This window comes from Muntiacus reevesi, chromosome 4 (assembly GCF_963930625.1).
Source record: "Muntiacus reevesi chromosome 4, mMunRee1.1, whole genome shotgun sequence".
In the NCBI taxonomy this organism is placed as follows: domain Eukaryota; kingdom Metazoa; phylum Chordata; class Mammalia; order Artiodactyla; family Cervidae; genus Muntiacus; species Muntiacus reevesi.
In genome coordinates this window covers 117,826,049-117,952,159 of record NC_089252.1, presented here as the reverse complement: position 1 = coordinate 117,952,159, position 126,111 = coordinate 117,826,049, and the positions used below count along the sequence as shown (strand labels likewise).

Genomic DNA, 126,111 nt, shown 5'->3' with positions numbered 1-126,111 from the left:
GCCCCACCTGGTGAGGAAGGGGCAGAATGAGGGGCTGGGGGATAGCGCCCCTGTCCAGCGAGCCCGGCCGAGGCACAGAGGTGCTGGGGGGGCCGCCAGCTGCAGGAAGGAACCCGGGGTCCGGAGGAGGAGGCTGCTGAGCAGGGCGGGCAGCAGAGCGGCTTCTGGAGTCTCTGCAGACGGGCTGCAGGTGCCCCCAAGCCGGGACATTCAGTGAGGACCGAGGCCGAGGACCAGAGGTGAGCAGGATGGGGCTGCTGCGCACACCACTTCGGGAAGATCTGTGTCCACTGTAGCCTAAATCGATGGTACCTCTGTGGAGTTGTGCAGTGCACAACCTATCCAGATGTGCGGGACGTCCCTGAGTGGGTGAGGTACTTCCAGTGGAGGCCGGGGGAGGAGCAGACCTGCCTCCCTAGTGTCAGGAAGCCTTGTCAGCTTTACCTCAGGCCCCACCACCATCGTGGGAAGAAGATAAAGGGAGGAAGGGCCTTGTTAGGGAGCTGAACTATGACCTGGGACTTAACATTTGCCCAAAGGAAACTGTTTATTTTATTTTTAATATGTATTTATTTGGCTGCCTCTGGTCTTAGTTGAGTCACGTGGCCCACGGGCTCCAGCAGTTGCCAGGCAGCGGCTTAGTTGCTCCCCAACATGCAGTATCTTAATTCCCCCCTCCCCCAGGCGTCAAACTTGTGTCCGCTGCATTGCAGGGTGCAATCGTAACCAATGGACCACCACGAAAGTCCCCAAAGGAGGCCACTTAAACACCACTGGATTAAGATATTTGAAAGTTTAACGTTTGTTCCTGCTTCTCAGTAGGGCAGAAGCTTGGAAGCAAGATTAAATAAGCTGCAGATAATTAAGAAGTTACATTAACAAGACACCAGCAGTGCTGTGTGCATCTCCAACCTCAGAGGCCGTGCTGGGCTAGGGTGTAGGTGCTGGGCTCTGTGGCCTGAGTCCCTGGTCTCGGGAGCTGCTCCCCCTCCGCACCCAGGGGAGTGCTTCAGCGAGGCTGTGACCCCAGCTGACCAGTCAGAGCATCCGTGCCAATCAGGCTCAGCATGCCACGTCATCAGGAACAACTGTTTTCCCTGAAACTGCTGAAAAGAGTGAATACTCCTTAATGTGGGGTGCCTTGGGGGCAGGGGTCACACCAGCTCCAAAGTGTGGAGCTAAGAGATGAGGGGAAGAGAGAGAGAGACGAAAGTCCTGGACCCAGCCCTGCCAGTAGACAAGATCTCTTGTGGCCTTCAGTTAATTGGCCAACAGATTCCTTTTTCTAGCTTTGCTCAAATTGATCTGTTGTGGGGATGTAGAGTGAATCTCTCACTGCTGGAGGCTCTGCTACTGGGAGAGTTAGATGGGCCACCTGAGCTGAGAAGACTGCTGGTGTAAAACACACAGGATGTAAAATAGCTCATTAAAATTGTTTATGTTGACATGTTTGAAGTGATAATAATGGGATGGACAGGCTTACCTAAGATGGTGTTAAATTTTACATGTTTCTTTTAACTTTTTAAGTGTGGCCACTAGAAAATTTAAAACTATGTTTCTAGTTCATTTTCTGTTTCCACTGGACAGAGTGGGACTAGGCCAATTTTCTAGAGATGAAGAGCATGGGATGCGTGTGCGTGCTGATATCTGTCTTAACTGTTGCTCCTTTGGAGAGAGGGTTCTGCTAACAGAGGGTTTCTTGGGTTCCTAGTCAGAGCTGTGCGACCACCACTGCGGTCCGTTTTAGGACCCAGTCATCACCCCAGAAAAGCCCCCACACCTGGTAGCTGCCACCCGCGCCCCTTCTCCCCAGCTCCTGCCCTGTTCATCTGCTGTCTCCGTAGACCTGCCTGTTCTGGACGCTTGGTGCAAACGCAGGCACATGATACGTGGCCTTTGTGTTTGGTTTCTTTCCCTTAGTATCATGTTCTCAAGGTTCATATCTGTGGTAGCCTGTGTCATGCTTCACTCCTTTGATGTCTGAATGATCCTCCACTGCATGGATGTATCCATCCATCCATCAGCTGAAGGGCATTTGAGTTGTTTCCAGTTCTTGACTTAAGAACAATACTGCTGTGCACATTTGTGTACAGGTTTTCATGTGGACATACGCTCACTCTCGTAGGCACGTAACCAGAATTGCTGGATCGTATGGTAACTCTATGCTTAGTAATTTAAGGAACTGCCTGAGTGGTTTCCAGTGTCTGCACCATTTTACCTTCCCACTGTTAGTGCACCTGGGGCTTCCCTGGAGGCTAAGACAGTAAAGAAGCTGCCTTCAGTGCAGGAGACCTAGGTTCGATCCTTGGTTTGGGAACATTCCCTGGAGAAGGGAATGGCAACCCACTCCAGTATTCTTGCCTGGAAAATCCATGGGCAGAAAAGCTTGACAGGCTACAGTCCTTGGGGTTGCAAAGAGCAGAATGTGGCTGGGCGACTGACACACGCATTACCTGATGAGGGCCCCAGTGCCTCTGAATTCTCACCAACACTAGTCATCACCTGCCTTTATGACCACTGCCATCCTCGGGGGTGTGACGTCATGTACTGTGGCTTTGATTTGCATTTCCGTGGTGGCCCGTGACACTGAGCATCTGTTAATGTGCTTACTGGCCACTTACTGGCTATATGTTTTCTTTGGAGAAAGATCTACTCAGATCCTTTGCCCATTTGTCTTTTCATTATTTAATTGTAAGAGCTCTGTCTACATTACAGGTGCACGATTATCAGATACATGATTTGCAGTCATTTTTCTTCCATTCTGAGTTTTCTTTTCACTTTATTTGTTTGTTTTTGGCCAGGCCATGCGGCTTGTTTGAGGGATCACAGTTCCCCAAACAGGGTTTGAACCCAGGCCACGACAGTGAAAGTGCCGAAATGTCAGGGAATTCCCTCTGTTTACTTTTAATATTTTAAAAAAGTTATTTTCACTTTCTTGATGTTGTGTTTTAAATGCTTAGTTTTTAATGAAAGAATGAGAAATCTGATATTGGGTTCAGGGTTAAAGGCTGGAACCCTGGAAACAGATTAGAGCAAGTAGGCAGGGTGCGGCCTGGGAAAGACGGAGGAGAAGGAACTCTGAGAAACAGAATACTGAATCCTTCAAAGACTTCCACTTTGTGATAAACTCTGTTTCTTTTAATTTTTTCAAAATTGTGGTAAAATACACATAACAAAACTTACTGCCATTTTTAAGTGTCAGGTTCGGTGGCATTAAGTACATTCATATTGTTGTGCAGCAATCACCGCTACCATCGCCAGAACTTCCTCATCTTCTGAAGCTGAAGCTCTGTCCCCATTAAACACTGCCCTTCCCTCAGCCTCTGGCACTCCCCATCCTACTTTCTGTCTCTGTGGATTTGACTCCTTTAGGGACCTCATCTAAGTGGATCATACAGTATTTCTACTTTTGTGGCCAGCTTTTATCACTGATCGTAATGTCCTTAAGGTTCATCCATGTTGTCACATGCACCAGAATTTCTTTCCTTTTCAAGTCTCACTAGTTTTTCATTGTGTAGATGGACCACATTTGTTTCTCCATTCATCTGTGGATGGATAACTTGGAGTACTTCCACCTTCAGCTGTTGTGGAAACATCATGAACATGAGAGTGCAGTGCCTCTTTGAGACCCAGCTTTCGGTTCTTCTGGGCACACGCCCAGGAGTGGAATTGCTGGCTCATATGGTTATTCTGTAAATGTTTTAATTTTCTGAGGAACTGATACACTGGTTTCCACAGTGGCTGGACCACTTTATATTCCCACTAGGAAAGTGTTAAGGTTCTAATTCCTCCACATCCCTGTCAGCACTTGTTATTTTCTGTGTTTTTTTTCTTCTTTTGATAGTAGTCATTGTAACAAGATGGTATATCATTATGGTTTTATCATTTGCATTTCCTAATGATTAGTGATGTTGAGCATCTTTTTCATTTGCTTATTAACCATCTGCGTATTTTTTTGGAGAAACCTCTATTCAAATCCTTTTCTCCTTTTTAAAATTGGATGTTTGTTGTTGAGTTTCAGAGGTTCTCTGTATGTTCTAGATGTTCATCTGTTATCATTATGTGATTTGTAAATATTTTTTCCCATTCTATGAGTTGCCTGTTACTCTGTTTATACTGTTTTTTAATGCATAAACATTTTCAATTTTCATGAGATCTATTTTTTGTTTTGTTGCCAGTGCAAAGAAAAAATTATTTTTTTCCCTGTAATTTGTTTCATTTCATCCTATTCTTTGAAAGATAGTTTTTCCAGATATTCAATTATGTTGACTTATTTTCTCCCATTGTTATGGCCTCCATCATTCTTCTGAAGAAGTTGGCAGTCTTTCCTCAAATGCTCTTCACTGAATATTTTAGGATCCGCTTTCCATCTTTGGTGTTCTGCATTTCCCATCCAGCGTCTCGCTGATCTTCACATCACAGATACAGCAGAATGTTTTGGGTGTTAACATTTCCAATGGGGACCATCCAGAGGCCATTTCTTGGCCTCTCCAGTCATGGTGCTGGGACTTCGTTCCCCTCATTCAGCACCTTCTCATGAAATCATTGGTGTTTGGTTTGTGCAGCAAGCCCTTGTGGCCGCAGGCCTCATCTCTGACCACACCGCCCTGACTGACTTTTGCCTCCTGTTAGAGTACCCTGGCTCTGACCCAGCACCTCTAGTGAAGCTCATGGGAGGTGGGGCTCAGGCCTCCCAGGTGGTGGGTGGGGGAGCCTGCACCTCACCCATGTGTTTCCAGTTCTTTCCTTCCCTTGTTTCTCTAACCCCTCTACTCATGGGGCTTTGTGGGGGAGGCAAGGGGGCTCCATGGTGCTCCCCCGCCACGCACCACAGTTATTTCTGTAGGTGAGCTGAACCAGGCCATAGAATATTGTCCAGGAGTGTCACTGCCCCAGTTCCAGCCTCTGACAGTTCCTCACAAACCACCAGGGCTCCTTGCTGGCCCTTGTAGAAATCTGAGCATCTTTTCCAGCAGTCCCTTTCCCTGCCCCTGGCCTCTGGTATCAGGCGCATCTGCCCAGAGCTGCTGTGGCCACGAGAAGCTGAGAGGATGGAGTGTTTCTCAGCTTAACTCCCCCCGGTTGAGAGGACTGCCTGTGCCTCCATCCACGGAGGTCAGCGGACAGCTGGGAGTCCTGCTCAGATGTCAGCAAGAAATGTGTGAAGCCCCGGCACTGCCTCGTGGCAGGCAGCCCTGGGTCGGAGCAGCCGCGCAGCCGCAGAGCCGCCACTGCTGGGGTGAGTGCCCAGCGCGCCTATAAAGCCCATTAAATCTCGGGTGGGGGCCCTTGAAGGCCGACAGGCAGCTGCTCTTGACTCTTGGATTCCTGCCAGCTGAAATACTTGCCATGGTAATTGACTCTCAGAACCCCTTCTGCCAGGAGGCTGGTTTGAAGTCATAAAAGGGATGCCCCAGCTCTGCACAGGGGTTCGCAGACCTGCTGGGCTGGCCGGTGTGAGGAGCAAATGGCCTGCTGCACTGGCATGGCCTCCTGGTTGTGACCACTGGATTCTAGAAGCTGAACAAGAATTGAGTCTAGTCAGGTGATGGTTAGCGTTTTTTAGCAAGAAAGTATTTTTTAATTAAGACAAGTACATTTTTAGACATAATGCTGTTGTACCCTTAGGGGACTGTAGTATAGCGTAAACATAACTTGTCACATGCACTGGGAAACCAAAGACTTTATGTGACTTGACTTGCTGAGATATTTGCTGTATTGAAGTGGTCTGAAACTAAACTTGCAGTAGCGCCATGGTATGTATGCCTGTGACTAGTTGTGATTGATAACCGCCCATCTCAGAGCAGAATCTGCAGAGCAGGCTTTGTAGAAGTCATGCGCTCCTCTACACTGAGGACCATTCCCACCACCCCCATGACTATGGCTCCCACTTTGCTCTGTGTCCAGACTCCACCATCCTGTGTGGAAGTCACAGTGGACTCAGGTCAGGTGGCTCCAAGGCTGCCAGAGTAGATTGACTGCAAGAGTGTCCCTGTTCCACTCCCAAAGACATTCTATGAAGCCACCACCACCCTGATACCAAAACCAAAGATACTACCAAAAAACAAAATTACCAGTATCGTTGATGAGTATAGGTTTACGAATTCTCAACAAAGTATTGGCAAACCGAATCCAGCAACGCATAAAAAAGATCATATGCCAGAACCAATTTGGATTCATCTCAGGGTCAAAAGGACGGTTCAGCATACACAAATCAATGTAATATACCACATCATTAAAAAGGAAAGATTACAGCCACTGATCATCTCAGAATAGATGAGAAAAAGCATTTGATAAAATTAAGCATCCATTCATGATAAAAATCCTTATGAAAGTGGGTCTCAAGGAAACATATCACAACATAGTGACAGCTATTTATGACAAACCCACAGCCAATATAATACTCAGTGTTAAAAACCTTCCCACCAAAATCTGGAACAAGACAAGGATGTCCACTCTGACTACTTCTATTCAGCATATTACTAGATGTCCTAGACACACTAGTCAGACAAGAAAAAGAAAAGGTATTCAGAGTGGTAGGGAAGAGGTAAAATTGTCGTCATAGGCAGATGACATAGAAAACCCTAAAGACTCCACACAAAAATTACTAGAACTGATAAGTGAATTCAGCTAGGTAGCAGGATACAAGTTAACACACAGAAATTAGTTGTGTTTCTTTACATTAACAATGAAATATCATAAAGGGAATGTAAAGAAAAAATTCCTTTTAAAACTACATCAGAAAAGTACTTAGGAATAAAGGAGGTGAAAGACATATGCAGAGTACTATAAAACATGAACAAAGAAAACTAAAGATGATTCAAAGAAATGAAAAGCCACCCCATGCTCTTGAGTTGGGAGAATTAATATCATTAAAATGGCCATGCTACCCAAAGCAATCTACAGATTTAATGAGTTCACTGTTAAATTGATATTTTTCAAAGAACTAGTCAAATAATCCTAAAACTTACATGGAACCAGAGAAGACCCAGAATTGCCAAGACAGTCCTGAGGGAAGAGAACAAAGCAGGAGGCACAGCCCTCCCAGACTTCAGACTGTACTGCAGAGCTATAGTCATCAGATGGCGTGGTACTGGCACAAAAAGAGTCATAGGAATTACTGAAACAGAAGAGAGAACCCAGAAATAAACCCATACGCCTATGGTCAGTTAATCTTCAACAAAGGAGGTAAAAATATGCAGTGGGGAAAAGACAAGCTCTTCAGCAAGTGGGAAAATTGGACAACTGTGTGCAAATTAATGAAGTTAGAATATTGCCACACCACACACAAAAATATACTCAAGATGACTTAAAGACTTTAAATATAAGACAAGACACCATAAACCCCCCAGAAGAGATTGTGGCAAAACATTTGTTGACATAAATTGTATCACTGTATTCTCAGGTTCCTCTTCTAAGGCACTAGAAATACAAACAAAAATCAACAGATTGGACCTAACCAAACTTAGAAGCTTTTGCACAGCAAAGGAAATAAAAACAAAAAGACAGCCTATGGGCTGGGAGAAAATACTTGCAAATGATGCAACTCACAAGGGCTCAGTTGCCAAGATGAATAGCTCTCACAACTCAGTAACAGCAAAACCAACAAAAGATGGGTGCAAGACCTAAATAAGACATTTCCCCAAAGAGGACGCATATACGGCCAATAGGCACGGGAAAAGATGCTCAGCATCACTAACTGTTAGAGAGATGCAAATCACAGCTTAAATGAGGTATCACCTCACACTACTAGGAATGATCATTAAAAGTCTATAACAAATGCTGGAGAAGGGGAACTCTCCTACACTGTTGGTGGAAACGTAAATTGTGCAGCCACTGTGGAGAACAGTATGGAGGTTCCTTAAAGAACTAAAAATAGAGTTGCCATATGATCCAGCAATTCAAGTCTTGGGCGTACATCTGGGGAAACTAATTCAGAAAGATACAGGCACCCCTGTGCTCATAGCAGCACTGTTTACAGAAGTCAGGACACAGCAGAAACCTGAAAGTCCATCCGTGAATGAGTGGGTAAAGAAGAGGTGGTACATATACACAATGGACTATCACGCAGCCGTAAAATAATGAAATAATGCCATTTGCAGCAACATGAATGCAACTAGAGATTATTACACTAAGTGAAGTCTGAAAGAAAAACAAATAGGAGATCACTACTATGTTGAATCTGAAATAACACAAATGAACATATCTAGGAAACAAGCAAATTCAGGCATAGAGAACAGACTTGGTGGGGGGAGGTTAGGTGGCGAGGGAAGGGCTGGGAGGTTGGGGTCAGCAAATAGAGCCATGATGCAGTAAGGTCCTGCTGTATAGCACAGGGAACTATACTCAATACCCTATGATAAATCATAATGGAAAAGATACGTTGGAGTATATATATATATATATATATATATATATATATATATATATATATGTATGTATAACTCAATCACTGTTGTACAGCAGAAATTAGCATTCTAAATCAACTATATTTAAACAAAATGAGAAAAAAAAAGTGTCCCTGATCGTTACTCCTTCATGTTACACAAGAGACAGCCCCTCCCAATAGGATGAAGGGTCCATCTCCCCACCCCTGGAGTATGGGCTGACCCTGTGACTTGATCTGACCCACATCATGTGGCTGAGGTGTTGGTGTTCCAGCTCTGAGGCAAGGCCTCAAGGGCCTTGCAGGGGTCACTCCTCCTGCCTCGTAGGAGCAAACCTGGGCCAGCCTGTTGGTGGTGACAGCCCCAGTGGAGGAGAGGCCAGCTGCACAGGGAAAGGCCAGCCAAGACCAGCCTACAGCCAGCTGACCCTAAACAGTTGGCCTGCGGGCCTGTGAGCAGTAACCAGTGCTTGTGATTTTAAGCCACAGAATCTGGAGTGGTTTGTTAAGCATAAGGCTGCCAGAGAAAACACGGAGCACTTAGACTTGAATCCCAGATAAACTGCAGAAACGCGTTGCCTCTCTGAAACTCAAGTTTAACTTGGTGTCCTGTGTTTTTATTTGCTCAATCTGGCAACCCTATTAAACAGCAGTGTTATGGACTGAATTATGTTTCTCTTCAAATTCATATGTGAAAGTCCTAACCCCTTGTATTAGAATGAGGCTCTGATTTGGAGACCGGGCTTTAAAGAGGTGACCGACTGAAAATCAGTGTGGACCGTAATCCAATCTGGCGTCCTTGCAAGGACCAGGAAGGAGACACGCACAGTGGGTCGTCCATGTGCGCACACGGAGACAAGGCCATGCACTGGCCTCGGCGAGAGACCTCGGGAGGAACCTCCTGCGGACACCCCCGTCAGGGGGCAGAGGAGCACGTTCTCCAGGACCACCTGGAGGGGGGACCCCGTCAGGGGGCAGAGGAGCACGTTCTCCAGGACCACCTGGAGGGGGGACCCCGTCAGGGGGCAGAGGAGCACGTTCTCCAGGACCACCTGGTCCCCTGGCCCCCGCCTTCCCAGCTGGGTCGCAGGCGCCGTGCGGACGGCTGGACCCTGAAAGCCCCTGGGGCGGTTCAAGTCCGGGCACCTGGGTGCGGCCTCGTCCGGCCCGCCCACCGACGCGCGGCGCACGCGAGGCCCCGCCCGCGCTCCCGCCACACTCCTGCGCGGAGCAAGGGCCAGGCTCTGGTGTGGAGCGGCTCCTCGCCCCCCGCGCACGCCTCGGCTTTCCGTCCTGAACTTGGGGTGGGTTCCCCCAGAACCTCCCGGAGGCCGTGGAGCCGCGTCTGAAGAAAACGGAAGGAGCACTCACAGAAACTTCCGGAGGCCAGGGAGGAGAGTCTGAGGAGAACGGACCCAGAATTCACAGAACCTCGCAGGGTCCATGGAGGAGAGTGAAGAGAAAGAACCCAGAACTCACCCGCAGGCCCCAGGCTCACAGAGGCTTCTGGAAGCCTCCCCACGGGCCAGGTGCCCGCGTTGGGTTCCGGCTGTGCCGCCACTCGCCGGTTCTCCCCGTGGCGGCTCCGAGCTCCGGGGCCGCGCTGCAGCGGAGCGTGTGGCCGCCTCCCCGCGAGGAGTGCCGCGTGGCCAGTTGGCAGCGCCCAGGCCGTCGTGGGCAGCATGTTGGCGGGTCGTCTGTTGCGGCACGACCGGCCACTCCAAGTCAGAGATGCCGACGGGGAGGCGGTTATGACGCGTCGTTTCCGCGGGCCGTGGTCCTCCTTAGGCGGCAGGGACGTTTGGCCGAGGCCGTGCCTGGCCACGCGTGCCTGGCCACCCCCGCCGGGGGGCCGGAGGGGACAGCTCCTCCAGGCCGTGCCTGTCCGCCCGGCCCTTCAGGCCAGACAGGACCCCGCCGGACCGCACCCGCTCCCCATGCTCGGCCAGAAGGCGGGGCTGGAAGGTAAGACGTCCTGCGCCAGAGAGCCGCTGCGGTCGTGCTGTCTGTCTAGCCCCCTGAGTGGGATCGCCGTGTCTCCTGTGTCCCCAGGCCTGGCTTGGAGCGACTGAAACCTGGGTATTTCCACGGCGACTAGAGGGATGGCGGCGCCTCGCAGGAGTTTGTTAGTTAAGTCGCTCAGTCGTGTCCCACTCTTGGCGACCCTGTGGGCCGTAGCCCGCCAGGCTCCGCCGTCCATGGGATTTCCCAGGCAAGAACACTGGAGTGGGTTGCCATTTCCTTCTCCAGGGGATCTTCCCAACCCAGGGATCGAACCCAGGTCTCCCGCATTGCGGGCAGACGCTTTAACCTCTGAGCCACCAGGGAAGCAGGGGTTTAGAGGGCTGGAATTACTCGATTGCACTGCCGCCCACCCTCCCACCCGAAGGAGGTGGCGCAGAGGGCCCGGAGGTTGACTTCAGCCCCCCATGGGCTGTCACTCACTCAACGGGGCCCCCAAGACAGCCACGAGGAGGGGGTGCGGAGAGCTTCCTGGTGGGTGAGCACGTGGCCATCCGTGGAGAGGGGGGGTGCACTTGGGGAAGGTAGCCTGTGTCCCTTTCCTGTCAGAAAAGGGAATTCAGCTGAGCCGGTTTGAAAGTTCTGATGGGCCTCATTTCCCGTTAGCAGCTGGAGAGGCCCCGGAGGGGCTGTGCGGGCCGAAAGGCTTCTTTGGGCAGCAGGGTGACTCAGGCGGAGAAGAGGGTTGCTAACTGTAAGGCCGTGGTCCTGCAGGGGGGACAGGAGCTTTGCTGGCAGGTGCGGGCGGTCTGGTTTGAGACCCTGTTTCTGGGCAAGCCGAGACGAGTCACGTCTCAGTTTGCTGACCTGGGGCTGGTCATTTGTCATCTTGTCTGTAACAAGCCAGGCCTCGCCTTGTGCCTCTCTTCCCTTCGGCTGTTCCTGAGTCATCTCCTGCAATAAATCCGTTATCTCGTAGGTGACATGTCTCTCTGAGTTCTTTGAGCCTCCCTGGCAAATTAACCGAACCCGAGGAGGGGGTCGTAGGAACAGCAAATCTACAGAGGGCAGGAGGGGAGCCCAGGGACAATCCCTGGACGTGTGACTAGGGGGCAGGGGCACAGGGGTGGGACATCTCGTGAGACCGAGCCCTTGACCTGATAGTCCTTCCAGGCAGTTTCAACCAGGTTGGATTGCAGGACCCCCCAGCTGGTGTTGGAGAATTGTTTGGTGGTGTTATAAAAACACATACATTGGAATTGGTATCAGAATTGTAGGAATATTTAATTCAATTATTTTCATTGCTTCTTGTTTATTAACATGAATATTTAAGGCTATGAATTTTTCTCTGAGGAGCATTAACTCAGCTGTACTGTTTTTAGTATATCTGGATATTCCAAATGTGGATTTTGATTTCTTTTTTAATCTGAATGTTGCTTAAGAGAGAGGTTTAAAATTTCCAGGCCAAGGGCCTTTATATTGATTCTACCTCATTTTATTGAATTGTGAAGAGACTTTTTCTGTACTTGTTTTTTTAACATAATAAAATGTGTATAGTTTAAAAATTCAGATTATAGCACATCAAACTTAAAACAAAAATCCTGTGCTCTGTTCATAGTATCTCTGATCACATTGTTTCCTTATGCATTCCCCCCCCCCATGGAATAGCCATATATTTGTTATTGTTATTATTCAAACACATTAGGTAATCTACCAACTTAAATTGGGGCCCAGGGTGCTAACCTGGCCAGTACTGTGGTTTCCTTTGTCCTGAATGCACCCCACATCTGGGGTCCCCATGCCCCTCTCCTCGATTTGTGCCCTCGTGTAATCGAGTGCATCCCTCCAGGGGTGCCTTCCTAAGTGTGTATGAGGAGGCAGAACTTTTGAGGTTGTGGTGCTCATAAATGCTGTGTTTTATGTTACCCTTTAAAATGCATGTTTTGCACTTATCCTTGGTAATGACATGGCTGGGTGTTGAATTCTAGGTAGGAGTATGTTTTTCCTCAGTATATGGGGCTCCCCCAGCTTCCGTGTTGCTCTGAGAAAGTGGACGCCACTGGTCTCCCTACCTCATGTGCCCTGTGTTGGCCCCACGCAAGCCTTTGTGGTGTGGATGTGTCTTAATTTGGGTCTTTTTTCATTCTTTGGGCCCTTCACAAGGCCTCTCAGTGTGGTAACTAAGGTTATTTGGTTCTGGAATGTTCTCTTTTATTGTTATCTGTGCTGAGTTTTCTCTAGTCTCCCTGATTCCTGTTTTTCAGACATTGGACATCTTGGATCCACAGCCTGGTTTTCTTTTCTTCCCTTTATCCATTTATCTTACTCTCTGGAAAATTTCCTCAAATTTGTTTTCCAATCATCCTAATTGTAAAATTTGTGCTCCCACAGATTTACTTTCTGAGCACTCCTTAGAAATTGTTCCCTGAATTTCCTTTGTTGTTTCCTTTATGGATCTTTCTGTATTGCTCAGAAGATACTAATTTTAGTTTCACTTTCAAGTTTTACTCTGCTGCCTGTATTGGAAGACCCTCTGTCTTCCATGTTTGGTGATCCTTACCTGTCTATTCATATTTAAATGGGAGGCACTAAAAGCTGATTAAATACATGAGTATCTAAGAGCTGAACCTGGAAGTCACCCCAGTGCCCATGGACGGTAGGATGGATGAAGCAGTGTATCCCACAGTGGATATTGTGTTGCAGTGACAGTGATCTGTACACATGTTCCTACAGGCAGTTCTCACAGATGTGATGTTCAGCAGAAGCAGTGCACACGCATGGTTCCACTTACAGAACCCTGAAAACAGCAAAAGGAGTCTGTGTCACCAGATGTCAGCACCTGGTGTGGCCAGCCGGGGATGAGGGGCTGCCGGGACATGGGGACAGGTGTGCTGAGTTAGTGAAGGTCCATCCAGCCGGACACGGGTGATGTGGGCGCGTCACTGTGCATGGATTGTACTTCACATAGTTAAAAACACCTGCATGAGACCGTGTTTGGGGTGGGTCTTGTGAATGGGTGTTCCTCCTGGTGGTGACCCCACACGCTCCCCCTGGTGAGTGTACTGTGAGTGCATGGCGTGTGGGGTTTGGAATCTCGTGACCCCATGTGTAGACTTTCTGCTGCTCCCCACTTCCTCAGTTAGGAGCCTCATGGCTGCCCCTGGAAGCCTCTGCCTCATCTCCACGAGAATACATCTGTCATCTTCTAGGGGTGGGCAAGGGGGTGCCCTGGCTGCGAAGATGGGTGGGGAGCACACGCAGCAGCCAGCCCCTGCCTCAGGGAACCCGGAGTCTCTGATTTCCAGCCTTTCTGGGACTCAGCACGAGCTGGCTCGGTTCTACATGGCTTCCCCAATCCTGGCATCCAAACAATTTTTATCTCCTTGTTTCTTCTCTGTTGCCTTTCTGGGCCTCTAGTTAAGAAATGAGGGGCCATCTGGACTAATTATTTGAGACTTTTTTTTTCTCTCCTATTTTCCATCTCCTTTTCCTTTTGTTCCTACTTCCTACTAGGTTTCTTCAACTTTATCTTCCAGTCCTCACATAGATGTTTTTTAAAAACAGCATTGTCATAGTTTTATATTTTTAATTAAACTGTTTATCTTGAGATCAGTTCAGTTCAGTCACTCAGTCCTGTCCGACTCTTTGCGACCCCATGGACTGCAGCACACCAGGCTTCCCTGTCTATCAAAAACTCCCAGAGCTTGCTCAAACTCGTGTTCATCGAGTTGGTGATGCCATCCAACCATCTCATCCCCTTGTCAGCCCCTTCTCCTGCCTTCAGTCTTTCCCAGCATCAGGGTCTTTTCCAGTGAGTCAATGAGACTTTTCCAATGAGACTATCTGGAGATAGCCACATGCAATTATAAGCAATAATGCAGAGAGACCTGTGTTTTTTACCCAGTTTCCCACTGGTGACGTAGGAAAGTGTCCCAACCAGGATGCTGACATTAATGCAGTCAGAACAGAGAATGTTCACCACTGGGATCCCTGCACCACCCTTTACAGCCTCCTCTCCCCCGATCCCTGGTCCTAGGCAGTCACTCATCTCTTCTCCAGTTTTGTAATTTTGTCATTTCAAGAGTTTATGTGAATGGAATCATGCAGTGTGAAGGCTTTTGTGATTGGCTTTCTTCCACTCAGTGTAATCCACTGGAGAGTCATGCTGGTTGTCCCTGTGTCAGTAGTCTGCTCCTTTATTGCTGAGCAGAATTCCATGGTACAGAGGGACCACAGTCTGTTTAACCATTTACCTGTTGAGGGACATCTGAGATATTTCAGTTTGGGGCTTATAAATAAAGCTGCTCTGAATATTCATATTCAGATTGTTGCAGAAACATAAGTTTTCATTTCTCTGTGACAAATGCATGATGCAGTTGATGATATTTACATGTTTAGTTTTATGAGAAACAGCCACTGTTTTCCTGAAAGACCACACCATTTCATAGCAGGGTAAAAGTAATAAAATTTCACTGTATTGTCACCCGCATTTGGTTTTATCATTATTTAAAATGTTAGCTATTGTGATAGGTTTATCTCATTGCAGTTTTAACTTGCATTTTTCTAATGGTAATGATATTGAACATCTTTTTGTGTTCTTACTTGCCATCTGTATGTCTTCCTCAGTGAACTATCTGTTTATGTGTTTTGCCCATTTTCTAATTGGGTTGTTTGGGTTTTTACTTGGAGAGTTCTTTATATATTCTAGATAACTGGTTTTTTGTTGGACTTGTGATTTGCGGCTATTTCTCCCAGCCTGTAGCCTTTCTTTTCATTCTGTTAATGTGGTCCTTTGTAAGCAAAAATGTTTGATTTTAATGAATTCCAATTTATCAATTTTTCCTTTTATGGATCATGCTTTTGGTGACAAGTCTTAAGCACTAGCTCTCGATACTGAAGATTTTCTTCTGTTTTTTTTTTCCCCCTGAAGTTTTATAGTTTTGCATTTATATTAAATTCCATGATCCATTTTGAGTTAATTTTTATATAACAGGTGAGGTTGAAGTTCAATTTTTTCCAGCTGTCATCTGAAAAAATTAATAATTAAATTTATGTTTTTAGAAGTTTTAGATTTATAGAAAAATTGAGTGAATTGTGTGGAGAGTTCCCATATAATCTGCCTTTCTCATACCTTCCATGTGTGCCCAGTGATGTCTAACTCTTTGTGATCCTATGGACTGTAGCCCACCAGGCTCCTCTGTCCATGGGATTTTCCAGGCGGGAATACTGGAGTGGGTTGCCATTTCCTCCTTCACAGGATCTTCCCGACCCAGAAACTGAACCCACGCCTGCTGCATCTCCTGCATTGGCAGGCGATTCGTTACTACTGAGCCGCCTGGGAAGCCCCTCTCACACTTCGTTTCTCTTGTTATTAGCATCTTGCATTAGTGTGGTGTATGTGTTCCACTTAATGAACCAATGCTAGTGCATTATTGTTAACCAAATTCCCGAGTTTACACATAGTGTTGTACATCCTGTGGGTTTTGACAGTGCGTGTAGTCTTGTATCCACCATCACAGTCTCGTGCAGAATAATTTCACCTAAAAATGTCAGCACTTAGTAATCACTGACCTTTGCACTGTCTCTGTAGTTCTGTCTTTTCCAGAATGTCATAAATTTGAGATCATATGGTGTGTAATCTTTTCATACTGGCATCTTTCAGTTAGCAGTAGGCTTTTAAGGTTTCTCCATATACGTACGTATTTGTGTTTGTAGGTCGATAGCTCATTTCTTTTTTTATCACTGAATATTCTGTTGTATGCATGTACCACATTTGTTTATCCATGCACTATTAACAAATATTTTGAATGCTTCCAGTTTTTAACAATTCTAAATATCTCAATAGTTTTTGTCTGGACATTTGTTTTCAACTCAGTTGGATAAATACCTAGAAGCATGATTGCTGGATTATATGGGAAGATTATGTTGAGCTTTGTAAGAAATCTCTAGCATTCCAAAAAAGCTTTGCATCCCACCACCAACAGGTGAGAGTTCCTGTTGCTCCACATCATTACCAGCATCCGGTACTGTTGTTTTTTAAAAGGAGCATAGTGTTATTCTTTGGACTGCATGTAGCATTTCTTGTGTCTCCATAAGGAAACTAATTAGCATTTTTTGGAAGGTCTCTGTCTGTTTCCTGTCTTGCTTTGGTTGCTTCTGTTTCCTCTTCTGTGGTCATCATGTTCTCTGTCCTTCATGTTGGGCTTTCTGCATGTGTCTGGTCATCCTTGACGTTCCATTCACAGTCGAGCCAACTGGACGCTCTGTGCTTCAGGCTGGGGTTTTAATTGGTGACCGGTAGGGGCAGTGTTTTATTGGGGGAACGCCGGAAGTCTGATCTTCCACTGGGTGGAGGAGGTGGACAGCCTGCTTCCTGCTGCTCGCATGTGGGGAGGGGAGCCTGGGGGTGGCCACTCTGCGTCAGCCTGGCCTCGCCCGTGTGCCCTGGGCACTCACCTACCCACTCCGCACCCCACAGAGCAAGTCTGCAGCCCTGTCGTGAGGGTGGCGTCCGCCAGCAGTCAGGCACAGGCCGCATGGGGACTGGCTGGGGTGCGTGGAGGCTGTCCAGCCCCCTTTCTTCCTGGCGCCTTGTCCTTTCCTGCTGGGGCTCGGTGGCTCTCCTCACCAGCCCCTGGGGTCAAGACTTTCCTGGCCTGTGAGTCAGGTGAGAAAACCTCTAGCCACCACATTGCCTCTGATGCTTTCTGTGTGGGCTCAGATGTTTAAACATCTTAAATTCTGTTAGTATGGTCTTGGGTGAAAGCAGAAAGAAACCCATATGGTCAGTCTATCACCTTTATCCCAAATCCCTCAATTATTTTATAAATACAAAACTAGTAGATAGAAAAAATCCTTTAAACATTCCAGGAACATGTCAAGTAAAAGGGAAAAGGTGACACTTTCTCACCACCTGCTACCACTGTCACTTCCCAGATGTCACTCTGTTAACTGGCAGGAGTGTGCGTGTCTGGTGTTTGTGGGTGCGTGTGGGTCATCACAGACCCAAAGCACACACGCGTGTGGGCACACTCCCCACCCAGACTGTGACGGCACCACATGGATCCCTTTCTAGATCCCTGCCCGCAAGGAGAGTAAGCAGGTGGCATCAGGTTCTGAGGCACAGTCGTGTCTCTTGGGGAGCCGGTCCGGGAGCACAGGCTTGCCCGTCCCAGCTGCAGAGCTCCCGCTGGGTGGCCGGGCTGTGGGGTCTGCCCGGAGACGGGGGCCACCTCGTCCTGCCTTCCCTGGTGGTCGCCCTCACAGGTCTGTAGCACCGCCCTGATGGGACTGCAGCGGCTGCAGGGTGCAGCAGACCCGCTCTCTCCCCGACCCTGATATCCTCCCATGTCAGTCCTCGAAGGCCTGCCCCTTCCTTTCTGTTGTTTTTTGAATCTTTGGCTACACCACGAGGCATGCAGGATCTTAGTTCCCTGACCTGGGAGCACACCAGTGCCCCCTGCAGTGGAAGCTCGCAGTCTTGACCACTCGACCACCAGGGAAGTCCCATTGCCCCTTCTTTTATTTTAAAAAAAATTATTTTAATTGGAGACTAATTACTTTACAATACTGTGGTGCTTTTTGCCACACATCGACACGCATCAGCCACGGGTGTCCACATGTCCCCCATCCTTAACCCCCTCCCACCTCCCTCCCCATCCCATCCCTCAGGGTCGTCCCAGTGCACCGTCCCTGAGCGCCCTGTCTCATGCATAGAACCTGGATGGCGATCTGTCTCACATATGGTGATATACATGTTTCAGCGCCCTCTCTCAAACCATCCCACCCTCGCCTTCTCCCACAGAGTCCATGCTTCTCCTTTTTAGTAGCTGTATAGTACTCTATAACCTGGAAGTAGTGTAATTACTTCACTGTTCTATTTTTGGTGAGACTTTAGAGCCTCTCCTTTTACTAAAAGCTGTGACATTTTTAGGTCTAGATGCCAGCACTGCCGCCTGGGGCCCAAGCAGCGTGTGCCTCTGCTGGTCTTCTCTCACCTTGCCTCACTCAGGACACATGCAAGCAGACCCAGACGCCTGTCCCGTCGGGCAGCCCTGGGCGCAGAGCGAGAGGCGGAGAGCTCTGAGGGCTGTTTACACGCAGACCAACCACGAGATAATTGCATGTCCCTCCTGCCTGCTCATTAAACTCGCCCGAGAGACCCCTACTAGACTCTGCTGTCTTGGCTCTGTTTGAATTTCTACACAAATCAGAGACTTTTAAAAACACAAATTTTATCCTCCTTGAATGTCACAGTGGGATTTTGATGGGAATTTCTTACATTTTGATTCCTAAAGTTATTTTCCTGTCTCCACAGTGGTCCTCACGTTTCCATCGGTCATCAGGTCTCCCCCGTGACTCGGAGCTTCCCCCATACCCCTGACTCCCCTTAGAGTCCCGGCTGGGGGCTCCCCTTCCGGCAGGCGTTTGTCCCTGCAGATCAGTTCACTGGACTCTCCCCTTCCTCCCAAGCATACCCAGGAGTGGACACTGGACAGGGTTTTCTTAACAGTCCAGCACCACCACCCCTTTTAGTTTAATGAGTGTCGTGTGGCAAGTTACCTGATGACAGTGGGACCACCATGTCTGTAGGACAGGCATGCGTCCCCGAGGTTGCCAGCCGAGGCTCGTGGCCCACAGCAGGCGCTGCCAGTGCATGGCCTGTGAGACAGAACTTACACCGCAAGCATCAAGGGGGGTAGGGGGGACGCCCGCTCCCCTGTCTCCTGCTCTGCGACACCCCGACTCGAGGCTCCCTGCCCACTGGTGGTGCTGGCGGTGCCATAGGAGCACACACGCGGGCCCTCCTGCCGAGGTGGGAGCAAGGGTACCCGCAGGTGGGTCCTAGGCCACCCCCCTCGGTGGCCAGTGGCAGCTGCGGGCCTCATCTGGAGGAGGACCAGGGGGCTGGGGGATGTCACCAGTGAGTGACCAACATGAAGAAGCCTCACGGCATTCTTCTCCTGTGTGTCCTCAACCTGTATGATAGCAAATGCATGCTGCAGTTTTCTTTGCTTTCTGTTATGAAATTACGTGATACGACATCAACATGTGTGTACAACGCATCTACACTTAAAACAAATGCCGTCCTGTCCTGCTGACCTGCAGCATCGCCTGGTTACGAACGGAGTTGCTGCGGACGTGTGGGCTGTTTCTGGGTGCTCTTCTGTTCTCAGGGAACAGCGTTCCTTCCCGGCCTGCCGTCCTGTGGCAGAATCCTCCTGGGGTTGTCGTGGTGGGCGGGGAGGCGCACCTGCCCCTCCTCACTCCTGCGGGGTTCGCCGGGACTGCTCCTTCAGATGGGCCTGCCTCCCGCCTTGCCACCGGCCCGTCCAGCAGGACCCCCGTGCCTCAGGGCCTTTGTGCCTGCTGGCGCCCCCGCCTGGACGCTGGCCCCGGGTGCTTGCACTGCCTGTCTTGCCAGCTTCCTCTTCCAGCGAGACCTTCCCTTAGCACAGCCCTGCGTCCCCCTGATCACGCCCTCTGCCCACTTCCAGCTTTAATTACCTTCACTGAACCTTCACCAGCTGACATGCTCTACAGTCACTCGTTTATTTTGTTCATTCTTTCCCCTCTCCTGAACGCGACTGTCCCAGTGCTGGACGCACGACAGGCACTTAGTTGTGAATCACTGAAGGAGAGAGTGATGATGAGGGGCCCCTGGGCCCTGCACAAAGCGGGTGCTGAGTGAGTGTGGAAGGAAGCACATGTCTGCTGGGATCAGTCATTCTCCTGATGCACTTGGGGACCCCTCCCACCTGTAGCCCTGGACCTGCTCATCTTTCAAGTCAGAGAGTTCAGATGTAATCCCAGTTTGACAGGTGAGAACCTGACATCCAGAGGGGGTAATGGGACTTTCTCAAGCTCGCCCAGCCTGGCCAGAGGGCTGCCCACATGCTGGCCAGCCCAGCACCCGCTGACACTCACTTCCTCATCTCCACCGCGCAGCAACCAACAAATTCTTTGAACATTTCTTTCTGAAGAGTTGTTGCTTGGCAATGGTTGCTAAGCAAAATTCATAATTAATGAAGAGTTCAGGGCTGTTGATCAGAAGCCCTCAGGAATGCCGAGACACCTGCAGGCTACAGCGGGCAGAATTCTGAGACGGCTCGAGATGGCTGTCTCCAGGGGCACACAGCCCGGGTGATCTCCTTCCCTTGAAAATGGGCAGAGCCTGTGGTTCAACAGGGTAGCTGCCCCCTTGATTGGGCTACATTACATGGCAGAGGGGTGGTGGGGCACTCACTCCTCTGATCAGGCTTGGTCACAGCAGCAGGAGGGCGTGTTCCTGGGCTGTGCGAAAGTGGGGCCACGCTGCGGGAGCCCCACGGACAGCCAGAAAGGAGCCAGGGCCTCCACCCCACACCAGCCAGCAGTCTCAGTGAGCCCCAGCCTGGCCGGCACCTTGACCCGTCTGGGAAGCCCTCTGGCAGAGGACAAGCCGAGCCAGGCCAGCACCTGACCGGAGGAAGCTGAGAGATCGAGATGGCTGTTGGCCTGAAGTCATTACATCTGTGGTGACTGTGCGCATAGAAAACTAACGCACGGGGCCTGGAGCACGGGGTGGGCTTAGCTTTTAGGAACAGCCTTGGTGCTGATGCTTCCTAAGGCCCACCTGCTGACTTTGGACTCCAGGATGTCTGACTCTCGGTGAGTGATCACACCATCATGGTTATCTGGGTCATGAAGATCTTCTTTGTATAGTTCTTCTGTGTATTGTTGCTGCCTCTTAATATCTTCTCCCTCTGTTAGGTTCATACCATTTCTGTCCTTCATTGTGCCCATCTTTGCTTGAAATGTTTCCTTGGTATCTCTAATTTTCTTGAAGGTCTTAGGAAGCATCACGCGAACAAAGCTAGTGGAAGTGATGGAATTCCTGCTGAGCTATTTCAAGTCCTAAAAGATGATGCTGTGAAAGTGCTGCACTCAATACACCAGCAAATTTGGAAAACTCGGTGTGGCCACAGGACTGGAAAAGGTCAGTTTTCATTCCAATCCCAAGAAAAGGCAATGCCAAAGAATGTTCAAACTACCACACAATTGTACTCATCTCACACTCCAGCAAAGTAATGGTCAAAATTCTCCAAGTGAGGCTTCAACAATATGAGAACCGAAAACTTCCAGAGGAACCAGAGATCGAATTGCCAACATCCAACATTCGTTGGATCATCGAAAAAGCGAGAGAGTTCCAGAAAAACATCTATTTCTGCTTTATTGACTACACCAAAGCTTTTGACAATGTGGATCACAACAAACTGTGGAAAATTCTTAAAGAGATGGGAATACCAGACCACCTCCTCAGATTTCCTGAGAAATCTGTATGCAGGTCAAGAAGCAACAGTTAGAACTGGACATGGAACAACAGACTGGTTCCAAATAGGGAAAGAAATATGTCAAGGCTGTATATTGTCACCCTGCTTATTTAACTTATATGCAGAGTACATCATGAGAAATGTCAGGCTGGATGAAGCACAAGCTGGAATCAAGATTGCTGGGAGAAATGTCAATAACCTCAGATATGCTGATGACACCACCCTTATGTCAGAAAGCAAAGAGGAACTAAAGAGCCTTGTGATGAAAGTGAAAGAGCAGAGTAAAAAAGCTGGCTTAAAACTCAACATTCAAAAAACTAAGATCATGGCATCTGGTCCCACCACTTCATGGCAAGTAGATGGGGAAGCAATGGAAACAGCGACAGACTTTATTTTGGGGGGCTCCAAAATGACTGCCGATAGTGACTAAAGCCATGAAATTAAAAGATGGTTGCTCCTTGGAAGAAAAGCTATGGCCAACCTAGACAGCATATTAAAAAGCAGAGACATGATGTTGCTGATAAAGGTCCATCTAGTCAAAAGCTGTGGTTTTTCCAATAGTCATGTATGGATGTGAGAATTGGGCTATAAAGAAAGTTGACCGCTGAAGAATTGATGCTTTTGAACTGTGGTGTTGGAGAAGACTCTTGAGAGTCCCTTGGTCAGCAAGGAGATCCAACCAGTCCATCCTAAAGGAAGTCAATCCTGAATATTCATTGGAAGGACTGATGCTGAAGTTGAAACTCTAATGCTTTGGCCACCTGATGCGAAGAACAAACTCACTGGCAAAGACCCTGATGCTGGGAGGGATTAGGGGCAGGAGGAGAAGGGGACGACAGAGGACGAGATGGTTGGATGGCATCACTGACTCAGTGGACAGGAGTTTGGGTAAACTCCAGGAGTTGGTGATGGACAGGGAGGCCTGGTGTGCTGCAGTCCATGGGGTCGCAAAGTCGGACACTGCTGAGCGACTGAACTGTATTGAGCTTGGTGCTGTAATTGGCCGCCAGGACCATGAGGATAGGAAGGATGGATCCAGGACAACTGTACATAGTCACATGGAGTTTTCCCCCGTTAGCCTGGCGTGGGGGGGGGGGGGGATGTTCTGCAAAGCTGCATCGTCCTCTTCTGATGAGTTTGTCTACTGTTGGACTATAGTGGTCCCCTTTTTCTGTCTTATTGTTCCAGTACATTAAAAATGAAGCCTGGGGATGTTTCATTTTGATAAAATCTTGCCCTGAACCTTTAAAGAAAGATCAGAGGTCAGGGCGTGGGCAAGCTGTGCTAGGACCCCGGTGGACTCAAGCCCCTTTCCGCTGGGGGTGGAGAACTTGGTACGCCCACCTCCCCACCCCACAGGCGTATCTGAATGATGGGTGGCGAGCCGGGGCTTGAGGACACGCTCCCCTGTGTGCCCCCTGGCGGGGTGGTAGAGGCCCCTCGGATCTGGAAAACCACCTCCCAGAAAGACGGGTTTGGCTCAGGAGCAAGTCCAGGAGCCACAAAGAAGATCCGGCTGGTGGTTGAGGGTGGTGGAGGGAAAAGGGCTCCGCCCACCGTCCCGCCCCACCCATTCCGGCTGTGCGGGCTCCGCCCACATGGCCTCTACGGGCTCCACGCGTGCTCCCCCAAGTGCCCCTCTCCCCGTGCTAGCCCCGCCCACGCCCCGCCCACCTCACCCCACCGTGGTGGCTCCGCCCATGGCCCTGCCCCATCCCCTTCTGTGCTGGCTCCGCTCATAGCTCCTCTCCATCCCTCGGCTGGCTCCGCCCACAGCGCCTGTACTAGCTCCACCCATGCCTAATCCCAGTGTAGCCCCGCCCACCTCACAGCCCCTCCCCACCCATCCCTACATAACCGTGCTAGCCCCGCCCCCGTCCCGCAGCTCCGCACCAAGCTTACTGGCTCTGCTCACGGCCCCACCCCACCTATTCCCACAGTGCTGGCTCTGCCCACTGAGCCTCTACTGGCTCCACCCATGCCTCCCAACAGTGGCCTCTCCCCGTGCTAGCCCCGCCCACCTTATCGCTACCGTGCTGGCTCCTCCCACAGCCCCGCCCCACCTGCCCTGGCTCCGCCCATAGCCTCACCCCCCCACCACCACATATTGGCCCCGCCCGCCACGTCCCAGTATGCTGGCTCAGCCCACAGCCCCTCTACCCCTCCTAGGTGGCCCCACCCACACCCTCCCCGCCCCGTCTAGCCCCGCCCACCCCATCCCTACTCGCCCTGCTAACCCCTCTCACGCCCCGCCCGCCCACCCCACCGTGCTGTCTCCACCCACAGCCCCACCCTTACCCCCTCTGAGTTACCTTTGCCCACATCCCTTTTCCGCGCACCCCATCCCAGGCGGAGCTGAGGTCAAAAGGATACCGCCGAGGCAAAGGGGTGGGTGAGAAGAGGGACTGCAGACTCGGTGACTCAGGGAGGCCGCTGAGGGTGAAATACAGAATTAAGCGTGACAGTGAAAGAATGGATGTTATCAGAACGCCTGACATAAGATTTTGAAACAAGGGACTTAAACCTAACAAAGATGAGGTCTTTAGAATGTAAAAGAATCATAAAAGATATGAAAATGAGATTAAGGGTGAAGAGATAAAGGCAAGCAACCCACGAGGTGCTGGAGCAGAGATGAGTGAGGACGGAGTTAACACCCACGACACGGTGTTTTAAGTATATGAAACTGCAGACTGAACATGAGAATTAAGAGCTGAGTTGTTATGAGTGAAAGTGAACATAAAAGTAAAACAAAAGGACAGCACTTTATGTGACGCCTACACACCCCCCCATCATAGCACAAAAGAGACCCACCCATTCTCAATGTAAGTAAAACCAGGAAAGAAGGTGGAAAAGAGCAGGTGAAGTAAGATCTGGCGAAAGATCATTTCAAACCACAGACATCAGGAAAGTGACACGCAGATAAACTTAAAAGTTGTGAGTAAAATCCCAGTTTCTTCCTCCAAAAGCCCAGACCTCCAAATGGAGGGATTTCCAGAAACAAAGCCTCCTCTTGGGCCCAGCACTGGGCCTGCCCTTCCCCGGGCCTGGCCATGTCGTCATCCCTGCAGCCCCGCGCCTTCCTCTCTGTGGAGCTCCCCCAACCACAGCCACTGGGCTGTCTGGTGACCTCACACGTGGACAGACAGACAGGGTGAGGAGGGCTCCCAGCCAGTAGCCTGTGGCAGAATCGCCTGCTGGCCTGTGGAGCCTGGGGCCTGGGAGGGGAAGGGTCAGCAGTAAGGCCTGCAGGTGAGGGCACGCTGCCGCTAGGCTCGCGTGTGAGAGGGCTGGGGCCGGCCTCAGCCTCCCAGGACACAGGCACCGGGAGCTTGCCCTCTGCCCGCGTTAATGGGCCAGGGCCGGGCAGTGGGGAGCAGCCTCGCCCTAGACCACCGCAGGAGGGAGGTGGATGGCTGGTCTGCCTTGGCTGGTGCGCCTCTCTTACCTGGGGCCCCAGCTCCCGCCCAGGCCCAGCCCTTCCAAGGAGCATCCGGGGAGCGTCCGGGGAGCTTCCCACTCCACACTCGACTCCCCCCGTCCTGTCCTCCTGAAAGATGCATGGAGCTTGAAAATTTCATCAAAGCCTCCTGCTTCCTGGGCAGGAGGGAGGAGCTGGGAGCCCTGGGGGCCCGGGCTGTGGTGCCGCTTGGCCAACCCCAGACACTGCTCTGGGTTTTCGCAGGGCTCAGTGCGAGGAGCAGCTGGGGGCGGGGAGACCCGGGTGAGCGTGTGCGCTTGTGGCAGGTGCAGCATGGGGCAGGCAGGAACAGGGCTCCCCTGTCAGCGGACAGCAGGCATCCACTCTCCTCTGCAGCTGTTCTTGGTGTTATTTAAATACAGATCTTGCATCTACGCGTGGGTGTGAAAACAAGAGTGGACACGCGGGGCAGTTCCTGTCCTGTGGCTGCCATTAGCTTGGCAGGGACTGCCTCGCCCTGACACCATCGCAGGTGGGCAGGTGCATCCGCGGGCATACCTGGAGGTGGGCTTGCAGGGTCTGCCCGGTGGGACCTCCGACTTCCCTGCACAGCTGCCCCACGAGGCAGCCCCGAGCCGTGTAGGCGGTGTGTTTCCTGTGTTCTCACCAGCAGAGTGCTGTGCAAACACCTGGAAACTGGGAGATTTCCCCAGCTCGATGTAGAACCATTTGGGAAAGTATAAAGAAGCTGGTTTGCCACGTGCTCTTCAAGCTGCTTTCTTAGCACACAGCAGAGGACGAGCTGTCCGGAGACCAGAGGAGGGTTAGCTTGGTGACCCGTGTCGGTGACCCGTGTTGGTGTGTGTGCTTGCACACGGGCACGGGCGTGCATGTCTTACTCAGAGCATTCCCACCTCTGGATCCGGTCACAGAGCCCGTTGCCTTCTGTGGGGAGGGGATGAGAGCTCCCCGCCCTGCTCCCCAAGAGAAGTGCGGGGCCCTGGCTGGTGGGTCTGTGTGACGGACTGGGCGGGGAGGCGGGTGCTCACTCTGGGCTGTGGGGTTGCCCTGGCCCAGGCCGGGGGCATGCTGAGCCTGGAGCCCGAGGCAGCCCTGCCTGCTACGAAGGGGGCTCTCTGCACATGGCGGTGGGCCGGCGTGGACTGGTGTGGGCTGGCTGGGCTCGCTCCAGCCAGTGGTCAGCTGTGGGTCTACTGGGCGGCTGCTCTAGGGTAGCTCTGCAGGACAACCGACTCTCTCGTACGGGGTCTCCTGTTTGCCAGTGCGCTGGCTGAGCTCGTCCTCTGGGAGAGACAGAGGCTCAGCACTGGCAAGGTCACCCCCCACCCCAGGGCGTGCCCACAGGGAGGGGAGCCCCGCGGCCAGCATGGGGACCCCTCTCCCGCAGCGGGACAGGCGTGCGCGGGCCCTCTGTGCAAAGCTGACCACCAGCATTCAGCACGCAGCACACAGCAGGGGTCTGGGACCTGGTGACAGGCAGGACGAGGCCACTGCTCCTGGGAGGGGACAGGCACGCGTGCAGACCCAGCGGCAGGGGCGCGTGAATCCGCTGGGGGCCGGGGGAGGATCCCCGGGGAGAGGTTTGGGCTGGGGTTTGATGGGTACCTAGGCGTTCACCTATGGCCCTAGGGGCGGGGCCCGCCTCCTGGCTCCTGGGACCCCTGCTGACACCGGAGTCAGAAGGCAGAAGAACTTCACCCCAGAGCTGAGGACTGGGGGGCCCTGCGCACGCGGCGGGCACTCTGGGGCCCCCAGTCCTGCACGGGCTGCCCCTGCCCAGGCAGCCCAAGGATTAAACAGACTTTGTTGGGATTACTGCTGCCAATCAAGTTCAAGTGCATTTTTAAGAGCTTAATTTGCGGCCCTGGGTTTCAAATAAAATCATCAAGTCCAGTCGATTAAACTCATTAAGGCAGCCGGACTGGCTGGCGTTCGCACCACCGTCAGATTCGGAGAATTAATTAGGGGCCTGTTATCCTTTGTCGGGATTAGCGGGGCCAGCCCAGAGGCTCGGGGTTTCACTAAAAGACGGCCCGTAATCTCTTTAGTGGGGCCCCAGGAGACAGCTCTGGGAGGCTCCTGTGAAGCAGGAAGTGCCGTGCTGAGCGTCTCTGATCCTCTCCCGCAGGCCCAGGAGCCGGTGGGAGGCTCCAGGGAGCCCGTCCTGGGTGGCACTTCAGGTCACGTGCGGCACACCGTCCTGACCTCAGACCTGGGAGGAGGGAGGCCTGTGTGGGGCACGTCTCTGGGCTCCTTTGCTTTTCAAAAGTGCCCCACACCCCAACGGGTGGGATTTCAGGCTTCCATCTTGTTAACGCGGCCGTGTGACCAAACTCGGCGCCAAGAGCATCCTGATCCCTTGGGGGGCTGGTTTCTGTGAAGAGCCGGTCAGAGCACTCCCGGGGCCTGGTGTAGTTGTTGTGTAGTCACTGCCTTGTGGCTGACTCTTTGCAGCTCTATGAACTGCAGCACACCAGGCTCTTCAGTCTTCCACTGTCTGACAGAGTTTACTCTGACTCATGTCCGTCGAGTTGGTGATGCCATCCAACCATCTCATCCTCTGTCATCCCCTTCTCTTCCTGCCCTCAATCTTTCCCAGCATCAGGGTCTTCTCTGATGAGTCTGCTCTTCACATCAGGTGGCCAGATTATTTGAGTTTAAACTTCAGCATCACTCCTTCCAATGAATATTCAGGACTGATCTCCTTTAGGATGGACTGGCTGGATCTCCTTGCAGTCCAAGGAACTCTCAAGAGTCTTCTCCAACACCACAGTTCAAAGGGGCATCAATTCTTTGGCGCTCAGCTTTCTTTATAGCCTGGGGTTAAACCGTAGACTAGAAGTACTGGGCCAGGCAGGGAAACATAAGCCAGCCTGGAGGAGGCTGGCGACAGAGATGATACTGGGTGAGCACCTGGATCAAGCCAGACCTGAAACTGCTCCTTGGACTTTTTGGTCACATGAACCAGTCTGTTCCTCCTTTCCTGCTTATGCCAGTTGAAACCAAATCAGCCAAGATCTCAGGTGTCCGGCCTTCCATGCGTTGGAGCTGGGCAGGACTAGAGAGGAGCTTCAAAGTACTCCCATTTGGTTTGTGGGGAAACTGAGGGCAGAGAGCCAGACGTGACGGTGAGTGGGTGGAACTCAGTTGCAGAGGCAGTAGGGCCAGTAAACCAACTCAAAGTTGCCCAAGAAAAGGGGGCATTTACAGGGTCCCAGGGCAGAAAGGGAGAGGCCTTCGGGGAGTCCAGAGCAGCTGCTTCTGTTGGGCCCCCAGGCCTCTCTGCATCCCTTGGCTCTGCTCTGGGGGGTGCCCCCTCCCTGCCCCCCACCCCCAGCCAAGCCAGAGCCTAGCTGTGGTTTCTTGAGTCACTCCAGCAAATGAAGAAAGTGGGAAACTTCCTCTTTCCGACAGCTGCCACCAGTGCCCCAGGATCATGCCTTTTGGCTCTGACAAGACCATGTCCCTGTGGTCAGATGCCAGCTCTACTCAAGAAAACACAGTCCCTGACCAGCCAGGCTCGATCACACCCGGGAACTGGGGGTGAAGGCCCGAGGCTTGGGGGACCCCATGAATGCCTGGGGCAGCTGCTATGCGTGCCGGGCAGGCAGAGACCAGGGAAACTCTGAGAACCACGGGGGGATACCTGACGCTCGGAGGGAGGGAGGGGTCTTCTCAGCAAAGCGGGATCGGGGCGGGGGTGTCCCCGGGGCAGGGAGCAGTTACAGAGGCTGAGGCATCGAGGGTCTTGGGCTGGAAAGCAGGCTGCCAACTGTGAGGTCCTCCTTCAGTCAGGCCACCTTTGGGGCAGGTGGGCACCCTGGGGCCCTCTCTGCCAGGCACCCAGGCAGGACAGGGGCGCCCGCTGCAGTGGGAGAGGTGGGCCGACAGGTGTGCAAAAGACTTTCTACGCGTCACAAGTGCTGGGGTCTGGGGCAGGTGAGGGGCTGGCAGGAAGGACGGGCTGGCCTGAGAGTGGGCAGGTGGAGGTTGGCAGAGGGCCTGGGGACCCAGGATGCTGCTGAGCTGAGGGGGAACACTCCCATCCCTGGGGCCCCCAGACCTGGGGTGCAGACTGCAGAGGAGCCCAGCTGTGATCCGCCTGCGCCCTGGCTCCCTGGGCCCCGAGAGCCCCAAGCACGATCCGAGAGCTCAGCTCAGCTGGGTGAGGCCCTTGCCTGATGCCCACGTTCGGATCCAGCTCTCAAACGTGTTCCCTCTGCTGCCTGGCCCATCCTTGCTGCAGTGGGGCGTGGGGCTGGAGCGTGGGCAAGGACAGTGTCCCACAAGAGCGGGCCCCCACCCAGAGGCTCCCCTCGCGCCCCTCCCCCGTTCTCCCCCAGGCCCTTTCCTCTCCGCTGATCAATAGGCCTGGACTGATGGTTTCCTTAGCAACCTTCCCACAGGCAGCTGCCCTGGGTCAGCCTGCTTTCCCCTCCGAAAGCCGGCTCCTCGAAGGCCCTGCAGGCACCTCCTGCGCCGGGCTGAGGGCTGGGGGTCCAGGCCACCCTCGGCCACGTGGGTGATGCTGCCGGGCTGCCTGGGAGCCCAGCACTGTGGGCGGCCTGCGGGCAGAGTCCGGGCTCACAGGCTGCTGAGGTGTGGGGGACGGCGGCCCGAGTGGGTGTCCGCGCTGGGCCAGAGCAGGGGGGCGCCCCAGTGCCTGGGCGCCGGCCAGCCCGCACAGGCAGTGGCGAAGCCCGTGAAGCGGGCCGGACTGCGCTCTGCCCACAGACACCCATCCAGGCACCACGCTCTGTCCACAGGCGTCCATCCAGGCGCAGGGCCCGGAGCCTGGCGAGCCCCACCTGCGGCTCTGACGGCCCCCTCCCCCGGGGGAGGTCACCATCCCTGGTCTCCCTTTGGGGCCTCCCCCCCTCTAGGGTTACCTTTGCAGCCCAAGCCGGACGCTGTGTCCTGTATCCTCTGATTTCTCTGTCTCGGTTTGGGGCTCACAGTTGGACTTCTGTGTGAAACTGAAAGTCACTCGGTCGTGTCTGACTCTTTGCGATCCCACGGACTATGCAGTCCATGGAATTCTGTAGGCCAGAATACTGGAGTGGGTAGCCTATCTTTTCTCCAGCGGATCTTCCCGACCCAGGAATCGAACTGGGGTCTCCTGCCTTGCAGGCGGATTCTTTACCAGCTCAGCTACCAGGGACTTCTGTGTAGTAATTTCTGGCCTCCCTTGGACCATGGGAAGCGCTCGTTTAGCTTGGCACTTGGGGCACCAGGCAGGGTTGAGGGGTTGGCCCTGCAGTGCTTCGCCCTGACTGCATGGAGGCCTCTTGGCCCTTTGTGGGCTGGAGGAGGCCCAGGGCCCTGGAGGGGAGTCCTGGGAGGGGAATCCCAGTGGGGGAGGCCCAGGAGGGGAGTCCTGGGGGAAGGCCCAGGGGAGGAGGCCCAGTGGGGGAGGCCCAGGACCCAGGAGGGGAGTTCTGGGAGGGGAATCCCAGTGGGGGAGGCCCAGGAGGGGAGTCCCGGGGGGGTGGCCAGCACCTTGAGTGGCAGATGCTTCTCCTGACCCCCAGTCCCTGGGGAAGCCTCCTGCCCCACACTGAGCACCCAGCAAGGGGGGGCTCAGGAAACTTCCAGCTCCTTTCCCTCCACCTGCCCCAGGGGAGTGAGGTGCTGGGGGAGGTCCACCTCTAAACTCACTGGGCCTCTGAGTCCAGGAGTCTGACCTGCCCTGCAGCGACCACTGCCATGAATGCCCTAGGCCGAGGCCCGGGGGGTGTGTCCCCCCCAGCCCTCCCTCTGGGAAGTCGCTGGCCAGGTCAGGCAGGCAGTGGGAAGACCCCCTCGCGTCTGAAGGCTGAGGTTGCCCTTGTAGCTGAACCAAACCTACTGACCCTGCGCTGCAGTGAGGGAGAGGACCCCATTTTTCGCGAGGTCACGCAAGATCGGGCAGCTCACCTCTCAGGACGCTGTCTCCCTGGTGCTTCTCGGGAGAGTTTTTACAGGCGGGTGGGGGCGGGGGACTGCAGGGGGTGTGAGCAGCTCGTGCCAGTCCCCCGGGCTGGCTGGCATCAGGGTGACACCTGTGCACCCCCAGCCTCCTGGTGTCTGCCAGTCTGGGGTCTCTGTGCTTGCTGTCAGCACCTTTCTTCTGGAGGGGGTCTCCTTCCTGTGAAGACCGTTTAGGAACGTGTGTCAGGACTTTATCTGTGCCTTTCAGGGAAACAGGAGTTTGGGGGGTGGGCCCCCACAGCTCAGCCCTGCTGTGGGTGTGTGGGGGTGGGTGCCCCTCACTGCCCCCTCAGTGGAATAAATATTGAATTATTTCATTTGATAATTCCTCACTGGAAGGCAGGCCACCCCCCCAGGGTGCTTGGCGGGTCTTTCCTTGTCAGGAGCTTCCTGAGATGGCAGCAGAGAGGTTTAATTACAACCTACCCGCAGCCCCCGGGGCACTGGCCCAGCCTGGCCACACCCCAGGCTTGGCAGGCTTTAACTGGGAACAAAGAAGCGCTCCTGGAGCCCCGCTCAGCCGTCCGCCTCCCACTGGCGGGCGGAGCTGGCTGGCACGGCCTCCGCCGGGTGGTCAGCTGGCTGTCCAGGGGCGGCAGGGGGCCTGTGCCTTCGCGCTGATGGACAGAGGGTAGCAGCCAGCCCGTGGGGCTGGTTTGAGCCAAGCTGTTGTGCGGTTCTTTTCTTTTTTAATAAGATAATTTTATGTACTTTTTTGTTCATTTTTGGCTGTCCTAACACTATATTAGATCCAAACACGTATGCCCAAATGTTACGTTTGGTCTTGGTGGCCACACAGGGTTTTCTCTGGTCGTGGTGAGCAGGGTGTCCTCTCTGGCTGCAGTGTGCGGGCTTCTCACGGCAGTGGCCTCTTGATGGGAGCCGGGGCTGTCGGGTGCTGGGGGTTCAGTTAGCTGTGATGCGCAGGCGTGGTTGCCCCGTGGCCCGTGGGGTCTTCCCAGGTCCGGGACCGAACCCTGCGTCTCCTGCACTGGCAGCTGGAGTCTTTGCGACTGAGCCCCCAGGAGGCCCGATGGCTGTTTTCTGTTCTGTCGACCGCACTCAGGGCGAACGTGAGCCTCGGAGGTGCCCGCTCCTGAGAACCCGCCTCCTTTCGCGTCGCCCAGCTCCGTTTCATCCTTGGCACCCGCTCCTGCCAGGGCTAGCTCTGGGGGTATCCATGGTGGTCCTGAACGCCGGAGCCTTACCCGCTGGGCGGCTCAGAGTGGGGGTTGAGCCCGTGAGCTCGTGACTGTGCCTGTGGGCAGGTCAGCAGGACAACCCGGGGGTGTGCTCACCCCACCCCTGCAGCCCCGGGGTGGGCTGCGTGCAGAACGCCTGCCCCCTGCCTGAGACCCTCTCCTGTGTCACCTGGAAGAACGGGAGCTGGAAGCTGAGCACACAGCTTCCTTGCCCTGCAGCTCACTGTGGACAGTACTTTTTCTTCTCTTCATTAAAGAATAATCTTCTGCCCCCTGCCGCCCCACAGCACGTGGGATCTAGTTCCCCGACCAGGGACCGAGCCCAGGCCCCTGCGTCGGCAGTGCGGGGTCTGACCCCTGGGCTACCTGGGACGTCCTGGCCGTTGTTTTCTTAAATTTGCTTATATTACCTTTTTTTCTTTTTGGTATGATTCTTATTACCCCTTTTAGTTCTTAGATTTATTTCACTAAGGATATACTGTGTAATTATTGTTTCTTTAAAAAAAAGTTTAATTGTGGCTAAATTCACGTAATGTAAAACTTACCGACCTTGCTGATTTTAAGTGTACAGCTCCCTAGTGTTAAGTGCATTCATATTATGATGTGGCCAATGTCTAGGACTCTTCATCTTGGGAAACTGAAACTCTGGCCCTGTTAAACACTAACTCCCCGCCCCTCCGCCAGCCCCGGCCCCATCTGCACGCCCTGTCTCTATGGATTTGACTCATCTAGGGGCTGCCTGTAAGCGGAATCAGACAGTGTTTGTCCTTTTGTGACAGGCTCACCTCATGTTGTCCCATGTGTCAGAATGTCCTTTCTTCTTAAAGGCTGAAGAGTATTTTGTTGCTTGAGTGGTCACCCTTTGCTGATCCATTTATTCCTCCGTGGACACTTGGCTTTTGTGAATAATGTTGCTATATCAACATGGGTGTCTAAATATCTGAATCCCAGTGTTCAGTTCTTCTGGGTATGTACTCAGAAGCTCTGGATCGTATGGCAATGCCATGTTTAGTTTTTGCGGACCCTTCATACGATTTTCCACAGCGGCTGCACCCTTGCACGTTCCATCAGCAGTGCCCGGAGGTTCCAGTTTCTCCACGTCCTCCCCAGCACTTACTTCCTCCTCCTCCCTCCCTCTCCTCCTTCCCTCCGGTCTGTTGATAGTGCTCGTCTCAACGGTTGTGAGTTGACATCTCTTTATGGTTTTAATTTTCATTTCTCTAATAACTAGCACCTCTTCATGGGTTACAGCCTCGTCATGGCAGAGGGACTTGCAAAACTCAATGAAGCTATGAGCCACCCACGATAGGTCATAGTGGAGACTTCTGATAAAACGGGGTCCACTGGAGGAGGAGATGGGAAACCACTCCATTAGTCTTGCCTCGAGAACCCCGTGGACAGTGTGAAAAGGCAGAAAGATGTAACACCAGAAGATGAGCCTCCCAGGTCAGAAAGTGTCCATAATGCTACTAGGGAAGGACGGAAGGCAATTACTAATAGTTCCAGAAAGAATGGAGTGGCTGGATAAAAGTGGAAGTGATGCCCAGTTTTGGACGTGTCTAGTGGTGAAAGTAAAGTTTGTTGCTGTAAAGAACGATATTTCATAGGAACCTGCAATGTTAGGTCTATGAGTCTGGTAAATTGGACATGGCCAAGCAGGAGATGGCAAGACCGAACATCAGCCTCTTAAGAATCAGAGAACTAAAATGACAGAAACGTGTGAATTTAACTCAGATGGCCGTTAGATCTGCTACTGTGGGCAGGAATCCCTTAGAAGAAATGCAGCAGCCATCGTAGTCAACAAGAGTCTGAAATGCAGTGCTTGATGCAATCTCAAAAACGACAGAACGATCTCTGTTCGTTTCCAAGGCGAACCCTTCAGTATCACAGTAATCCAAGTCTGTGCCCTGACCAGTAATGCTGAAGAAGCAGAAGTTGAACAGTTCTATGAAGACCTACAAGCCCTTCTAGCACTAACATCCAAAAAAGATGTCCTTTTCATTATAGGGGACTGGAATGCAAAAGTAGAAGTCAAGAAACACCTGGAGTAACAGGCAAATTTGGCCTTGGAGTACAGAATGAAGCAGGGCAAAGGCTAATAGAGTTCTGCCAAGAGAACGCACTGGTCATAGCAAACACCCTCTTCCAACAACACAAGAGAAGACTCTACACATGGACATCACTAGACGGTCAATACCGAAATCAGACTGATTATATTCTTTGCAGCCAAAGATGGAGAAGCTCTATACAGTCAGCAAAAACAAGATCGGGAGCTGACTGTGGCTCAGATCATGAACTCCTTATTGCCAAATTCAGACTTAAATTGAAGAAAGTAGAGAAAACCACTAGACCATCAAGGTATGACCTAAATCAAATCACTTATGACTATACAGTAGAAGTGAGAAATAGATTTAAGGGACTAGATCTGATACACAGAGTGCCTGATGAACTATGGATGGAGGTCCGTGACTTTGTACAGTAGAGAGGGAGCAAGACCATTCCCAAGAAAAAGAAATGCAAAAAAGCAAGATGGCTGTCTGAGGAAGCCTTACAAATAGCTGTGAAAAGAAGAGTAGAAAAAAGCAAAAGAGAAAAGGAAAGACATACCCATTTGAATGCAGAGTTCCAAAGAATAGCAAGGAGAGATAAGAAAGCCTTCCTCAGCAATCAATGCAAAGAAATAGAGGAAAACAATAGAATGGGAAAGACCAGAGATCTCTTCAAGAAAATTAGAGATACCAAGGGAACATTTCATGCAAAGATGGGCACAATAAAGGACAGAAATGGTATGGACCTAACAGAAGCAGAAGATATTAAGAAGAGGTGGCAAGAATACACAGAAGACCTGTACAGAAAAGAGCTTCATGACCCAGATATCACGATGGTGTGATCACTCACCTAGAGCCAGACATCCTGGAATGTGAAGTCAAGTGGGCCTTAGGAAGCATCACTATGAACAAAGCTAGTGGAGGTGATGGAATTTCAATTGAGCTATTTCAAATCCTAAAAGGTGATGCTGTGAAAGTGCTGCACTCAATATGCCAGCAAATTTGGAAAACTCAACAGTGGCCACAGGACTGGAAAAGGTCAGTTTTCATTCCAATCCCAAAGAAGGGCAATGCCAAAGAATGCTCAAATTACCCCACAATTGCACTTATCTCACTTGCTAATAAAGTAATGCTCAAAATTCTCCAAGCCAGGCTTCAACAATATGTGAACCGTGAAGTTCTAAATGTTCAAGCTGGTTTTAGAAAAGGTATAGGAATCAGAGATAAAATTGCCAACATCCACTGGATCATCAGAAAAGCAAGAGAATTCCAGAGAAACAGCTATTTCTGCTTTATTGACTATGCCAAAGCCTTTGACTCTGTGGATCACAATAAACTGTGGAAAATTCTGAAAGAGATGGGATTACCAGACCACCTGACCTGCCTCTTGAGAAATCTGTATGCAGGTTAGGAAGTAACAGTTAGAACTGGACATGGAACAACAGACTGGTTCCATATAGGAAAAGGAGTACGTCAGGGCTGTATATTGTCACCCTGCTTATTTAACTTCTGTGCAGAGTACATCATGAGAAATGCAGTGCTGATTGAAGCACAGCTGGAGTCAAGATTTCTGGGAGAAATACCAATAACCTCAGATATGCAGATGACATGACCCTTATTGCAGAAAGTGAAGAAGAACTAAAGGGCCCCTTGATGAAAGTGAAAAAGAGAAAAAGTTAGCTTATAGCTCAACATTCAGAAAACTAAGATCATGGCATCCAGCCCCATTGCTTCATGGCAAATAGATGGGGAAACAGTGGAAACAGTGGCAGACTTTATTTTTGGGGGCTCCAAAATCACTGCAGATAGTGACTGCAGCCATGATATTAAAAGATGCTTACTCCTTGGTAGGAAAATTATGACCAACGTAGACAGCATATTAAAAAACAGAGACACCGCTTTGCCAACAAAGGTCTGTCTAGTCAAGGCCATGGTTTTGGCAGTAGTTATGGATGTGAGAGTTGGACTATTAAGAAAGCTGAGCACCAAGGAATTGATGCTTTTGAACTGTGGTGTTGGAGAAGACTCTTGAGAGTCCCTTGAACTGCAAGGAAATCCAACCAGTCCATCCTAAAGGAAATCAGTCCTGAATATTCATTGGAGAGACTGATGTTGAAGCTGAAACTCCAATACTTTGGCCACCTGATGCAAGGAACTGACGCCTTGGAAAAATCCTGATGCTGGGAAAGATTGAAGGCAGGAGGAGAAGGGGACAATAGAGGATGAGATCGTTCGATGGCATCACCGACTCAATGGACATGAGTTTGGGTAAATTCCGGGACTTGGTGATGAACAGGGAGGCCTGCCTGCAGTCCATGGGATCACAAAGAGTCAGACACGACTGAACAACTGAACTGAACTGAACTGAGGATCTATGGATGAAGGTTTGTAACACTGTACAGGAGGCAGTGACCAAAACCATCCCCAAGAAAAAGAAATGCAAGAAGGCGAAATGGTTGTCTGAGATGGCTTTATAAATAGCTGAGGAAAGAAGAGAAGTGAAAGGCAAGGGAGAAAGGGAAAGATACACCCAACTGAAGGCAGAGTTCCAGAGAAGAGCACGAAGAGAAACTTAAATGACACTGCAAAGAAGTAGAGGAAAACAGCATAGAGTGAAGAGGAACTAAAGATCCTCTTGATGAAGGTGAAAGAGGAGAGTGAAAAAGCTGGCTTAATCCTCAACATTCAAAACAGTAAGATCATGGCATCCAATTCCATCGCTTCCTGGCAAATAGATGGGGAAACAGTGGAAACGGTGACAGACCTTATTTTCTTGGGCTCCAAAATCACTGCAGATGCTGACTGCAGCCATGAAATTAAAAGACTCTTGCTCCTTGGAAGAAAAGTTTTGACCAACCTAGACAGCATATTAAAAAGCAGAGACATTACTTTGCCAACAAAGGTCTGTCTAGTCAAAGCTATGGTTTTTCCCAGTAGTCATGTATGGATGTGGGAGTTGGACCATAAAGAAAGTTGAGCATAGAAGAATTGATGCTTTTGAACTGTGGTGTTGGAAAACTCTTGAGAGGCCCTTGTCTACAAGGAGATCAAACCTGTCAATCCTAAAAAAAATCAGTCCTGAATATTCATTGGAAGGACTGATGCTGAAGTTGAAGCTCTAAAGCTGTGGCCACCTGATGTGAAGAGCCAACTCGTTGGCAAAGACCCTGATGCGGGAAAGATTGAAGGCAGGAGGAGAAGGGGACGACAGAGGATGAGATGGTTGGAAGGCATCACCGACTCGATGGACATGAGTTTGAGCAAGCTCCAAGAGTTGATGATGGACAGGGAAGCCTGGTGTGCTGCAGTCCATTGGGTCACAAGGAGTCAGACACGACTGAGCAACTGAACTGAACTGAACAGAATGGGAAAGACTAGAGATCTATTCAAGAAAATTGAAGATATCAAGGGAACATTTCATGCAAGGATGTGCATGATAAAGGACAGAAGTAGAAATAGTAAGGACCTAACAGAAGCAGATGAGGTTAAGAAAAGGTGGCAGAAATACACAGAAGAATTATACATAAAGGTCTTAATGACTCAGATAACCACGATGGTGTGGCCAGTTACCTGAGCCATATATTCCAGAGTGTGAAGTCAAGTGGAGGTGATGGAATTCTAGCTGAGCTATTTCAAATCCTAAAAGATGATGCTGTTAAAATGCTGAACTCAACATGTCAGCAAATTTGGAAAATTCAGCAGTGACCACAGGACTGGAAAAGGTCAGTTTTCATTCCAATCCCTAAGAAAGGCATTGGCAAAGGATGTTCAAACAACTGAATTTCTGCTCATTTTACATGCTAGCAGGGTAATGCTCAAAATCCTTCAAGCTAGACTTCAGCAGTATGTGAGCCAAGAACTCCCAGATGTGCAATCTGGGTTTAGAAAAGACAGAGGAACCAGAGATCAAATTGCCAACATTTGTTGGATCATAGATAAAGCATAGGAAATTCCAGGGAAACATCTAATTCTTCTTCATTGACTATGATAAAGCCTTTGACTGTGTGGATCACAATAAATTGTAGAAAATTCTCAAAGAGATGGAAGTACCAAACCACCTTACCTGTCTCCAGAGAAATCTTAATGCAGGTCAAGAAGCAGCAGTTAGCACCTTACATGGGATAACTGACTGGTTCCAAATTGGGAAAGGAGTATGACAAGGCTGTATAATGTCACCCTGCTTATGTAACTTATATGCAGAGTGCATCATGTGAAATGTGGGCTGGATGAATCACAAGCTGGAATTAAGATTGCCAGGAGAAATATCAACAACCTCAGATACGCAGATGATACCACTCTAACAGCAGAAGTGAAAGGAATTTAAGAGCCTCTTGATGAGAGTGAAAAAGGAGAGTAAAAAAGCTGGTTTGAAACTCAACATTAAAAAAACTAAAATCATGGCATCCAATCCCATCACTTCATGGCAAACAAAAAGGGGGAAAAGTGGAAGCAGTGACAGATTTTCTTTTCTTGGGCTCCAGAATCACTGTGCATGGTGACTGCAGCCACAAAATTAAAAGATATTTGCTCCTTGGAAGGAAAGTTCTGACCAACTTAGCATATTAGAAAGCAGACACATTACTTTGCTGACAAAGGTCCATATAGTGAAAACTATGGTTTTTCCATTAGTCATGAATAGATGTGAGAATTAGACCATAATAAAGGAGGCTGAGTGCTGAAAAATTGATGCTTTCAAAGTATGGTGCCGGAGAAGACTCTTGAGAGTCCCTTGGACAGCAAGGAGATCAAACCAGTCAATCCTAAGGGAAATCAACCCTGAATATTCATTGGAAGGACTGATGCTGAAGCTCCGATACTCTGGGCACCTGATGTAAAGAGCTGACTCATTGAAAAAGACCTTGATACTGGGAAAGATTGAAGACAAAAGGAGAAAGGTTCAGTAGATGATGAGATGGTTCGATCACATCACCGACCCAATGGACGTGAATCTGAGCAAACTCCTGGCGTCTGTGTGTGAAGGGCAGGAAAGCCTGGCATGGTATAGTCCAGGGGGACGCAAAGCACCAGACACAACTTAGCACCCGAAGCAAAGCAGTTAGGTCCTGCAGACTGAGCTTTGAGCAGCTTACTCTAATCCATGAGACAGAAGACTGTTGAAAGGCGTAGCAACACCTGCGAATAAAGTTGGAGGCGGACGTGGCAGCCCACTCCAGTGCTCTGGCCTGGAGAGTGCCATGGACAGGGGAGCCTGGCAGGCTGCAGTCCGCAGGGTCACAGAGAGCCAGACACGACTCAAGCGACCTAGTACACACGCGTGAATGAAGTAGGAGGTCAGGAGATACCTGGCGTAACAGCCAAGTTTGGGCTTGCAGTACAGAACGCAGTTTTCCATGGACGTCTGCTGTTCAGTCACTGCCTGTCTCTCGCTTTACCTACTGAGGGGTCAGGAGTCGCGGATCCTGTGTGTGGTCCAGTGGTACCACCCATCACTTTTCCATCCTCGCGCACGTCATCCAGCCGGAGGCTCTTGGCTGGGGCGCGCAGAGGGGCCTGTGGTCTCTGCTGCACGGCCGTGGCCTGTGCCAGGGTAACTTGTCGGTCCAGGTGCAGTGCCAGGTCTGGACAGTGCTGGACGGTTCTCAGGGTGGTCTAGCGTTTCCTCTGGGCCCTTCACCGGCCCAAAGCCAAATACCCCGGGGCTAGGTCTCTGCTGCCCTCCTGGTTCTCAGCACCTGGTTTCTGCTGACAGACTGTCTCCAGGGCTGGCGGGGTCGCACCACTTACCACTTCGTTGCTTGGGTACCTTGGTGGGTGTGGGTGGGTTCTAATGAGCACCTCTTTCAGTAGCTGCGCCTTTACGTTTGTAGATCTTACTGAAGGATGAGTGAGACGCTGAAGTTCTGGGCTTGGGAAGCGTCAAGGTAGTTAAAGGGAAAGGGAAAGTACTCAGTGGCACTCGTTGAAGATGGTAGGTCCAGTGCGCTGGGTGCAGGGGTTCTACAGTGGGAGAGGAGACAGGCCTCGACTCCGAACCTGGGGGCCAGTGGGGGTCCAGAGCCAAGGGGCAGGCTGTGTGCAGCTCAGGAGCCAGGAGACCTGTTGGGGTGGTTCTGGGTGAGCTGCTGCAGCAGGGACCCATGAGGGCCGAGGAGCCCAGTCAGATATCCGGGGCAGCAGGCATCAGGGCGGGGCCTGCATAAACTGAGCTGCATTATTTACACACCTGGGCTTTACAAGCAGGAGCAGACAGGTCAGGAGCCAGGAGTCATCCTGGCTGGTGTCAGGAGCCAGACTTGAGGCTGGCTGATGGCGCCTTTGGCTGGGACGGAGAGTGAGCATAAGCCATTCCGGCAGCATGGACAGAGGGACTGGCCCCGCCCCGAGGCCCCTGCTCCTCTGGGGCTCTGGTCCCCAGGCCTGGACTCCTCATCCTGTGTCCTTGTCTTGGGCTACAGACAGCCCCCTGGATGGGCCCTGCGTGGAGGGAAGACGAGGGTCGTTCCACTACTGCAAAGCCAGGCGTGTGCCCTGCTTCTGCCCACCAGGGTCCCCCCTCCACAAAGCCCGGATCCTTGGTCACTTCAGAGCCGCTCCAAGCCCCGGAGGAAACCGCCCCCCCTCTTTTGCAAAAACAAAACCCAAAGAGCATCCACGTAACTTCAGGCGTTAGGGAGGAGGACGTCTGTGCTGCTCCTTTGAGAAAAGGAACAGTCGCGTCAGCAGGAAGCAGGTTGCTTAAGTCCAGGTAGCAAGCAGCTGGATCGTCTGAATTGCCTCTGCCTGTGGAGCAGCAGAGGAGGAGCTGCCTGAGGAAAATCCCAGGAAAGAGCCGCTGATCAAGGCCTGGGTCCACTGTTCAGGAGCCGGGACTGCCAGCCCCGGAGCAGTGAGCTCTCAGGCGCGGGAACCCCGAGGTCTCTTGGGGAGACCAGGCCCGCTTGTGGCTGAGGCCCCCGAAGCTGCCCACCTCTGTCTGAAGCTCGTTTTTCACGTCCGCACTCAGGATGGCCGCAGCTCCTGACCTCAGGCTGGTGGTGAGGGTTCAATGAGCTTCTTGTCACCAGCAAGGCTGAGAAATAGGAGACCGACACACGGGAGGCTCCCCTGTGGCTGATGGCTTGATGCTGAAGCCCCAGGCGACGGGACAATTCTCAGATACGAGGAATGGGGTGCCTATCAGCGGGTCCACTGTGGGGCTTCGGTTGGCAGGGGGACAGGGTCACAGCCGGGGCTGGGGCCGGGTGGGCCTGGCACCCTTTGCCCGCTGAGAAGTCCTGGACGTGATACAGTAACTGTCCAACGTCAGGGAGGAGGAGGGCTTGGGCAAGCAGGCGGGGTGGTGTGTCGGGGAAGCAGGCCTGCATTTGGGAGGACTGGTGTGAGCTGTCTGATGAACCGACAGTTGGCTGGCCGCCGTCAGATGGAAGCTCCACTTCCTCCGTCCCCCCAGCTCCTCGCCTTGCTCTGGGAGAAGCAGGACTCTGTGCTTCTGAGCGGGGGAAGGGGCGGGGCGTGTGGGCACACCCCTGCAGCCGGCGCCCTGGCTTCAGACCCCAGGGGCTGGGCACGCGGGCTCTAGGCTGCTGGGTGGCCCAGGTCGGCTGCCCTGTCGCACCATGTGCCCCGCGTGCTTGTCTTGTCATTTCCCACGGCGCTGGCCTCGCTGCAGTGGCAAAGGCCGCGTCCTAGAGGGGTTGAAAGGACCAGAAGGCAGAATGGAGTGACCAGAGCCCTCATTCACAGTTCAATTTCAGCAGGAAGCACTGTCTCCCACGGGCCAGGGGCACTGAGCCGGGTGGAGGTTTCGATACAGTCGGGAACAGCAGGAGATACCAAGTTTCAGCTGGCCTGAGATGGAGCTCGTGTCCCACGCAGCTGAGCGCCAGGAGACCTACAGAGAAAACTGCTGGGTGTAGACCTCGGAGGAAATGTCTGTTCAAACCCTTACCCATTTTAAGTTGAGCTATTTATCTTGTTGTTGAATTGCAATAGCTCTTTATATATTCTGGATTACTAGAACACTATCAGATATATGATTTGCAAATATTTTTCTGATTCTATGGTTGTCTTTTTACTTTATTCTTTTGAAGCATAAACTTTAAAATTTTCGTGAAGTCCAATTCATCTGTTCTTCTTTGGTTGCTTGAACCTTAAGGATCATACCTAAGAAACCATTGTCTAATCCAGGGTCATAAAGGTTTATCCCTATGTTTTCTTCTAATCAGTTTATGGTTTTAGCCCTTGCATTTAGGTCTGTCTTGGAACCTCTGACCCACTCAGTATATTCTGAGTTAATTTTTGTGTGTAGTGTGAGGTAGAGGTTCTCACTCTTTTACTCTTAACCTATTTTTGTCTTTGAATACAAAATGTGTCTCTTGTGGACATTACAGACTGAATCATGTTTTTTAAAAGTGCCCGTTTTGCCAGTCTTTGCCTCTAATAGCAGTGTTTACCTGCTCACATTTCATGCACTTCCTGACAAGGTCGGATGTTCCTGCGATTTTGCCCTTTGTCTCTTATTCCTCTATTCCTCCATTAATGTCTTTTTTTGTGTTTTAAATAGATATTTCCCTGTGTCATTTTAGTTCCATTTCTTTTCCTATATATTTTTTGGAGTTATTTTCTTAGTACCTTGTCTGGGGAACATAGTATTATTAGTTTACCACAATCTAGTTTGGGTTAAAATCAGCTCACTTCAGTAGCATACAAAGTCTTTGCTAAACGTAGCTCTGTCTCCTCGTCTTTTATGCCATCACACCAATGGTGTCTATATACACCGTGAGTCCGTCAGCGTACAATCACTGCTTTCTGTGTGTGTGCTAGGTTGCTTCAGTTGGGCCCAATTCTTTGCTGCCCCATGGATTGTAGCCCACCAGGCTCCTCTGTCCATGGTGGGATTCCCCAGGCCAGAATACTGGAGTGGGTTGCCATGCCCTCCTCCAGAGGATCTTTGTGACCCAGAGTTTGAACCTGGGTTTTCTGCATTGCAGGTGGATTTTTCACTGGCTGAGCCATCAGGGAAGCCTTTTGTTAGCTTAATGGTCAGCTGACCAACATAGACAGCATATTAAAAAGCAGAGACTTTACTTTGCCAAGAAAGGTCCGTCTAGTCAAGGCAATGGTTTTTCCAGTGGTCATGTATGGATGTGAGAGTTGGACCATAAAGAAAGCTGAGCGCCAAATAATTGATGCTTTTGAACTGTGGTGTTGGAGAAGACTCTTGAGAGTCCCTTGGACTGCAAGGAGATCCAGTCCATCCTAAAGGAAATTAGTCCTGAATATTCATTGGAAGGACAGATGCTGAGGCTGAAACTCCAATACTTGGGCCACCTGATGCGAAGAACTGACTCATTAGAAAAGACCCTGATGCTGGGAAAGATTGAAGGCGGGAGGAGAAGGGGATGACAGAGGATGAGATGGTTGGATGACATCACCAACTTAATGGATATGAGTTTGGGTAAATTCTGGGAGTTGCTGATGGACAGGGAGGCCTGGTGTGCTGCAGTCCATGGGGTCACAAAGAGTTGGACATGACTGAGCGACTGAACTGAACTGAGCTGAACTGAATGTTTGGACAGACACTCTCTAAATCCACGGAACCAACACCTCTGCCACTCTCTGTGGAGGGGCCGTGTGTGTTAGGAAATGCCTCAACTCTTGCCACCGCAGTCTACAGCTCCATCTTAGGCTTCCCTGCCTGCGTGTGCAGGTTCTCTGAGTTAGCGGAGGTGAGAGCTTAGACATGCCTCGGGGCCCTTCTCTGCACCCACCCGCCGTGCACACTGGCGTGGCCGTCTAGAATCCCAGGGCTCCGTAAGTTCAGTGTCCCTGTGGATGTCTCGCCTCTCCCACTTTCTCCTTCAAGCTTTTTGTTAACCTGTCGTTTGCCCCAGCTGTCATCCAGGCATCTGCAGTATTCAGCAGTTGCCTTTGATTGTTTCTGCAGATAACTCCGGGAGACAGGCTGTTTGCACTGGGTGAACTTGGAGTCAGCTCACATAAGGACAGTTTTGATAGTGGAATTTTCAAGGTAACCACCAGACAGGACAAACAATGATGGGTCTCTGAAGGTGGGGCCCTAGAGGAGCACCCACCGCATCCTGCCACCCACTGGCTGCCTGGCTTCTGGTTTTCAGCATGATGGTGGGCTGTTGGTTTCCACGGTGTCATGGGGCTACAGGCAGTAGGGGATGGATGGGTACACACTGATGGCAAAACACTCACTGCTCTTACTGAAATCAGTAAAAATTAAACACTGCAGACTGCTGCATACTTCAGTCAAACCCCAGAATTCTGAAATGTTGATCCTGACCATTATTGACAAGAGTTCTCACTGCTTTTATGCAGGAGAAAAAGATCGGGGGTTCTTAGCCATTTCTGCCGTGACATCTCTGTGTGGTTTCTGACTCTGCCTCCTCGTACCGTGGAAATCAGCGTGGTTCCCGCACACGGGGCCCAGGCAGCTGGCGGCTGGAAGGAGGGAAGGGGGCGCTGGGCGGGCCTTTGTGCTACAGTCTACCATAGTCAGGTCCCTTCTTCCCATTTCTTCTCGTGCCCGTGAGACCTGCTTGGACTTCAGGACCGGGATCCATCTGTGTCGGGCAGGGAGAGTCGGGGGACCCGCCGGGCGCCTCGTTTTCCGTCCCCGCCCCGTTCAATGAGCCCTGGGTTCTGCAGCCCCCCTTCTGCAGGCCCGGGCCCCGTTCTGTGCGGGGCTTTGGCGAGTCTGTGGTCTGGCAATTAAGTGGCTGTGTCTCTATCTGCTCTGGAGGCCTCCCGGTGTAAGCCCCCTCCTCTGACCGTCATCTTCCCATCTGGCACAGCTGGGTGGCAGGATAATGGCTTTATTAAGCGCATCTTGCACTTAATTCCCCGAGGATGTCAGTCCGCCAGGGAAGACTGAATCTCTCCTGCAGCCTCAGTGACTTCTGTCCAGACCTGGGTGTGTCCAGGAAAGGCGCACACGGGCTGCTCTTCTGACCATCTGATTCTGGGCGTCTGGGGGCTGACCTGGACGGGGGCCATGTTCCCACATGGAGTTAGGTGAGCCCTGTGGGCCTGCCTGCCTGGGTGGGGTGAGCCCACTCTGAGTGGGGTCTGGGGCCCAGGCATCAGTCAGCCTCCAGAGGCCTGGCAGGGGTCCAGGATAAGGACTCCCATCTCCTGAAGCCTCCATGTAGGGCTGTGGGTCTGAACACACTGCCTCAGGCTGTCGGGGAGTCCAGCCTGCAGGTCATGTCTCAGCAGGGGGGAGGTCAGTGATGTGAAAGAGCGGGACAGAAACCTGACCGCCGTGGGCTCTGATGCAGGAATCAAGCACACGAGAGGCTGTGTGTACAGGAGACATGGAAACACCCTTGTTGATCGACCGGTGTTTTCCACACTGTTCTTCAGGAAGTGGGTCCTGTTCTTGGAGAGTCACTTCAATGTTGGCTTGTTAAAGGCTCTGAGAAGTCCCGTAGTTAGGAATACCCAGTGTCTGATGTGCTGCTTCTGCATATGGCCCCCAGCTTCCTTTTGTCCGGTGATGCTGGCAGCACCCTTGGGAGGCAGGACACTCTCAGTCCTGGACCTGCCAGCACGTGAGGGGCAGGCGTCCTCTCTCGGATATCTCACCCCAGCGTCCTGACACTTCAGCCCCCAGGTCCCATGCGCACTCACAGTGGACTTAATGTTTTAGATCGTAAATGTGGCAAATACACAAAAAATATTGAGAGGAAAATGATAAACCCTGGTAGGTAACACACGCTTTGTCAGCATTCTGCCTGTGTGCTATCGTGTGTTCATGCATGTGTGTGCATGCACGTGCACGCGTGCAATGTGTTCATGCGTGTGTGCGCATGTGTGTGCATATGTGTGCGCATGTGCATGCGTGCATGCGTGCGTGTGTACATGTGTGTGTGACTTAAAGCAGCGGAACTCACCACAAGCCCCCTGAGTCTCTCCCCCACCCTCCCGCCGCTCCAGCCTTCGCAGAAACCGCTGCCCTGAGTTCTGCGCTTCTCTTTTCCCAGCACATCCTTGTTCTCTGCCTGCATGGGTCCGTGTCTCGCTAAATAATGTATATTCCGTCTCGCGGGTCTCCCGCCCTCTGTTCTGAGCATGTGTCTGCTTTGACCCTGCAGCGCTGCACCGCGTTCCGCGGAGAGCACAGACCGCAGCTGCGCTCGGCTGCTTAGCTGGGGCATCTGGGCTGCCCCTCAGCTTTCTCTGTGGTGAAGGAAGCTCTGGTGGCGAGTACTGAGTGTCCCTGGTTACAGGTGTGAGGGGCAGCGTGGCTGGTCATAGGGGAGGGCCCCCTCACGTCACATTGCCTTGCTGCTGCTTGGTCTGGGGCGGAGGAGGGCTGCGCTGCCTCACACCGTCGCTGGAGGCTGCCATACCAGCCAGGCATGTACCTGGATGGGGCGGGAGGCCAGGCCTGGACCTGAGGCGGGGTTTGTGGGCGAGCCCGCAGTGCGGGCCACTGCAGGGAGGGGGGCTCTGGAGCATCAGGGAGCTGACCCCCCACGTTACTCCAAGACAGTGCTGTTTTCAGGCAGGTCACCCTCGGACGCCTCAGACAGATGACGCCACCTCCCAAAGTCCGAGACTTTCCCAGAAACCATAGTAGCTTCGACCTGAACTTGGCAGTTCCGAGTACTGGAGCCTGGATACTGGGGTCATAGTTCAAAGGTTTGCTCGTCTGTCCCATCCTTTCATGCAGAGACGCTCCAGTCTCACACTCAGAGGTCTGCGTTTGGAGTGTGGAATCAGTTGCCCCTACTCAATCTGAAAGGACCCCGAGGCCTCTTCAGTGCTTACGCATGCACCGTGAATCTGTGGCTCTGAGTCACGCGACCCTGAGCACTTGGGTGAGGTGGTCTGACCTCACGTCTGGTCTGGGTTGGTGTGGAAGGTGGATCTGTCTGGGAATCAGACTTCCAGGGGCAGGAAACGCCTGGCCCGTCTAGGTGCTCAGTACACACGCGAGAATAGTCAGACCCTCTAGTGTCCATCTCCTAGCCCTGATGCCACCATTAATCCTGCTTCTCGACACCCCTTCCTCCTCTGTGCACTGTGCCTGTCTTCTGCCTGTTCCCTGTGAGCTCTGTGTGCCTGTCTTCTGCCTGTTCCCTGTGAGCTCTGCGTGCCTGTCTTCTGCCTGTTCCTTGTGAGCTCTGTGTGCCTGTCTTCTGCCTGTTCCCTGGGAGCTGTGTGCCTGTATTCTGCCTGTTTCCTGTGAGCTGTGTGCCTGTCTTCTGCCTGTTCCCTGTGAGCTCTGTGTGCCTGTCTTCTGCCTGTTCCCTGTGAGCTGTGTGCCTGTCTTCTGCCTGTTTCCTGTGAGCTCTGTGTGCCTGTATTCTGCCTGTTTCCTGTCAGCTCTGTGTGCCTGTCTTCTGCCTGTTCCCTGTGAGCTGTGTGCCTGCCTTCTGCCTGTTCCCTGTGAGCTCTGTGTGCCTGTCTTCTGCCTGTTCCCTGTGAGCTCTGCGTGCCTGTCTTCTGCCTGTTCCTTGTGAGCTCTGTGTGCCTGTCTTCTGCCTGTTCCCTGGGAGCTGTGTGCCTGTATTCTGCCTGTTCCCTGTGAGCTCTGTGTGCCTGTCTTCTGCCTGTTCCCTGTGAGCTGTGTGCCTGTCTTCTGCCTGTTTCCTGTGAGCTCTGTGTGCCTGTATTCTGCCTGTTCCCTGTGAGCTCTGTGTGCCTGTCTTCTGCCTGTTCCCTGTGAGCTGTGTGCCTGTATTCTGCCTGTTCTCTATGAGCTGTGTGCCTGTCTTCTGCCTGTTCCCTGTGAGCTGCGTGCCTCTCTTCTGCCTGTTCCCTGTGCGCTGTGTGCCTCTCTTCTGCCTGTTCCCTGTGAGCTGTGTGCCTGTCTTCTGCCTGTTCCCTGTGAGCTGTGTGCCTGTCTTCTGCCTGTTCCCTGTGAGCTGTGTGTGCCTGTCTTCTGCCTGTTCCCTGTGAGCTGTGTGCCTCTCTTCTGCCTGTTCCCTGTGAGCTGTGTGCCTGTCTTCTGCCTGTTCCCTGTGAGCTGTGTGCCTCTCTTCTGCCTGTTCCCTGTGAGCTCTGTGTGCCTGTCTTCTGCCTGTTCCCTGTGAGCTGTGTGCCTCTCTTCTGCCTGTTCCCTGTGAGCTCTGTGTGCCTGTCTTCTGCCTGTTCCCTGTGAGCTGTGTGCCTCTCTTCTGCCTCTTCTCTGTCTAGGCTGTTGGACATTTTCTTTATGATTTGTAGCAGCTCCTCACATATTTTCAGTCAAAATCTTTCATCAATTATTTGCATACCAAACATCTTTCCCAGTTTGTTGCTTGTTCTTTTATTTTGTTTTTTGTGCCTTTTGTCTTACAGCAGCTGTAAATTTTAGTTTATTCAAAGTTCTCAATCTTTTTTTGTTGTTGTTTGTTATTTTTGTCTTATTCCATAACACATGAAGATATGTTCATGTTTTTTTATAAGCTTTATTGTTGCTCTTCACCATTTAATTCCATATCTTTAAAAAAATGCTGTATGCTTTGAGTTGACGATTTCCTTTTTTCTGCAGGGATTTCTGTCTCCCCTTGCCTACCCTCTGGTCTGCAGACTCACAGAAGGAGCTTCTGGGCTCCCTGCTCTGCCCCTTTGGCCTCCTCCTTCTGGGCCGACATCTCACAGTTCTGGGTGCTAAAGCTTCATGGTCGATCTAATAACTTAATCATGGGGGTTTCACAGCCCTGTGCTCAGGGTGTCAGAGCTAGTCTTAGTCCTTTGTTCATCCACGTAAGTTTTAGGATTAGTGTGCATATTCTACAAAATTCCCTATTGGGATTTAATTGAGATTAAATTAAAATTATAAATCAATATAGGAGAACTGTCATTTTTATGATACTGAGTCTTCTCACCCATGCTTATGGCATATCTGCCTAATTTACTTTGGTCTTCTTGTATGTTTGTCAATGAAGTCTTATAATTTTCTCCAGAAAGATCATGCACTTCTTTTGTTAGATTTCCTTCTAATCTTACAAACGTATTGTTATCGTTCTCGGTGTCTTTCTAAATGAAATGTTCTGACTGCTGTGCCTGTGGCTCCTGTAACCTGGAGACATGGTTTGTGTCTGCTTGGATCTCGGGTCCTTCCCCGCATAGCTTGTTGTAGGTTCTCCGAGACTTTCAGTGGAGCTGAGCTTTTAATTTGTGTGTAGTGAAAATTTTCGTTGCTTCCCTTCCAATCCTTATTCATTTCATTTCCTTTTGTCTTACTGCGCAAGCTGAGGCTTTCCATACAACGTTGAGTAGCTGTGATGATGGTGGTTGTCATTGTCGCGTTCCTGACTCTGAGTGGGTGCAGCTCCTGACGTGTGTTAGTCGCTCAGTTGTGTCCGACTCTTCGCCTCCCCATGGGCTGTGGTTCCCCATGCAGCCCATCAGGCGCCTCTGTCCATGGGATTCTCCAGGCAAGGATACTGGAGTGGGTTGCCATTTCCTTCTCCAGGGGATCTTCCCTGGCCCGGGAGTTGAGCCCGGGTCTCTCGCACTGCAGGCAGACTCTTTACTGACTGGGCCACCGGGGAGCCCTAAGGGTTCACTGTTAATTGTGACTCTGTCGAACGTTTTCATGTACACTCGGTATCACACTTAGGAGTTCCGTTTTGTTCCTGTTTTATTAAGAGTTTTTGTTGTGAGTGGCCATTAAGTCATATTAAAATGCTTATCATACACGCACGAGGATGACTTACGGTTTTCCTTTCAGTCGTTGAGAATAAATGTGGTGACGGTTGTGTCCAATGTGCATACCCTTACGTTGTTGGAAGGCGTTATTTGGGTCATTTCTTTGGAGATGACTGTCAGAAGCGGTCAGCCTGTGGGGAGATTTTCCTTCTGTGCAAATCACAGAGACTGTCTGAAGGAGAGGAAGCAGAGGCTGTTTGTGCAGAGGTTTCTTTCGTGGGGGAGAGAGCCAGCACTGTTTGCACATGGGGGCCTCAGAGGCAGGCCGGGGGGTCGGCCTCCTGCCCCACAAGAAGGCAGGAGCCCGAGTCCCAGAGCCATCAGGTGCGTACTTGGGTTCTCCGGCCGGTGCTCAGTTGGAAACAGGGCCAGGGTTGGGGACGCTCTCAGCTGCTGAGCCGTCTGGGCAGAGCCTTACGGAGCTGTCGTCTGACTTCCCGGATGGCTTGCTGGAGCCCACGGTCTGACTTCCCTCCAGCGTGACCTGCAGGAGGCAGGCCGGACACCTGAGTCCACGTCTGTAGGAGACGGTAGGTTTCGTGGGCTGGTTGCCGCAGACTGTGGCGCGTGTTCTGTCTCTGCGGGTGGTCTGCCTGTTGTCTGTCTGTAATTCAGTCTCTCCCCTCCGAGGGGTCTCCATTTCAGCCGGGGTCTGCGTGGGGCTATGACTTTCCTGCTGGCCCCTACAGCAGCGTCGGGATCCGAGCCCCGCTCTCCCGAGAGCAGGTCGCCCCCACACCCGGCCCAAGCCGCCCCAGAGACATGGTTTCCAGCTGCTCCCCTCTTGCTTGTGGCTGATCCACTTTTCCTCTGGGTCTAGATCCTGGCCCTCTCCCTGCCCCCGTTTCCTACCAGCTCCTCTTGCCTTCGGAGGAGTATTTGTCAGATTTTATCTACTCTTTCTGTGTGTTTGCAGCAGGGGATTGTCAGGGCTTGCCGTCTGCCAAGTTGCTGGTACCAGAAGTCTCCAAGCGTCTTTAAAGTGGGAAGCGTTTTCATTCATTTTTTGCTAAAAAACACTCATTAACTGTGTCTTGCAGAGGGCTGGAGCTGGCAACCCCAAGCAGGATCTGGACCTCGCTCAGGTTTTTCTTCATAATGAAACCGAAGATGGTTCGTTAGAGCCCTGGTGCAGAGACTCTGCAGAAGCACCCCCTTGCTGTCCACCGGGTTTTGGGAATTTGTGGCTGATCGCTCACAAAGATGCCCCAGCCCCTCCCCGCACCCTTGCCCTTCCGTGCGGTGTAGCCCCTCTGGTCAGGCCCCCTCCCCGCCTCTGGGCCACCGGGCCCGCCCTGGCAGGTGGACGTCACCGAGGTGACGGGGCTCTGGCTCCCCGTCCAGGTCTCAGGAGGCCTGTACCATCCACCGTGGCTCCTGCACGGCCCGGCTTCCGTGGGGACAGGCCGGGCTGGCCCACAGGGGACGAGCCACACGGGGGCAAGGCTGTGCCCGGGGTGCCCTCGGCCAGTGGGTGGCGGGGGTACTCACATGGGTGCCGCAGTGACACGTGGTCAGCGTGTGGCCATCTCCTCACGTGTGAGCCTCTCGTTTGGGTGACTGACGGCACAGCAAAAGCCAGCGGGCCCGCCCTGTGCCGGGTCGGCCATCACGGCCGCTCGTGGCCCAGGCCTGGGGCTGGCTGACCAGCCTGGGAGAGCAGCGGGGAGCCCCCGGGCCAAGTGCGATCAGTGGTGCTGGGGGCCCGGAGGTACTGCAGCGGCCTTGGGTCTGCAGGGCGGGAAGGGCATGCGGGGTGGGAGCGGGCGTGTATGCGGAGAGAGGAAGGAGAACGGGGCTGGGGGCGGCCGGGGGGGACCCTGCTTCCGCCACCCACCGGCCGCGTGACTTGGGAAGTCCTGGTCTGAGCCCAGCTCTGCTCATCTGAACGCAGAGGGCTGAGATGAGACCCTGGTCTCTGCCCGAGGAGGCCTGGGAAACCAGTGGGGGGCCCTGCTGAGCGGAGCTCCTCTGTTCTGAGGTTCTTGCTCGGTGACCAGTGAGCAGGCCCTTCCACCTGCCTTCCTGCTTCTCCACCGAGACGCTATCCCTGAAGCTTGCTGCCACGGGGCCGACAGCCTGGAGTCCCTGGCTTGCATGGGAATCCCACTGGCAGCTTCCTTCCACCGGCGGGGGCCGCGGCCCATGTTCCCTTTCTCTGTGAGTGATCTGGGGCCGCAGGGCGCCCTGGAATTCCAAGGTTGAGGAGCCTGGTCCTGAGTCGCGGCTTTGGAACATGACCAGTGGGGCGCCGGGCTGGCGGGCAGCGGGAAGCCGCAGCTGCTTCCGGGGAGTGCTTTCACGCCGGTCTGAGTTACTCAGAGGCCGAGGTAGCTGTGCCAGGCTCAGGCGTCGGAGACGCTCTGCCGCTCGGGACGTGCTCACCCTCACCTCCTCCTCAGCTCGCTCCGTGTGTCCTCTCCTGGGTCAGGCTCAGCCGGCCCTTGGCCGCACTAGGCTCTCAGGACGAGAGCTTCTCCCCCACAAAGAGGACAGAGGAGCCAGGGGTCTGTGCGCAGGGCCCCCGGCCGGCAGAGGAGGGGCCTGCAGAGGAAATGGGGGTTGGTGCCACAGGGAGGGGGCAGGGTGCTGGGCAGGTGAAACCACAGCCTCTGAGGCCTCCTGGTTTGGTCCTGTGTTTTCAGGAGGGAAGGGAGAGGGCCAGGGCGCGGTGTGTGGGTAAGGACACACGTCAGGGGAAGACGGCACCCGGGGGCCGGAGAGGCTTCCTGCCTGGAGACAGGGCTCCGTGGGGGTGGGGTGAACCAGGCTGTGTCTCACTGTGCCTCTGCTTCCAGAGTGCCCCCTCAGAGCCCCCGGGATCTCTGAAAGCACACCTCTGACCCCCGGTGGCTCAAAGCCCTGGTGACTGCCCAGTGCCCCTGCCTCCCTGGAACACGTGGGCCCTCCACGTCCGTCTCCTTAATTCTTCAGGAGATGGGAACACCAGACCACCTGACCTGCCTCCTGAGAGACCTGTGTGCAGGTCAAGAAACAATAGTTAGAACCAGACATGGAACAACAGACTGGTTTCAAATCTGCAAAGGCTGTATATTGTTCCCCTGCTTATTTAACTTCTATGCAGAGTTCATCATGAGAAATGACGGGCTGGAAGAAGCACAAGCTGGAATCAAGATTGCCAGGAGAAATGCCAATAACCTCAGATATGCAGATGACACCACCCTTATGGCAGAAAGTGAAGAGGAACTAAAAAGCCTCTTGATGAAAGTGAAAGAGGAGAGTGAAAAGGCTGGCTTAAAACTCAACATTCAAAAACCTAAGATCATGGCATCCGGTCCCATCACTTCTTGGCGAATAGATGGGGAAACAATGGAAACAGTGACAGACTTTATTTTCCTGGGCTCCAAAATCACTGCAGATGGCGACTAAAGCCATGAAATTAAAAGATGCTTGCTCCTTGGAAGAAAAACTATGGCCAACCTAGACAGCATATTAAAAAGCAGAGACATTACTCTGCTGACAAAGGCCATCTAGTCAAAGCTATGGTTTTTCCAGTAGTCATGTATAGATGTGAGAGTTGGACCATGACGAAGACTGAGCGCCAAAGACTTGATGCTTTTGAACTACAGTGTTGGAGAAGGCTCCTGAGAGTCCCTTGGACTGCAAGGAGATCCAACCAGTCCATCCTAAAGGAAATCAGTCCTGAATGTTTACTGGAAGGACTGATGTTGAAACTGAAAGTCAAATATTTTGGTCACCTGATGAGAAAAGCTGACTCATCTGAAAAGACCCTGATGCTGGGAAAGACTGAAGGCAGGAGGAGAAGGGGACGACAGAGGATGAGATGGCTGGATGGCATCACCGACTCAATGGACATGAGTTTGAGTAAACTCTAGGAGTTGGTGATGGACAGGGAGGCCTGGCATGCTGCGATTCATGGGGTCGCAAAGAGTCGGACACAACTGAGCAACTGAACTGAACTGACCAGCTTTTGGCCGCTTTGCTCACTAACGCTGCCTGGGGTTAGGCTGGGTTTGCTTTACCCCCGCACCTCTCCACTCTGGGTCCTTGAGCTCAGCCCCCAGCGTCCCTTACCTGGCCACGCCTGTGCAGAGCAAGCAGGTAACAGCACCACGTCCTGGGTGCCAGGCGTGTGCCCCCACGGCCACACCAGGCAGAAGCAGCAGCCCTGTCTTCTGTTGTGCTCATTTTCAGAGCCGGGAAAAGGTCCAGCTGTTGGCTTTCAGCAGGAAGAAGAGCAAGCCCAGACCTCTGCGCATCAGCGTGCTGACAGCGGGAAGCACCCTGTCCCCGTGAGGGCCGATCCTGGCTGACAGAAGCGGGTTAAGGGGGCGGGGGCCTGGGGGGCAGAGGCATGAATGTGGGGGGGGGGCTCACACAGAGAGCCGTTCGAGCAGCCCCGAGCCTGGAGACCTCCCTCAGCCCTAAATAGGAGACCCGCGTGCGGCTCACTGCACCAGAGCAAGCGGCGGAGAAGGTTCAGAATCGCAACCGAAGTCCTCTTAGCTCTCCCCCTGCTGTTCCGTGCACCCATCCCTGACATAATCGTCTCTAAATGATCTGTTTCTGTCCTGACCTTTTTTAAAATGCACATACATATACATATATAATTGTAGTTTAAAAAATAAATGGGATCCTGTTCTATTATTATTTGATTTTTTTCAGTTGACAATATGCTTCTGAGTTTTTTCTGCATCTCCGTGAATCTGTTTTTTAAACATCCTTTTAAAGATGATGATGTAGTTTTCTAATAGTTCCCTGATCAGCAAAGACATTATTTCCAGTTCTTTCCTTTTTGTGTTTGTGTGCATGCAACACGTATTATGAGCACGTGTGCGTGCATTCGTGCGTGCCCAGGACTGCCTCTCCCCTTCTCCTCACCTAACAGGAGCTCTCCCTGGGGCCTGACCCGTCACAGCCCATCAGGTCCTGTGTGGCCCCGGCCCTGGGGATCATGTGTGGCCTTGACCCCATGTGCCTCCTCCATACGGGCCCCTGGAAAGTCCCGGGCTCAGTACCGGCCAACCAGGGTGCCCCTGGGGCTCTCCACACGGAGAGGAGCTCACTGCCTGTCGGGGACGCTGTGGGGGGCAGACAGCCACGCTGCCCCCAGGTCAGCAGCAGAGACCAGTGAGGGGTCTGGCGGCCTCCCGGTTACCCAGCTCAGGGTGGGCTCTCACTGACCGCCTCCCACGTACCTGGTACCACTTTAGGGCAGACGTGCCAGGCAGGGAGTCGGCTCTCATGGGACTCCGTCGGAGGTGATGGAGGCGGTCCCCACAGCAGCACCTGGGTCATCGGGTCATTCCAATGATGAGTGTGGTTCCGGGGTAAGGCCCCAGTTCTGGGAGACTACATCACTCTGGTGACTGGCCGTGTGGGGGGTGTGGGTGCAAGAATTCCTCAGTTGAGTCGGCTGGTGGCTTCCGATGGCTCAGGGAAGTTTGCAGGGTTTTACAGTCTCAGCTAAAGCTGCATCAAGGCGCCAGGTGTGGGCAGGTACGGGACGGTGGGGGCTGACCTCCCCAGCGTGTAGAGGTGCAGGGCATAAAGCAAGCCCAGCCCAACCCCGTGCAGGGCTAGTAGCAGCTCCCTGAAGCAGCCCCTTCTCCTCATGGACTCCAGGGCTGACAGAGCCCAGACCGGCTCCAGGTTTGACCGTGGGGCCGCAGAAGTACAGCCTCAAGCCAATGAGCAGCGTGACAGACCCGCTGCGTGAAAGTGGGGTGCTGGCTGGAAAGGGGGGACCCAGAGGGGGGGACCAGGCCCTTGCCTGAAAGCCGCCTCTGCTGCCCGTCTGAAGAAGCCAGGCTGCTCTTCTTGAAGCCCCTGGAATGACCCCCCGCACACCCACGTCTTCATGAGAGGGTGCTGGCTCTCATTGAGCATTAAGGCTGCATCTCACTGCCCGCAGGGCCCGTGTGTGCCGTGGACAAGCCCGGCGTCCGGCCAGATGATGCCAGGTGCTGGGGGTACAGCGTCCCCCCAGCCAGCTTGTGGTGGGGCAGGAGGCACCCCCGTCTGTCTGCATGCCTGCCCTCCCCTCCACGCCAGCCTCCTCCAGCCCCTGTGTGCACGCTCACCTGAAGCTGTTTCCCAGCACCGTCTGAAGTCACTCCACCTAGCCCGCAGAGCTTCGCTTCCTCCTTGTTCAGCAGGTTGTGTCTGTCCTGACGCTTTATTAGGCACCATCTGCCCTCGGGTGTCTCCACCTCCCAGACCCGTGCCTGTGTGTCTGTGTGATGCAGGGTCGGAGGCTGAGCTGCAGAGGGAAGAGAAAGGGGGTCCTGAGGCAGAGAGCTGCTGAGAGTGGGGAGGGGCCTGGGGCGGGGCTGGGGGCAAGTCTGAGAAGGGTCCGGGATTACGAGCCAGCCCCCCGAGCTCCTTCAGGGATGGAGGTCGAGGCTGCCCAGCCTTTCCACGTGCATCGGGCTTTTCTGAGAGTGGCCCCTGCAGAGACTCAGGGCTGCGCGGGGGATGTTCAGTCCTTTAAGCTGTAAAAGAGGAAACGGGGCTTGAGCCTTAAGCTCTGCACTGACTCTTGGGGGCCGATTATTCTCTGGGGGGGGCATCCTGCACATTGTGGGGTGTCCCTGGGCTCCACCCGCTGAATGCCGGCGCCCTCCCGGGCCCAGGCCTCGCCAGCTCTGGGGACACAGTCTTCCTGAGTGAGGACGGCTGGTTGAAGGAAACTGAAGCAGGGAGGGGTCATTTCCTCCCTGTTATGAACATAAAAGCTTAAAATTATGGGATGCAAGGATGTAGCTATTTTCTTAAAAATTAACGTAATTTCTAATTATAAAATTACTGCACTCCAGCTGCAGAAAACATGGGAAATGCAGAAATGCACAACATAAACAAAAAGATGGCCCGTCACACCCTCCAGAGATAACCGCTCCTAACGTTTCACAGTGCAATCCGCTGTCATTTTCTATGCGTGTAGACAGACACGTTTTCTATGCGTGTAGACAGACACATTTTCTCTTTGAACAAAAGGCGACGCTCCTATGCACACAGTTGTGTAACACGCTGCTTCCGTTTAACGATGTGTGACGGCCATCTTTTCATGTCAATGAGTGTAATTCTGCCGCACAGACTTTCCCGGCCACGGTGTGACTGTGTGATGCTATGATGATTTACGCAGTCCCCGTTGCTCCTGAAAACCTTTATTTTTATTGCACAATTAGTGTATATTTATTGTGGGGAAAATTTTACATGGAAGCAACCACAGGTAGGAAGCTCACCAATCACCCACAGCCGCCGCAGCAGTGGCGCATCAGTGTTTGTAGCATCCAGCTCTTCTTACTTTTCTTACAAAAATGAGTTTTGGGGAATGTACTATTTTATCTCGTCTTTCGCTCAACGTTTCTACTCTGCTATACCTGTTCTTAGGACACCATTATCGATGGCCACACAGAATGCCATTGTGTGAAAACATGTGATTTTATGTCGCCAGTGATTGCTTATTAGTTGATATTTAAAAGTAGGCTTCTTATTTGCCATTCAAAAGAGCACCGCAATAAAGAGGCTTGTAGCAAATTATTTTTCAGGACGAGTTTCTCCAAGAAGAGTGGGTGGGTCAGAAGTTGCACGAAGTAGGTGCGGATCGGCCGGTGAAATCGCCGTCTAAAAGCCACACCACTTTGTCTACACCAAGAGAGCGTAAATGCCCATGTTCCCACATTCCTGTAACACTGGCTATAATAACAGTAATAATAACGTGCCGACTTTATAGGTGAAAATGATAGCTAGTTGTTTTAATTTGCATGTACTCGAATACTAATGAGGCTGAGCAGAGCTTCGAATGCCTTTTGCTATTTGTGTTTATTCTATTGAAAATTGTTCCTATTCTTTGCTCATTTTTCTATTTGTATGCTAATATTTCCTTGGTTCTTTATATGTTAAGGCTATTAACCCTTTCCCTGGACACACATGTTGTGATTATTTCCCCAAATAATCTTTCTCTCTTTCGTTTCATTTTCTTCTCTTTGTTGACTGGTCTGTTTAGTGGGAGTTTCACATGCTGATGCAGTCAGATCCTCTCTTTTGTGATGTTACTTTTGGTGTCATCCTCAGGAAAGCTTTCCCGGCTCACACACTCGTCTGTACTTGATGGATTATTTTTACGTTAATTTTCCATTTTTCTTCCCGGAACTTGTTCCCTTTACATAACGCTGTGGAGCAGAACCGTGTCTTCTCGCCACCCTGACCGGCTCCCCCTCTCCCCATGTCCCGCCCTGTGGGCCCACAGCTCAGCGTCCTCAGCCCCCCTGTTCTCGAGGCCTCTAGCGAGCTGTGACACCCAGAGACTCCGTCTCCTCCTTTCAGCACTTCCCCGTCTGTCCGTAAACGAGCTAAATCTTCCTGGGCCCTTTGCAGTGATATTTTCCAAATCAAAAAAAATCCTGGTTGGATCTTGACTTGAATTGTGTCATCTTGAGAGGTCAGTTTGGGTTGCGTTTACATAAATGCCATAATAGGGTTAAATCTTCCAAACAGGGGTCAAGCATGTCTCTGTGTACCCAACTCTTCCTTCAACTTTTCCGAACATCTTTTTAAAACTTTGTAAAACAAACAAACAAAAAGAAATCTCCAGCTGTGTTGCGTTGAGGACACAGAGCCGGACGGCTCCTCCAGTTTTGGTTTCTGTTGAACAGGTTCATTCAGGTATTTCGATGGTCAGATGTCTCACCAGGCTGTTGCAGCGACTGCGGAGAAAGGGGTGTTTTGTAAGGTTCCGAGTTTTCTACACCTGTTCCCCTGCCCCCACCCCGCCTGCTCCTCCCCTGCTCACAGAAGACGCCCGCCTGCTGCCACTCGCAGCCTTTACTGCTTGCTTTCCCCCTGCGTGCGCGCCCCCTCAGGGTTGTGAGAGGGCATCAGGCCCTTCTCAGTAGGCTGTGCTCCCGCCCCCTCAGGGTTGTGAGAGGGCATCAGGCCCTTCTCAGTAGGCTGTGCTCCCGCCCCCTCGGGATTGCCGGGTTTTCACTGTCTGTGTTGGCTCTGCCGTGACGGCTGGGCGCTCCTGGTCTGTGCAGCGCTTTTTGTCTTCAATTTGGCTGCGTCTGAAGCCTGTAGTTGACCCGTGATTTCCTTCTGATTTTATATCCGGGTGTATTTTTATCTTTTGTGACTTTGCTTTGCAAGTGTCTGCCATGAACAGCATTTAGCTTGATTTTGTTTTACTCGGTGTAGAAAGGTGGACTCTTAAGTGCAGTGTGCCTTATAGCTATTGTGAAACAGCAAGTTAAGCACGTGTTGTAATTAATAATTTCAGGCTGACTTCTGTCATCTTCTCTTCTGTTTTTTCTCCGTTTTCTAATCTTCTAAAGATTCCACTGCCATTTTATTTGCTTTTTTATGAATTTCAAGGTTGTGGAAAATTCATGTGTTCTGTTTTTAGCTTAAGTCATTTCAGTGTTTCCGACACATTCTGTAGGCCCTATTTTCCTACTTGTCAGAGTCAGCAGCCAAGGACACCGTGTTTGGGGGTCTGCCCACTTAAGACAGCTTTTAGGATGTTTTTGGTTGTAAGAGGCAGAAATCCTGAAGAGACCGCCTTAGTTCCAGGTGGGCAGCCTTGGCCAGTGCAGGGCGGCGGCAGCTTCCGGCAAGACCAGCTCCCCGACACCTCGGGCCCGTGCACGTTTGCTCTATAATTGTCTGCCTGCAGCCTGTCCCCGGCCGGGGCGCTACCGGGATGGCTCTGTGAGGACCGATTCCAGCACCCGTGTGCGGTGGTCTCCTCTGCGGGGCCCCAAGCCCTGTGGTCTGAATGAAGGGCTGCCCCAGGCCCGCGGCTGCTCTCTCCCTCGGGCACCTGTGTTTCCTAGAACCGCGCGGGGTGGAGGCACGGTGCCTTCTCGAGTGTGGGCAGCTCCGGCTCAGGTGACGGCTCTGCAGTGCCCCACGATGCACTCGGCGGGCTACAGTCCAGGGGGTCACAGCCGGACACGACGGGACACACAGACGCAGACACACACAGACTCATGCACACAGACACACACAGAGACACACAGACACACACACACACAGAGACACACACAGACACACACAGACTCATGCACACAGACACACACAGAGACACACACAGAGACACACACAGAGACACACACACACACAAACACACACACACATAGACACACACACACACAGACACACACACAGACACACAGAGACACACACACAGACACACACACACACAGACACACAGACACACACACACACACACAGACACACACACACACAAACACACACACACATAGACACACACACACACACAGACACACAGAGACACACACACAGACACACACACATACAGAGACACACACACAGACACACACACAGACACACACACAGACACACACACACACAGACACACACACATAGAGACACACACACACAGACACACACACACAGACACACAGAGACACACACACAGACACACACACACACAGAGACACACAGACACACACACACACAGACACACAGAGACACACAGAGACACACAGACACAGACACACACACATAGAGACACACACACACATAGACACACACACACAGACACACACACACACAGACACACAGAGACACACACACAGACACACACACACAGAGACACACAGACACACACACACACAGACACACAGAGACACACAGACACACACACACACAGACACACACACATAGAGACACACACACACATAGACACACACACACAGACACACACACACAGACACACACACATAGAGACACACACACACAGACACACACACACACACAGAGACACACACACAGACACACACACACACAGAGACACACAGACACACACACACACAGACACACAGAGACACACAGAGACACACAGACACAGACACACACACATAGAGACACACACACACATAGACACACACACACAGACACACACACACACAGACACACAGAGACACACACACAGACACACACACACAGAGACACACAGACACACACACACACAGACACACAGAGACACACAGACACACACACACACAGACACACACACATAGAGACACACACACACATAGACACACACACACAGACACACACACACAGACACACAGAGACACACACACAGACACACAGAGACACACAGACACACACAAACACAGACACACACACATAGAGACACACACACACAGACACACACACACAGACATACACACACACACAGACACACACACACACAGACACACACACACACACAGACACACACACACACAGACACACACACACACATAGACACACACACACAGACACACACACACAGACACACACACACACACAGACACACACATAGAGACACACAGACACACACACACAGACACACACACACACAGACACACACACACAGAGACACACAGACACACACACACAGACACAGACACACAGACACACACACACACAGACACACACACACAGAGACACACAGACACACAGACACACACACACACACAGACACACACACACACACACGATGTGCTCAGCGGCTCCCACTGCCTGCATGCGTCCCGCCCTGCCGACCCCCACGGCCCCCTTGGTTGCAGGCGGGCGGCCCCTCAGCTCTCTCTGGAGTCCTTGTCTGTGACTCCGCACGTGGGGCCTGGGTCCCCCTCCCGCGTCAGCCTTCGCACACCCCCAGTCTCCGTCTCCGGCTCCTGCTGGGTCCCGCCGAGTGCACACAGCGGCCCCTCCCCAGCCCCTGCCCCCACGTGGAACACGACCACGGGCCTGGGGGCTCAAGTGGCGCGAGCGCTCTCACCGTTCTGGGCTTGGGGTCCTGCATGGAGGCCCCGGAGACCTGGGTCCTGGCCTTTCCCAGCTTCCTGGGCTCAGCCGCCTCCATCCTCCGCCTCTTTCCGGGAGTCTGCCCGCTGCCCCGGTAGGGACAGGTGACTCCCCGGGCCCACCGGCTGACCCAGGATCGGCGCTGCCCCGCCCCTCCCGCGCCATCAACACCATCTCAGGCTCCCCACCCGTGACCGCCTGGGGCCCGAGTCCATGTGCGCGCGACCTGCTGCGGAGTGTGTCCAGTGTGACGTGTGTGTCTTTGGGTTGATAGGAGTGTTGAGCGTGTGTCTGTGCGCACGTGTGAGCATGTCACTGGCCCCCAGGGGATGGCCCGGTGTCTGTCCTGCTGCAGGTCTGTATGCCCGTCTCTTCCGCCCTCAGGCTCCCCACGCACTGGAGGAGGGGAGGCAGGAGGACGGGCGCGTTATCCCCCACCGAGCCAGCCCCCCAGCCCCCAGACGCCCTGCGCCCCCCACGGGCTCCGCTCTGGCCTCGTCCTTCTGAGAAGATGGCGCCTTCGCGCATGTCGGCCACAGACGTCTCAGCTCTGGGTGCGTCTCCTCCGGTAGGGGTCATTGACTGGCGATCGGTTAACTGACCGTGAAGCCGGCCACAGCTCGCTGCGTGCCCTCGCCCACACCCCTGCACGCACAGCCAAGGTCTCGTCCCAGTGAGCAGAGGGCACGGCCGCCGCTCTGCCCCTTGGGCGCCCCTTCCCCCGGTGCCCCGGAGCTGCTGGCATCTGGGCTCTGTTCCCACAACCCCAGGGGGTCTCCCAGCTCAAAGTCTGTGTCTCAGTTCAGGGCTGGCCTGCATGCTGCCGGGCCTCAGGGCACTGCAGCTGGGAGCCGAGAAGTGAGGCCCTGAGGGGCAGACGGCGGGTGTGGGCGACGCAGCCTGCCCTGCACGGCAGCCCTGGGGGCCCATCTCAAGCCCTCCAGACCGGCCGGCCTGCGGCCTGCACTGACCTCGTTCTGAATCCTCGGCCCGCCCTGCTCAGATCAAGGTGCTCCGGCCCGGAAGTTTCTGCGGCCTCCTGGAGCCGCTCAGCGGCCCTCGGGGACTCCACCGGGCTGGTCCCTCTCAGGACAGGGTGGCATTTTGGTTCGCTGAGCTTGTCTGTCACTGGGCTGTCCGGTCACCACGGTGCCACCCCCGGCCTGGCGAGCGCCTGGAGAGGGTGGCCAGGGGGCCAGATGCCCTGTGAGGCCTTCCAGTCTGGGGGCAGCGGGGAGGCCCCCCGCGCCCGCCCCCGACAGGGCTGCTCTGACGGATGCCGCGCTGTGCCTGTGGCGGGAGGCAGCAGCCAGGCGGACGGGCCTGGAGGGACGGGTGCGTCTCAGCGGCCGGCACGCCCCGGCCCAGGCAGCCCTGGTGCCCCACGGCCCCTGTTTGCTGGGCAACGGGGAGGAGGGCGCCGGAGGGGGGACGATCTATGCTGGGCTCAGACCAGAGGCGCTCAGGGCTCATGCGTGTGCACACGTGTGTGCACATGTGTGTGCGTGTGTGGCGGGAGGGGGGGGGAGGAGACAGACAGCAAGGCAGGAGCTTGTACACGTGTGCATGTGGCACATGTGTGTGCTGGTCCGCCTGGCTTCTGCGTGTGCGCTTGTATGTGTGTGTGCCGTGTCTCCACGTGAGTGTGTCTCTGTCCGTGAGCGCATGAGTACATGGAGGTCCTGTGTGTTGTCTGTGGGCACACTGCTCGGGGCAGGTGTTGTCCGTGGCTTTGGGCGGGTCTCTGTGTTTATGGCCTGAACTGTGTGTGTGTGCCTGGAACGTGCGTGTGTGTGGCTGAGGTGTCCCTAGTCAGCGGTGCTTGAATCGTGTGTGTTTGCGTGTGTGGCACTGTTTCCACGTGGGGACGGAGGCCCCCCCGGCAGCCCAGGCCCACCCCAGTCCTGGGTACGCTCGCAGCTTCTGCAGGCTCGGTCAGACTGGGCGGTGAGGGTCCCTAGCAGAGCCTTCGTTGGGACCTTCTGGGCAGCCCCCAAAAGTCCTCTCACCCGTCGTGGGACCTCCAGGGCCACGCTGACATTTACGGCTCCTGCACTGTTGTGAATGAAAGTCGCCGCCGATGGTCACGCAGGGCGACAGGCACCAGCCAGGGGGCCTCGGGCACTTTGGGCGACAGTCGCTGCTCTGTGTGACCCCAGGCCCTGCCCCATCCTGGGGCTGGCAGAAGCGGACGAGCTGGAACCCGCCCCTCTGGGTCTTTCCCTGGCCTCTCCCTCCTCTGGAGGGTCCTGCCCCCAGCAAATGGCCAACACAGGACCCCGTGAGCTCAGCCCCCGGCAGAGCCGCCAGCTGGCCCCCCTCCGTCGCTGCACAGAGGAAGTAAGGAATGTGCACGCTGGGGAGGGGTCTTCCATGCGTGGCCTCCCCGTGAACCGCTGGGGGTGGCGGCCAGCCACGGCTGGGGGTCTCTAGCACGGGGCTCACGAGAATTAGATGCAGGCTGGGCCTGGCTTCCTCTTTCAGAGGGAAGAGGGCTTGTACCATGCGCACGCCGTAACTAGGGACTCGACTTGGGGGCCATTGGCTCTAGGGTCCCTGCGGAGCCTGAGGCCCAGGTGCAAGGCCTTCTCCAAGGGCGCCGGCCCCCGCCCCAAACGTGATGCCTGCTGCCAGCTCCCAGAAGGACGGCCTGGCCTTGAGCCCGCTGGGAGCTGTCAGGATCCTGCAGGCGTGCTGATGCCAAGGATGCCTCCTGCCGCTAGGCCGGCATGCGGAACAGAGCTCGCATCCCTGGGGCCAGCGGCCACCGCCGTGAGCCTGAGCAGAGCAGACAGGGTCCTGGGGTGTGCTTGCTCAAGCCACGTGTGCACAGACACGGGCCGGGCGCAGAGCAGAGCACGCGGGCCTGGTCGCCAGCTGCCGCCGTTCTGCTGGGCCATCCTGGGCTAGAGGGCAGCCTGGAAGGAACTGGCCCGTGAGCTGATGTGTGAGGACATGCAGGGTGTGTGTGTGTGAACACACGTGCACACACGCACACCGCTGCCCCAGTCGGAGGAGCCAGCTGTCAGGCAGTGTGTCTTAAAATGTGCTGATTTATTTGGCTGGTTTGCGCCCTATCTCCTGGGCTGCCTTGATAAATATTTATCAGTGTGGTTGCAGCGACATGTCCTGGGAGGAGGGGAGAGAGGGAGGGACGGGATGGCAGAGGGGAGCTGACAGCCGAGGGCGCAGCGGTGGGGGAGGAGGGAGCCGGGCCCAGGAGCAGGGATGGGAGACCTGGCCCCAGACTCGGCAGTGTGGTTCACGAGTGGACCGGGAACAGGAGGACTGTGAAAGCGAGGTGCCTGCTGTGGCGTGACAAGGCCCTTCACCATTCACGTCCAGGCCAAGTCATTGTGCTCAGTTAGGTCTAAGTTTTTTGCAACCCACTGGGTTGCAGCCCTCCAGGCTCCTCTGTCCATGGAGTTTTTGTGCAAGAATATAGGAGTAGGTTGCCACTTCCTACTCCAGGGGATCTTCCTGACCCAGGGATCAAACCTGTGTCTCCTGCACTGGCAGGTGGATTCTTTACTGTTACGGCACCTGGGAAGCCCTCACCATTCCCGTAGTTACTTATTAAAGACCAATAGTTAGCTTTGGCTTAATGTATGCCAGGTGTGGTTCTGAGTACCCACTTATTTAATTCTAACAACTCTCTAATGAAGGGACTACTCTCCCCATTTTACAGACGAGGAAACCAAGGCCCTGGGATTGAGCCATATACCCAGGTCATGCCGTCGTACACAGAGCTGGGATCTGAACATACTTGGCTGGTTGCAAAGCTCCAGCCCTCAGTCACTGCTCTGTCCTCAGTACATGCAGTAAGCTCTCAACAAATGTCCCCTGTGTGGATGGATGGGTGGGTGGATGATGGTGGATGAACGGGTAGTGGATGATGGACAGATGGATGGATGGATGGTGGATGGATGAATGATGGATGTATGGATGCATGATGGATGGATAATGGATGGATAGCTGGATGGATGGAGGGTAGATGGATGGTTGGATGATAGATGATGGATGGATGATGGATGGATGAATGGGTGATGGGTGGATGGTTGATTGGATGGATGGATAATGGATAGATGGTTGGGTGGGTGATGAATGAATAATGGATGGATGGGTGATGGATGGATGATGGATAATGGATGGGTAATGGATGGATGGATGGTGGATGAATGAATGCATGATGGATGGGTAAATGGGTGATGGATGAATTGATGGATAATTGATGGATGCTGGATGAATAGATGATGGATGGATCATTGATGGGTGGTTGATAGATGATTGCTGGATGAATGGATGGATGGATGATGGATGGAGGGAGGGATAATTGATACATGCTGGTTGGAGAGATGCTTACATGAAACTTATATGTAGAGTACATCATGCAAAAGGCTGGACTGGATGAAGCACAAGCTGGAATCAAGATTGTGGGAGAAATATTAATAACCTCAGAAATGCAGATAACACTACCCTTATGGTAGAAAGCAAAGACGAACTAAAGAGCCTTTTGATGAAAGTGAAAGAGGACAGTGAAAAACTGGTTTAAAATTCAGCATTCAAAAAACTACGATCATGGCATCTGGCCCCATCACTTCATGGCAAATAGATGGGAACAGTGAGAGATTTTATTTTCCTGGGCTCCAAAATCACTGCAGATGATGACTGCAGTCATGAAATTAAAAGATGCTTGCTCCTTGGAAGAAAAGTTATGTCTAACCTAGACAGCATATTAAAAAGCAGAGACATTACTTTGCCAAAAAAGGTCCATCTAGTCAAAGCTATGGTTTTTCCAATAGTCATGTATAGATGTGAGAATTGGGCTATAAAGAAAGTTGAATGCTGAAGAATTGATGCTTTTGAACTGTGGTGTTGGAGAAGACTCTTGAGAGTCCCTTGGACTGCAAGGAGATCCAACCAGTCCATCCTAAAGGATATCAGTCCTGAATATTCATTGGAAGGACTGATGCTGAAGCTGAAACTCCAATGCTTTGGCCACCTGATGTGAAGAACTGACTCATTGGCAAAGACCCTGATGCTGGGAAAGATTGAAGGCAGGAGGAGAAGGGGACGACAGAGGATAGGATGGTTGGATGGCATCACTGACTCGATGGTCATGAGTTTGAGCAAGTTCCAGGAGTTGGTGATGGACAGGGAGGCCTGGCGTGCTGCAGTCCATAGGGTCACAAGGAGTTGGACATGACTGAGCGACTGAACTGAATTGGATGGATAGATGGATGGGTGACTGACGGATGAATGGATGGTTGTAAGGTCCCAATCATTCGCTGCTCACTGTGTAACTTTGGCCGCATTGGCCAGCCCCTCTGCGTGCCCCTTGTGGTGGGGACGGGCTGTAACATGGCGGCCTGTTAGCCCAGGCATGGGTTTCGTTTGGCCCGCACAGGGTTATGAACAGCATCAATGGCCGGCCGAAGTTTAAACATATGGAGATTTCGTGCAAAGATCCAGATTCCAGCCGTATGTGAGAGAAGACAGTCCTCTTGCTCTGGGGGGCTGCTCTCTGCCCTGGGGCCACCGCTGGCTGCATCGAGGGGCTGCCTCACCTGCCAGCCCTCCCCGTCCGCCCTGGCCCGGGTGGCAGGGGAGCCCCTGCCCTAACGAGTGTGCCCTCGAGGAGGCCTTCTCCCGAGAGAGCGGAGCGCACGCTCGCCGAGTGTGCCCCGTGAAGCGGAAGCTTCCGTTTCTTCACGCCTCTGGCCTGTCCATCAGCCCCCGTAGCATCACAGGGGTCACGGGTCAAGGGACCAGTGAGGGGCATGGCTGCCAGCCTGATAAGGGGTGCCCAGCGCAGGTGCAGCTGGCCGAGACAGCCTCGCCTGTCTGTGGAGGGCGATGCGGAGGCCCCGGGGCTTGCCCAGCTTCCCTGGGGTCAGTCATGAGCGGCAGAGCTGGGCCGGGGTCCAGGCCGGCCTGACTCCCCACCCCCAGCGTCAGCTGCCTCTGCGGTGGATGCCTGGGTGCCTCGGGGAGTCCAGGCCGTCTCTGGCTCTGCACACGGGCCCCTCTGTCCTGCCATCTACCGGAAGGCTCTGTGACTTGACTCCCTGCCGCTGACCCTTCATCGGGGCACTCTGAAACGTTTAATCAAGGTGTTACACGCAGGGAGCAAGTCCCCAGGTGTAAGCGTGCAGCTCAGAGCTGCTCACCCCAGTGGACGCCGGCTCACACTTGGGTCACAGGGCTGAGCGCAGCTTGCCTGACGTTTGTGGCTTTGTGTGCGTGTGAGTTTAGTGTCTTTGGCTGCGTTAGGTCTCAGGTGTGCACGTGGGACCTTCAGTGGCGGCACGTGGAATCTAGTTTCCAGGCCGGTCTCGAACCCCGGCCCCTGCACTGGGCGCGCGGGGTCTTGGCCGCTGGGTCCCCAGGGATGGCGTGGGCTTCGTGCTATTACTGCTTTTCTAACTTTGTGTGGGGCCTGTGGCCCATGTACGCAGCCTTGTTTTGCTTTATGGTTTGGCTGCACTGGGTCTTCCTTGCAGCGCGTGGGTTTAGTTCCCCGTTGGCCTGTGGGGTCAGACCCACCATGTCCCCTGCACTGGGAGGCAGGTGCTTCCCCGCTGGGCCACCAGGGAAGTCCCCTTTGTGTTGTTTTTAAGTATCGTTGCCTATCGACAGTCCAGCTAGCTCCTTGTCCCTGTCACCTTGGGGATGCCTGACCTCCTCCGAGAATGACCCTCAGTCCTATTTGAGCAAAGGTGTAGGAGCTCCTTCGGGGTCAGAGCAAGTCTCCAAGCATCTGTGGGACGGTCGAGAGCAGGGGTGGACGGTGCCTGGGGTCTCTGATGGGGTCGCGGCAGGACCATTTCTTCCTTCAATAGCTTCAACCAAACGTGGTTGTCTTTTGCCGGGACTTTTGGCGTGGACGTGGCCACCTAACACTGAAGCCATCGGTTGTTGTCAAATCTGTGCTCAGAGCCTTCTCTGTGAACGGGGTGGGGGGTTCGTTGTCTGAAACACAATCCCAGCCACACAGGCTGTGAGGCACAGAAGGGGGTGAGCTTGTCGATGGCGGTATCAGTGCTTCCCTGGGTCAAAGGCCGCTGAGGAAGGTTCACGGATGGGCGGTTGTCTGTGATGTCTGTCCGATGGGTCCTCAAGCCCGGCGGGGCGGCGGGTGTGGGCAGGGTCCCTCGGGAGGGAGGCCGAGCACATGAGGGGGTGTTGGGTAGTCAGACAGCAAGCCGGCCCCCTGGTATCATGGGACAGTCCCAAAGCCAGCGTTTGGTGTGAAAAAGACAGCCTGACGCTCACGCATAGGGCTGCTCCGGTAAATTAAAATACCCACGGACAGCAGCGCTCGCTTTAAAAGCACGCACACAGAGCACACCCACCGAGCCAGGCGGGTCACCTTGGGTGGAGGAGAGATGGTAGAGAGGGGTCTCCCAGGGCCAGACGGTGCCAGGGTCAGCTCCATGCAGGCCAGGGTGGGGTTAACGTAGCCCCCTCCGCCAGCACCCGAGGTCCAATCCCTGGAACAAAACTTTCCCAGAATTGCTGCAGGATTTTGTCGTGAATTTAATAGCCTTGCTCTAAAATTTGTGTGCAGAGTGCGGTCGTTGACACAGTGTCGCTTGTCTCAGGAAGCAGAGCGTAGGGGCCCGACTCGCTCCGCAGGTTTTAGCCACGGGGCGGCAGGACCTCTGCCCAGGGAAGCTGCCTTCTGCACCCTGCAGCCTGGCTCTGCATCCCCTGGGCTTCAGCCCCGTCCAGCTGGGCTTGGTGAGGTGTGATGGTGATCACAGCTGATCGGTCTGTGCTGGGGGGCTCCCAGGGCAGGGGCAGGGATAGCCACACACTCACTTTGAAACCATAATAATGAGCTGTGACGAAACAGTTGGGGGGCTTGGGAGGGTAGCACGGGAGGTGGTCCAGGAGGGCTTCCCAGAAGAGGTGACATTTTCTCGTGAGCTGAGTTGTGAGTCTGCTTATGCTAGGTGGTGGTGGGAGGTGGAGGTGTTCCCAGGACGAGAGGAGCATGCCGGTCTTGTGGAGTGGGGAGTGGGGCTGGGTCTGGGGGGATGGGGTGGCCCCCACCTTGAGGAGGCCTTGCCTACAGCTCAGAGAGGCATCCTGAGGGCTGTGAGCCCCTGTGTCCCCGTTTAACCCCCTCACCATCCTGAGGGATGGCCTTTCTCGCCACGGCTCCTCTCAGAACCGTCACGAACTCACAGGGTTTTGGAGCCATGGGCCTGTATTCTGGAGGAGACGAGGTGGTTCTGTCAGGGGTGGCGCTGTGCCCAGAGCTCCCCGGGATTTCCGGCCCCCGATCATTCTCTCGGCGCCCAGCGGGCAGGACCCCAGACTCTTCCACCCTCAGGAGGAGCTGCCAGTTTAAGCAACGCTGTCGGTTGTTTAAATGCCTTCATTGATTATTGTAAGTGGGCTTATGAGCCTTATCGGCTTAGATTTGTATCTGCAGGAGAGCCGTTCATCTTGAATAAATATGTTTTTAATAATCTCCGAGTATTTATGGAGCGTAAAGCTGTCAGACGGAGCGGAGGCGGAGGTTCCGGGGCCGCTCGCTGGCTCCGCTGTGCTGAGCCGTCATCCAGACGCCCCCAGCGGGGTCGCCTCCCCGGGCGTGGGGTCCTCCTCCTGCAGTGTTCTGACGCTGCAGCAGCCACTCCACAAACACTGCGAGTCACCCTGGTTCAGAAACAGTCCCTGCGTCCCGGCGCTCCCAGGACCACCTGTGTCGTGAGGTTTGGATGGGAGGTCCCAGGGAGGGTGTGGTGTTCCAGCCCATGCCGCAGTGGGCCTGGGTCATCCAGGCCTCTGACGTGCGTTGTGGGGGCGGTCCAGGGTCAGGATGGGGGCCTGGGCACAGCAGAGCCGGCCAGGGGCCCCTGCTCTGCTTTGGGTCTTGGACTGGGGTCTGCGCCCCCCTCCCAGTAGGAAGGCGAGGTGACATCCAGGACGATGGGGCTCAGGCTGGTCTGAGAAACCCCCCTGGACCCCCAGCATCTGGGCTGGACCACCCTGACCCCAGCATCCTGGGCTGGACCACCCTGACCCAGCATCTGGGCTGGACCACCCCGACCCAGCATCCTGGGCTGGACCACCCTGACCCCAGCATCTGGGCTGGACCACCCCGACCCCAGCACCCTGGGCTGGACCACCCCGACCCCAGCACCCTGGGCTGGACCACCCCGACCCCCAGCATCCTGGGCTGGACCACCCCGACCCCCAGCATCCTGGGCTGGACCACCCCGACCCCCAGCACCCTGGGCTGGACCACCCCGACCCCCAGCATCTGGGCTGGACCACCCCGACCCAGCATCTGGGCTGGACCACCCCGACCCAGCATCTGGGCTGGACCACCCCGACCCCAGCACCCTGGACTGGACCACCCCGACCCCCAGCACCCTGGGCTGGACCACCCCGACCCAGCATCTGGGCTGGACCACCCTGACCCCAGCATCCTGGGCTGGACCACCCTGACCCCAGCATGCTGGGCTGGACCACCCCCCCTCCTCCCTGGATGAAGCACCTGCCCACGCTTCCCTCCACCTGCTTCCTGCTCAGCGGGCTGTCCCCGCTGCACACCCAGCCCCTCATCCCAGCCCAGACCCCAGTGACCTCAGAGAACGTCGTATCATCAGTGTGAGGTCCCCGCTACTCCTACACCCTCACTGTCACCTGCTGTCGTGATCCAGCCTCACCAAGGGCCTGCTGTGTGCCCGATGCCACCCTGAGCGCCCGACACAGGCTCACCCCGCGTATCCATGTCACTGCGTGACACAGTGGACAGCGTTCTTAGTCCCACCCTCCAGCTCCGAGCGTGGCGACCGGCCTGAGGCTCCCAAGTTCATGTGGCCACCTGCCTCCGGGGGCTAAAATGGGTCCCCAGGCCCTCTCCTCTGCCGACACTCTGTGTCCCCCAGGAGAGCCCCAGGGGACCACTCAGAGGCCCCAAAGAGGCGCACGTCCACCCTGGAGCCCACTGGCAACCCATGAGGCTGCACGAAGACAGCATTAGACTCTCTGCATAAGGAGCAGCCTAAATAAACAGTTCACAGACATTGGCATATACACTGCTTCTCGCATGCTGACGGGCATGCTCCAATTTCATTTGCTGGGGAAGTGACACCAAATGTAATAGACATCAAGGAAATGTAAGTTAAAACTAATGAGATACTGCCGCACCCCAGATTGGTATCTCTGTTCAGTTACTCAGTTGTGTCCGACTCTTTGCGACTCCGTGGACTGCAGCTCGCCATGTGTCCCTGTCCTTCACCACCTCCGGAGCTTTCTCAAACTCACGTCCATTGGGTCGGTGATGCCATCCGACCATCTCATCCTCTGTTGTCACCTTCTCCTCCTGCCTTCAGTCTTTGCGAGCATCAGGGTTTTTTCCAAGGAGTCGGCTCTTCTCAGCAGGTGACCAAAGTATTTGAGCTTCAGCATCAGTACTTCCAAAGAATATTCAAGGTTGATTTCCTGTAGGATTGACTGGTTTCATCTCCTTGCAAAGAATAGCAAGAAGAGATAAGAAAGACTTCCTAAGTCAACAATGCAAAGAAATAGAGGAAAACAATAGAATGGGAAAGACTAGAGATTTCTTCAAGAAAATTAGAGATGCCAAGGGAACATTTCATGCAAAAATGGGCACAATAAAGGACAGAAGTGGTAGGGACCTAACAGAAGCAGAAGACATGAAGAAAAGGTGTGAAGAATACACAGAAAAACTATACAAAAAAACATCTTAATGACCTGGATAACCATGATGGTGTGGTCACTCACCTAGAGCCAGATGTCCTAGAGTGTGAAGTAAAGTGGGCCTTAAGAAGCATTACTACCAACAGAGCTAGTGGAGGTGATGGAATTCCAGCTGAGTTATTTCAGGGCCTAAAGGATCATGCTGGGAAAGTGCTGCACTCAATGTGCCAGCAAATTGGGAAAACTCGGCAGTGGCCACAGGACTGGAAAAGGTCAGGTTTCCTTCCAATCCCAAAGAAGGGCAATGCTAAAGAATGTTCAAACTACCGCACAATTGTGCTCATTTCACATGGTAGCAAGGTAATGCTCAAAAGCCTTAAAGCCAGGCTTCAACAGTGCAGGAACCGAAAACTTCTAGATGTACAAGCCGGAATCAGAAAATGTAGAGGATTCAGAGATCAAGTTGCCAACATCTGTTGGATCATAGAAAAAGCAGGAGAATTCCAGAAAAGCATCGACTTCTGCCTCAGTGGACTACCCTGGTGCATACTCATGCGCGTAATGTGGATCACAGCAAACTGTGGAGCATTCTTAAAGAGATGAGAATACCAGACCACCTGACCTGTCTCCTGAGACAGGAGGAAGTCAAGAAGCAACAGTTAGAACCGAACATGGAACAACAGACTGGTTCCAAATTGGGAAAGGAGTACTTCAAGGCTGTATGTTGTCACCCTGCTTATTTAACTTATATGCAGAGTACATCATGTGAAATGCCACACCCCAGAAGGATGGCTCATAGTAAAAGGATGTATCTGCTCTCTCCACTTTGGATTGGAGGTTGGGCTCACTTTGGGTTGGGCTCACTCTCTCAGCTTTCGGCTGGAGCTTCTAGCCAGGGAAATAAGCAATAAAAACAAGAAAAGGAATCTAATTTGTAAAGGAAAAGCTAAAACTTCCTATTCATAGACAATGTGATCTCGGGTAGAGAAAACCCCAAGGAATGCCCAGAATGACTAAAGAAGTTCAGCATGATTATGAGATACCAGATCAAATGTATTTTTCTTTGCTAGCAATGAATAATCCAAAAATGAAATTCATTAAATGACTTGTTACAGTTATCATCAAAAAGAATAAAATGCTTAGGAATAAACTTAACTAATGCAGTGCAAATCCTGTACAATGAAAACCACCAAACATTGTTGAAACAAATTTGTAAATACCAAAGTCAACACGGAAGGACATCCCATGTTCGTGGCCTGGAGGACTTACTGTTGTTCAGAGGGCAGTCCTCCCTAAATTGCTCTGTAGACTGATTACATCCCTAGGGAAACCCTCGCTGCCTTTTTGGAGAAGTTTACAGGCTGGTCCTAGAAGTCTGTCTCAGTCTGGGATCTCCAGAGACACAGAACCAACAGGGTGGGTATCTATGTCTGTCTGTCTGTCTAGATAGGTAGGAAGGTAGAACTCGGCTCACGCAATCCTGGGGGCTGGCCAGTCTGCCCTCTGCAAGGCAGGCCTCAGGCTGGAGACCCAGAGCAGAGCTGGTGCTGTCCCTTCAGTCCAGAGATATCTGGAAGTGATTTCTTCTTCCTCTGGGACCTCTGTCTTTTTTCCTGAAGACTTTCTACCCACTGGATGAGGCCCATCCATTTATGGAGGTTAATTTGCTTTGCTCAAAGTCTAGTGATTTGAATGTTAATCTAAGATACATCCTCACGGCAACATCTCATTTCGTGTTTGACTGAAACATGGGTACCGTGAGTACTGTAGCCCAGTCAAGTTGACACATGAATTAACCACTACAGACTTATGGAAATGCTAAAGACGCTAATAGCCAAAGCAATCTTGAAAAGTTGGAAGGCTCACACTTCCTGATTTCAAAACTTACTGCAAAGCTACAGTCATGAGGACGGTGTGGCATGGTGTGCGGGAAGACGCACCGACCAACAGAATGGAGTTGGAAGCCCAGACACGAATCCTTGCATCTACAACCGACTGGCCTTCCATGGATGTGCGAGCCCGTCTTTCCCAAACTGTCCTGGGACGACGTTGTGAGGTCCACATGCAGAACAGTGGAGCCAGACCCGCCCCCCACAGCTTGTGCGGAGACCACCTACACTGCATCAGAGCCACATGTGCGCGAGGCTGGAACTGTGGGAAGAGGACATGTGTCTGAACCTCTGTGACCTTAGACGTGGTGATGGCTTCCGTTTGACACAATCATTTTATTTATTTTGGCTGCGCTGGGCCCTTGCTGAGCACAGAAAGCCTGTGCTCAGGCTTCCTCCCGTTGCAGAGAGCGGGGGCTGCTCTCTAGCTGTGCCGCACAGGCTCCTCACCGCAGGGGCTTCTCGCGTGGAGCTCTGGCTCTAGGGCATGCGGGCTTCAGTCGTTGTGGCCCATGGGCTTGGTCGCTCCGAGGCATGTGGGATCTTCCCAGATAAGGGATCGAAGCTGCGTCTCCTGCGTTGGCAACTGGATTCTTTATCACTGAGCCACCAAGGAAGCCCCAATGTTTTCTTGTATAAGACACCTAAAGCAAAAACAACCAATGAAAAAGTAGGTAAGTTGGACTTCATTGAAGTAACTTTCTGAGGTTCAGAGGACATTATGAAGAAAGTGGGAACACAGCCCACAAAATAGGAGAAAATATTTGCAAATCTTGCATCTGATAAGGAACATCTATCTAAAATGTATTTTAAAAACTCTTACAACCCAACAATAAAAATAGGCAAATAACTCAATTTAAAAATGGGCAGAGGACTTGAATAGAGAAGTTGACGGACATTTGGGTTGCCCCCGCTTCTTGCCTGTAGTGAATGATGCTGCTATGGACATCCGTATGTAAGTCCTGCGAGACATACGTTTGCAAGTCTCTCAAGTGTGTGTCTAGGAGTGGAGGTGCTGGAATCTCCCGAGACTGTGTCTAACTCCTTGAAGACTGAAAACTGCCCGACTGTTCTCCACAGAAGCTGCACCATTTTCCATCCCCACCAGCAGTGACAAAGGCTCTGATTTCTCCGTATCCACCAGCATTTGCTGTGTTTTGTTTTTTGAACTATGGTCACCATAGCAAGTATGAGGAAGTAATTCAGGTGGATTTGATTTGAATCTCCCTGATAGCTAATGATGTGAGCAAGCTTTCATATGTTTATCGGCCGTTTGTACATCTTCTTTGGACAAATAATAGACTTCCCTGGTGGTCCAGGGCTTAAGACCCCATGCTCTCAATGCAGGAGGCGTGAGTTCAACCGCTGGTTGGGAAACTAAGATCCCACATGCTATGCAGAGGACAAAAAAAAATATATATATATATATATATATGTATATATGTATATATATATATATATATCAACTTATGAATGGACAGCTCAATTCACTCTCTCAGTCGTGTCTGACTCTTTGCAACCCCATAGACTGCAGCACGCCAGGCCTCCCTGTCTATCACCAACTCCTGGAGCTTGCTCAAACTCATGAGCATCGAGTCCAACCATCTCATCCTCTGTCATCCCCTTCTCCTCCTGCCTTCAGTCTTTCCCAGCATCAGGGGCTTTTCAAATGAGTCAGCTCTTCTCATCAGGTGGTCAAAGTGTTGGAGTTTCAGCTTCAACATCAGTCCTTCCAATGAACACTCAGGACTGATTTCCTTTAGGATCGACTGGTTTGATCTCCTTGCAGTCCAAGGGATTCTCAAGAGTCTTCTCCAATAACACAGTTCAAAAGCATCAATTCTTCAGTGTTCAGCTTTCTTTATAGCCCAACTCTCCCATCCATACATGACCACTGGTAAAACCATAGCTTTGATTAGATGGACCTTTGTTGGCAAAGTAATGTCTCTGCTTTTTAATATGCTGTCTAGGTTGGTCATAACTTTCCTTCCGAGGAGCAAGCATCTTTTAATTTCATGGCCGTAGTCACCATCTGCAGTGATTTTGGAGACCAAGAAAATAAAGTCTGCCACTGTTTCCGTTGTTTCCCCATCTATTTGCCAAGAAGTGATGGGACTGGATACCATGATCTTAGTTTTTTGAATATTGAGCTTTAAGCCAGCTTCTTCACTCTCCTCTTTCACTTTCATCAAGAGGCTCATTAGTTCCTCTTCACTTTCTGCCATAAGGTTGGTGTCATCTGCATATCTGAGGTTATTGATATTTCTCCCGGCAGTCTTGATTCCAAACTGTGCTTCATCCAGCCCAGCATGTTGCATGATGAACTCTGCATATAAGTTAAATAAGAAGGGTGACAATATAAGCCTTGACATAGTCCTTTCCCAATTTGGAACCAGTACATTGTTCCATGTCCTGGTCTAACTGTTGCTTCCTGACCTGCATACAGGTTTCTCAGGAGGCAGGTCAGGTGGTCTGGTATTCTCATCTCTTTAAGAATGTTCCACAGTTTGTTCTGATCCACACAGTCAAAGGCTTTGGCATAGTCAATAAAGCAGAAGTAGATGTTTTTCTGGAAGTCTCTTGCTTTATCAATGATCCAATGGATGTTGGCAATTTGATCTCTGGTTCCTTTACCTTTTCTAAAAGCAGCCTGAACATCTGGAAGTTCTTGGTTCATGTACTGTTGAAGCCTAGCTTAGAGAATTTTGAGCATTACTTTACTAGTATGTGAGAAGAGTGCAATTGTGTGGTACTTTGAACATTCTTTGGCATTGCCTTTTCTTGGGATTGGAATGAAAACTGACCTTTTTGAGTCCTGTGGTCACTGTTGAGTTTTGCAAATTTGCTTGCATATTGAGTGCAGCACTTTAACAGCATCATCTTGTAGAATTTGAAATAACTTAGCTGGAATTCCATCATCTCCACTTTCTTTGTTCATAGTGATGCTTCCTCAGGTCCACTTAACTTCGAATTCCAAGATGTCTGGCTCTAGGTGAGTGATCACACCATCATGATTATCTGGGTCGTGTAGATCTTTTTTTGTACAGTTCTTCTGTGTATTCTGGCCATCTCTTAATCTCTTCTGCTTCTGTTAGGTTCATGCCATTTCTGTCCTTTATTGTGTCATCTTTGCATGAAATGTTCCCTTGGTATCTCTAATTTTCTTGAAGAGATCTCTAGTCTTTCCCATTCTATTGTTTTCCTCTATTTCTTTGAACTGATTACTGAGGAAGGCTTTCTTATCTCTGCTTGCTCTGCTTTGGAACTCTGCATTCAAATGGGTGTATCTTTCCTTTTCTCCTTTGCCTTTAACTTCTCTTCTTTTCTCAGCTATTTGTAAGGCCTCCTCAGACAATCATTTTGCTTTTTTGCATTTCTTTTTCTTGGGGATGGTCTTGATTACTCCCTGCTGTACAATGTCATAAACCTCTGTCCATAGTTCTTCAGGCACTCTGTCTATCAGATCTAATCCCTTGAGTCTATTTGTCACTTCCACTGTATAATCCTAAGGGATTTGATTTAGGACATACCTGAATGGTCTAATTGTTTTCCCTACTTTCTTCAATTTAAATCTGAGTTTGGCAATAAGGAAATCATGATCTGAGCCACGGTCAGCTCTCAGTCTTGTTTTTGCTGACTTTGTAGAGCTTCTCCATCTTCAGCTGCAAATAATATAATCAGTCTGATTTTGATGTTGACCATCTGGTGATGTCCACGTGTAGAGTCTTCTCTTGTGTTGTTGGAAGAGGGTGTTTGCTATGACCGGTGTGTTCTCTTGGCAAAACTCTATCAGCCTTTGCTCTGCTTCATTTTTTACTCCAAGGCCAAATTCGCCTGTTACTCCAGGTGTCTCCCGGCCTCGTACTTTTGCGTCCAGTCTCGTATGATGGAAAGGACATCTTTTTTTGAGTGTTAGTTCTAGGAGATCTTGTAGGTCTTCATAGAACCATTCAATATAGCTTTTTTGGCATTAGTGGTTGGGACATAGACTTGGATTACTGTGACTGCATGGTTTGCTTTGGAAACAAACAGAGATCATTCTGCCGTTTTTGAGATTGCACCCAAGTACTGCATTTGGACTCTTGTTGACCATGAGGACTACTCCATTTCTTCTAAGGGATTCTTGCCCACAGTAGTAGATATAATTGTCATCTGAATTAAATTTGCTCATTTCAACCCATTTTAGTACACTGATTCCTAAAATGTCAATGTTCGCTCTTGCCGTCTCCTGTTTGACCACTTTTGATTTGCCTTGATTCACGAACCTAACATCCCAGGTTCCTATGCAGTATTGCTCTTTACAGCGTTGGACTTTGCTTCCATCACCAGTCACATCCACAGCTGGGCGTTGTTTTCACTTTGGCTCCATCTATTCATTCTTTCTGGAGTTATTTCTCTCCTCCTCTCTAGTAGCATATTGGGCACCTACTGACCTGGGGAATTTATCTTTCAGCGTCCTATCTTTTTGCCTTTTCATAGTGTTCACGGGGTTCTCAAGGCAAGAATACTGAAGTGGTTTGCCATTCCCTTCTCCAGGGACCACGTTTTGTCAGACCTCTCCACCATGACCCGTCCGTCTTGGGTGGCTCTGCACGGCATGGCTCACAGTTCCACTGAGTTAGAGAAGGCTGTGGTCCGTGTGTAAGATGGACGGATGGAGAAAGCGGTAAATCTGCGCAGTGGAATACTGTGAGGCCGTAGGAGGACTGATGTTCTGGTGCATGCAGCACTGAGGAACCTAGGCACACTGAGACAGTCAGTCGGGAAAGACCACACGTCGTGCGGCGCCGCTTACAGGAGACATCCAGGGCTGAGACAGGAGGCGAGAGGCTGACCAGCGTGCAGAGGCCGGCAACCGGTGTCACTGCCAGGGAGGGGCCGGGCTCCTGTCATGGGCTGGAAATGTCTGCCAAGTGGGTGGTAGTGATGACCGTGCAGCTTTGTGAGTATTCTAGAAGCCGCTGACCCTGTGTGCTCCCTCCTGGCGCGTTGTGTGACTTGTGAGCTGTGATCTCAGCTCCTTTAAAAAATAATCATCGGGCCTGCCATGGTGGCTCAGTGGTGAAGAATCCGCCCGCAGCGCAGGAGAGGCGGGTTCAACCCCAGGTCGGAATATCCCCCGCAGGAGGAAACGGCAGCCCACTCCAGTGTTCTTGCCTGAGACATCCCGTGTACAGAGGAGCCCGGTGGGTCGATGGGATCACTCAGAGTCAAGAGTTTACTGACTGCAGGCATGTTTAGTGAAGGCATGCAAGGAACCAAGATCCCTTATGCTATGCAGCACGGCCTAGTGTGTGCACATGTGTGTGCACGTGTGCGTGCGTATGTGTGCATGTGTGCATACATGTGTGCGCATGTGTGTGCATGTGTCTGTGTGTGTACGTGTGCATGTGTGCGTGTGTGGATGCGTGTGCATGTGTGTGCACATATGTCTATGTGCATGTGTGCACACATGCGTGTGCGTGTGTGCCTGTGTCTATGTGTGTACGTGTGCATGTGTGTGTGCGTGAGTGTGCGTGTGTGCATGTGTGCATGTGTGTGAGTGTGCGTGTGTGTGCGTGAGTGTGCGTGTGTGCATGTGTGTGAGTGTGCGTGTGTGTGCATGCGTGTGTGTGTGTGCATCTGTGCATGTGTGTGTGTGGCTGTGTCAGGTCTTAGTTGCGCCATGCGGATCTTTCGTTGTGGCTCGTGGACTCTAGTTGTGCTTTTCTGGCTTAGTTGCCCTGTGACATGTGAATCTTAGTTCCCTGACCAGGGATCAGACCCGCGTTCCCTGCATTGGAAGGTGGATTCTTAACCACTGGTCCACCAGGGAAGTTCTGTATCTCAATTGCTTTAGAAAAGGACTGACAGGTGTTGGCAGGAATGAGAAGTGACTGCTTGGTGACAGTGTGAAGTCATTCAGCCGTGTTTCTTAAAAGTTAAATAATAAGACGGTCCCATGGCATATCAGCTCTCCCCACAGCAATATGCCCAGAGTTCCTGGATGGACTTTCTTTGCCAAAATGTCACGGAGAGTGTTATTCTTAGCAGCGTTACTCACCACGGCCCTGAAATGGAAGAAATCCAAAAGTCTGAAAACAGCAGAAGGGGAAAGCCCTGTGATCTAGCAGTGCAGTGTGGTCTGCACAGGGTGTGGCGTGTCTACACAGCAATGACCCAGGGTGAGCTGCTGCTGCTCGCGACCCGAGGTGTCACAGATGTGGACGAGCACATGGTCGGTGTGCGTCTGCTCCGGGCAGCCCGCAGGCACTGGGCAGGGACGGGCACAGGACCCAGGGCCCGGGGGCCCGGGCAGTCCGCGGAGCTCCCGGGGGCTCTGGGCCTCCCACCTCCTGTGTGGTCTCTAGATCTCCCCTCCCCACTGGGGCTGTGACTCTGACGAGGGTCGTGGGGCTCCCGTCCCCTGTCCTGGGGCACTGCTGCGGGCCATGTGTCTCCAGAGGCAGTGCCTGGAGCCTGCCTGGGCTCGGGGGCTGGGGGGCGTGGGGGAGCTCGTGTTTCATCCCCTGGTGGCCCAGCCATCAGCCAAGTGCTGCGGGGAAGGCGGGAGGCGTCCCTCACGAATGTCAAAGGTGCCCACTCCAGGGGGTGACACGTGGAGCGGAGTGCTGGCCTGGCCAGGGCGGGCGTCTGCACATCAAGGGAGTCACGCAGGAGAAGGGACAGGACTCTGGAGGGCTGGGGGCAGGAGGGACAGGGCCCTGGAGGGCTGGGGGCTGGGGCAGGGCCATGGGGAGGGGGCAGGGACCAGACACGGGGCGCAGGGCTGCCTGGCCAGGCACACTGGGCATCAGCTTGGGGCACGGTGGGCAGAAGTGGCTCCCGCTAGCGTGTGTGGGTGTCCAAGAGTCACAGCCACGTCAGCCCAGTGGTCAGACGCGTCTGTGCCCAGCAGAGAGGCGTGGGGCGGGGGCCCTCTTCCTTGAGACTTTGTAAGCGGAGGGAAAAGCTTGCCAGAACCCCAACCCCTGGGACTGGCCTGTGCCGCTCTGCTGCTCTGGAGGCTGGGAAGGTGAATGTCCAGTGTTCTTCAGCCTTGAAGTTGGAAGGCAGACTGCCTCCTGGGAGGAGTGGGTTGGTTGTGGGGCTGTGGGCAGGTGGAGTTGGGCCTTGTAGGTTGTGTAGGAGTTCACCAGTACAGAGCAAAGGAGGATAGCACAGGCTGAGGGAGCAGCCTGGGGATGCTCACGATGCCTGCCGGTAACAGTGAAGTGCTGGGGAACCGGAGTGAAGAGACGAGAGCGGGGCTGGAAGGCTGGGTTGGGTGGAGGGGGTGTTGGGGACTTCCTCTGAATCACAGAGAACCGTCCGTCGCATTTTCCCAGGGGCTCAGGAGCCCTGGCCCGCACCCCCGTTCCTTTCCAGGGTCTCGGCAGTGTTTTCTGTGCTCATCACTCCCGTCCGGCAGCCCCCATTCCAGGCTTGGGCACATGGCCGAGAACGGGCCATCGCGGGGCCCCTCCTGGGGTCACCACTCCACAGGGAGCCCCAGGAAAGTCAGCAGCTCAGCGTATCAGGAGCCGGGGGGGCTGGGTGTGCTCTTGGGCAGTCCAGGAGGGCTCCTCAGAGGAGGGGGCAAGGGCTGAGACCTGAGAGACGGGAGGAGCCAGCAGGCAGAGACCCGGGAAGCTGCAGCACGCTCCAGGAAGGCAGGCACTGGCCTCCGCTGCCCATTGTCCTGAAGGCCTGAGGCCCTGGGGCTCGGGAGTGTCCGCAGGGCGGCCCGGCCCTGTCCAGGGTGCTGAAAGGCCGCTCTGCGCTCTCCCCTCCCTGGGGGTGACCGCACCCTGACCGGGGGGCTTTCAGGAGAGGGCAGGCCCCCAGTGCAGCCCCGCCCCCACTACCCCAGCCCTCTGCCTGGATGAGTCTCCCCTCCCCCACCACAGAGGTGGAGGCCAGACACGTGCTGACCCCATGCTGGCAGGACAAGGTGGGCCTGGATGCCAAAGCTGGGCCCTCCCCCAGGGCAGGGAACGCTGGCCCCCGGCTCCAGGCCTCTGCAGCCTTACTGAGGTGGGGGGGTGTCCAGGACCACTGACCTTGGGGTGGGGCCTCCCCCTCCCGGGGAGCATGTCCTTCATGGGTGTCCTGCCCTGCAACCCACGGCTGGACGTCGAGGCGCAGGTGGGGTGCTCCGGGGAGCAGCTGCCCCCCCGCAGAGCATAAGTGGGCATCTGGGAGCAGCCGGAGCAGCAGGAGAAGGCGTTAAGGAAACGCCAGCAAGGAGAGCGTGAGGCCTGCTCACTCCCGTTAATAGCTCGCACAAGAGGCTCTCTGCCATCGGATTCAATTTATTCCCATCTGGGCCGTGCTGTCTCCATCAATTCGGCTAATAAAGAGAGGTGGACGGCCGTGACCTGGGCTGCTGCGGAGGCCTCTTCTGAGCTAATTAACTGGCCTGAACAATCCCTTTTAATACTTCTGTGCTTAATGCCCTAAAAGGAAAAAATGAACTGGAGACGGGGGCGGGGGGCAGGGGGCTGGGAGGCTGCAGCTGGCTGTGGGGGAGGGGCAGGCTGGTTACTCAGGGCTCCCCTTGGGGAAGTGGGGGCCCAGGAGCCCAGCCCCCGCTCTGCACCCAGAATGGGCAGCTTTGCTGTCTGAGCCTGGCTTTCTCCTTTACCACATAGGGAGGCTGGGGGTGAACGCCGGGTCCTCTTCTCGAGGGACAGACCCCAAGGAAAGGGTGTAAGCGTGCGTCCCGTGCATGGAGGTGGTCCCCGTGGGGGGCTTGGGGAAGACAGGCCATCCACCAGGGCTCAGCACACCCCCACTTCCCCTCACTGTCCTCATCCATCAAGTGGGGGTGAGAGCAGGGCAGGCCCCAGGGCTGCCTGAAACCGGGCTGGTAATGCCCCTGGCTGCTCCTCAGCACGGGCTGTGCTGGTCGCTGTGACTGGAGGTCTTGCCTCGCGTGTCTGTTAGCTGTGGAGAGGCATCTGCCACTTAGAGAGTACTGAATGTGTCCTGCCACCATGGGGCTCATTCGCCCAGCCAGCTCCCCAGGCTGTACTGTACACGTTCCTAAAAGTAACCTCACCCGTTCTGAGTTCTGTTTTTCACGTGGCTGCTGAAGAATTCTGTTTCCTTTGGACACAGCTGTTGACAGCAGTGTGTGACCCGGGTTCCTCTGACTCGGTTTCCTTTGCGGGGCCTGGCCCCTCCCCCTGAGGAGCTGACCCCGCCTGGGTCTGGGCTGTGGCTGGCCTGGGTTAGGCCGCGGAGCTGTCCACGCCGCAGTGCTGAAAATGCCTGGGCCTGCAGACGCAGAGGACTCACTGGCAGGGTCTGACCCCGCAGCCAGGCCTCCAGCCTCCTGAGTGGCCGAGGGGCCCGAGGATGCCCCCGCGCTGTCCACAAGCCCGTTCCAAGTCCTGGCCGTGGGCTCCGTGCCAGGCACAGCAGCTGAGGATGGGGGCTCCCTGTCCTTGCCCGCTCGCTCCCTGGGGAGGGCGCGAGGAAACCTGGGGAGACAGCCTGTCATCACAGCAGTAAATCGTGTGGCCTGATGGCAGTCATGGAGGAGATGAGACGCAAGAGGCCCCAGCAGGCTGTTGAGGTCTGTGCGCCCGTCTTTCTGGAGGACTGGATGGGCCCGGAACACGGTGGGATCAGACGGTGACCGTCCACTCAGCTCGTCTGTTACACACCCGTGTGCTGCTGTGAGTGCCGGGGACCCTTGGGGCTGGCGTCAGGGGAGCCCCACGCCCCTTTCAGGGTGGGCACGTCTCCCTTCCCGCCTGCATCCTGCCCAGCCTCAGCCTCCCCCCACCTGGGGTTCCTGGGGGGTGAGCACGAAAGGGGGCGGGTCCAGGCCTCTGTGGACATAAAATTCCAAACTAAATCCTTCAACCGTCCTTTATGATGATCTGCTAAAATATTTTCAAACCATCGTTTACGTTTTTATCAAAGTAAAACAGTTAACAACTCAAGTCACTGGACAACTTCTGAGCAACTGGCCCCCACCTGGCCCACCTGCTCCTCCCCTGGAAGGAGTCCTCTGGACCCCGAGCTGAGGGCGTGCTCTGGGCAGAGGCCGTCCCTCGTCGGTGCTGGTTCACACCCCGAGGACGGCTCTGCTATCCCCTATGCCCCTCCCTCTCCCACGGGGAGTGGCCCCCTCCTGCTTCCCTTCTTGAACCTGAAGTGTCTTCACACTTTTATTTCCTGCTTCATTAACTGCAGGCAGCGCCGATAGGGTGACTTTTAGCTTCTGCTCTGCCCCTGTTGAAGGCGCTGTAACTGGGAGCAGGAGAGGCTTGTTGTCTGGGCCTCCACCCTGCCCCAGAGCCCCAGGTCTACTGGGACAGGCCCAGATTGCTTCCTCTCCGCCCACAGAGGCCCCCCTGGGGCTCAGCGGTGCAACGCTGCAGCCAGTCCCGTGCTGTGCATGGGCAACGGAGCCGGAGAGACGGAGGGCTTGACCCCGTGGAGGAGGGTGAGGCCGGTGCCCTGTGCGTGAGTGCAGAGTGTCTGCAGGACGATGGGCTCCGCAGACACGGTCCCCTTCAGCCGCCTCTCCTCACTGTGAGGCGCTGCCTGCCCGTCCTTTGGGAGGGATGCCCCCATCCTCGGCTGCTGTGCCTGGCACAGAGCCCACGGCCAGGACTCGGAACGGGCTTGTGGACAGCGCGGGGGCATCCTCGGGCCCCTCAGCCACTCAGGAGGCCGGTGGCCTGGCTGCGGGGTCAGCCCCTTCCAGTGAGTCCTCTGCGTCTGCAGGCCCAGGCGTTTTCAGCACTGCGGCGTGGACGGCTCCGCGGCCTAGCCAGGCCAACCTCAGCCCAGACCCAGGCGGGGTCAGCTCCTCGGGGGGGGGGGGGGGGGGCAGGCCCCCCGCAAAGGAAACTGAGTCAGAGGAGCCCAAGCCGGCTCACACTCCTCGCTCAAACAGCTGTGAAAGGCAGGGCGGGGCGGGTGGGCAGGAGCGGGTCACAGAAGCCCCACCTCGCTGCCTCGGCGTCTGCAGGGCCTCCAGGAGGATCGCTGGGCCAGAGCAGGGGCCTCCTGCATTTCACCTCCCTTGTTTGCCCTGGTGCCTGGCTTGGAATGTGTGCCTGGTGAGCGGGTATGAACGTCTGGAAAGAAGGGCAGAGGCTGACCAGGGAGGTGTGGAGAACCTCTCAGAGAAAGTGACACTTCTGTTTTTGCATTTGTTGTTATGATATGTGTCATGAGATAGCACATGTCTAGCATTTTAACTGTGTTAACGTGCACAGCTCAGGGACATCCACACGTGGTGCGACCAGCACCCCCGTTTGTGCGCACAACTCCTTCATCTTGTAAAACTCAAGCTCTGTGCCCGTTTACACCAATTCCCCACGCCTCCCTCAGCCCCGGCCCCGCCATCTACTTCCTGCGTCTGTGGACGTGGCCCCTCGGGCCTCGTGTAAGTGGATCGTACAGCCCCTCGTCACAGGATTTCGCGGCGTCCCGTGCCCTCCGGGCTCGTCTACGCTGTAGCAGGCGTTGGGACGCCCTTTGTTTGAAAGGCTGAGTCAGCCCCCGTCTGCATGGACCAGGCTTGTTTACTGTCAGCCGGCGATGGCCAGCTGCGTGGCTTCCCCCTCTTGGCGGCGGTGACTAGCGCTCCCACGAGTGTTCATGTGGGGGTGCGTCTTTGAGTCCCTGCTTTCAGGTAGCTCCTTCGGGTAAATACCCAAACGTGGAACTGCTGGGCTGTATGGTTCTATGTTCAGTTTTTGAAGGCCTTTGTGCAGTTTTCTGAAGCGGGTGCACCACTTACCTCCCCACCAGCGGCGCACAAGGGCTCCGAGAGCCGCACCTGGTCGGCCAGAGCAGCCCCGGGGCCCTGGCTTCGGAGGGTGGAGACAGGGTCCGGCAGTTGTAGGCACGGGTCCGGCAAGCCAGCTGTGGGGAGGGGGCAGTGAGCCCCGGGTTGTGAGTGGCGGTGGGCGGGGATGGGGGCGAGGGGCTGTCGTCATCGTCGGAGGAGGAGAGCTGGGGAGAGAAGCAGGCAAGTCCAGCTTGAGTGGATGGTGGGGAGGGGCGGATGAAGGGAGACTGCAGGTTTGGCTCCGGCGCCCGTGTCTCCCGTGATTTTATTTGCCGAGTTTCCGGGGTCTCGAGGCTCTGTGGACTCTGGAGTGTCCTAGGGACAGAGGGCCCATCCCTGAGCCTGCCTTTCCACCCACACCATCCCCTCCTCCTCGGGGCGCTCACACGCAGGACCATGATCCCCCTGCCCTCGTCACCCCTTACGGGGGCCAGGGGCTGGACGGCTGGGGCCGGCCCTGCGCCCGGAGCCCTGTGGGCGCCTGGGTCAGCCGGTCCCAAGCCTGCTGCCCTGCCTTGCCTGCTCCTTCCTGGGAAAACCCCAGTAGGGGCTCGCCCACGCCCCCAAGCCCGGCCCCCTGGCTGACGCCACTGCCTCGCCCTGTGGCCTGCCCCGGGTATCTCGCCCCCTCCACTGGGGGCCTGCAAGTGTAACCAACTGCCTTCTCAGCGGCAGTCATTTACGGTCTGAATGATGACAGAACCCACGCTAGAGACCTGGGCAGCCTGCCCCGCACCAGCCCCTTCCCCCCTGGCTTTCCAGGTTGGCTCCCCATCCTGCGCCTGTCCATCGCCCCAGGGGTAGAGTGTTCCCATGGCAACCCAGCAGTGAAGCCCAGCCCCTCTCTAACAGGCAGACCGGCTGAGTTTCGGAGGATGAGAGGTGAGCGGGGTTGTTCCTTGTCATCAGAGTGCACACAGCTGTGGTTTTGTCCACAGCGAAGCACGCACCTTCACGTTTGTGCAGTGGGCATTTCCATCTCCCATCACTGTGGCCGGGGCAGGATGGGCTCCTGGTGGGCAGCTCTGAGGGCTGAGTGTGGCCACGGAGGGGAGCAGGGAGGTGCTTCCTGCCTGCAGCTGCGGAGATCGGGGGCTCAGCCACGGCCAGGGCTGGTGTCCAGAAACGTGACCAGGTCCAAACATGCCACCGGGCGTGGGCGCGGCCGCGCTGCCCAGTCCAAGGGCACAGCCAGGTCCGGTGGCCAAGTCGCTGCAGGCAGCAGAGCTGTGTGAACAGCCGCCAGGCTGGACGGGGGCCCGTGGCCAGCTGCTCCCGGTCGCACTCGGCCACTGTGCCCAGACAGCGGGGCCCTGGAGCCCAGGCTAGGGCACCACCCGTGGCCCAGCTGGCCTGGCCCTGGGCCTGCTGACCCCTCCCACTCGGGGGCCTTGTTTCAGATGGCTCAGTGAGGTGGGGCACGAAGGCTGCTACAGAGCAAAAGAGACTCGTGCATGCGGCCAGGCGCAGCCCCTCGCGCTTCTGCACTTTCCGCTTCCCACACACTGGTCCTGCAGCATCTAAAGACGGATGTGTGGAAAGATCGAGCATGGGCAGTGAACTAAACGATGTTAAAGAACTTACTATTGGGTGTGATGAGGTGATGATTAGACTTTCTAAAAACCTTATTTGCTAGGGATGCAAGCTGAAGTATTAATGGACAAAATGAAATGTTGTCTGGGATTCCCTTCATAATACTAAAAAAATGGTTTGTGCAAGCGTGTGTGCGTGCGTGTGTGTGGCAGGGACATGAAACACTGTGAGCTGAGACAGTTGAATCTGAGGATGGCATGTGGGCTCATTATCTTATTCTCTCTGCTTGTGTGTGGGTTGACATTTTTCATAATATATCACGGAACAGCGCTTCAGCTAGTATATCCTTGTTCGTGGCATTTCCACTTCGCTCACGTTGCTTCCTGAGGATTCATCCCCAAGGCTGGGATCACGGATGCCGGGCTTGACACTTCTCCTGGCCGGGGTTGTGTGGTTCAGAGGGACCCGCGGTTTACAGGCTTTGAGCATGGGCGTGGGGGCGGGGTGGGGGCGGAGCATGGGCGGGCCAGGGGTGGGAGGCAGCCTTGCCAGCCCTTGTTTCTGTTTTCAACTTGCACGAAATGAGTAGGTGTATAGTACTGTAGTTTTGTCTCCAGCTTCCCAGCTCAGCGGACCCTTGTGATGGCCTTCCCTGGTGGTTCAGTGCTAAAGAACCCGCCTGCAAGTGCAGGAGAAACATGAGAGTCTCGTTCAGTCCCCGGGTCGGGGGGATCCCCTGGAGGAGGAAACGGCAGCCCACTCCAGCATTCTTGCCTGGAGAATCCCATGGACAGAGGAGCCTGGCAGACTACAGTCCACGGGGTCGCAGAGTCGGACGCGACTGGAGCTGTTGCTGGACAAATACTTGTAACCCATAGATGATAGCTACTGTTCGACGTGAATGTTTCTTAGTCTTTAAAAAAAAAATTGATATCCAAAAAGCATTAATCACTTAATCAGTTCTGTTAGTTCTTTAATTTCTTTGATTTCCAAGCAGGGTGTTGACACCTGCAGGTTTCTGCCCAAGCTGGACTCTTTCCGGGGGCTCCTCTGATCGGATGGCCTGCAGTCAGGTCTGCGGGTCACTTGTAATGGAGTCTCCGGTGTAAAACTCAGATTCGGCTTTTCCAGAATTGGTCTCCAGGTATCTCAGCGTACTTCGAAATTACCTCCTTCACATTGTTCGGTCTTGATGCTTTCTGTGAGCGAGGGCCTTCCTCTGCCCAAGGGGTCTGTTTCAAGGCTCTGAATTCTTTCTTCGGCCGAGTCTCCCCGTGGGGCCAGCGCCACACTCTCTGTCACTGCTGGCCGGACTGGGCCACCCATCCAGCCCTGTGAGACGCTGGAGTGGCTTTCAGCTGGGCCCCGACGCCCTGGACCTGGAGTCAGAGGGTGTGGTCTGAATTCCAGCTGTGTATCTGTGCAGTCTCTGAGCCTCGCGTGTAAGAGGCAGCCTGCGACGTGTGACCTGGGTGAAACGCCCGCACTTACAGGCGCTGGGAGTGCTTGCAGGGGGATGTGCGCCCATGTGGGGCGCTGGACTCGCACAGGGGTGGGCCTGGGGAGCCGAGGTGTCTCCTGCATCCCGCTCTGCTGGCAGGCTGGCACCCCTGGGTGGGGGGCCCCCGCCGGCTTTCTCAGCCGGGGCTTGTCCCCACACCTCACACTGTGTGAGCCAGAACTGTTTCCATGGTGACCGCCGCAGGGTGACATCACCGCCCTGCCCGCAGCCTGGGGCCCTCCCGGCAGGTGGTGTCAGCCTGGCCGGCCCCGGGGTGGGGGCAGGCTGCAGTCTAAGGCCCTCCTGAAAGCAGGCTGGGTGGGCACAGGTGGGCCGTCCCTGAGCTGAGGCAGAGGACAGAGCTTGTCCAGCCAGGGTTTGGGAGCTGGTCAGCTCTGGTGCCCAGGGAGCAGACACCGAGAGGGAGTGAGACGTGTGCGGGGCTCACGGGAGGTGGGGGTGGGGAGGGGGAGGAGCGGGGTGTGGGGTGGACACCTGGGGGGAGGGGGGAGGACAGGAGGAGGGGGAGGGGAGGGGGGGAGGGGGAGCAGCCTGAACACAGTGCAGCTCAGAGATGGCGAGACGGCTGGTGCAGACCCCGAGCCCACACCGCCTGCGGGGAGACCAGCCCCTCTGGGCTCAACCCTGAGCCTCCAGTGAGGTGCGGGGGGCCCGAGGCTCGGGAGCTGCGGGCTGTTGGCCGGACCCACGCCTCCAAGCAGGCCCCTCGGCCAGGCCAGTCCTCGCTCACCACCTGGCCTTCCCCACGGTGTGGGCGTGAGGGGCGTCCAGTCTAGGCTGAGCAGGTCAGGCCGGGGAGGGCCACCCCCCTTCTGGGGCCCTGCCTGGGCCTCGGTCCTTCCGAGGGAGATGCTGGCACCCACGCTGTTGGCTCCCAGGCCCTGGGTGTGCTGCGGAGGCGGGGAGGGAGCCCTGGGACCAGAGACCCTGCCTGCGGCTTACACGGTGTCCACGGTGGGACAGAGAGGAGGTCGCTGGCCGTGGGCAGGGAGGGGCAGAGCGGCAGGAAGCAGGGACTGCAGCGGGAGGTGCTGGGGAGGAGGGCAGTGGTGGGGCTCAGACGTCCAGGAGGTGGGGGTCCCCAGGGGGCGGCCGAGCTCAGGAGCACTTCACAGAGGTCTTGGTCTGGACTGACTCGCCTCCGTCGGCCTCTGGCTCAGCTTGTCCCGGGCGATCCGCCTTGCTCCAGCCCCGAGCTCGGCCTCTCCTGGGGCCCAGGGCCTTTGCTCGAGCTGTCCCCGGTGCCCGGACGTATCTCCTGGGAAGGGCCTGCTCCTTCGGGTTTGGCCCTATCGTGTCCTCCTGGTGAGTTGGCTGGGTCCGTTCACCCCTGGCTGGCTGGGCAGGGCAGGCCTCAGTGGCCGACACTAGCCTTCTGCAGCTCAGCGATGGCGCGTCCTGGATGGATGAGTGGGCGGAGGCGAAGTCTTCATCCTGGGGTGTTTCTGGGCCTCAGAGAGGGAGAAGGGTCTGAGGGGCCAGGGAGCCCGCCCTGCTTCCACCGGTGTCCATGCTCAGAACCCCGGTTCCTCCTGAGGTTCACAGCCCGGGGCCCCGGCATCTCACAGGCACAGCGGGCATCACAAAGATGCCCGTTGCCATCTGGCCCCTGAGCGTCCCTCTCTTCTTCCTCATCTGTGGCCGTGTGTTTCTCTGCACAGCTGGGAAAGCAGCCGCTTTCCGGGCGTCCTTGTAGCTAGGGGTGGCCCCGGGGCCCGACCCAGTCATGGGGCGTCAGCAGGGTCTCCTGGGGGCTCTGGGGAGCCCCCAGACACCCATCACGTGTGACTTTGGTGGCTATGGGCCCCCGTGCTTGTATTTACATATGTTCTCTGCAAACCTGTGCGTTCACAAACTACAACATATGTGTCTGTGGGTCCGCACGAAACACTGGAAAGCTGGTACCACTCGCCGTTGCTGGAAGGTGAGTGCAAAGCAAGCACGAGGAACACCTGCGACAGCAAGCAGCTCCTGCCAAGGCCCCGGGCGCGGAGCCGCTGCGTGCTCCCCGTCAGAGGAGGCTCGTGCGCTGGGTGCTGAAGACAGGCTCCAGGGAAGCCGGGACTTCCCAGGGATGTACGAAGAAGGAAGAGAATTAACGGGGCCCGACAGCTCAAGACTCAACGGCGGATCCAGGGCCGAGTCGGCCGGAGACCCAGGGCTGAGTCGCCACAGACACGGGCCAGCTCTAAGCAGGAAGAGTCAGTGTGTGTGTCCCGGGGACGCGGTCTGAGCCCCGGGGCAGAGGGAGGCACGCCCCGTCTCTGTGGGAGCGTGGGAATCGGCGGGGAGGGACACACACCACGTGGAGGCCGGCTCTGCCTGCCCACGGGGCGGGTCTGCTCGGGCTCCATGCTCCTCCCTGGGGGGAGACACCCCCAGATGGATGGGGGGTCCACGTGGTCCTGGACACGGAGACTGAGCTGGGGACAGACCCAGGACCTCCTCACACGAAGAGCAGAGGGCACAGGGATGGGCCAGTTAGAGGCTGTGGACACGAAACACGGGCTGTTCCCGTGAGGGACTCACAGATGCGCGCCCGGCACGAAGGAGCGAGAGACGGGGTGTTGGGAAGAGCAGCCGGGAACACGAGCCCAGGGCCCCCTGCCCAGTCAGAAGAAGGCAAGACTACGGACCCCTTGAGAGCAACACAAAACCAGACCCACGGTGCTGGAGCTCCCCGGCAGCACTGACAAAGGCTCACCCACACTCCTCTGCGGACCCGGGACCGTCCGCAGTGAGATGCAGGCAGGACAGCAGAGGGGGAGCTGAGGATGAGGCGGCCCTGGTGCTGAGACGGAGTGCCAGCAGCCACTCTGGGGGAACCGGCCGCACGAGAGGGCTGTGCAGCGGCCTGCGGGTGACCAGAGGCCAGCAGGAGGCTGGGGCGCCGGGCAGCCGTGGACGGCGGGGCCGCAGGGCGGAGGACCCAGGGCGCTGCTTTAGAGGCAGCTGCTTAGGGACCCGGAAGACCGTCCCTGTCGGGGGACGGTGGTGACGCGGGGAAGATGGGTGAACCTCTCTCCTGACAGGTCAGGATTGACAGGTAGGCAGGGATACAGGAGGGACGGGGTCGCAGTCCTAAGCAAGGACCAAACAGAAAGTGGGGCAGAGAAGCTCTGGCTCTGCCGTGTTCCGGGAGGAGACGTGTGAAAGGTTCGATGAAACAGACATTTGCTTCAAAGGTATCAGTGGTGCTGAAGGACGCAGCAAGCGGGGCTGAGCTCCCAGGGCCGGCCCCGGCCTGCAGGGCGGAGCGGGGGGTGGGGGGCCAGTGGCCCCAGGATCGCGAGGTGCAGCCGTAGGAGGGGCAGCGATGGGTCTCTAAGGAACATGCCAGCCCGCAGCCCCCGAGGAGGGGAGAGCTCGGGGGCCCCGGAGCTCAGCCCCTACTGCCCTCTGGTCTCCTGGAACCAGAGAGGGCCGCAGCCCACTGAGGCCGGCCTCTGGGGCCCCACGGGGCAGAAAGGCGGGGCCTGGAGGTGCAGGGCTGGGCTGTGCGTTTCACACCCATTCAAGGAGCCGGCACGGAGGAAATACAGCGAGCGTGGCCCTCAGCCTGCGCAACAACAAGCTTGAAAATACGTAAAGCAGAATAAGGAGAGACGCCAGAGGGGAAAGGGGACCCTCTCATGGCTCCCAAAGACAGATCGCACTGAAGCGCTGGGAGGATGGGAAACCTTCAAGACGCAAGCACAGTGTCCATGGAAACAGCGGAGTGAAACAGCCCGGGGGAGGTGCGAGGTTCCGATGGTGGCGTTGGGTCTGGTGGGGACTGGAGTCGCTCACAGAACGAAAGGATCTGAGAGGTTTGTCTATCGGACTGAAGAATACAGATTTGGTTAACGCTAGAATTTGAACAATGTGTTTATGTGTTAACAAGGTAAAGATCGTGACTAGAAGAACAGAAATAAAAGGTGTAACTTTCAAGGCAAAATGAATTCAATGACCCATTGAACATCAGGATAGGAAAAATAGTAAAAAAAATCAGAGTAAGAAAAAAACAACTGGGCAGAATAGATGTAGATGGATGTAGTACAGAAATGAATTCTTTTTAACACTTTATCTAGGGTCATTTTTAGTGCATTTTTAGTTGTGGACTGTTGAATTTTCTACCAGCTTCTTGGTAGTAACTGGGTATTTATTAAGATACAGAGACTCTCAAATTGGATTAAGACACAAAATGAGAGCTTACTTTACTTACCAGGGATGCACCTAAAATGGGGGGGAAATGGGGGAAAGGAGAAAAAAGGAGAGAAATAGGGGAAAGACAACACAAAAGGTACAAGAGACAAGTGTTGACAGAAAGAAACGTGAAACAAAATTATGTGGAAAATAGGACTTGGGTAAAGTGCTCGGAGAGAGAAAGTGGCCCCTTGGTTTGGATAACAGAGCACTTTCCCCGGGAACAGATCACCTCCGCTGGCCTGAAGAAGCAACTTCAGAGTGTCCAGGTGGAAGCCCTGTAAATGCGGGGCTTCAACAGCACCCCGTCAACCGGGGCCGACGGGGAGAGACGCCTGCGGGAAGAAGGCAAGGGCCCTCCCCACACGTCTGAGCCGCTGCACGTCCTGGGCGCCCATGTCTTCCGGGTCGTCGGGCCAAAGACCGTGGCCCCTCCCGTGGAAGGGCCCCCAGTGCCGGCCCTCGTGGGGCTGGAGGCCCGGCTCCAACCTCCGTCCGTCTGTCCGTCTCCCCTCCGCGTGGACTCTCTGGGGGGGCTGGTGGGGAGCGCCGCCCTTCCCAGATCACGGGCGCCCGTTGCTCTCTTTGCTTCTCGGGGGCGTTTTGGACATGAGTGCCCTGTGCAAGCTCAGGTTCTTAGAGTTAATCTCGCAGCAGTGACAGCCACGTGTCACCCTGCGTTGTCCCCCAGGCCCCCCGATCCCGCCGATTCAGCCCGGTGAGGGGTGGGGCATGCCTCACCGCAGTCCTGAAGGGGGTTGGCATGAAGTGGGGCCATAGGTCAGGGCAGAGCCCCTTCCCAGGGCCAGGCTGAGGGGGGCTAGCAATTTTGCATCCTGATCTTGAATGGTTTTTGAGGGAGTTGCCCCCAAATTGTGTAAATTCGGGCCGGACGGATTGAACACAGCCTTTTCCTTTCTCTAACTGTGCAGCAACGCCCCTGTAGGGGGGCGGGGCAAGGAGGAGGGGGCAGACCCCAAGACGGCCTGGGGGCTCAGTGGCCTGCTGGTCCAACCCCATCGCCCCCACACCCCTGGCTTCCGGCCCTGCGAGTGCCTGGAGGGGTCTGGTCCCCCCTGGGGCCCTGGGGCTGGGTTTTCCAGGCCCACGAGGCCCCCACACCCTTCACCCCTTCCTCCCCGACAAGGACCCCATCCCCACCTCTCCACCTCCAGACAGGCTCCAGGCCCACCCCGTCTCTCCCTGACCTCTGATCGCCTCGCCAGCTGTGTACCCGGCCCCTCTCGTTGCTGACACCCAGCAGAGTTCCACTGGTTCTGCCTTTATTTCTAGGATAAACCCGTAACCAGATCAACCTAACCAGCTTCCGGCCAATGATGGGGTCACGGGGAGGCAGGCCGTTGACAGAACGCTGGTCCCACGCTCTCCGTCAGAGTCACACTCGGTCCAACCCACCCTCCCCACCCAGCTCCCCGCCTCTCGCCCCTGGTGAACCCGGGCGCCTCCACCCCGGATGAGAGCGGTGACCGTGTGGGGCGCCCTGCAGCTTGGAGCCCAGAGCCCCAGCAGTGGCCGCCACGCCGCCCGGGAGGATCGAGGCCAGAGGGGACATCCCAGGACTGTGTCCCAGGGTGATGATGGGCTGGGGGTGGGGGGGACCCTGTTGCCTCAGGAGAAGGGGGCAGCCCGCCCTGGGCAGAGGACTGCTGGCCCTTCATCTGTTTCCTGCTCAGCGGTTGAGCCGCGCTCGCTCTTCCCTCCCGACCTCCCCTCACAAGGGCACCCCCACCCTCTTGGCTGCCTGCCTGCCCTGCTTCCCTGAAGCCGTCTTTGAAATGGTGAGGAGAGAAAAGAAGCCACAGACAGAAAAATACATTCACACGCTGTTTTACTGATGTGTATTTACCTGCGTTGTTGCATGAACTGGGGCTCTTACGTCCCCATGTGCATGCGATACCGTCCCTTCATTTCAGCCTGAGGGACAGCACCCCCCCCGCCCCCACCTAGTATTTCTTGTGGAACAGATCTTCTGGCAATGAATCCTTGGTTTTTGCTAGTCTGGTCATGTGTTAGCTGATTCTTTATTTTTGAAGGATAGTTTTGTTGGATATAGAAGTCTTGACTGACAGGTCTCTGAACACCCCACCCTGCGTGGCCAAGATTTCTGTTAATCTCATTGAGAATCCTTTGTATGTGGTGAGTTGCTTCTCCTGAGCCACTTTCAAGAGTTTCTCTTTGTTTTGGGGTTTCCCTAGTTTGATTGTAATCTTTCCAGGTATGGATCTCTCTGAATTTATCTCACTTGGAATTCATTAAGCTTCTTGGACATGGAGATTGGATTTTTTTTGGGGGGGGTCAGATTTGTTAGGTTTTCAGCCATTGTGTCCTCAATATTCTCTCTGCTCCTTCTTTGCACTCCTGTCTCTGGGATCGCATCATGTCAGTGAATGTTCGCGTGTGTAGACACACACGGACCCACCGCTCAGATTAAGCTGTGAATTACCCACAGCCCCAGAAAGCCGTTTGCTCCTCCCCCAGCCCGCACCACCCCACCCCAAGGACGGCTTCTCCTAGCTCTCCTGTCTCTATGGTTACCTTCTCCTGCTCTTGAACCTCACACAACTGAGACCACACGGGATGAACTCCCTTACTCGCTGTGATGTTTGTGAGATTTTTCCTTCTTGTTGCCTATAGCAACAGCACATTTATTTTCATTGCTGCATGTCCTTCTGTTGTATGAACACATCGCAGTGTATTTATACATTTTACTGTTGATTGATATCTCAGTTGTTTCTGATTTTACCTTTTGTGAAGAAAGTTGCTAAAAGCCTTCTTATACATATTTTTTTGGTGTGGATTCATGCAATCATTTTTATTTTTGAGATATAAACCTAGGAGTACAGTTTCTGGATCACAGAGTATTGGCGAGCAGTTTTGTAAGGCGCCGTGTGCTGTGCCTAGCTGCTCAGTCATGTCTGACTCTGCGGCTCCATGGACATCGCCCGTCGGGCTTCTCTGTCCGTGGGGGTTCTCCAGGCGATAATGCTGGAGTGGGTTGCCATGCCCTCCCCCTCTAAAGCCTTACTGCAATTTAAAGTCCGGCCACCAGCTTCAGAGGATTCCTGGTTCCTCCACTTGCTTGTCGACACTGGATGACGTCAATCTTTTTTCAACATTTTTTTAAACTTATTTGACTGTGCCGGTCTTAGTTGCAGCACTCAGGGTCTTCAGCCTTCGTATGGCACGCGGGAGCTTTAGGTGAGACATGAGAACTCTCAGCTGTGGCACGGGGGATCTGGTTCTTTCACCAGGAAGGGAATCCAGGCCCCTGCGTTGGGAGCATGGCGTCTTACGCCCTGGAGCCCCCGGGGGTCCCAGCCACAGTCTTTCTGACGTGAGCTGTTCCTGGAGGTGTGTACCGGTGTCTTATTTGGCTAAGTTGCATTTCCCTGATGACTAATGCTGACACATTTCTGTACTTCTGCTGATCAGTTGGATGTTCCCTTTGTGGAGTGTAACCCACTTCTAAATTCAGCTATGTGTTCTTCTTGTATTGATTTGTAGGCATTCTCTCTGTATTCTGCATACATATCCTGGGCTGGGTACAAGTATTACAAATATCTGCCCTAGTTTTGTGTCTTCATTCTCTCCATTGTTTCTTCTGATGAACAGGCTTTAATTTTAAAGGCATCAAACTTACCAGCCCATTTTTTTTTTTTTTTTTTTTGGTTAGTAACTTTAGTTTACAAATTATTTAATCTTTTGCCTATCTCATAGTTATAAAGTTATGCTCTATTTTTTTTAAATGTAAATTTAAACTAATTTTGGATTTACAGAAAAGTTGCAAAAATAGTGCAGAGAACTCACATATATACTTCATGTAGCTTGCTCTGATTTTAATATTTTACAGAACCACAATACCTTTATCATAACTAAAAAATAGACACTCTTATTTTTTCCTTTATAAGCTTTCTTATTTTGTCTTTGAAATTAGGTCTGTGACCTGTTTCAAGCTGATTTTGTGTGTGGTGTGAGGTGCGGGTCATAAGTTTTTAATATGGATCATCCATGTGCTGCAGCACCATTTATGGAAAGATATTTCAATTATTTGGTGAATCATGGGTAACTTAGCTCAAATCATAAGTGGCTTTAGCTTAGAGAATCACTATTTTGTTTTCATAACCTGTCTACTGCATAAAACATAAAACAACTTATATAAAACAACTCTGACTTAACTTGCTATCACTTTATTGCTGTTGTTGTTTAGTCGAATCTGACTCTTCCGTGACCTCATGGACTATAGCTGGCCTATCGCTTCATAGTAGGTCTTAAAATCTGATAGTGTAAGTTCTCCAACTTTATTCTTCTGAAAGTTGTCTTGGCTATTTCTGGCTGAATCCCATTATAAATGTCAGAAATAGATTTTCTTTGGTGATATTGATGGTTCATTAGTCAACATAATAAATGTTGATGCTTTTTAAAACTGAAGAAAAAAATTTATCTTCAAATAGAAAGATCATACCAAGTGTGTATCAGAACGAACCTCCGTGGAGCGAACGCAGGAACCATAATTGTGCTCCAGCGACGGGTCGACTGCGAAAGGGTGAGTGGAGGAGGACCAGCCCTCCCGGTTGTCAGGACACCAGTGTGCATGAGGAAAGAGATCTGAAAGAGCCTCCGTTCTCGGCAGCAGACGTGCAGGCGAGAGCGTCACTGAGCGCCGGTAGCACAGTGCTGCCGCTGGGTGACTCTGGGCCTGAGTCCTGTGCCAGCCAGCTGCCCGTCAGAAGTGAGGCTGAGGAACTTTCCAAACCGTGTGCAGAAAGAGTAACAACGGAAATTAGAGAATTGTGTGAATTGTATATTGCATCTAGAAATAGTGGAATAAACACGTAAAAAGAAATGAATCCAGAAAGAAAGTGTGCAAGACAGAGAGCAGCAGAGAACAGCCCCTGGTGAAAGTTATTGTTAAATGTAAGTCAGTACTGATTAAGTAAACTACATACCGGCACTTGGTGGTGATCCGGTGGCTAAGACCCCATGCTCCTAATGCAGGGGGCCCGTGTTCAGTCCCTGGCCAGGAAACTGGATCCCACAAGCCACACCTCAAGATCTCATGTGCTGCAACTAAGACCCAGCCCAGGCAAGTAAATAAGTAAATATTTAAAAAGTAAAAATAAAAGCAATGTTTCATTAAAAGTATGTACCAAGAGCAAGCTACAGTTTCAAATATCAATATAGGCTATTAGGGAAATACAAGAAGATAATACAAAAGCGATGCTAAGAATTTTGTTTCCTTGGAGAATACAGCTGTTGATTTACTAATTTAATGTAAGCAAACATGGTCATAGTGGTTTAGTTGCTCAGTTGTGTCCAACTTTTTGCAACCCCATGGACTGTAGCCTGACAGGCTCCTCTGTCCATGGAATTCTCCAGGCGAGAATGCTGGAGTGGGTTGCCATTCCCTTCTCCAGAGGATCTTCCTGACCTAGGAAATGAACCCAGGTCTTCTGCATTGCAGGCAGATTCTTTACCAACTGAGCTGAGGGAGGCCCTAAGCAAACATAAATATATAAAATTATTTATTAAAAGATAATAGTGACATGTGCAAGAAAGTCACTTCACTTGTGTCAACTCTTTTCAACCCCCATGGACTGTAACCCGCCAGGCTCCTCCGTCCATGGGATGCTCCAGGCAAGAATACTGGAGCAGATAGCCATTCCTTTCTCCAGGGGATCTTCCCAACCCAGGGATTGAACCCAGGTCTTCTGCATCGCAGGCAGATCCTTTACCATCTGAGCCACAGGGAGCCCCCTGATGCCAAAGAATCTAAGGCTGATTGGTTCTTTGAAGACCTACAAGATCTTCTAGAACTAACACCAAAAAAGGATATCCTTTTATTCCAAGGGGATTGGAATGCAAAAGTAGGAAGTCTAGAGACACCTGGAGTAACAGGCTAGTTTGGCCTTGGAGTACAGAATGAAACCGGGCAAAGGCTAACAGAGTTTTGTCAAGAGAACATACTGGTCATAGCAAACAGCTATTACAGCAACACGAGAGATGGCTGTACACATAGACATCACCGATTGGTCAATATTGGAATCAGACTGATTATATTCTTCGCAGCCAAAGATGGAGAAGCACTATACAGCCAGCAGAACAAGACCTGGAGTTGACTGTGGCTCAGATCATGAACTCGTTAGTGCAAAATTCAGGCTTTCATTGAAGAAAGTAGGGAAAACCATTAGACCATTCAGATATGACCTAAATCAAATCCCTTATGATTATACAGTGGAGATGATGAATAGATTCAAGTGATTAGATCTGGTAGACAGAATGCCTGAAGAATTATGGACAGAAAGAACTATGGACTTCTATAATATTGTATAGAAGTCAGTAACCAAAACCATCCCCAAGAAAAAGAAATCCAAGAAGTCAAAGTGGTTGTCTGAGAAGGTTTTTCAGACTGTGGGGTTCTCAAGGCAAGAATACTGAAGTGATTTGCCATTCCCTTCTCCAATGGACCACATTTTGTCAGAACTTTCTACCACAACCTGTCTATCTTGGGTGGCCCTACACAGCACAGCTCATAGTTTCATTGAGTTAGACAAGGCTGAGGTCCATGTGGTCTGTTTGGTTAGTTTTCTGTGATTGTGGTTTTCCGTCTGTCTGATCGGGGGAGGGGGGGAGGGGGTGGGCTTCCCTGATGGAGAAGGATAAGAGGCTTATGGAAGCTTCCTGATGGGAGAGACTGACTGAGAGGAAAACTGGGTCTTGTTCTGATGGGCGGGGCCAGGCTCAGTAAATCTTTAATACAATTTTCTGTTGATGGGTGGAGCTGTGTTCCCTCCCTGCTATTTACCTGGGGCCAAACTATGGTGGAGGTGATGAAGGTAATGGTGACCTCCCTCAAAAGATCCCATGCATGCACTGATACAGTCCACGCCCCCAGCCCTGCAGCAGGCCACCACTGACCCACACCTTTGCCGGAGACTCCCGGACACCCACAGGCAAATCTGGGACAGTCTCCTGTGGGGTCACTGTTCCTTTCTTCTGGGTCCCGGTGCACAAGGTTCTGTTGTGCCCTCCAAGAGTATTTCCCAGTCTTGAGCAAGTTCTGGCAGCTCTATGGTGGGGTTAACGGCGACCTCCTCTAAGAGAACTTATGCCATGCCCACACCCAGAGCCGCTGTCCCTGCGGCAGACCACTGCCGACGCACACCTCCAGGGGAGATGCTCAGACACAGTCCTGTCTCTGTCTCTGTGTGGTCCCTGGGTCCTGTGCGCACGTTTGTTTGAGCTCTCTGAGTGTCTCTGGCAGGAATGGGGTTTGATTCTAAACGCAAATTCACCCCTCCTACCATCTTACTGGGGTTTCTCTGACCTTTGACATGCGGCATCTCCTCACAGCCGCTGCTCTTGACTCGGACATGGGGTATCTCCTCTCGGCCGCTCGCTTGACAGAATGATCTCTGTTGATTTCCAAGGCAAATCATTCAATATCATGGTAATCCAAGTCTATGCCCTGACCAGTAATGCTGAAGAAGCTGAAGTTGATGATTCTATGAAGACCTACAAGACCTTCTAGAATTAACACCCAAAAAAGTAGTTCTTTTCATTATAAGGGACTGGAATGCAAAAGTAGGAAGTCAAGAGATACCTGGAGTAACAGGCAAATTTAGCCTTGGAGTACAGAATGAAGCCAGGCAAAGGCTAATAGAATTCTGCCAAGAGAACGCACTGGTCATAGCAAACACCCACTTCCAACAACACAAGAGAAGACTCTACATATGGACATCACCAAACAGTCAACACTGAAATCAGATTGATTCTATTCTTTGCAGTCAAAGATGGAGAAACTCTTTACAGTCAGCAAAAACAAGACCAGGAGCTGACTGTGGCTCAGATCATGAATTCCTTATTGCCAAATTCAGACTTAAATTGAAGAAAGTAGGGAAAACCACTAGACCATTCAGGTATGACCTAAATCAAATCACTTATGACTATACAGTGGAAGTGAGAAATAGTTTATTCAAGGGGCTAGATCTGATAGACAGAGTGCCTGATGAACTATGGATGGAGGTTTGTGACACTGTACAAGAGAGAGGGAGCAAGACCATCCCCAAGAAAAAGAAATGCAAAAAAGCAAGATGGCTGTCTGAGGAGGCCTTACAAATAGCTGTGAAAACAAGAGATGTGAAAAGCAAAGGAGAAAAGGAAAGATATACCCATTTGAATGTAGAGCTCCAAAGAACAGCAGGGAGAGATAAGAAAGCCTTCCCCAGTGATCATTGCAAAGAAATAGAAGAAAACGATAGAATGGGAAAGACTAGAGATCTCTTCAAGAAAATTAGAGATACCAAGGAATATTTCATGCAAAGATGGGCTCAATAAAGGACAGAAATGGTATAGACCTAACAGAAGCAGGAGATATTAAGAAGAGGTGGCAAGAATACACAGAAGAATTATACAAAAAAGATCTTCATGACCCAGATACTCATGATCACCTAGAGCCAGACATCTTGGAATGTGAAGTCAAGTGGGCCTTAGGAAGTATCACTACAAACAAAACTAGAGGAGATGATGGAATTCCAGTTGAGCTATTTCAAATCCTAAAAGATGATGCTGTGAAAGTGCTGCACTCAATATGCCAGCAAATTTGGAAAACTCAGCAGTGGTCACAGGACTGGAAAAGGTCAGTTTTCATTCCAATCTCTAAGAAAGGCAATGCCAAAGAATGCTCAAACTACTAAAAAATTACGCTCATCTCACACACTAGTAAAGTAATGCTCAAAATTCTCTAAGCCAGACTTTGACAATACGTGAACTGTGAACTTCCAGATGTTTAAGCTGGTTTTAGAAAAGGCAGAAGAAGCAAGAGAGTTCCAGGAAAAATATCTATTTCTGCTTTATTGACTATGCCAAAGTCTTTGACTCTGTGGATCACAATAAACTGTGGAAAATTCTGAAAGAGATGGGAATACCAGACCACTTGACCTGCCTCTTGAGAAGTCTGTATGCAGGTCAGGAAGCAGCAGTTAGAACTGGACATGGAACAACAGACTGGTTCCAAATAGAAAAAGGAGTATGTCAAGGCTGTATATTGTCACCCTGCTTATTTAACTTCTATGCAGAGTACATTATGAGAAATGCTGGGCTGGATGAAGCACAAGCTGGAATTAAGATTGCTGGGAGAAATATCAATAACCTGAGATAAGCAGATGACACCACCCTTATGGCAGAAAGTGAAGAAGAACTAAAGAGCTTATTTAGTTGGCTTAAAGTTGGCTTAAAGTTCAACATTCAGAAAACAAAGATCATGGCATCTGGTCCCATCACTTCATGGGCAATAGATGGGGAAACAGTGGAAACATTGTCAGACTTTATGTTTTTGGGCTCCAAAATCACTGCAGATGGTGACTGCAGCCATGAAATAAAAAGACACTTGCTCCTTGGAAAAAAACGTTATGACCAACCTAGACACAATATTAAAAAGCAGAGAGATTACTTTACCAACAAAGGTCCATCTAGTCAAGGCTATGGTTTTTCCAGTAGTCATGTATGGACGTGAGAGTTGAACTATAAAGAAAGCTGAGCGCCAAAGAATTGATGCTTTCGAACTGCAGTGTTGGAGAAGACTCTCGAGTCCCTTGGACAGCAAGGAGAACCAACCAGTCCATCCTAAAGGAAATCAGTCCTGAATGTTTACTGGAAGGACTGATGTTGAAGCTGAAAGTCAAATACTTTGGCCACCTAATGAGAAGAGGTGACTCATTTGAAAAGACCCTGATGCTGGGAAAGATTGAAGGCGGGAGGAGAAGGGAATGATAGAGGATGAGATGGTTGGATGCATCACCAATTCAATGGACATGAGTTTGAGTAAACTCTGAGTTGGTGATGCACAGGGAGGACTGGCGTGCTGCAGTCCATGGGGTTGCAAAGAGTCAGATATGACTGAATGACTGAACTGAACTGAGAAGTCTTTACAAATAGCTGAGGAAAGAAGAGAAGCAAAAGGCAAGGGAGAAAGGGAAAGATAAACCAAACTGAATGCAGAGTTCCTGAGAATAGCACAGAGAGAAAAGAAGGCCTTCTTAAATGAACACTGCAAAAAAGTAGATAAAAACAACAGAATAAGAAAGACTAGAGAGCTCTTCAAGAAAAATGGAGATACATCAAAGCTGTATATTGTCACCCTGCTTATTTAAGTTATATACAGAGTACATCATGCAAAATGCAACACTGAATGAATTACAAGCTGGAGTCAAGATTGCCAGGAGAAATATCAACAACCTCAGATATGCAGATTATACCACTCTGATGGCAGAAGGTGAAGAGGAACTAAAGAGCTTCTTGATGAAGGTGAAAGAGGAGAGTGAAAAAGCTGGCTTAAAATTCAACATCAACAAAACTAAGATCGTAGCATCTGGTCCTATCACTTCATGGCAAATAGAAGGAGAAAAAGTAGAAGTAGTGACAGATTTTATTTTTTGGGCTGCAAAATCACTGCAGATGGTGACTGCAGCCATGAAATTAAAAGATGCTTGCTCCTTGGAAGGAACACTATGATAAACCTAAACAGCGTATTAAAAGAGAGTGATATCACTTTGCCAACAAATGTCTGCCTAGTCAAAGTATGGTTTTTCCAGTAGTCATGTATGGATGTGAGAGTTGGATAAAGATAGCTGAATGGCGAAGAATTGATGCTTTTGAACTGTGGTGCTGGAGAAGACTCTTGAGAGTCCCCTGGACAGCAAGGAGTTCAAACCAGTCAGTTGTAAAGGAAATCAACCCTGAATATTCATTGAAAGGACTGATGCTGACCCTCCAGTACTCTGGGCACCTGATGCGAAGAGCTGACTCACTGGAAAAGACCCTGTTGCTGGGAAAGATGGAAGGTGGGAGGAGAAGGGGACGACAGAGAATGAGATAGTTGGATGGCATCAATGGACTTGAGTGAGCAAACTTGGGAAGATAGGGAAGAACAGCGAAGCCTGGTGTGGTGCAGTCCATGGGGTCGCAAAGAGTCCAACATGACTTAGCGACTGAACCACAACAAATGCTGTTGTATCAGTTGTCAGGTAATGCTGACTGCTCCCCAAGAGCATGTGTGGTGACGGGGGCATCAGAGAAAATGTAAATCAGGGCAAAGACTGTCCTGAAGACTCAGGGGAAGCGCACCTCTCAGGCCCCCCACGTGACGAACAGTGTTCCTGGAGGTGTGCTGTTTAACCGGGACCCCTTTCCCGAGGCCGGGCGGAGGTGAGGGGAGCCCCGAAGGGCGCGACAGCGGGGGCGAACGCCCCACTCTGGTCCCCAAAGGCCAGGGCGGGTCAGGGCGTCAGTGCCGCCTGGAGCGCGGCTCGCACGGAGGCCGCCGGGGAGGGCGGCAGGGTTTCGTCCGGGCTCCCGCAAAGTCTGCGGAGGACTCGGCGGAGCTGCCTGCGTGGAGGCGTCTGCAGGTGCACAGGCCTCGGGGGTGTGGCCTGGAGGCCCGGACCCTGGAGCAGCACCTCCGCGCGAGCGCGCCCGCGGGCTCCTGGGGCAGCCTCCGCTGCGGGGCCGGGGGGAGCCTCTCCTGACCGAGCAGTCCCCCGCCCGGAGGAGGGGCCGGCCCGCCGCCCGGGCCGCACTGCGTCCCGCCCACCCGCCTCTTTCCCGGGGCTTCTGGCCCCGAGGCCTCGCGTGTGGAGAAGGGCAGCCCGCTTCCTCCGCAGCGGGACTCTCCGGACGCGCCGCTGCACTCCGCGGGGCCCGCAGGACGACGTGGGGGTTGTGTCCCTGCCGAGCCGGCACAGAGCGGCCACCGCGCCGCCCGAGCGACGGGACCCGGAGAACCGCGCGTCCGGAGCGTGCGGCCTCGTCCCGGGTCTGCAAGCTCAGGGCGGTCCGGCCCCTCATGGAGACGCATCTCCGGGCCCCCAGCCGCCGCTCCTGGCTGCAGCCTCCCGCCTCCCTGCTGGGCCGCTGGGCTCTGCGCCTGTCAGCCGAGAGCCGTCGGGGTCAGGGGGAGGCCCGGCCTCGGGCGTCCTCCCTGACCTCTTCACCCGCGGTGGCGCCCGGCCCACCCCGGAAGAGGCGTCACCCCGTCTGGTCACACCCGCCCTGAGGTGCGCCCGTGATCCCATCAAGCCCCTCCAGCGCATCGCTGACCGCATCGCCAGGAGGCGGCCATTGGCCGAGGCTCGACTCCCGCCCAGCCCGGTCCTGCTCAAGAGAGGCCTCCTGCCTCAGACCAGCATCCGCGGCTGGGCAGAGGGGCTCGGCCCGAGCTGCAGCCCCGCCTCAGACCCGGGGCCTCCTCGGAGCGGAGACCCCCTCAGACCTCCTCAGACCGGGGGCCTCCTCGGAGCGGAGACCGCCTCAGACCCCCTCAGACCCGGGGCCTCCTCGGAGCGGAGACCCCCTCAGACCTCCTCAGACCGGGGGCCTCCTCGGAGCGGAGACCGCTTCAGACCCCCTCAGACCGGGGCCTCCTCGGAGCGGAGACTCCCTCAGACCCCCTCAGACCGGGGGCCTCCTCGGAGCCGAGACCCCCTCAGACCCCCTCAGACCGGGGGCCTCCTCGGAGTTGAACCTCTCAAGAGCTGAGATCTTCTCAGACCTGAACCTCCTCGGACCCGAGACCTTCCCGGACCTGAACCTCCTCAGACCCGAGACCTTCCCGGACCCGAACCTCCTCGGAGACGAGACCACCTCAGACCCCCTCAGACCGGGGGCCTCCTCGGAGCTGAGACCCCCTCGAACTCCCTCAAACCCCCTCAAACCCCCTCAGACCTTCTCAGAGCTGAACCTCCTCAGAACTGAGACCTCCTCAGACCCCCTCAGACCTCCTCAGAGCTGAACCTCTCAAGAGCTGAGACCTCCTCAAAGCTGAACCTCCTAAGAGCTGAGATCTCCTCAGACCTGAATCTCCTCGGACCCGAGACCTTCCCGGACCCGAACCTCCTCGGACCCGAGACCTTCCCGGACCCGAACCTCCTCGGATCGCCTCAGCTGCTGCGGCCTAAGCGTGAAGGGCGCGCTGCAGGGCCTTGCTGGACGGAATGAGCCCCGCAGGGTCAGGTGAGAACGGGGTTCTGAGAGGGTGGCCAGGCGGTCACTCTGCTGTGGCCCCTCCTCTATCGGCCGCTGAGCAGCCCAGGGGTCTGCTCGCCAACACCCCGCTCTGGAGCCAGCCCTGAGCCCAGCCCCGCGGGCAGTGGGCCCCCCCAGGGAGCCCAGTGGGCACTGGGGTTCTCTGGTCTCTGTCCTCCTCTGAGGCCTGCATGGTGGGGGCGAGGGGCTGAGTGCCCGCAGCCCAGCTCACTGAGGGCCGCGCAGGCGCCCTGGGCAGGGTCACTCCTGTGTCGCTCTCCCCTCTCCTCACCCCCAACCTCTCCTCCAGCCCCCGCACCCTCTCTGACCCTCCTCTCTGCTTGCCTGCAGGTCCCAAGGAGCCGCCTGGGCACCCCGAGGAGCCAGCCTGTGGAAGCAGAGCGGCTCCCCTGAGATGGACGCGTGTGCATGCAAGGAGCCAGCCGTGTGGAGCGTTGGCCTAGCCCCCCTGGCCCCCGTGGCAGTCGTGGGCCCTGCCTGCACCTGCTGTTACCTCTGAGGAGCCCAGCACGTAACTGACCCCACCTGCTGGCCTCACTGGAGGGCCCCCTGCCTGGAGTTCCCCGGCCCTTGCCGTTCCACCGTGGTGGCCTTTGCCAGCCATCCTTGGATGGGGCACCCCCCTCCAGCTGCCTCAGGGCCTTCCACCTGGGCCTGGGGCGTCTCCAGCTTTGACCCCCTCATGGGGAGCCTGCCCTCAGGCCCTTGGGCTTCCAGCGTGTTTCCTTGCCCTGTGGGGCCCCCACCCCCATACTCCTCGGCCCCTCCAACTCTAGGTGGGGACACCCCCGAGCCCGGCGCCCGCCGGGGGTGGCAGACTCCGCCCAGCTCAGCCCTCCTGACTGCAGAGGGGACGCCGTCCAGAGCTGCTTCCCACGTAAAGATGACACTCCAAGTCCTTTCATCAGGAGGGGTGTCCAGGTTCAGCATCTGGGCCCCCAAACTGCCCTGCAGCCCAGAACTCTGCCCTCTGCCCCCGTCCCCCTGTGCGGACCCCCAGCCGGAACCCCAGGGCCCCCGCCCCCACCACCCGCCCTCCCGGGCCCGCCGCCGTCTCTTCTAGCTCTGATGTGTGCCTGGAGACCACGCCCTCCAGGGCTCAGGGCCGTGGGGTCCGATGAGCCCTGCTGTGCCCGCTGCCCAGATAACGCCCACATCTGCTGTGACAGATGGGAGCACGGGCCACTCTCGTGAGACGTGTAACAGTGAGCGTCTTACATTCAGCAAACGACGCTGTGCTGTCAGCTGGGTTCATGCTTCACTCCTTAGAAAGACCCAGCCTCACTTACATGCGAACACTTCCGTCTCATTTTCAAATGTTACCAAAAAGTTTTTCATGTTATTATTTCCTGCTCTGTTGATTATCTGTGGTACTCCACTTTTCTGTCTTAATATTGCATATATTAAAAGCAGAAATAATGTAGGTCTCTTGGTTTTATTGAACCCACTGTTCACTCAGCAATTCTCTCACGTCTTCTGACATGCTCTCTGCTTCCTGTTTCACTGTGAGCTGATTGTTTCATAACGTCTTGTAGGTGGTGCTCGCTCAAGTCATTTTTAGCCTTTATTCTTTTCTATTATAATTTTTAATGCCATAAAATTTTCTTTAAATGTATCACTTGAGATGTATTCCATAGTAATATGTGATGTTTTATTTCTGTATCTTTTAAAACAGTTCTTACTAAGGGGAAAATCAAGTAAATATTATTTGTCTTCTTTCTGCTAGGAAATAAACCAGAATCTTCTTTGCGGTTCTAAGTGTCTCATAGGTCTCTCTGTAATCTTCCAATTACTGTTCTGTTCACCATAGGTGTTATAATGGAGGACTAATAAAAATTAAAACAGTATTCATATACTACAGCTTGAAGGTTAAGTGGAAGTTAGTCACTTAGAATATCTATATACTGATAGTATGTGCACTTACCCTGGAAGCTAGTTTCTCAAGCAGCATTTTGTACAACGTTTGAATCTCTGAAGCAGAAGTATTTTCCTTTACTGATTCTGAGAGAAATCATTAAAAGTGCATTTTGAAGGGGGTAAAAATGAAATGCTCAAGTTGCTTGATACAGTTTTGGAATCTGGAATAATCACTGTGTTAGAAGGTCGAGTTAAGCTTGAAGAACCCACGTCTCCTGGGACCTGAAGGTGATGGTGTTCGGTCCTCACCCTGGAAGTGGTTTCTTTGTCAAGCGTGGCGGTCACGCCTTCTGCTCCTCACGGTGCCCCAGCCCCGGGCTCCAGACAATGCTTCTACAGAGCGTGCGTGTGCCCCTCGTTCCCTCAGCTGAGCTGTCTCTTGGACGGGATGCAGATGGTGCTTTTCCTTTTGCACTGACTGCAAACATCTGGACAAATGTGAGCCCGCTGGTGACAGGTGCCCAGGGAACCGGCCCCCGGGAGCCCGCAGAGGGTGGGCGTGGCCTCAGGTAGCTAAGCTGCTTGTCCCACACTCGTCTGGGGAGCCCCGCGGTGTCACCACGTTCCACCCCAGGTACATCGATGCCCAGAGAATGGCAAACGTCGCCTGCCAGCTGGGCCAGGACCCTCAGTGGAGTAGCTTGTCAGGGGTTGCGGGCCACAGAGACCCACAGCTCCTCCACACCCCACGCCCCCGTGGTTTTCTTGCTCTGCTTCCTGTTTGTGTTGGAGAATTTCAGTGGTAGGACTAACAGGAAGAATGGACACCCATGTATCCTCCACCTAGGTGGATTGTTCCTCCTGTGAGTTTTTCTTTAATTTCTGTCTCTGGTCACATAAATACTCTTACAAGTGATGTCCCCTGTGTCTGTTCATCAGTCCCCCTCTCACTCTGTCCTCCCCCCACTAATCTGCTAGCGGTGTCACAGTAAATTGCGGATGCCTGGCCCTTCCTCGTGCGTCTCTACAGGACGAGGGCACCGTACTTCATAGCCGAGCCGTCATCACTCCTGACGGTGCCAAGCCTGCAGACCATACACACGCTCCCAGTTGCCCTAACACTGTAGGTTTTCTCTTGAAAAGTGTTCAAAAGTGTGTGTGTTTTTTTAAATTTTTTTCAATTAAATTCTCTTAATTTTAAAAGTTATTTTTGCCTATTTTATACCTGGGTTTTTTGAGGGGAAGGGATTAGGGTAGATCATATGGTCATTTGCATATCCTGTTGGGAGAAGTGAGCGTTCCTCACTTTTCCCTTGAGTTGGGGCTGTGGTCTTTCAATGTGCATGTTTATAAAAAGTTCTTTACATAAATATATATTCCATAGAAAAGTCTTTTGTCAGATACAAGTGCTGATTAAACATTCTTTGTGGCTTTTCTCTTCTTTGGCTGCACGGGGTTTTGCTGCCGTGCGGGCTTTCTCTGGCTGCAGCTAGCAGGGGCTACTTTGGCTTGCGTTGCAGGAGCTTCTCATCGCTGTGGCTTTTCTTGCTCCGGAGCACGAGCTCTAGGGTGTGTGGGCTTCAGTCACTGTGGCTGCTCGGCTAAGCAGCTGCGGTGAGTGGGCTCTAGAGCACAGGCTCAGTAGCTGTGGTGAGTGGGCTTAGCTGTCGTGGGGTCTTCCCAGCCCAGGGATCAGACCTGTGTCTCCTGCCGTAGCAGGCAGATTCTTTACCACTGAGCCACCAGGAAAGTCCTCTTTGTGGCTTTTTAAATGGCGTCTGTTGGTGAACAGAAGTTTTTAACTTTATGGAAGTCTGATCTGTCAATATATTTTTTATTAGTGCTCTTCAATCTGTTTAAAATTATTAAACCTGTTTAATTCTTTGTCTACTTCAAAGTCATGAACATATTCTCCTATTTTTTTTGGAGTTTTATTGTGTTACCTTTTATGCTTCCATCTCAAATTAATTTTTGGAACATACTGACTCTCAACTTTTGTCACAGCATATGGTGTATTTTAGTAAACGTTTTTGTGTACTTAAAAAATTCTTCAACTGTTTGGTAGAATATGCTACATATGTCAATTAGGTCAAGTTAGATAATTATTTTGTTCACATCTTCTATTTTTTCATGTCTTCTTGTTCTATTACTTATTGAGAGAATTAAAATATGGTTCTGCATTTTTCTACTTTTCCTTTTAGTTCTGTCAGTCGTTGCTTTATATTTTAAAGATGTTAATATCTGTTTACAAATTTAGGATTGTTTTATTGTCTGGACTATTTGTCCCTTTTATTCTTATAGAGTGTCACACTTGACATTGTTCAATACTCCTTGCATTAAGGTCTGTTTTGTCTGGGAATTTATCTGTTCTTTGGTTAGGGCTTGCTTTATTTGCGCTTTCTGCTATTATATTCAAATGTGTTTCTTGAGAGCTTGTTCAGGGGTTCCAGCAGGGGAGTGCAGCTACTTGTATACCCTTGATGGAAGACCGGTCCTCCTCTGTCGGGAGTGGTCATCCTCTTAGACCGGCGTGCAGCTTCAGGAGGGACACAGGGGTGGTGAGGCAGGAAGGGGACGCACGCCTTCCCAGCCAGATCAGCTGAGTCAGCTCTGGCAATCAGCGGGGTGACAGATGTCGCAACGAGATCACCCTCACGTCCTCACATGTGTTTCTCATAAACCTCAGAGAGCTTTGCAAACCCAGTCTCATGGTCTCTGTTTTAACTGGCTTGTTTAGTCCATTTATATTTAATGTGGTCCCTGAGGCAGTTGCTCTTCTCCACCACCTCACTACGTTCTCTTGTCCCTTACCTCCTCCTGCACCTTTTATATGCTCACTTTTAAAAAAATTTTTCCACTGTATCTCTTTGTTACTTTTAAATTATACTTCAGTGTATCATTCTTTTGACCGTTACTCTAAAGATTAAGAGGCGGTTACTCTAAAGATTACAATACCAACCATCGGTATTGTAACCATCGGTTACTGTCTACTTGACACACGTATTTGTACCAGTTTCCAAACCATGCAGTTCAACTCCAGCCTCCCACCTCTCCTGCGGGGGCTGTCGTCTATTGCCGCAATGTACTCTGCACTCTACGTCTCTGTTATAAACTTGACAAGAGAGCATTAATCGTTTAGTCTGAAATCACCATCATTTTTACATTTTACCATTTGTTTCCCTGTCCTGCATTCTTCCCTTCCTGATCGCCACGCCTGCAACCGGAATCACTTTTCTCTTCTTCCTGAGTTTCTTTGGCTTCAGGTTCTTGTGAGTTACTCCCTTAGCTTATGATTGCCTGAAAAATGTCTTTTTTTGGCCCTTCACTTTTAAGGGATATTTTGCTAACCCTTTTTGCTCAGTTGGCAGTAATTTGTTTCTTTTAGAAAGTAAAGCGTCAGTCCATTTTTTAGTGGGAGTCTAAGTCAGAAGGAAGACTTGCACACATTGGCCAACTGTGAGAGCAAAGCACGTGGACACCCACACTGGGATGCTCACCACAGCTAGTTTCTATTGTGGATTGTCACCTGATGGCCCTGCTGGAGAATGTGGCCTATAGTAAACCAGTGCTTCAGAGTCCACTGTTGCTGTAAACCCAGTAAATTCTGTGGACTTACTGTCACGTGCACACGTTGGTGGCAGATCTGTGTCTATCAGATCACACTTGCTGACTGCGTGGCTCACCCTTTCTACATCCTTGGCTAATGTTTGGCTGCCTGATCTCTCATTTTCTTAGGCATGCATTGAGTATATAGGCTTTATCAAGTTCAGTATTGTGCCTTGCCATTCTATTTTTCTGAGAGTTCTAAAACTTATGAATGTGCTGAAATCTTATCAAACTTTTTCTCTGTATCTGCCAAGTACAATTTGGTAAAATCATTAAGATAGTCATTTTTTTATCTTCTGTAGCCTAACAATGTAGTGAATTATTCCATGTGTAAAATCATCTTTGCATTGCTGGGGTAAAGTACATCCAGTCACAGGTTTTATCTTGTAAAATGTTTTGCATTTGGTCTGTTCATGTGCTATTTAGGACATTTTACATGAAGGGGAAATAACCTAGATGTGTTTTCTTGTGTTGACTTTACCAGTTCTGAATTTAAGGTAATAACAGCTTCCAAAAATTAATTTCAAAATTATCCTTTTAAAGATATATTCTGGAGTGTTCTTGTGAGCAAGTTTGGAAAATTCGTCTGTAAAACGGTCTGTGCCTGGGCTTTTTAGTAGTAAGGGCACTGTCCTTTTGCTCATGACATTTACTTGCATGTTGCAGTTCACAAACCGCTTCTGTAGTTCTGTGTTTTGCCGACGTGTGTCTTCTCTCATCTTTCTTATTCTTCCGAATGTTTCGGGTCTTTTTTTAAAAAAAAAAACAAATACTGTTTTGGTGTTTTACCTTTTAAAATCATTTCATTATTCTATGTTTGTGGATTTTGTCTTTGTATTTTTTTTTCTTTCATTTTGTTTCCTTGGGTTTCTTTGTGGCTGCTTTTCTAGCTTCTCTCAGACCTCTCGGTCTCCTCTGTGAAGTTTGTCCCAGAATACCTCTTTAGAGGTGTCTCACTGATTGGGCAGCTGCTGTGTTTGTTATATCTGCCCTGCAGGGTGGAGAGGTCCTCCTGCCTGGCCAGGGGCCAGCTTCCACAGCTTAGCCCACCCCGTGCGGTGATGTCTGGATGGATATTCAGACACTCAGTCCTGACCTCTGGTCCTTCCTATGCCAACTTGGCAGGCTTTCCACGTTCCTGTATGTAGTGTGTTATTTTAAACTCACTCTTGTTACTTCAACTAGTGTATTTTTAAAGAAAGTGTCACATATTAAGTATAATCACTAAAGTACTTGTGAATTTGGTGTCTCTCACCATACACTGAATATAAACTAGATGTAATGAGGTAGAACAACGTGATAGAACTGGCCGGACGTCACTGTCTCTGTATGTCTCATCCTCACCACCACCACCCCCCCAGCTGCCCGCCAGCCTGGCTTTGTGCATTAGGGCCGTCCAGCCTGCCCCTGGCTCGCTCTCTGGTGTCCCGAGGACACTGCTGTCTGCGACCCTAATGTTGCAGAGCCTGGGCGGGTGGAGGCTGCACCTCGGATGCTGGACGTGGGGAACCCACCTCTGCCCTCCCCCCGCCCCGCGCTGCCCCGGCTCCTCACGCACAGTTCATGCCCGTCTGGCGCACAGAGGTTGGAAATAGCGCCGAGCTGCACCCCTGGGAGACCCCCATGTCCCTTGCTCTCTGGCTTCTGACTCGGGTTCCCCACTCCTGCTGTCTCCTGCTGGACCTCGAAGCCAGCCAGCCCTGGCTAGTTGCTATTTGCTGCTGGTTAGTTGCTCAGTCGTGTCTGACTCTTTGCAACCCCACGGACTGTAGCCGGCCAGGCTCCTCTGTCCATGAGATTCTCCAGGCAAGAACACTGGAGTGGGTTTCCATGCCCTCCATGATCCTCCAGGGGATCTTCTCAACCCAGGGATCGAACCCACGTCTCTTGCATTGGCAAGCAGATTCTTTACCACTGAACCCACCTAGAAGCCCAGCCCCAGCTAGAGCACCCCCCAAACATGACACCCCGTGTTGGCCACCTCCACTCACTGCGACTGATGCCTGCCTGGGCCAGCCCTGCCCTACTGTGAGATTCAGGGTGGGGACAAGCCTGAGGTCCCACATCCTTCCCCTGCTCTGTGCCGCCCCAGAGACCGCGTCTCCTGGCTCTGCGGCTCCCTGCAGGGTCAGCAGTGGGCGATGCTTGAGAGACTGGAGGGTGGGGAGGTGGGAGAAGTGATCCCCGCTCTGTCTGCCCCCCACCCCCACCTCTGCTCCCCTGGGCCGCCCTGCCGAGGCCACGTCCCTTCTGATGTTCTGAATCTCAGGCTGGCACATCCCTTCCTCCTCCCATCACAGCCCTGAGACCTCCTGCTGGTGGTTCATTGTCCCACAGCTTCTCAGCGCCTCCCGAGGGACCAGTGCCCAGAAGTAGGCCCCTCAGACCACAGGTTGCAGGACCTCCAGGGTTTGTGTGCTGCAGGACCGGCTGAGGGCCTGGACAGGGTCCTTGCAGGCTGAGGCACCTCGGGAAGATGGGGAGGGAACTTCGGAGCCCCCAGCTCGACTGCCTGCCGGTCACCGTTCACTGCGATGTGGGCATTGGGGGCCTGGGTCCGACTGCCCCAGCAGCCTCTGGAGGCGTGTCCGCCAGCACGCTGGCTCGTTGCTCATCTCTAGCACAGAGAACGCGGCTCACAGGGCCACTCAGTGAGCAGAGAGCCCCATGGGGGGTCGGCTGGGTCACCACAGGCTCAGGGCCAGGACCCTGACATGTGTGTGTCGAGCTCTTCATGCGCCTGTCTAGGCTCCGACCAACTCAGGCCACGGGGCTACAGGGTGGACAGTGCAAGCACTTCTGCTGAGCGGCCAGTGCTCCCAGTGCTCTGACTGTGCCCTGAGGCGCTCGGTGTTGGCCAGGGCAGGCGCTGGAGGAACCTGAGGGTCACAGCTGACTTGGGTTGGTACCCTCTGCAGAGCTTTATGTGCGTCAGGAAGTCAGGTGGGAAACCGAGGCCCAGAAGGATCAGGACCTGCTCACTCACATGCCAGGAAGTGCCAGAATCAGGCTTCAAACCCACGGTCACCATCCTCACCCAGGGCTCTGGCCAGTTATTATCCCCACTCGGGCTCTGTTGGTCTGAAAGGGGACATGATGTCTTCACGATCAATGCAGGACTGAGTCATTGGCAGAAGAGCGTTTATCTTGGATTTAAGGAGAGTGCTTCCAGTGTGTTTACTTTTTAAAAAAACTTATTTTTTTGTTGAAGGATAATTGCTTTACAGTATTGCATTGCTGTCTGCCACACATCAACATGAATCAGCCACGGTGTACATGTGTCCCCTCCCTCTTGAACCTCCCTCCCACCCCTCTGGGTTGTCACAGTTCTCTGATTTGAGTTCCCTGAGTCACAGCAAATTCCCACTGTCTTATTTTACATATGGTAGTGTAAGCTTCCGATCCACTCTCTCCATCTGTCCCAGCCTCTCCTTCCTTCCCCCCAGCCATGTCCATAAGTTTGTTCTCTATCCCCACTGCTGCCCTGCAAATATCAGTACCATCTCTAGATTCCATACATATGCATTAATATACGATATTTGTTTCTTTCTGACTTACTTCACTCTGTATAAAAGTCTCTAGGTTCATCCACCTTGTTAGAACTGACTCAGATGTGTTCATTTTTATGGCTGAGTAATATTCCCTTGTATATGTACCACAGCTGTTTTTATCCATTTATCTGTCGATGCACATCTAAGTTGCCATGTCCTGGCTATTGCAAATAGTGCTGCAATGAACACTGGGGTACATGTGTCTTTTTCAATGTTGGTTTTCCTCAGGGAGGCCTGTCATGCTGCAGTCCATGGGGTCGCAAAGACTTGGACACAACTTGGTGGCTGAACAACAACAGAGTGTATGCCTAGTAGTAGGATTGCTGGGTCATGTGGTAGTTTTATTCCTGGTTTTTAAAGGAATCTCCATACTGTCTTCCATATACCAATTTACTTTCCTACCAACAGTACAAGAGGGTCCATTTTTCTCCACACTCTCTCCAGAAATTATTGTTTGTGGGTTTTTTGATGATGGCCATTCTGTCTGGCCAGTCTGAGCCTCTTGATGAAAGTGAAAGAGGAGAGTGAAAAAGTTGGCTTAAAACTCAACATTCAAAAAACTAAGATCATGGCATCCGGTCCCATCACTTCATGGCAAATAGATGGGGAAACAATGGAAACAGTGACAGACTTTATTTTGGGGGGCTCCATAATCACTGCACATTATGACTGCAGCCATGAAATTAAAAGATTCTTGCTCCTTGCAAGAAAAGCTATGACCAACCTAGACAGCATATTAAAAAGCAAAGACATTACTTTGCCAACAAAGGTCCATGTAGTCAAAGCTATGGTTTTCCCAGTAGTCATGTATGGATGTGACAGCTGGACTATAAAGAAAGCTGAGCGCCAAAGAATTGATGCTTTTGAACTGTGGTGTTGGAGAAGACTCTTCAGAGTTCCTTGGATTGCAAGTAGATCAAACAAGTTCATCCTAAAGGAAATCAACCCTGAATATTCATTGGAAGGACTGATGCTGAAGCTGAAACTTCAATCCTTTGGCCACCTGATGCAAAGAACTGACTCATTGGAAAAGACCCTGATGCTGGGAAAGATTGAAGGCAGGAGGAGAAGGGGGCGACAGAGGATGAGATGGTTGGATGGCATCACAGACTCAGTGGACATGAGTTTGAGCAAGCTCCCGGAGTTGGTGATGACAGGGAGGCCTGGCATGCTGCAGTCCATGGGGTCGCAGAGTCGGACATGACTGAGCGACTGAACTGAAAAGGAGCCATGTTGATCAGGTGGGGCACGGCCGCAGCGGAGGCATCAGGTGAGCTGTGAGGCCAGGAAGCATGGGGTGAAGGTGAGGCTCAGGCTGCCTCTCGGGGCTCAAAAGGAACACAGCTGATGAAGAAGGAATATTGAAGAAACAGTGACCACAATTCTCCAGAATTAAAAGACTGAAAATCAACAGAAAGAACAGAAGGAAGCCCCTGCCCTCCACTCAAACGTGATGAGACTTATCATCCTCAATAGAAAGAAACCTCTGAACCTCGCGGCACATTTGCAACTCTGAAATAAAGGGTTAGCTTTCCACTCCTGGGAATGAAATTACATACTCCTAAATCACTCTTTGAATTAACGCAAATCTTGAAATTCTTAGAATTAAAGGATAACACTCTACATATAAAGTTACAGGATACGGCAAAAGGGTGCCCCGCGGTTGAGACACTGATCAGAAATCAGGGGTGTCGGGAGGAAAAGAGCTCAGTGTCCAGGTCGGGAAACTGGGGCACAGAGGAATATGAATCTGGGGAAGTGGTGAGAAGGACATCCGGACAACCACAGAAACCATGCTGCCGACACATGTCATCGTTTGATCTTCACAAACGGAGAGCTGGCCCTGAGGGTGGTTCAGACACCTTCTGATGAGGACGGAGGAAACGGTGCGTTTCCAACCAGGCTGTGAGCAGGAAAGATGCCGGCCACTCCGCTTCCCACCCCGGCTCCCCTCAGGACCCGCCCGGCGGTCCTGCTGAAGGGGTCAGGGCAGCGGCCTGGAAGCTACGCAGACACGCAGACAGACAGACGGGGCGGCTCTGAACCATGGGGAGGAGCACGTGGGCAAGGCCCCCGGGCTGAGCACCGCACGGCGGGGGGCTCCCTCGGGGACCCCAGACCCGCTCTGAGAGAGGCCCGCCCCCAGAGATGCAGACGGGGCGGGCAAACCACCCAGGGAGCTGTAAGAAAAGCCGAGGCCCCTGAGGGGCAGCCCAGGAGAGCAGACTGGAGCCCACAGGGCCCATCCCTCGGCAGAGGCCGGGGGCGCGGCGGGGCGGGGTCGGCTCTCACTTCCCCGGGGCGCCCGCTGCCCGCCCTCGGCCCCCGCCCCGCTGAGGGGCGCCCAGACAGCCACCCCGCCGGCAGCGAGGGGGCCCCGGCCTCAGGCGTCCGGGAGCCGCGCGCAAGTCCCGGCTTGCGCCAGCCTGGCCTCTGCTCGTCTCTGCCACTTCCTGGGAGCCTGTGATTTCAGAATTTTAAAAAATTATCCACCAATAAAACCAGTTATCTCTTCAATCCGTACCTCTCAGGGCTCCGTACCCTTGCGTACGCAGGCGAGGACATACGTCATCACGTCGTCCACACCTGGGTGACGCCCAGGACGCGTGACGTCAGCAGACGCCACACAGTCGGGGAGAAGTTAGGCGTGCAGGCAAGGTGGAGCCCTTTCCTTTAGAAATACAGGAAGTGGAGGCCGCAGGGCACACCCGCCGCGTTCCGCGCACTTTCAGCCGTGCAAACGCCCTGTGTTTCCGTGCAGGAAGAAGCAGCTCGCTTCCGGGCTCCGGTACCTGTCAGAGCCGGTTTCCACCTGCGTGAGCCCTCGTGGGCTCCTGGGGCCGGCGCCCTGGGGCAGCTCCCTGTCGGGGTGGTGGGGAGCCAGGGTGCCAGCCCCTTAGCTACAGCAGGCCCACCCCCGACGGCAGCCAGCTGCCCTCTCCCCACGCCGCGCCCATCGGAAAAGCCTCCGGACCTCCCAGCCGTTCCCCAGGGATGCACGTCAGTTCCATGCAACAGCCCCCGGAGAGGACCCTCTCCCGCGCCTCCCGGAGACGGTGCTGCCCGCGGTCCTCGCCGGTGGTGGCCGATTCCCCTCCCGGGTCCCCTGGGCTCCCTGCCTGCACCGCTACTCCCCTGGGCGTTCCCGTAGACCATCCCTCTGGCCTGGTCCTCTCCCCGTTTCTCACGACTCTGCAGCTGGGCCGGCCACGTCTTCACCATCCCTCCTGCCTTGTTCCTTCTGGCCGCCACGTCCACCCAGACGGGCCTCCCAGCAGCCCGCCCGTGCCTTTAGCTTGTCCCTGCAGCCGCTCTGACCCGCCCCCGCAGCCGATCCCAGACCTGTAGCCGCTCCTGCACCAGGTGGGGCCTGGACCTGCTGCCTCCCTGCCCACTGGCTCCGCCCAGGTCGCGGCCGCACTGACCCGCAGAGCAGTGAGGAGCCGAGAACCAAATGCACGCAGCTGGGTGGGAAGATCGTACACGCATGGTGGCAGACAGAGAGCAGAGTTATTAGAGCACGTGGTTTATAGAATTTAAAAACACAGGTGTGCAGGGCAGTGAGGAGGGCTGGAGAGGGGCCGGAGTGTGGGCAACGGGGTTGAAGGGCAGAGGGCAAAGAGGAAAGTGAGGACACATGACGCATGGGGGCCCGATGTGCGTCCTTGGGAATAGGCCGGGCCCTAAGCAACAGTGAGAAACTGACATCTGAGGCCCTTTAAAAAGTAAAAACCGAAACCTAAGTGTCTGGCCAAGCACAATTCCCTGGGCAGCATGAGGGTGTCGCCTGGTTGGGGCGGGTGGCCAGGGATTGATCAGAGCTGGAAGTGACTGTGGTGGACCCGGAAGGGGCCACAGGGGCGGTGGGGGCCATGGGGTTTGGGCTGAGGGTCCCCACTGGGGGAATGGGGCAGAGGTCAGAGTTCTGGACTAGAGGGTGGTTTGGGTGCCCAGATGGAACACACTGAGGCAGCTGGAAGGGGTGCCCCATCTAGAGAAGGTGGATGAAGGGTGCCCAGGTGGAACCCCAAGTTGGGGAGAACTCCAGCCTGGGGGCAACGACGCAGGGGGCCCCCATATGCCAGCCGGCAGGGTCAGTTAGAGGGAGTTCCTGGCGTGGGTATGGACACTGCAGGCTGGCCCCGTGTCTGCCCCAGAGGCAGCTGTAGGCGCGAGGATTTCCTCTAGGGGCTGTTGGGGGTCTTGAGGGTCTGCATGGCTCCTTCTGGGGAGGCGGCCGTCCCCCTTCTGGATGTGGCCCGCCCGCTGTCCTGGCTCCTACCTATGGAGGAGACGGAGGCTGCAGGAGAAGGAAGGGTCAGGCGGGGGTGAGGAGCAAACCTGGGGCATCACATGAGCTGCAGCCTGGGGGCGGGCGTGTATAGCGTGGCTTCAGGGCGAAGCCTCGAGTCAGCCTGAGCCATTCCTTTCTGTTCTTGGAGCCCCCGGCCCCCTCGTCGGTTTGCAGAATGGAATCCGAGCGGATTGACGCCTGTCTCTGTAGGGACCCAGAGGCCTGAGGGATCAAAATGAAGCAACCCCCCCAAAAAGGGATTCCTCTGCCAGAGTCAGAAAGAGTGGAGACAGGTGGAAAGAGGGGTTTCCTAGGGGTGAAGAAGGGACCCCTCCACCTTCGGGCACACCCCAGGCAGGGTGGCCCCCATTTCCCTGAGAGGCAGCCGAGGGGGCACCAGGCTCAGGGCCATGTGTCAGCAACACACGTCCACCCACCAAGGGAAGAGCTTGGACCAGGAGGGCTTGTCCCCAGAGGAAGGCGGAGCCGGGGTGGGGGGCTCCGGTGAGAGTAGGGGGCCGCCCATTGCTCCAGGGGCAGGTGCTGAAGGGACAGCCTGTGGGCACCAAATGGGCAGGAAGTCCCATGGCAGCCGGCCACGCGGAGTCGTCCCTTCAGCACCCCCAGCAGGCGGACAGTGCTGAAGGCCTCAGCCCTTCCCTCCCGAGGCCACGTCCCAGGTCACAGGAGCCCCTGCGTCCAGGCTTGGGCATGTCGGCAGGGTGAGACCCACAAGGGCTCGTTCAGCCTGGCCGGAGCCTCCTGCGGCCGCCTCGAGAGCCTGCTGAGCCTGGGAAACCATGCAGACCATGGGCACTGCAGATGGATGCCAGCGCAGGAGAGGCAGGCACAGGTCCCCCACCTTGGGGAGCAGCCCAGGCGCTGGGCACTGAGGAGCACGGGCCTGGTAGCCACTGCTGCCTCCCAGACCCCAGCTGGGGCCGGAACTGGGAGCAGAGCCTGGTCTGGGTCAGAAGAGCAGAACCTGGCCGGGCTGTGAGCTGAGCCAGCTTCACTGTATACAACTGGGGGTCTTTTTGTTACACAGCATGGTTTTGTAATAGATGACCGATACACATTCCCACATGCCTGCCTTCCTAAGAGTAGACAGACTTCAAGGGCTATGCAAGAAAAACTCAGAGAGAAAAATGCGACTGGGCCTTGTTTCCTTCCAGGATGCTTCCGAGGGAGAGGGGAACTGTGCTCCTTCCTACCCCAGTAGCATGGCAGCTCCGTGAGGACAGCCTTGGCGGGACGCGGGGGGAGGAACGGACTGGCAGAGGGGCTGGGAGAGCGAGCAGTCCGCTGCCCTTCGAGGTGGAGGTGACCAGGGAGTGAATGCAGTGTGGCTGGGCCCACACACCTTCAGAGACGAGGTCAGGGTGTGGAGGAGAGTTTGGATCGTGAACCAGACCCTGGTGGGGATACAGGGGTGTAAGTGAGGCTTCCATGGACGCCAGAGACCACAGAGGCTGGGCGCACAAGAGCAGAGTCAGGGGGAGCACAGCTGGTGCCCCAGACGGACCCATGTGATGCTTTGCACACGAGACCCGCCTGGACCTGGACACGGCTTCTGTGTCCAGAGCAAGGGGGACAACCTGCTGCACAGAGGGTGGGGGATACTGAGCACCTCGAATCACCAGAGAGAATGCTCCCCAACTAGCAAGACAGGGCAGACAGAAACTGTGCCATCTTGGGAGAAGTTCTTACTCAGTTCAGTCACTCAGTCAAGTCCAACTCTGCCACCTCACGGACTGCAGCACGGCAGACCTCCCTGCCCATCACCAACTCCTGGAGTTTACCCAAACTCATGTCCATTGAGTCGGTGATGTCATCCAACCGTCTCATACTCTGACGTCCCCTTTTCCTCCAGCCTTCAATCTTACTCAGCATCAGGGTCTTTTCCAATGAGTCAGCTCTTCGCATCAGGTGGCCAAAGTATTTCAGCTTCAGCATCAGTTCTTCCAATGTATATTCAGGACTGATTTCCTTTAGGAGGGACTGGTTGGATCTCCTTGCAGTCCAAGGGACTCTCAAGTCTTCTCCAACAACACAGTTCAAAAGCATCAATTCTTCAACACTCAACTTTCTTCATAGTCCAACTCTAACATCCGTACACGACTACTAGAAAAAGCATAGCTTTGACTAGACGGACCTTTGTTGGCAAAGTAATGTCTCTGCTTTTTAATATGCTGTCTAGGTTTGTCATAACTTTTCTTCCAAGGAGCAAGCGTCTTATTAACAGTATTGAAATAATGAGAAACAACTCCATGGAGAAATGGGAAAAGAACCTTTAAAAAGTCACAGAAAGTGGGGGTAGAGACAGGATGCCAATAAATGCCCCCCAAAGATGTTCAGACCAGTAAATAGAGATTGAGTGCGCAGAGTCTCAGGCGCTTCCTGCCATACCCATTCACAGACGAGTAAGTGAAAAGTGAAAGTGAAGTCGCTCACTCGTGTCCGACTCTGTGACCCATGGACCGTAGCCCACCGGGCTCCTCTGTCCGTGGGATTCTCCAGGCAAGGATGCCATGCTCTCCTCCAGGGGATCTTCCCGACCCAGGGATCGAACCCAGGTCTCCGGCATTACAGGAAGATTCCTTACCCTCTGAGCCGGCAGGGAAGCCCCAAGGGGGCTTTATTTATAAAGGCAGACAACAGGAATAGCAATCACATCAGAGGAAACAGCAGGATTTGGGGGCAGCAGGGCCACACAGCCCTGACCTGGTGGAGAGGGGAGCAGGAGTGGCCCCAGCCCACAGCAGGCAGAGCCGAGTGTTGGTCAGTTGTGGGGTTGGCAGGGTGAGGCGGGGGTGGAGTTGGCTGAAGATAGGAGGTGGGCTAAGCTTTCAAGGACTGACTAGCAGCTGATCCAGAAGGAGACATCTCCTTACCCTGGCAGAGGGGGCTAGATGTCCCTTCTCTGCCTGGAAGTGGAGACAGGGCTGGGGTGGGCAAGTGTCTGCCTTCTGCTGAGACCCCAGCCCCCTGAGCATGCAGCGTGGGCCCGGGTCCCCTTAGGGGAGTGGACATGCCTCGCACTCCCTTGGCTCAGAGGCGGGGGTTCTGGCGACTTCCCTGGATGAGGTCAGCGTGTCTGAGCTGTGCTCACAGCTCTTCAGCGCCCACTCCTAGTGAGGAGACCACGATCAAGCTTGCTGGGCTTCTGGAAAAGCCCGTGGCTACATGACAGAGACGGAACCTCCACGACCAGACACAGAGACGCCGTTCTGGCAGCTGTCGCAAAGACAGAGAACAAAACACAAGTGAGGAGACGAAGCTTGTAGGACAAAGATGATGTAGAGAGAGACAAAGTCAGAAAAGCCATTAAAACTGTCCTCAGAGAGATAGACTGTGCCCTTGAAACATAAACAAGATCTGGACTTTCACGGCATTTAGAGCAAAGACCTTGCAAGTTAAAGGGCTGAGATGAGAAACACAAGTGTCGGAACGTAAGGTTGCAGAAAGTCCCCCAGAGGATAGAAAAATGAGAGAGAAACTAAGAAAAGCGCTGTTAGACATCGGTAAGAATTCAGGACTTCCCTGATGGTCCCCTGGTTGAGACTCCATGCTGTCAACCAGGGGTTGCCGGTTCCAGCCCAGGTTGGGGAAGTAAAATCCCACATGCCTCATGACCAAAGGGCAAAGCCACAAAACAGAAACATGTTGTAACAGACCCAACAAAGACTTCAAAAATGGTCCACATTAAAAAAAAAAAAAAAAAAAAAAAGAATTCTAGAATATAGACTAGACAGTGGGGAAGAGTTAAGCAAAGATATGATTCAGGAAAATCTCCCAGAACCTGCAGTATGTTTGTGGAGTGAACAGACCGCAGGACCAGGGACAAGGGAGATCCTACCTCCCCAGATAAAACAAAGCTGGTTTCAGAACTGCAGCAGCTTCAGACGTCACCTCCGTCTGGGAGAAGTAGAGCAACACCTCCAACATTTTAGAGGGAAGTGATTCTCCAGCTTAGAAGTCTGAGCCCAGTCAGAATATAAATTAGGAGTGAGGACACAGAAAACGTACTGTAAGACTTGCAAGATGCTGAGTTCATCTCCTGTGTGTCTTTCCTCAGAAAACTGCAAGCATATCTGCTCCGTGGAGCTTCGGGTGCCTGCCTGAGAGGAGGCGGCCAGGACCCAGGTAGGTGGTTCATGGAGCTTCACTTGACTGTGCTTCCGAGATCTGCATTTTTTTTGCAAACTGAAGGCTTATGGTGCCTCTGCGTCGAGCAACTTTTCTGGTGCTGTTTTTCCAACAGCCTTTGCTCCCTCTGTCTCTGCGCCACATTTGGGTATTTGTTGTGGTGTTTCAAGCTTTCGTGTTATCATCATGTTTGTTACAGCGATCGGCAAGCAGTGAACCTGAATGAACTTTCTAAATGCTTAGATGATGGCTGCGTATTCTAGCAGTCAAGGATTTTTATGTTAAGCTGTGTACTTTTTTAGACATAATGCAATTTCACACTTAATAGGCTGCAGTATAGTGCAAACACAAGCTTTATAAGCACTGGGAAACCAAAGAATTCATGTGACTCCGTTTCTTATAGTATTTGCTTTGTTGCGGGGTTCGCGTTTCTGGGGCCAGGCAGGGAGGGCCTGATGATGCCGTGAGCCAGGATGCCCAGGAGCTGGCATGCCGGACGTCGCTGGGGTGGGCACACTTGGGAGGACCCAGAGGTGTCTGAACACGGGAGGGGTGAGGGCGGAGGCGGGGCGAAGGAGCCGGAAACGGAGGACAGCATCTGGATTTGTGAAGGGGGGTTGGCCAGGGTGATGTCCGCTGCTAACATCTGCCGGGAGGGGAGCGGCTCCTCTTCCCACTGTTCTGTGATGCTGGCCACTCCTGAGATCACGTAAGACCTGAGGCTCTAGCTGGCACTGCCACAGAGGCCCAGGGTCAAAAGACTGGCAGCACCGGCAGCGGGAGGAGGCACAGGGCGACTTCTGGAGAGAGTGAGAGGGACTCAGCGCCTCTGGAGGACCGCCTGGCAGCCATGGGGGCCATTCAAGATTCCCCTGGCGTATGCCTACAGTGCAGGAGACCCGGGTTCAGTACCTGGGTCGGGAAGATCCCCTGGAGAAGGGACTGGCAACCCGCTCTAGTACTCCGGCCTGGAGAATGCCATGGACAGAGGAGCCTGGCGGCCTACCGTCCAGGGGGTCACAAAGAGTCGGGCACGACTGGGTGATTATTCGTTCATTTGTTTGCCTCTGTTCACCTAGGCTCCCAGAAGCGCGGGGTTTTCACTGAAGCAGGAAAGAGTAGCTGCGTTGCTCTGCCAGGCAGAGGGGGCCGCCGCAGGCTAACGCCCTCAGGACTGTGTCCTGTCCCCCCACCCCGGAGGGGCCAGCGAGGAGTCAGAGTGCCCAGGGAGCAGGGCGTGGCCAACTCGCCTTCTGATTGGCTGGTGGTGAGGTCATCGGGAGTCAGCATCATCAGCCTTCCGGTTCCAGCCCGTCTGGGGTCTGTGTGCTTCTGGGCAACGTGCAGTTAACGTCTCCCACCTGGTGTCGGCGAAACGGTTCAAAGGACACGGCTCAGAATAGTATCTATGGTCCTTGAGGAGGAAATAAAGGCCCTTGACTTTGTTTAATGGCTCAACTATTATTATTTTGTCTTGCTTGATAGTTTTCCTTTCCTTATGTGTTTTCTCACTTCTCTGATTGAATTTAGTTTTTGACTAAGATTTTCTGCAGACAAAAGGCAGGATGTGAGTGGGGTCTATTCTGGGAAGACCTCACTGGGTCCTGCCCGGCTGGGAGAAGGGGTCCGGGAGTCGGGGCCTCGTGGGCAAAGGTGAGCAGGGCCCCAGCGTGGACCACACCCCTCCAGGCGCCCTCCAGGCGCCCACCAGGCCAGTGGCAGAGCCCAAAGTCAGAGGGCTGAAGGGCCGGTCAGGTGCCAGGGGGCCAGAGTGAGGGAGCCCCGGCGGAGCTGGGCTGGAAGGGGGAGGTGGGGATGAGTTTGAGTGACCGAGCCATGCGCCGTGCACGGGCCAATGGACCGGGCAGACGTGGGGGCTGCAGCCAGGAGGCTGGGCGGTGTCTGCTGAAAGAAGGTGGAGGTGGGAGTGGAGGACAAAGGCATGGGGCCGGGAGGGCGACCGGCTGAGAAGCTGGCTTTGCAGGGACCGTTGAGTCATCCACGACATTCAGTTCTCTTAGCTTCCTCCATTTTCGTGAACTTGATTTGCAGCTTTCCGAGAAGCCAGTGTTAAAAAAACCTTCCTTTATGACTCGGGATTTGCCAGTTTCTCCCATATTCTCGTGGCTGTCTAAAACACTTGAAATTATTTATATAGCGTTTATCAGGTGCCAGACGTTGTCCTAAATACCTTCCAAATATGAACTCATCTAATCAATTCCA

The 126,111-nt window shown here is 53.4% G+C and overlaps 1 protein-coding gene and 1 long non-coding RNA gene across 2 annotated transcripts; both read left to right on the top strand.

The window, feature by feature from the left end:
- The first annotated feature begins 10,303 nt into the window (after window positions 1-10,303).
- LOC136167624 (uncharacterized) lies at window positions 10,304-125,029 on the top strand. Its single transcript, XR_010663099.1, has 3 exons — window positions 10,304-10,351; window positions 123,818-123,885; window positions 124,968-125,029. It is a non-coding gene; the product is annotated as an uncharacterized lncRNA (long non-coding RNA).
- Window positions 107,042-107,494, top strand: PRR23E (PRR23 family member E). The gene has a single exon (XM_065932492.1). It carries the CDS (start codon window positions 107,042-107,044, stop codon window positions 107,492-107,494), a length of 453 nt encoding a protein of 150 aa, XP_065788564.1.
- Window positions 125,030-126,111: the final 1,082 nt, after the last annotated feature.

Bases quoted from the DNA above. Each gene is read 5' to 3' on its own strand.
- PRR23E (XM_065932492.1), top strand. From the start codon at position 107,042: ATGGGGCACCCCCCTCCAGCTGCCTCAGGGCCTTCCACCTGGGCCTGG.